This window comes from Mya arenaria, chromosome 9 (genome assembly GCF_026914265.1).
Source record: "Mya arenaria isolate MELC-2E11 chromosome 9, ASM2691426v1".
Taxonomy (NCBI): domain Eukaryota; kingdom Metazoa; phylum Mollusca; class Bivalvia; order Myida; family Myidae; genus Mya; species Mya arenaria.
In genome coordinates, this window is record NC_069130.1 from 76,210,912 (window position 1) to 76,355,090 (window position 144,179).

Sequence of the window (144,179 nt, forward strand, 5' to 3'; positions counted from 1 at the left end):
CTATCAAAACGTTTAGTATTTGTTTGGTTGAATTGTATCTAGAGCCAATGAATGAAGATTTGTTTATTTCTGAAATTTGATATGCATTAATTTTTGTAAAAGAAAATTTTTCAGAAAAAAGTATCTTGGTATTGTGATATGCCTTGGCACCTGTCAGGGCTGTGGGCATCATGCAGTCTTTTACCTAGGACAGTAACTAAATCACTTCATATTTAAATAAAACTTGGTTAAGATGTTGCCAGGGACAATATGCATGTGTACATCAAGGGGCATAACTCTGGCTTTAGTTTGTATTGAGTTATGCCTCATTTTCGAAGGAGAAAAAAACAGACGAGCGCTGGTGTTCTCTTCATGGATGGCGCTCTTGTTGCAAGATCAAGGTTCAATGTTGAAATAAGATATGCTTTGTAAGTTATTTTAACTAACAGGGGAAAGTCTGACAATCAAGTTTAGACTTTAATAGCTTTAATAGTGATTGTTGTGTAAAGTGGACTTTCAACATATTTTATCATATAAATAAAAGTATGAATTCTGCTCTTTGGAGATAAAAATCATCTACTTTCCGGCTATTGATAATTATGTACTTATTTCACATATCCGAGCATGTTACAACATATGTATCCGAGGTTCTTTTGACATGTATTTGTATCCATTTGTCTACGTTATACTGATTACTTAGTATTGATATATTCGTATTTAATACCTGTCTTGTTATGATCAGCTATATAAATATATCCATCCATCCGAAGTTTCTGTTAATTGACACTTAACTATTACAGTATTACAATCAGACCAATAAAATACTTCTGAAAACTTTACTGACTTGCTGACATTATCCTTGATGTATATGCAAACAGATATCTGTGTCACATCCTTAAAGTGCAAAGGAGTCATTTTAGTTCCACAAGATGATGCGTTGTTCGCATTACATTACAGTATTAGTCCCATGTAACACACTGGGTGATTCAGTTGTTTCAACGCAGTCGTTATCACACGCTGAAATAGCCATTGAAATTAAGGGCAGTTAGTATGACTATCTGTTTTACTTCCATATAAGAGTTACAATATGCAGAGGTGTTACTTTTTTAGAAAAGAAACAGTGAGAAAGATTTTACCAGCTAGACCTATAAACACACCGACAACATTTCTGTTCTGTAGTACCGTACGAATTCGCTGGATTGATACCCGTCGGCGTCGCTAAATTAGGCATTTTTCATGCATCAACAATGCAAAAAGTATGGTCTGATCATATATTCAATGAATAGCAACAACAACATAATAAAAGCATTTCACAACTACATTAAAACACCCTTTCCAAGTTCCATCCATTTGAAGGCAGCCAGATCCTACTCGCCGAAGACAAAAAATATTTCAAGTAGCAAAGAGCCTCAACATTACTTAACACTGGTGGATTGAATTTCGTTTATGGACCAGAACTAAGATACATGAATGGCTCTGACTAGTCCGGATGGAAGGGCGTGGTGGGGGGGGGGTTGAGTAGGGGCCGAACAAATCAATCCATGTGTTCTTCTAACGATCATATCTAGGAACAAAAATAGAAATAAAGTTTACAGTTAGGAAGATACCAAGCGGGGTATCTTTCGAAACGAACACATCAGGCGCAAAGGACTCCAAATGACATTTGGTCCGCGGAAGGGTTGGGCTCGTGTCACGCCCGGGTGATTTTTTTCAATTGTAAGCATTGAAAGACTCGATTTCCAGTGAGTTCAGGTTTTGTTTTCATGTTTTTTTCTCTAAACCTTTTTACATTTCAAATAGGTGTTAGATCTAAAACTAATATCGTTTGATAACATTTATTCACTGAGAAAGAAATTGCTAATATGATAAAACAGTAATACACATGTTATGGACACGTTTGTAAGCACACATTTAATACTAGTATTTTCTATTTCTGTACCAAATACAAATAGTCACAAATTAATAAATCACACACATTAAATTCATTTTAATCAATTAGAGTAATCATGCCATGGTGACCTGTATATTCAATATCGTGTCAGACATGTATTAATCTATATGCGCGTAGCTTCATTTGAAATACAATTAAAAAAAAATGGTATCAAATATTGCGGCCCAATTGCCGTTACTAGCTAGAATATTGGGACCGCGGCCACGGCCCATGTGGTACCAGCTCCTACGCGCCTGAACAAACTGAGAAAATCTCGAACAAACATTACATGATTTTTCGAATAAGTGTAGAGCACTCGAACAATGGATTTTTGAAAGTAAAAAATGGGTAATTTATCTGCCTATAGTCGAGGCTGATATTTCTTAGCATTAAAGGGTCTGCAACCCTGCTATTATAATGAAGAGAACTGGTTATTAATTTGCATTAATTTTAATAATCATACATAATTATATGTATGAATTTACATTACATGCACCCTGACGATGATTTACCAAGATATCGCTCCATTAAATGAAGTAACCCTTTGCCATGACAATGATATACATTGGAGGATTGTACATAGTTTCACTATACATTTATGCTTGGGTTCACCATAAGTAGGACACTGAAGTATTTTAGGCTTAAGATAATGTCAAAGATTCTAATGCTGGAATTTCTGATGTTTTGAAGCACAAAATCTATGGTTTTGGGTCACAAAGGGTAAATTTTGGTAATAAAAATAATAACTTGAAAAAAGATTTGGCATCAAACCTACCCTTTTTTAAAGATGCACTCTTATACCCATGTAAGATTTACCATAACTAATTACGATTGTTTAAAAATACCAAAAAGGATGAATAAATGTCAAAACAATGGTTCTTATGAAGGATACCGTAGTTATATTTGAAAGAAAGTTGCAGAAAACACGGTATTCCAACCTGATACGACTATTGTTAATCACAGGAAATCTTTTAGCATTCACCAATCATTTAATATTTTTGCGTTTTTAGCCATTAAATACACGATAACAATCGTGCTATCAGTAAGTTATACTTTCCATATATGTATTATTCAGTAAGTAGTTAAAGGTTTATCGCTTAAAATGTATGTTTCTTATACATGGGTTTGAGTTGATTTTGAATAAGAGTGTCACTTTAAGGCAGGTGAACGGAAACAGAGCTTGTTTGCCTACCTAAAACTTATACCTTTTAAGTTATTATTATGGTGTAAATATTTGCAATAAATACACATGTATCGACTTCGTATATAAACACAAATCAATCGCGGTACTCGATAAATATGGTATAAGCCAACCATCACAAATTTAGTGCAACGCAACCTTTTACAGTAATCAATCGGAACACCTCGGCCGTCGTTTTATGGCGGAGATGGTCAGGGTGTTCCGATTGTAAACTAGTGTAAAATGCGGCCCAAGTAAGGCCCTATGATATTTGTATACGGAAAACACGGCCCTTGCGGGGATCATGTAAAATGTTTATTATTTCTTAATTCATTGTTAAATTTCGTTCGAGCGTTCCGACCGTAAACTTATTTGGTAATAGTGTGAATAACTGTATAGGGTAAAACACCGCCCTATTGGGTGATATACGACTCTATAGATAAATTGAAAAAAAATCTTTATTCATTGAAGTTCGGCTTATGAAAAAGAAAAAAAAATGCATAAGAAATTCCCTACCAATACAGCTATCAAAGTACAGTATTAAAATGCTTTAAAATATGCAAGTTTGAAAAATGACCGTAGATTTCACAGTCTTTGGCGACAAAGTTTTTCAAATGAATATCCCATGGTCCTATTTGTTTTATCTAAATTTATTTTCGAAATTAAGAAAAAAGTTAAGGAAATATATTATTCAAAATCGTAGAATGCTGGCGAAGTCAACCATATATAAGAATATTTATAAAGTTGTCATGGATCACGGCTATATTTATGCTAGCTATTCTTATGCCTTGGCCCAAAATGATAATTTTTCTATTTGTGTGAATCAATCAATTCCTAATCACCCACTATTTAGGAATCAATTTTATGATTGCCTTTGTGTACATTCTATTTTCGGCATTAAATTTAATATCTTGTATTTCTTTCCCGCTGTGCACTTTTTTTATGATGTTGCTTATTATGATGTTAAACGTGTCGGAAAATAGCTCATTTGTTAACACACGTGTATTACAAATAAACATTTCTTGCCTTGTTCTGGTGATACAAAGGAAAGTGCCGGTGCTTTAAAGAACCAAGCGGTTGCATGCTTCGCACACGGATCTCTTGTCACGGATCACTCTGTTTCTTCAAATGTTCATATAAATTGACTGAGAAGTGCATGTCACTGCTATCTCATCTTACTAAGTTCATTAACCACAACACATGTAGTGATAGCATCATGGCAGTTCAAAGTCATAATGCAGCTAATGATTACGGGCAGAACTTGATTAAATAAAATAAACATAAGCGAAATCTAGCGAAATTCCATTGAACTGTTTGATTTACATACGTACAACGCCTTATCTGGTCAATTACCTAATTGATTTACTATGAATTATGAAAACGTGTCCGCCCAGTGTTATCTTGTATATTGACAGCATAGTCTGACCAAGCGCTTCAAAGACCACGACCCCAACCAGTGATACAGCTCTTCAACGACCAAGTCTGTCTTCACACGACCAGGCGCTGGAACGAACATGACTCAAACCCCACGAGCCTATGTTTCAACGATCATGACTCCAATCCCGCGACCTAGCGCTCCTAACAACAACGTCACTCATCACACGACCAAACGTTTCCGCGACCATGACTACATTTCCGGATCCTAGCGCTCCAACGACCACGTCTCTCATCACACGACCCGGCGTTTCAACGACCATGACTCCAATCCCGCGATCTTATGCTTTAAAGACAATGTCTCTCTTCACACGACCCAGCATTTCAACGACCATGACTCCATTCCCACGTCCTAGCGCTCCAACGACCACGTCTCTCATTACACGATCCAGTGTTTCAACGACCATGACTCCAATTTCGCAACCTAGCGCTCTAACGACCACGTCTCCCATCACACGACCCAGCGTTTCAACAACCATGACTCCATTCCAGTGTCCTAGCGCTCTAACGACCACGTCTCTCAATGCACGACCCAGCATTTCAACGACCACGTCTCTCAATGCACGACCCAGCATTTCAACGACCATAACTCCATTCCAGTGTCCTAGCGCTCCAACGACCACGTTTCTAAATGCACGACCCAGCGTTTTCAACGACCATGACTCCATTCCCGCGACCTAGCGCTCTAACGACCACGTCTCTCATCACACGACTCAGCGTTTCAACAACCATGACTCCATTCCCGCGACCTAGCGTCTCATCACACGACTCAGCGTTTCAACAACCATGACTCCATTCCCGCGACCTAGCGCTCTAACGACCACGTCTCTCAATGCACGACCCATCATTTCAACGACCATGACTCCTTTCCTTCGACCTAGCGCTCTAACGACCACGTCTATCATCACACGACTCAGCGTTTCAACAACCATGACTTCATTCCCGCGACCTAGCGCTCTAACGAAAACGTGTCTCATCAAACAACCCAGCGCTGTAACTACTCTGACTCTGACCCCGCAACCTAGCGCTCAAACGACTACGTATCTCGTCACGCGACCCAGCGCCGGAACTACCATGACTCCAAGGCTGTGTTTCAACGTCCATGACACCAACTCTGCCATCTAGCGCTCCAACGGCCACGAAACGAGTCCCATGGACCAGTGAAAAAAACACAACGGAGAAACAATGTCGACTTTGACAGAATAATGAAATCGAAATCGAAGGTCCATCTAGAATGAACATACTTGATAATGTGCATCCTGGACAGATTCTGAGATTTAGAAGTTGTTATTTGTCGTAAACAAAGAATATCGAGGGATATATGTGGATCAAGGAAGCAAACATGTAAGAATGACAGACGGAATCTGTTAAAAAACGCCATGCAGAATGTTAAACAAATGAACCAATGAGGTCGGTGTGACCCCCGTTGGGTTCTTCGTTGTCCGAGTATATTTTTTTTCTTAAATGAGGGTTTACAGTCAAATCACACAACGAACAGGTTGACGTATAACGTTTCCCGAACAACCGCTTTGTTTTTTTTCTTCAAATTTGCCTGGTAATAAATTGTCCTCATTTGGAGGTCGGAGGCAGAATGTCCTTGGTTGGAGGTGTTTCGTTCGCATTTTTTGGGTGTGTCAATGTCCCTGGTTGGCGGTGTTTTGTTAAAAAATGATTACGTATTTAAACCTCTACCCAGATAGCTTTAAGTCCGTTTAACACATTGACGTAATTATTTTTCGAAATGACACCCTGGAAAATGGTGTCCTCATTTGGATGTGAAATGTTGCGTGTCCTCAGTTGGCGGTGCTTGCAAGTATGCGTGCGCGTGCGTGTGTGCGTGCGTGCGTGCGTCCTCTTTCAGTTTGCTATAGGCACTATAAAACATTCTTTACTTTCTTTACAATGTTTTTGGTGTGTTTCAAAACATTTCATCATAAAACTTTGACAAAAACGGTGAACGAGTAATTAATCGAAGTTGTATTAATAACTCGGGCTTGAATATGCAACCCCAGACCAGTGATTGATTAGACACCTCGCTTCACAAAGCCTATTTCGCGAGGAAGGCGGTGACCTGTCCCGATTTGTTTTTGAGATGGAGCTAAAAACATGTGCGCAATACACATGCAGGCACCAGCTCGTGTGCGACACTTGTTGCCATGAGCTTCAAGGGCGATGCCATCTACAGAATAATCTTAATTCCGACGTAGGACGCCATACACTGGTAATGTCTTCACATTTGCCTCCGGGCTGTCTAGGTATAAGCAGAATGGTAAAAGTGATTTGATCATTCTCTTTGAGAGAAGATATACAGGTATTTCGCGCATGAAAATGATATTGATGCTATTAAAACATTTAGTGCCCCTTAAATTGCTGTTTTGTTTTAATTAACCTTTTTATCTCATTATGTTAATTTGCTTAGTAATATCATGATGGATTTCTTTTAGAATAATAAAAACTGCTACCACTAGAATGTATTTTATTTTATTCTTAAATACAAAAGTCTAATGACTATTAAGAGAAATACACTATTTTTTCCATTTAAATATATGTTCTATTATGGTAGCGTAGTTTCAAAGCATGAAGTATTTGCCCAGGATTTAAGCTAATGAAAGATAGTTCCATCGCTATTGGTCAAATTTATAAATGCTTTTTATAAGTTGAGCAAGCCATTTTCAAGTCAGAATCTAGAATATTAATGTACATGTAACATAACATGCAACAGTATGTATTTTCTTACTATTGTGTTTGATCACATACATAATGTAATGAACATGCTGAAGGTAGGGATCTTTGACTGATTTAATTGTAAAACGATGTTTTCTATTTAAATATAGAAAAAAATAAGTTTAATATTATGACGTTATATGTTACCTACCACAAACTAATGGTGTTAATAAATTTGCTGATTTTATATGTAATAGAACTGGTAAATGCAAAGTAAAAAACGTTTTTCTGTAACGAATATTCGGAATCGGAGAAAAGTACTCTCAGACTGCTTAAATATAATGTTTAATCTACTGTTTTACTATAATCACCTGATCTGCAATAACAAGGTTTCCACCCAATTGGGCATTTGATCATAAAAAAAAGGCATTCTTATATTTTTAAAATTCTACAATCACATTGAAAAGATCAAAGCATAATCCAAAGAAGACTACAAACTAACACTATATTTTCATTTTAATCATACAGAATGTAATATGCTAGCGCATTAGGAATGGTACTTTACGTTTCTTTTTGTATATGTAAAATAAAAAGGTAAATGTTTTGGGAATGACCAATAGTTATGTTTAAATGTTCAATATGTCGTTAATTAGTTAATTGACGGGTGTTTATCATGTTGTATATATTTGTTTTGAAAAAAATCTTAATATGCAAACTGATAGTTTTTAAACACACATTTCCTCCAAATTTGATTTGGAATATTGAATATTAAATGATAATTAAACAAACGTGGTCATACGAATATGTTACAAACAATAGTCAACAAAATAAAGTGTATGGCTCGACTTGTTCGTGATGTTTTATGTATAAGAAAATAGGAAAGTTTTAAGGTAACCAAGTCTACAACCAGTCTACACCGTCACATACTATTATGTAATTTTACAGTTACCTAGAAGTGTCAGCTTCGAATTACTTTACGCTAAAACTAAACCCGTCCCTGCATTTTTTTATGAAAAACACTTTCGTTTAGTCCTTCATGCATAAATACACCCAAAACTAGCTCAATTTGATAGTCTGTGTCCGGTTTTCCAGTTTCACTGCCTGTCACCCAAGTGCCTGTGCGTCTGTATTTTCTAAGGCGTTTTGGCCCAAAATGCCATTCTTTGAGGTTTTTCAACTGAACCTGGACTCATATGGCATTCTCGGCATCAAATGGGGCAGTTCAACACATCTTTTTACACATTTCAAGTTCTCGCAGTCAAATTTTCACCAAATTTGGACATTTTCAGTGCTCGTTAGATTGCAGACGACTCAATGTTTTTTAAAAAAATAGGCAAAAGTTGTGAAAACCAGGAAATAGCATATTTTGATCAACCGGACAAGATAAATGCATTTAATTGTGAAAATTTGCCAGAAATAGTGAAATGCAATACATTTCTTGCCAAAAATGACACTTTTTAAACAAAGCAGTTTGGTCCCTTTTAAACTAAAGTTCTTAATGTTGTAAAGATAAAAGCCCTTAGTGTTCTTGTGAATTATTAACTCAGCACTTAAGCCAACAATGATGGTCAAAAATACGATCAAGCTTAACATCAAGTTCAAAAACTTGAGAAAGCAAAATCAAACGACTCTCGAAGTTCTTGACCTATTATTAGGTGTTGCAATCGCGTCCTGTTATTTCAGTTTGCAGCTCCATTGAATGGTTGCAATTGACTCTTCTTCATCTCTCCTTCTGATGTTCTTTTTGTAAGAACATTTCTATATGTTGATACTTGTTCAAACGTCGCCCTAGAACTACACTTTGCCCCGGCAAGTCAGTCATAATAGTCTCTGTAAGAGATGAAGGAACACGTAAAAGCTGCATCGCGTCATTGGTATTACAAATTTATGTATATGTATAAACGAATAATTATGGCACACACAAGCCTAACAAACAAACACTGACCGAGAGACACACAAAAGGTTAAGACCTACCATACATTGACCGAGAGATACACAAAACGTTAAGGCCTACCATTAACTGACCTAGATACACAAAAAGTTAAGGCTCAATTAACACTGACCGAGAGTGTATACACACAAAAGGTCAAAACCTACCATACATTGACCGAGAGATATGCAAAAGGTTAAGACTAACCATACACTGACCGAGAGACACAAAAAAGTTAAGACCTACCAAACATTGACCGAGAGATACACAAAACGTTAAGCCCTTCCATACATTGACCGAGAGGTACCCAAAAGGTTAAGGCCTACCATACATTAGCCGAGGGATACACATAAGGTTGGTTAAGACCTACCATACATTGACCAAGAGATACAAAAAGGTTACGGCCTACCATACATTAGCCCAGAGATATACAAAAAGTTAAGGCCCAACAAACACTGACCGAGAGATACACAAAAGGTAAAGACCAACCATACACTGACCGAGAGATACACAAAAGGTTAGGACCTACCATTCATTGACCGAGAGATACACAAAAGGTTAAGATCCAAAAAACACTGACCGAGAGTCACCAAAGTCTCAGGCTTAGCATACACTGACCGATAGACCAAAACAAGGCCAATGCCGAGCAAACGTTGGCCGAGAGACCCACAAAAGATTTATGCCTAACAATCAGTGACCGTGAGACACACACGAGGTAAAGGCCAAACACGCACTGACCGAGAGTCACACAAAAGGTTAAGGCCTAACAGGCTCTCACCGAGAGACACAAAATAGGTTAAGGCCTAACACGCACTGACTGAGAGACACACAATAGGTTAAGGACTAATACGCACTGACCGAGAGTCACACAAAAGGTTAAGGCCTAACAGGCCCTCACCGAGAGACACACAATAGGTAAAGGCCTTACAGGCACTGACTGAGAGACACACACAAGGCTAAGGCCTAACACGCACTGACCGAGAGACACAAAATAGGTTAAGGCCTAACACGCACTGACCGAGAGACACACAAAAGGCTAAGGCCTAACACGCACTGACCTAGAGACAGACAAAAGGTTAAGGCCTACCATACATTAGCCGAGGGATACACAAAAGGTTGGTTAAGACCTACCATACATTGACCAAAAGATACACAAAAGGTTAAGGCCTACCATACATTAGCCCAGAGATATACAAAATGTTAAGGCCCAACAAACACTGACCGAGAGATACACAAAAGGTTAAGACCAACCATACACTGAACGAGAGATACACAAAAGGTTAGGACCTACCATTCATTGACCGAGAGATACACAAAAGGTTAAGATCCAAAAAACACTGACCGAGAGTCACCAAAGTCTCAGGCTTAGCACACACTGACCGATAGACCAAAACAAGGCGAATGCCGAGCAAACGTTGGCCGAGAGACCCACAACAGATAAATGCCTAACAATCAGTGACCGAGAGAAAACAAAAGCTTGAGGTTTAATATACACTGATCGAGAAACCCATGCAATGTTAAGGCTGAGCAGACACACAAGATTAAGGCCTAACAGGCACTGACCGAGAGACACACAATAGGTTAAGGCCTTACAGGCACTTACTGAGAGACACACAATCGGTTAAAGCCTAACACGCATTGACTGAGAGACACACAATAGGTTAAGGCCTAACACGCACTGACCAAGAGACACACAAGATTAAGGCCTAACAGGCACTGACCGAGAGACACACAATAGGTAAAGGCCTTACAGGCACTGACTGAGAGACACACACAAGGCTAAGGCCTAACAAGCACTGACCGAGAGACACAAAATAGGTTAAGGCCTAACACGCACTGACCGAGAGACATAAATAGGTTAAGGCCTAACACGCACTGACCTAGAGACAGACAAAAGGTTAAGGCCTACCATACATTAGCCGAGGGATACACAAAAGGTTGGTTCAGACCTACCATACATTGACCAAAAGATACACAAAAGGTTAAGGCCTACCATACATTAGCCCAGAGATATACAAAATGTTAAGGCCCAACAAACACTGACCGAGAGATATACAAAAGGTTAAGACCTACCATTCATTGACCGAGAGATACACAAAAGGTTAAGATCCAAAAAGCACTGACCGAGAGTCACCAAAGTCTCAGGCTTAGCATACACTGACCGATAGACCAAAACACGGCCAATGCCGAGCAAACGTTGGCATAGAGACCCACAGCAGATAAATGCCTAACAATCAGTGACCGAGAGACACACAAAAGCTTGAGGTTTAATATACACTGATCGAGAAACCCATGCAAGGTTAAGGCCGAGCAGACAATGGCCGACAGACCCACACAAGGTTAATGCCTAACAAACAGGGATCGATGGACACACAAAAGGTAAAGGCCTAATATACACTGACCGAGAAACTCACACAAAATCAATGCCAAGCAGACACAGCCGAGAGACCCACGAAAGGTTAAGGCCTATGAGGCACTGACCGACACACAAGGTTAAGGCATAACAGGCACTGACCGAGAGACATACAATAGGTTAAGACCTAAAACGCACTGACCGAGAGACACACAACAGATCAAGACCTAACAGGTACTGACCGCGAGACGCACAATCGTTTAAGGCCCAAAAAACACTGACCGAGAGACGCATAAAAGATTCAGGCCTAATAAACACTGACCGAGAGAAACACAATCGGTTAAGGCCTAACTAGCACAGACCGAGAGACACACAACAGGTTAAGACCTAACAGGCACTGACCGAGAGACACACACGAGGTTAAAGCCTAGCAGACACTGACCGAGAGACACACACAAGGCTAAGGCCTAACACCTACTGACCGAGAGACACACAATAGGTTAAGGCCTAACACGCACTGACCGAGAGACACACAATAGGTTAAGGCCTAACACGCACTGACTGAGAGACACAAAATAGGTTAAGGCCTAACAGGCACTGACCAAGAGACACACAATAGGTTAAGGCCTAACAGGCACTGACCGAGAGACACACAATAGTCAAGGCCTAACACGCACTGACCGAGAGACACACAATAGGTTAAGGCCTTACAGGCACTGACTGAGAGACACACAATCGGTTAAAGCCTAGCAGACACTGACTGAGAGACACACACAAGGCTAAGGTCTAACACGCACTGACCGAGAGACTCACAATAGGTTAATTCCTAACACGCACTGACCGAGAGACATAAATAGGTTAAGGCCTAACACGCACTGACCTAGAGACAGACAAAAGGTTAAGGCCTACCATACATTAGCCGAGGGATACACAAAAGGTTGGTTAAGACCTACCATACATTGACCAAAAGATACACAAAAGGTTAAGGCCTACCATACATTAGCCCAGAGATATACAAAATGTTAAGGCCCAACAAACACTGACCGAGAGATATACAAAAGGTTAAGACCTACCATTCATTGACCGAGAGATACACAAAAGGTTAAGATCCAAAAAGCACTGACCGAGAGTCCCCAAAGTCTCAGGCTTAGCATACACTGACCGATAGACCAAAACACGGCCAATGCCGAGCAAACGTTGGCATAGAGACCCACAGCAGATAAATGCCTAACAATCAGTGACCGAGAGACACACACAAGCTTGAGGTTTAATATACACTGATCGAGAAACCCATGCAAGGTTAAGGCCGAGCAGACAATGGCCGACAGACCCACACAAGGTTAATGCCTAACAAACAGGGATCGATGGACACACAAAAGGTAAAGGCCTAATATACACTGACCGAGAAACTCACACAAAATCAATGCCAAGCAGACACAGCCGAGAGACCCACGAAAGGTTAAGGCCTATGAGGCACTGACCGACACACAAGGTTAAGGCATAACAGGCACTGACCGAGAGACATACAATAGGTTAAGACCTAAAACGCACTGACCGAGAGACACACAACAGATCAAGACCTAACAGGTACTGACCGCGAGACGCACAATCGTTTAAGGCCCAAAAAACACTGACCGAGAGACGCATAAAAGATTCAGGCCTAATAAACACTGACCGAGAGAAACACAATCGGTTAAGGCCTAACTAGCACAGACCGAGAGACACACAACAGGTTAAGACCTAACAGGCACTGACCGAGAGACACACACGAGGTTAAAGCCTAGCAGACACTGACCGAGAGACACACACAAGGCTAAGGCCTAACACCTACTGACCGAGAGACACACAATAGGTTAAGGCCTAACACGCACTGACCGAGAGACACACAATGGGTTAAGGCCTAACACGCACTGACTGAGAGACACAAAATAGGTTAAGGCCTAACAGGCACTGACCAAGAGACACACAATAGGTTAAGGCCTAACAGGCACTGACCGAGAGACACACAATAGTCAAGGCCTAACACGCACTGACCGAGAGACACACAATAGGTTAAGGCTTTACAGGCACTGACTGAGAGACACACAATCGGTTAAAGCCTAGCAGACACTGACCGAGAGACACACACAAGGCTAAGGCCTAACACGCACTGACCGAGAGACTCACAATAGGTTAATTCCTAACACGCACTGACCTAGAGACAGACAAAAGGTTAAGGCATACCATACATTAGCCGAGGGATACACAAAGGGTTGGTTAAGACCTACCATACATTGACCAAGAGATACACAAAAGGTTAAGGCCTACCATACATTAGCCCAGAGATATACAAAAAGTTAAGGCCCAACAAACACTGACCGAGAGATACACAAAAGGTTAAGAACAACCATACACTGACCGAGAGATACACAAAAGGTTAGGACCTACCATTCATTGACCGAGGGATACACAAAAGGTTAAGGTCCAAAAAAAACACTGACCGAGAGTCACCAAAGTCTCAGGCTTAGCATACACTGACCGATAGACCAAAACAAGGCCAATGCCGAGCAAACGTTGGCATAGAGACCCACAGCAGATAAATGCCTAACAATCAGTGACCGAGAGACAAACAAAAGCTTGAGGTTTAATATACACTGATCGAGAAACCCATGCAATGTTAAGACTGAACAGACACACAAGATTAAGGCCTAACAGGCACTGACCGGGAGACACACAATAGGTTAAGGCCTTACAGGCACTGACTGAGAGACACACAATCGGTTAAAGCCGAGCAGACACTGACCGAGAGACACACACAAGGCTAAGGCCTAATACGCACTGACCAAGAGACACACAATAGATTAAGGCCTAACATGCACTGACCGAGAGACATACAAAAGGTTAAGGCCTAACAGGCCCTCACCGAGAGACACAAAATAGGTTAAGGCCTAACACGCACTGACTGAGAGACACACAAGATTAAGGCCTAACAGGCACTGACCGAGAGACACACAATAGGTTAAGGCCTTACAGGCACTGACTGAGAGACACACACAAGGCTAAGGCCTAACACGCACTGACCGAGAGACACAAAATAGATTAAGGCCTAACACACACTGACCGAGAGACACACAATAGGTTAAGGCCTAACACGCACTGACCTAGAGACAGACAAAAGGTTAAGGCCAACCATATATTAGCCGAGGGATACACAAAAGGGTTGGTTAAGACCTACCATACATTGACCAAAAGATACACAAAAGGTTAAGGCCTACCATACATTAGCCCAGAGATATACAAAATGTTAAGGCCCAACAAACACTGACCGAGAGATACACAAAAGGTTAAGACCAACCATACACTGACCGAGAGATACACAAAAGGTTAGGACCTACCATTCATTGACCGAGACATACACAAAAGGTTAAGATCCAAAAAACACTGACCGAGAGTCACCAAAGTCTCAGGCTTAGCATACACTGACCGATAGACCAAAACAAGGCCAATGCCGAGCAAACGATGACCGAGAGACCCACAACAGATTAATGCCTAACAATCAGTGACCGAGAGACACACAAAAGTTTGAGGTTTAATATACACTGATCGAGAAACCCATGCAAGGTTAAGGCCGAGCAGACAATGGCCGACAGACCCACACAAGGTTAATGCCTAACAAACAGGGATCGATGGAGACACAAAAGGTAAAGGCCTAATATACACTGACCGAGAAACTCACACAAAATCAATGCCAAGCAGACACAGCCGAGAGACCCACGAAAGGTTAAGGCCTATGAGGCACTGACCGACACACAAGGTTAAGGCATAACAGGCACTGACCGAGAGACATACAATAGGTTAAGACCTAACAAGCACTGACCGAGAGACACACAACAGATCAAGACCTAACAGGTACTGACCGAGAGACACACAATCGTTTAAGGCCCAAAAAACACTGACCAAGAGACGCATAAAAGATTCAGGCCTAATAAACACTGACCGAGAGAAACACAATCGGTTAAGGCCTAACTAGCACAGACCGAGAGACACACAACAGGTTAAGACCTAACAGGCACTGACCGAGAGACACACACGAGGTTAAGGCCTAACACGCACTGACCGAGAGTCACACAAAAGGTTAAGGCCTAACAGGCCCTCATCGAGAGACACAAAATACGTAGGTTAAGGCCTAACACGCACTGACTGAGAGACACCAAATAGGTTAAGGCCTAACAGGCACTGACCAAGAGACACACAAGATTAAGACCTAACACGCACTGACCGAGAGACATACAATAGGTTCAGGCCTTACAGGCACTGACCGAGAGACACACAATAGGTTAAAGCCTAGCAGACACTGACCGAGAGACACACACAAGGTTAAGGCCTAACACGAACTGACCGAGAGACACACAATAGGTTAAGGCCTAACACGCACTGACCGAGAGACACACAATAGGTTAAGGCCTAACACGCACTGACCGAGAGACACACAATAGGTTAAGGCCTAACACGCACTGACCGAGAGACACACAATAGGTTAAGGCCTAACACGCACTGACCGAGAGACACACAATAGTTAAGGCCTAACACGCACTGACCGAGAGACACACAATAGGTTAAGGCCTTACAGGCACTGGCTGAGAGACACACAATCGGTTAAAGCCTAGCAGACACTGACCGAGAGACACACACACAAGGCTAAGGCCTAACACGCACTGACCGAGAGACACACAATAGGTTAATGCCTAACACGCACTGACCTAGAGACAGACAAAAAGTAAAGGCCTACCATGCATTAGCCGAGGGATACACAAAGGGTTGGTTAAGACCTACCATACATCTACCAACAGATACACAAAAGGTTAAGGCCTACCATACATTAGGCCAAGGGATATACAAAAAGTTAATGCCCAAAAACACTGACCGAGTGATACACAAAAGGTTAAGACCAACCATACACTGATCGATAGACCAAAACAAGGCCAATGCCGAGCAAATGTTGGCCGAGAGACCCACAACAGATTAATGCATAACAATCAGTGACCGAGAGACACACAAAAGCTTGAGGTTTAATATACACTGATCGAGAAACCCATGCAAGGTTAAGGCCGAACAGACAATGACCGACAGACCCACACAATGTTAATGCCTAACAAACAGGGATCGATGGACACACAAAAGGTAAAGGCCTAATATACACTGACCGAGAAACTTACACAAAATCAATGTCAAGCAGACATAGCCGAGAGACCCACGAAAGGTTAAGGCCTATGAGGCACTGACCGACACACAAGGTTAAGGCATAACAGGCACTGACCGAGAGACATACAATAGGTTAAGACCTAACAAGCACTGACCGAGAGACACACAACAGATCAAGACCTAACAGGTACTGACCGCGAGACGCGCAATCGTTTAAGGCCCAAAAAACACTGACCGAGAGACGCATAAAAGATTCAGGCCTAATAAACACTGACCGAGAGAAACACAATCGGTTAAGGCCTAACTAACACAGACCGAGAGACACACAACAGGTTAAGACCTAACAGGCACTGACCGAGAGACACACACGAGGTTAAAGCCTAGCAGACACTGACCGAGAGACACACACAAGGCTAAGGCCTTACACGCACTGACCGAGAGACACACAATAACTTAAGGCCTAACACACACTGACCGAGAGACACACAATAGGTTAAGGCCTAACACGCACTGACCGAGAGACACACAATAGGTTAAGGCCTAACACGCACTGACCGAGAGACACACAATAGGTTAAGGCCTAACACGCACTGACCGAGAGACACACAAGATTAAGGCCTAACACGCACTGACCGAGAGACACACAATAGGTTAAGGCCTTACAGGCACTGACTGAGAGACACACAATCGGTTAAAGCCTAGCAGACACTGACCGAGAGACACACACAAGGCTACGGCCTAATACGCACTGACCAAGAGACACACAATAGATTAAGGCCTAACATGCACTGACCGAGAGACATACAATAAGTTAAGGCCTAACATTCACTGACCGAGAGACACACAATAGGTTAAGGCCTAACACGCACTGACCGAGAGACACACAAGGTTAAGGCCTAACATGCACTGACCGAGAGACATACAAAAGGTTAAGGCCTAACAGGCACTGACCGAGAGATCCACACTTGGTTAAGGCCTAACACACACTGACCGAGAGATACACACTTGGTTAAGGCCTAACACACACTGACCGAGAGACATACAAATGGTTAAGGCCTTACAGGCACTGACCGAGAGGCACACAAGGTTAAGGCCTAACAGGCACTGACCGAGAGATACACAAAAGGTTAAAGCCTAACAGGCACTGACCGAGAGACACACAAGGTTAAAGCCTAACAGGCACTGACCGAGAGACACACAAGGTTAAAGCCTAACAGGCACTGACCGAGAGACACACAAGGTTAAAGCCTAACAGGCACTGACCGAGAGTCGCACAATAGGTTAATTTAAAAAAAAAAATAATTCGTTATTTTTTACGCTGCACTAATGAAATGCACTCTTACAAAAATACATTCAATGTCAATATCTATGACAGACAGAGGAACAAGTAAATGTCTGCCTTATTTTGGTTTTATATTTAGAAAAGGGCATACAGTAAAACTGCGATCGCTCGAGGTCGCCAGGGACCGAGACAATACCTCGAAAGAACCGATGTTTCGAGCGACCCGACTTTCAATTTTCCAGTTTGATATGAAATATCTTTCAGTGTATTTTAAGTTTGAAGTCGTCAAACAGACTGTTTACTAAGACACCGATTCTTTCCTGTAAAGGACGTGAGTGGGCGTGTTGGTGTCTTGGTATAAGTAATGGGTCCTTCATTAGATTTCTCAGGTGTTTGACAATTATTTTCTTTCATTTGGGTGTGACATTTTGAAAGTAAGGAACCCGATCTAGCTATCCCCCCAGTCATGGGTCCTTCACTAGATTGCTCAGGTGTTCGACAATTTGTAAGTTCTTTCTCATTTGCCATATTGCAAAGCAAAGTGACAAGAAGGAATTCATTTCAGAGATTCCGATGTTGGATCGATATGGTAGTGTTTTAATCATATTTTTATTACTCATTTAAATTTCTCACAATTAACTTCTCGTCATTAACTTGTCATAATTATCATCTCTAATGCCCATATCAACTAATATCGGTCATGCGTTTACAGTGATAAACGGTTTTTCACACCTTATCAAATTGCCTTTTAACTGTCATTGGAATTTTTACAACTTGCGAAAATTTTAACACCTGGCAATTGTTTGTTTATTTTGGAACACGCGTTCGGGACAATGTGTGAAATTATGACCTCGAGGGAGCCATAAGGTTTTGTGCACGATTTGTGTACTTGGGACCGAGGATATTGCTCGACTGCTCGACATAATTAGGTTTAGAGGCAGCGTGGGTATATTTTATATGAAAATAGAAGGAAAAAAGTTCGGGACCAAGCTCCGACCTCGAGGGAACGCCGGTTCTCGAGCGACCGCTTGTTCGAGGGAACGCAGTTTCACTGTACATCAAAGAAACTAGAACAGCGTAGCGTCTATCTTTAAACCGCATGCATAGAAACGCAAAGACTACTGATCGATGAAAAAATGTTGTTGATATGCACTGAAATGTACTTTTCAAGTCGGTTTTCAGGTAAAGAAACAAAACAAACTCAAAAAGCATTCTTTTGAATTCGTAAACAATGAAGATAAAGGGACTGAGTTTAAAAAGGCTAACATTATTGAATCATAAAGAAGCTTTGGAGAAAGTGCATTTTTGCCCATATTATTAAATCGTAGAAAGGACACGCACATATTTCTAGAAAGTTATCTAGTTGTTATAATAGACAAACACGCGTTACTGAGAATGAATTTAACTTTGACTTACGGCGTTGTTATATTATATAACTTCAGGATAGTTCCATACGTTTATATGATCTTCTATCTTTCACTCCAATTAACCTGCCCTGATAACGTTTTTTAAAAGCTTGAAAAATACCTTGTACACATTGCTACTTTTGAAACACTTTTCTTTGTGTTTTTATCAGAATAACAACCTGTTTTGCAACATCTATAATGCTACAGTTATAAAACATTATTTTAGTGTGTTTTTTTCATAATATGGGGCTATATTTAGACTTTCGAGAACAACGGTGGCAGCCTGTATGCGTAAGATTATATATTAAATTGTCATAGTCAAATATAAACTAAATCTCGTATACACTAACATTCAGATATAAACGAAAGGTATTCGAAAAAAAATCTTAGTTTAAAAGTTTGGCTCACAATAAATGCCACACAGTCAGAGACCAGTCTTTATCGCTTGAACGGGTCGGTTTCAAGATTAAAAGTGAAGACAACGCTAGGTTGTTGACAAATGTTGAGTCGTGGGTGGGGCAAACAACCATCAGTTAGTATTGTGTTCATTTCAGGGAAGTTTGTTTTACATAGTCTAACAGTTTAAAACATATTTAATATATAATTATACATCGACTTTATGTTCGAGCAGTTGTTTTCGTATGTAATTTGCTTTTTACAAATGTTCGAACAGTCAGCTTCAAAGTTCAAGAAAACGTTTAAAGAACAGCATTACTATTTTTCTAGTAACCGGTAAGTTGTTTATTTCTAAATATATAAATATATATATATATTAAACCTTATGCAACCTTATCGAATAATTATTTGAGGCACCATTTTTTTTTACTCAAAGGTGTTTAGTTTTTATCAAAGGGTCGTAACTACAATGGATTTTAAAAGTAGTTCTTAAAGTTGATATATTCGCTCCTTAGTTTGCAGTGAAAATAACCAACTGATATGTTCACTGTTGATATTTCACTGATTAAATACATAGTTTAATGAAAAGCATAAAATAAATGTTTTCATTTGTATATTTCCAAAACATTAATGTGTTTAAACCAAACACTTACTGAAAGATATTAGTTTTGACGTGTGTTGAAATTAATTGATTTGTAAATAAAACGGTAGAAAAACTATGAAATACCACGTACCAGCATTGTTAACACAGACGGATGGTTCGCTGTGCCTTAAAGTCGTAAAAAAGACCACGAACAATCAAAGACAACTAAAAATACTTTTAATCATATCATACACATTGAATCTCTCATTTCTGTATATAAAATAATTTAACGCATTGTAAGAATAACTATTTAATTCAATCAAATTAGTTCTTGTTTGTTGCAACCATCCCCAATCGAACATGCTATCCAGCAGAGTAACAGGACTCAAGCTTAAAGTCAATCTTCCTGAAATAAAATGGAAGTGTATGTTCTAATACTTTTTACCAACAAATTAACCATATTAGTAGATCAATAAATCAATCAATACATCAATCAAAACATCAATCAATCAATTCATCAATCAATCAATACATTAATTTATCAATACATCAATCAATCAATACATCAATCAATACATCAATCAATCAATCAATCAATCAATACATCAATTAATCAATCAATACATCAATCAATCAATACATCAATCAATACATCAATCAATCAATACATCAAGCAATACATCAATCAATACATCAAGCAATACATTAATTAATACATCAATCAATCAATACATCAATCAATACATCAATCAATCAATACATCAAGCAATACATCAAGCAATACATCAATCAATCAATACATCAATCAATACATCAAGCAATCAATACATCAAGCAATACATCAATCAATTCCTCAATCAATACATCAATCAATCAATACACCAATCAATACATCAATCAATCAATACATCAAGCAATGCATCAATCAATACATCAAGCAATACATCAATCAATCAATCAATACATCAATCAATACATCAAGCAATGCATCAATCAATACATCAAGCAATCAATACATCAAGCAATACATCAAGCAATACATCAATCAATCAATACATCAAGCAATGCATCAACCAATCAATACATCAATCAATACATCAACCAATCAATACATCAATCAATACATCAATCAATCAATACATCAATCAATCAATACATCAAGCAATACATCAAGCAATACATCAATAACAACATCTCCATTCGATCTATAAATCAATCAATCAATCAAACATTCGAACATTCCATTGAAGTAAAGTGCAACGTACATCAACGTTATCAATAAATTCATCAAATATTACATCGACAACATGTTATCAGACAACTGGCCATCTTAATATCCTTGTTATAATGATATAAAAAAGAAATACTTTAAGAAATATATCTTTTATGTTAGATCAAGCAAGTACAAGTTTATAAAACTGCTAAAGTCAGAAAAAAGAAATAATGTATTTTAATTATCCATATATATATAAGAATTTTAAACATAGAGCTTCCATGACATATAGTGATTGTTTATATCAGCGTATCCTCATATTTTAGATTTTGCATATAATATTTTCACGTATGCCAGCTGTCTAACAATCAATACTGTTTTCGTTTTCTTTATAGTATGAACAATTGTAAGGAAATATGTCAAAAACATTAAGAAAATGCCACAATCATTTCAAAAGAACATAACAGAAATACGATACTACCTCTAAATATGATTTCAAAATACAAATTGGGAATCGCGCACATCGAGACAATATAAATTTCTTCTCTGTTTTTCAAGTTATCTAAACAAAATGTTCACAAGAACAAGTAGAGATAATATAGGGGGGGGGGGGGGGGGGGGGGGGTCAATACCAAGAGAGTCATATCTAGTTAGATTCTAATTGTACTATTCGCAATCGCATGATAAACAGAAATCTGAAGTTTATGTTCAAACAAACTGAAAATTAAACTGTTCGTATGTCCTGTCATTTTCGTTGTCAAGGACACGGGTAAGACGCACGTGATCAATATCGGTTTCATCGGACAACATTGTCCTCCACGTCCCTGACAAATAGTCGTTGCAATGAATGGTTCCACCGGGTATGTACAGAGTGTGCCTAACTGGGATTTTGAACCCTGTGATATGGAGCTCATCGTCAGCCGCAAATTTCCCAAGTATGAATGTCCCTGAATTTGCGACTAAGGGACAATCCAGATGTGAAAAGATATGCCTTTCTATCCCAGCGCCGCCATTTGCAGTTTTTACATACTTTTCCAGATATCCATTTTCGTATGTGAAATCCTGAATACCATGTCGATATAGCAGGGAAACCTTTTCTTGTTGCGTATCAGCGAAGCTACAGCCGTAGTACCGGAGAAGTTCGTTTGTCGCAAGATCCGTCACAATCTTCCCATCAAAATTCTTTGGAAAAATTGCTTTTCCAGACTTTCCAGGAACTGAACTAGGTACCCATTTCACTCCCTTTATAACGGTGCATTTTGGAACCAGTGGCGGGAGGTCACTAAAGCATGCAAGATCAACCAGACTGTATTCACCTGGAAGGAAATCTGCCACCATTCCATGTCCGCCCTTCATGACCACAGAGCCAGTATGTCCTGCGCGTCGAAATGTTGCAAATTTGTTCCATCTTTCCCGAATGTATGAAGCTACTTCCTTAGCTTCCGTATCGTCATAAGCTTGTTTCAGTTGATCTTTAAAAATATCGACTGTGTCATCTTCTTCTATTGTTTCTTCTATAATAGGCACCATAAGGTCAGATGCTCCATGTTGTATGACTCGCTGAAAATCCGTGAATGAAACTTCATCTGAACCTGATTTGGTTCCTTCAGAAAACACCTTCATTACTTTCGACATTCGAATAGACCTTTTTTTGTCCCATATGTATTCTGTAAATTCTCTGAAACTTAGAGTACCCGAACCATCTCTATCTGCTTCCATGAAAGCCGTTCGCATGGCGTTGACGCACTCCGCCGAGCAGGTCTCATCCATGACGTGTTTGCAAAAATATAACTGGAACTCGTCGAACGACACTGTTCCATTGTTGTCCTTGTCGACACTTCTATACACCATATTTGTTTCTTGTTTTGACATCCGTAAGCCAATATTTTGAAGAAATGCTGCAAACTCCTCTTTGTCGATCAGACCATTCCCATTTTTGTCCATCTTCATAAAAACGGCTTTAATTTTCTCTTGGTTTGCATTAATAATGTTGTCTGGCTTACGTATTTGCTTTTGGTCTGCTTCTTTTATGGTGTCAATATTTTCCCCTTTTTCTTCTGAATTTATCAATTTGGGGGGTGTAGATGGCACATTATCATCTTTTTTGATCTGGCCATTTTCATGTTTCCTGTCAAGACTTCGTCGCTCATTTAATATTCTTTGAATAGGTGTTGTTTTATCTCTGCAGCACTTGATGGATTCTTCAATGGCCGTCAGCCATGATACTTTCGCTTCATCACTACCAACAGCAATTTCCATATCAATAATAGGCTCATTTGATACGATGAATCGACCCTGCAGTTTGTGAATCAGACCATTGTAGTCCGTTAGTCCAAGTAATTTGGTGTGCTTCGTTATCAATATCTCTCCTTTTATTTGACTTGCATTCGTTGACACGTTTTCCTTTCTGTAGTGAATAATTTTATTCGGTGTAAGGATGCACCATCTGCGAGCCCAGTTGGTCCAGTTAGCTTGCATCCTGGTGCGTGTGTATACCCACTCGGACTTCAATACTCCGGTTACGATATTAGTGTACAGCGTAGCAATGCTCTGCTGCAGTCTTTCCTGGGACGTCTCATGCAGAACCGTGTATTCGATGATCTTAACAAGATCTTGAAATGTAACTCCCTTGGTTTTGAACACTTCACTGCATTTCCACATTATGCCAATGGTTGTGAACATTTTATCCATAAACCAGTTCCCCTCCCCCTGACAGATGATAGGTGGAAACGAATGTTCATCTATCAGACGGTTTGATATCATCCAAAGTTTTCGAAGTTCTTCTTTGTTAAGGGTAGTTTTGTAGTGTGGCTCGCAAAGTTCCCAACATTTTCTTTCTATTGCATCGCAAACAACATGTAGTGGATAACCCCTTTCCCTTAGATGCTTATCAATGTATCGCTTGAAAGATGTAAAATTGATAACATCAGAACTTTCAAAAACTAATTTGAATGTTCCTGCAGAATAATGAACAGATTCCAAATCTGCAAATGATAGAACTATTTCTTTGATGGCTTTCTTCGGTATGTCTCCGCTGTTACGATGAAGACCCCGCGCAAATACAGTCTGCCATACGCAAGTAAGCTGTTCCCCAGGCATGGCGATGATCCTGTTACAACAATAAAAAGCATAATGATACTGAGAAGCAATTCATAAAATTTTAACATTAAAATAAAACTTTTATGTTCAGTCCATTTAGTTACAGTCGAACCTCGTTGGGTCGAACTCCCAGGAACCGGCAAAATACTTCGAGCCTCGAAAAAATCGAGCCAAGAGGGAATGCTTAAATACAGTATAAATAAATTGGTCCTTTACAACCAGTTCGAGCCAACGATAAATTCGAGCCAAGCGAAGTCGCGCCAACGGGGTTCGACTGTATTATATTTATAACAATTACCAAACACATAAAAAGTGGTTTTGTATTCAAACGGGAAAAGACACTGGGCATAAAACATTGTTTCTAAAATAACAGCAACACCTTCGTTTAATCATATGTTAGTGTATGTGCATTAGATATGCATCATATGAAAGTGAGGTTGGGCCACAAGTTATTAACAGCATCAGACAATAGCCCTTCTCGCAAGTATTTCGATTATTACATGATTGGATGTTTACTTCACTAATTTGACACATTAATGTATGTGACTGTGATTCAGTGATGTTCTTTTCTAATTTTCAAATGAAGATGTCTTCAAAGAATTATGTTCCTGCGTTATTTTAAGACTTTGTATACTTCTTCTTACACAGTTCCTTAATCCCACTAGCAATCATATCCTAATAAACGTACCTCAACTACGAATTCCCGCGTTCAGTGCGTTATTTAAACAAACGACCTGTGGCCTCGATTCCTCCCCGGCACAGCTTTGAATCTGTAAAACAAGGCAAACAAATTATGATATTGTTGATATCAATATGATACTCTATGTTATGCGAATCCGCTTGTGATTGGTTCCCATTGCAAAAAAAACATGAATCACATATCTATCAATCATATAATTATTTACTGCGATGTTAAAGATATAATTTACCATTTACAATTAGTATTATCTAAAAATATCAAATCGGTCCTGACCAAATTGGCCTATTTCCAAATAAGCCCCAGAAAATGTTCGGCCCTTTGACGATATCTTTCGGCATTTATCTGATTCAGCAAGGTCCATCTTAATAAATTAAACTTTGGTCCTATATTTTTATGTTCATAACAACTTTGTGCAACAATAAATAATCGGTGAACCTTTTGCTTCGATCGCCCACTTTTTTATACCTAAGCAGCGTTCTTGTTGTTTTAAAGCTGCACTCTCACAGATTGAACGTATGACAACTTTTTTTTATTTTTTGTCTTAGAACGAGCCAGTTTTTGCGAAAATCCATTGAAACCAGTTAAATAAGACTGCTGATAAAAATATAGATCGCAGGTTTTTATATTTAAGTTAAAAAATGATGTTTTATACATTTTTCTTAAACCGTTAGTAACGATTTAAGCCATAAAATATTAATTTTCGAAATATGAAAATCTACGATCTGATTTTTGTCGGCAATCTTATATCATTGGTTTGCAGATATTAACGCAAACAATTGCTCTTTCCAAGACAAAAATAAATAAAAAAAAGTTGTAAAAATGGTAAATCTGTGAGAGTGCAGCTTTAAAAGTGGTTTAACTTATTCAGGTTTTTTTTATAATCCGATATAAACCGTTCACATACACAACAGTCGATAGCTTGGGTGAACCCCGAATTACCCCATCAGCGTAGATTTAAAATAACTCATCCAACCACCATATGAACAGTCATGCATATATACTGGTCATGTTTTCAATTTTAGCCATGACCGTATATATTAACCGCCTAATTGTTCGATTTGTGTTCAATAAATAATTTAACGTACGTTTGTATTTCCACATCTATAAAGTTTTTCTATGAAGTAAACTATGTGATTATATGGCATTTTTTGGACCTATCCTGATAATTACTAGTTCGTTAATAGCTGACGAATTTATGGAACTTTGCTCGGGAATATTGGCCGAAATTGAACTATTTCACACATTTATGCTTAACCAATTAGATGTAGCTTAAACATTCAATGACCCATACCGTGTTTAAAAACACCATTAGCACCCGAATTATGACACCACACAAAGTATATAATATATTATATTCTTATTAGCGTATATTTGTCCAATCTTATGAACGTATTTAAATAAAGTGGTCTTTCAATTCGCGCTATTTAAACTGCATAACAACATACGCCTAATTGTGTATCCCCGGCGCTTGAATTATTTTAACATGTCATATCAAAAAGTAGATCTGACGATACCTGATTTCGATTTCTGGTTCAAAGGCAAATACTTTTATAGATCCGTTTGCTTCTGTTCGTGTCTGTGCCAATTGTAATGCATCTGTCAATTGTAACCACGCCCCCCCCCGGTCCGGGGGTTTACTGGGGAAATGGGCTGTGTTTTCACCTTTCAGGTGGCCCCGCAGTGCCGGCCGACCCGGGGGTGAGTAGTATAGCTCCCTTTATTCTTCGAATAGTAGAGCTAAAAATGTGTAAGCTAAATTTTGCACTTACCGCGTTCGTGCACTTGACCTATTTAACGTTAATTTAACATCCTTATTAGCTACACTGTCATGTCACTATCTCTGAAAACATTTATATACATGTAGACTGTAAATGCTATGTTAAGATTGCATCCACGGCGTGAGTGGTGATCAGGTTTAGCCGATGTACTTTCATATAAGTCTCAATCTGATCTGATCACTCAATATTTCACAGTTTTACAAAGTCAAGCTGACAGGTTGAGACCAGTTAGTAATTGTCCGAAATTAACACCAATTAAATGCATTGTTACAACCAATAATACATTCCACATTATGTACGCTTCAGGAATTTGGAAACACAACATTGGTTCAATTAAGTTTCAAGTTTGAATAACACAGCTGATTCGGTAACAATGACCGGCCCAGGGCAGAAATACCAACGATATTGTCTCTGTTGCAATCCTATTGATGTTGAAGACGAATTTAACGTTGTAGATTCAAGATAAAACACATTAATAAAGTCATTTGCATAAACATATGTGTTCCTAATTACATGATGTTTTACAAAATATCCAAGTTTATTAAACATCACTCATGTCACAAATACATGACAAAGTGATCATTTTTTTAAAAATACAATGAAACAAACCGTAATGAGGCATTCGATAATTTCCAGAAAATGTGTAATCAGGGACTCTTAGAATTATAGAAAAACTATGGTGTAGATCAGCTGTGCTTGTGACCAGAACTTGCATAAAAGGGACTGTACTTCGTATGATGAAATAGTTTACAATTAATTTAATTTTAGCATTTTTTCGTAGTTTTCCATTAAAAAAGATTTTGGCGACACTGATTCGAACCCGGATTCCGACTCGATTTATTTTTTACATTTTGGTATTGTTTTTACAATTATGGTATAAAAAGTACAACATTTTATTTAATGATTATCCTGAGATTTGTTACAGAAAAAAACCTTTTTTGTGCCAATCTGGTGTACAGTCCCTTTAATTTATATGTTTATTCACGTCTCATCCATGAACATTCAGTTAAAGTCTATATCATTTACATCTACACAGCCATTCTATTTAAGAATTATAAGAGACGGATTTGCATCCACAATCATGTACCCACCGTTCACTATATGGGTTATAATTATAAATGTTTAAGTGAACTAATGATAAAATCTTCAGTCAATCTTGGTAAAGATAACCACGAAAATTTGTAAATCGAAAATCGACTACACACATGAAACTGGTACTCGTCATCTTGTCTCAGACCAGTCTCGTTCTCAATATTGTGAAATATGAATTATATCAAAAGAAATATTCATAAGTTTATTCAATGTTTAGATACGTGAAATGAATATATTTATAACTGTAAGAATTTAGACGATTTAGAAATGCATTCTAAGTGTAATGCATGTATACTGTTCTGTTGAATTATGCTATGTTCTTGTTTGTTTTGTTCTATCATTATTTTAAAATGAAATATGTAAGTGCGACGAATATCAAAAGCAACAGCCCATTTTCAACAGTTTCAGAAAAAAAGATGCATTGCAATATTTTTGAATGAAAAGTAGTGAACACATTTTGCTTCCTCTAGTGTTGTTGTTGTTGATTCAAATAAAAACAAATGTTTTTTTGTATTATTGTATTACTTATGCTTGTAATATTAGCTTTTATTTATATCAGTTCATAATGTCAAAGTGGAATTATATTAAAACTTCAGTCCGTCTTGATCGGGATTCAATATGTATTAACACGAACGTTTAGAGATCGAACACAAAACATAATTAGTAAATTAATGCAACAAAACATTCACTTCCATTGAATTGTGAATCCGAAAAAACACACACAATTTGATCCGTGTTTTCTCAATCAATTTCAAACCGTAACTGAAGTTTAGTTACATACGTATAATGTTTTGTGTCACATTTACAAATGTTTAAATACTAATTTTAGTGTGCACTAATATGTAAATTATGTCGGGAATATTTAAAACACATGCTTTTAAAATATATTTTAATTTGGCCGAAAAAATGCTGTATACTTATTACACACATATGATACGGAACAATAGCAGCCAAATCTCCCTTAGATCGGGGAAATATGAACAAAACACACTACATGTAATTATAAATTAATTATATATATTACAATATTAAAACAGTAAATAAAGGGTGGGAAGGAGGGTAACAAATTATCGCAAGAGGGCCGTAACTGATGCAAGCAAAACTTGTGGCCCAATCTCTTTTCATGCTTGATTTTATAATGTCGGTTTTAAATATTGTGTTAAAATCTGCATTGATATTCTCATTGTCAAATGTATTCTCGTGCAATAAAATATTATTGTATAAAATTAAAAATTTAAGCGAAAAATTGCAAATTGCTTATAGCTCAACGACATAGATAATATAAAAGAAGTAAATGTATTACACTCACATGAACCACTCTCCCCACATCAAGTCCACATGCCAAAATGAATGCGCCACGACTTTTGTCTTGCTAGATGGAGGAGGTATTTAAGAGTGGCTGGATTTTTCATTATGGTTAAACATTGTACGTAAGGTATTTGTATACTGTCTATCAGAGATACGGTCTTACGTCCGCAGGGTAGATACTTTGCGTAATATGTTTGAAGATGAAAAGGACAACGAGATCATGCGAAAACATTAGAGTGTATTGGCGAATCGGCAAGTTTGCCTTTGGTCATTCACGAACAAGCCCTTTATGACCATCTTCTTTATTACTAGTTATTATTATATCTATTAGTCTATAGATAGAAGAATAAATCAGACTATTTTTTACTATGTCTTTTCACACAAGTTCCAAATTCCTTAAAACTCAACTGAACATAACATCTTGTTTAAATGTGTAATAGTATATGTTGAAGGTTAAGACGTTAGTGTGAGCATACTGGTTCCGGACACTTCAGTGATGACATAGGTATGGAAGTATCTTCAAAATTGATATGAACTGATAAATTTCCAACCACATATTAGCATTGGTTTGAATACTCACTTCACTTGCAATCAATTTAAACTTAGATGAATAAATACAAGCCATAACACTTCATTTAATTAATGATATAATTTAAACAAAATACAAACTATTTCTACTGATGTACCGGCATACAACCGACTGTTTTCGATAAAAAAAATGGCCAAGAAGCTCCGAATGCATTCTCAATCTGTTCTTTTGGATTTAGATAAAACGTACCGAAATAATGTAGACTATTTACGTATAAGCATTAAAAGAAAGCAAAAAATGAGTACAAAATGTAACAACAAGATTTACATCATATATATACATGCCAACAATAGAACAACAGTGTTGACTATATACGAGTAAAAGTGCAGTACACAGTAAAACACAGTAAAACACACAATATTAAGTCGTTCCTGCGTCATGGTGCTACGGTACGTCATGATGCGTCGCATAGCGAAGAAATACATTTTACTTATGACATTGGTCGCAGGAATTTAATATGATTCTAACTAGAGTCACCATCTTAGCAGGAATTGCCAGCTGTCATAATATAGCTTAATATGTCACATATAACCACTATGTATGTCCGTAGGTTTTTTAGCTACTCCTTAAAGGAACTCGCGCATGTTTTTTTGGACTATCTGCGCATGCGCGCAGGTAGTCTTAAGACCGCAAACTCCAAAGAACTACTTCTATTCATGTCGTTTTAACCCATTTTTTGTCTCAATGCGCTCTATGTTTAACAGAATGACGTCGAAACCATAAAAATACATTGGTTGTTTTGCACTCCGAGTATGAGTTTTTGCTTGTTCGGCTATTTCCGCGCTGTAATTATGTACCCCGGCGTTTAATTTTTAGCAGAATATAATTATTTTTAGATCGCTACGTTTATCAGATTAATGTTGGTCAAAATAATGGAGGCTCTGGTAGGAAGGTAACATAATGATATTTACTCTGAGTTTAGCCCATGATGTTCCAGAAATTATTACCGACCGCAAATGTCCCATCGCCTGCATGATTTGTTATTATGACCTGACATGACTCTAAAGCACGCTTATTTGTAATGGTGCATTTTTTATTTGACTTTTATGATATAAGAAACAAAAATAATTGTCTGAGTGTCAAAATAGTTGTATCTCAGGTTTCGCGTTGCTAATGCTTCAAATACTATACATTGTAATTTACCTGCTACACAATAACGAGATACTATTCATTCTATGATTTTAGATGTTTATTTTTCTAATGAGATGTTTTCACTTTTTTTTTGCATAAAAGCTTCGTTCCGGTGTATTCTTGGCATAGTTTTAGACATTAGGTTTTCAATTTATATAAGCACACATGTCCTGATACGACAGTGAGTCATATTTGGTGAAGCAAAGTAGTTCGTATTAAACCTGTAAAACATCCATAGAGTACGAAGCATTCATAACAGCACTAGTACTATTTCTACACAGGTACTTTCATAAAACATAAATAACATTAAATTTATCAATAAACTTTAAAAAGCACAATCATATTCTCATTTATAGAACAGACAAGTTCTGATAATCTAAAAATAGTTTCAACTACATTAACTGACCGATATTCTAAACATAGTTTTTACATTCATAAACTGACCACATGTTTGTCCTCCCCGCGGGAAAACGACCATCTGATAAGCTCTGCATTTTGAATGGTATTATTGCTAAAGTTGTTCGTAAAATAAAATCATTTTCCTTAAACAATTAAAACGTGTATGTTCATAAAACTTGCCTAACGTATAATATCTAATCAAAGCACCGAAATACCTTTAGAAACGATTGAAAGGGGCATGCATTATAACTTCAAATACATGGGGATGGGGGATACGTCGACTGAAGAGATAAGCTGTGCATTTTAAAGAGAATAATTGCTGAAGTTGGTTTGAAACAAACGATTTTCCTTAAACAAAACGTGTATGCTCATAAAAGGAAATGGTATATATGATGTATTATACTTTCCTATCGTATGATATCTAATCAAAGCAACGAAAAACCTTTAGAAGCGATTAAAAGGGGCTTGCATTTTAACATGAAATACATGGGGGTGGGGGTTACGACGTTTAACAAGTAAACAAGTGACGTTTACATAATAATAATTATACAAAATGACACCAGACGCCATAAAATAGATATAGATATGTTTGTTTCCTCGCCCAATCTGGGCACAAGGTCTCTTGACCCTCGGCACAGTTTTTACTTTTATCTAAGTGCCCTTCACCCATTCCCATTGTTCAAATAAAATTTGCAAGTCTCACATATTTGCCTGCAGATCGCGCATCGCGCTTTGATTTAAATGTTTGTGTATGACGAAATAAAGTGTGGCAAATTATTGAAAGAAATAAGATACTCACGGCTGTAACCCTTCAACAAATGTTGATATTGACTTTAATATTGTTGTTAAAGTCCACTTTTTAAATAGCATTAGCAACGGTATCAAAGAGTAAAAAGTGTTTTCCTATGTACTACCAGGAAACAAAATTGGGTGCCAAAAATGAGCGAGTCCCTTTAACATATCTTTCTGTACATTCAGTCGGCTCTTTTTATCCGCCCATTCATCCATCCATAAACACCTCCATCACGAAACATACTGAATATATGCATAGATATATGAAATAATATTTACATTTGTATTAAATTTCATTATTGTTTTTATAAGTTTGGCAATTATAATTGACCCAAACAATATTGACCGTTATACAGCGGTTGATCGTCTACTAAGATGGGCCATAAAACGCGGTCACGCGTGTGACAGATAACAAAAGATTGCACAGGGCGGCTGGAGTTTCGGCTGAATGCCGATGTGCGTGCAATACTTTACCATAATTTATGAATTGTATGGCAAGCATTTTCCTTAAAACAGCATACAGAGTTAAACCATGCAGTAGTCACTGGGAATCAACAACGGAATTAATACTCTGCTGTTGCAGTAATACAATACGAGAATACAATTAGGTAATGCATATAAATAGAAAAAAATCAGCGTTGCATTGTTCTACAATATTCAGTCATGTTGGAATTGTGTCTTCCATGGCCGAGAGTTCATGCCAACCCGAGCGGGTTATAGTTTCAACTTTTGGCAGATTTTTTTCGAGTTTCCGCAGAACACCCTGCGCGAGGGTTGGGATGAACCTATTTTACATGATTATTTTGGTAGATACATTTGCTCCCACATCAGCTTAGCAAAATATAGTGAATACGTTTTTTCGCTGGAACACATTTGTGCGTAAGAAGTAGTTCCATACGGGTACCTTTTTATGTGGGCAAGATAAGGATTTCCAACATGGCCAAATATAAGGATCTACTTATCTGGGATGGGTTCCCCTGTTTTAACCAAATGATATATCCCACTATAATATCAAAATGATATATCAATCAACGATCTATTGGTAAACTGTCCACAGGTAAATCATAAAATGTCATATCAACAAATCGGTCAAGTTTTATATTTCTGATAACATCTGATGATTTTGCTGAATTTTGACAAGTAAGTTTTATTGCAGTTATTTTAATGAGATCGTAAGCTTTGTAGATTTCAAATGTTTAATTAAAAGAGCCAAATATTCGTTTATTGGCATAGTCTTATCAAGACGGAGGAAACGGCGCAGGATTAAACGCAGATGATATAGACAGAGAAGGCTTTTGCAAAGCGCAGATAACATACACAACTTGCGATGAAATTTGGATATATATCTTTGGCTGGATTTTTTTTTTATTATCGGTTCGATATTAGAAATGTTCATGCGATTGCTTTTTTCTGTTCCACTTTGACTACTTTCTTGTTTTCTTTAAATAAAATATTATTCATTCAAATCTGGTAATTAATCTAACAACATTTTTAATTGTCATATAATGTCGCGACCAATCTTGCTAAAACTCTGCATGTTATTTATATTTGATAAATTATTGCATCCGTCTAGGAACGTGTGTATGCGATATTTTGGTTTGTTTTATTGATTCTGTTGTTCATGCAAACATCTTTGTTTTTCTGTGTTTATCATTGATATTGAATTACATTTTTCATTATCTGCCTTTTGTTGACGTCACGATAACAGAGCGTTATATCATACGGAGCTCCTCGGCCATTTTTATCGAAAACAACTTCGGATGTATGCTGGTACATCAGTTGAAGTAGTTCGTAATTTTTGGAATTATATAATTAATTAGTGTTTTAGAGTTGTATTTATTGATCTAAGTTTAAATTGATTGCCAGTGAAGTGTTTAATTGCAAACATAATTAAGATGCCCAAGAGTAAAGTCATAAAGTTTAACTTCTAAATAAAATTAGTACGCGATCTACTTGCAACGGACTAAAACGTTCCACTTTTTGAGAATGTAAACCGTCCAAATACATCCGAGGTTGTTTTCGATAAATATGGCCGAGGATTTCCGAATGATCGTTATTTATGCGAGATGGTCAATTTTAAGCGCTGGAATTCGATATAAGGTACAGAAACAGATATGATGTCTTTTAAAATATATCAATTTATTAATATAGAAAACGTATCTCGTAATAATTAACCGAAATAGTCACGTTTGAAGCAAATAATCGGTTTGTCACATATATTCGCGACTTTCTTGATTGTTTAGTAATACACATTGATCAAGCCCATTCGCCAATATGTTTTCAGACCATATTTGAATGATATTATATGACATTTTACACATATTTAGATATAATATCTTTTTTTTCTTCATTTTTGTCTTCTTCTGAACGCAGTCAAACAATATGTTGCTTACCTGAAAGCCATATAACTGGCTATGGTGAAACATCTTGCAAATGACTGGTATTGGTGTGATAAGGACAAAAAGTATTGCAGCTGAATCTTTCTTGTGGAAAGAGCAATAAATAAATTTAAGAACTTTCACATCTTTGACCAAGTGAGTCCATTGTCACCTTTCGCTAGCGTCAATCAAATTAAATGGACTACAATCAGATATGGTCTGGTTGCACTCATTGAATAAACGTTATTCAAGGACCCAATTATATCTTGTCCATGCACAAAATTAAAATGTGCACACAGAAGACTTGAAATCTTATGATTTAAATCTCACATGTTATTGCGTGTCAAGTGGTAGATTCTGTATATTTTTCCAGGAATTTGCATATTGCATATATATCAAGGAACACGTTTTGTTTAATTATTTGTTTTTTTTTAATTATGTTTACATGTATATGTCTTATGCTACTGAAGTTAATGATACTAAATATGACACATTTGTTTTCTGTTTTTAGCTTCAAATAATTACAATATGTCTGTAGATTACCTTAAAGTAGCTACAGTATGTTATTTTTGTTATCAATTAATTCCACAGCATTAGCATTCCTCTATGAAGAATAAAACAAGTGCGCCATTACGTCTTGTTTAACAAGAGTAATCACAGACTACACTTCTCCCTGAATAAGATCTATATGTCTAAGTAGTCTGAAGTCGTTACGTTTTAGACTTTTTAAGTTTATGCACCGTAATGTGTTTGTACAAATTCAAGTTAAAAAATATCATAATTGAAATATTAAAGCTAAACCAAATGTTTGATACGAGCCTATGTTTTCTAACAACATGTGTACCAAGTTTTATACGGATATCTTGACCTGTGTTTGATGTGTTATGCGTTTTTCATTAACTTGATTTTCTTCAATAAGAGACAAGCTAAAAGAGGGAAATAAATCTGTTATTATTAACGCTAGAGTTACAGCCCTTTATTAGGCATACATATTATATGGAATCGGTGTACTTAGTTAAAATTTTAAAAAAATATCAGCAAAATGGCTTTATTGAAATGAAAATTAAGTTGATATTTATTAAGAACTAAAACAAAAGGTACATGAAAATAAGCTTTATTTGCACAACATGAACCAGCAAACAAATTCATTGCTATGCACAATTATAAGTGATTTACAGCTCATGTACATACATGTTATCAAAAGTTAAAAAGATAGACACTGTGATTATGAGTAAAGGGAAATTTATTCAAATAAGTACCATAAATAACATTCAGGGGAGTAGCAAGGAGGTTTTTAAAGTGTACGCAAGTACTCCCCCGGAAATTATTGTTTTCTACACTGTCTGTAGTGACTTCTCGGAGCATTCTGATCCATTTAGTATCAACCAAAATTCGTATTTAAAAATATTATAAAATTGATTGATTTAAATTGGTTTAATTGATAAAAACCGTGAATGAGGTTGATCATAAAAATGATATTGATCATCCCGACATCATCCGATAAAATTGAGGTCATGATAATCATGGTGACTGACATCTACCATGCATTAATAAGCGAACAAGCAGTAATAGGTGTGATCAACATACAGATACGGACCTAGTCCGTGATACAGCTATATACCCCAATGCTTGTGGACGCCTTTGATAAAACTTAAAATCACGAGTATGCATAGCATCATCATTCAACATGTAGGCACTACGGACTCTGAACTTACCGCAACGGATACTATAAGTATTCTTATTCATGGACACAATGAACCAGACACTCGAAATCAAGCGCTAGGTTCCTGTCTTGCAAACTTCTCCAAGTCCACTGTCAAGTTGCTTCTCTCTATCGAAGAAGGCACTACCACACTGGAGATATCTTAGTTGGAACTTCTGATATTTGAGGTAAGATACTGTACCATATATTGTGTGTTACTTGTTAATGTTATATTTTACAATCAGTATATCAATCACGTTCGAACCGATTTCTTGGGTTTTATACTGCAATGTAACTCTTTCTGAGACGCCCACTGCCAGATTACGTAGCTCTGATGGGGATGGAACCCCGTACCCATTGGAGAATTGTGGACACTATGAAAGGCGATACTTATCCCTGATAATTATTGTCAGTTATGTTAGCTTTGTTTGTGTCATGCTTGTGTCTTTCAGAGATTTTACATTTCCCACCATTAAAGAAGAAAGTCAGCTTTTGAACCATGCCATAATATTCAGTAAATGCAATTATTACATGACGGTTTGCTGACTGTTTGCTGACATCATGTATCACGTCGATTTCGGTGTGTAAATGTGTATCCGTAGAGATCCATGTGCAGTTTCCTTGGTTTTAACCAATTAACAGTTGAAGACATTGACCGACATAATACTTGAATAACTGAGTTTCAAGATTACACACAGTTATTAAGTAATTTGAGCACAAGCATGTTCTGCATGATCAAAGATTAATTCAATTATACATATGTGACGACGCCTATAGAATGGGGTACAAAGTCGGCAATTTCACTTTCGAGAAAAACTAGTCTATAGTTTTGTTTAATTATTTTACTGACTTGTATTATAATAATTATTCATGTCTTCGCTGCAATTTATAAACTAGGAGTAAAAGAAAAATTAATCGCTTCTGTGAAATTCCATCAACCGACAACGATCAAAAACTGTGTTATCACCCTTCGTTTTAACTTTTTGAATTTTTAGATAACGATTACAGAATTTTAGTTATTACCTAAAGAGACACAATCAAACCATTACGACTATTTTCAACGTAGTGAATCCGTGCAATATATTAAAGTATTTGGCGCCAAATGCCTAATTGCTTATTGTTTAACTTGTACATTAATTGATCTATTTTTGATTTACCCTTTTCTGTGTGGGTTTCCTGTGAGTCTATTGTACACACGGCAACTATCCAAGCATTATCAAGAATTATATATATGTAACGTCTGTATAAAAAGATTCAAAACAGAGCTTAAATAATTGTTTTAAATGATTACAAGTCAACTTACAAAAATCATCTTCATAGAGTTCAATTGCCAACATTACATCTGATCAGGGTAAGATGTTGTTGTTGTTGTTGTTGTTGAGTTTATATCAGGGGCTATATACACATCTTATTAGCTTTTCAGTGACTGATCCAGCTAAAACATTTTCCCACGCTTTAGTGATGTACTTTTAGCTTTGTTTGATTTAACAATGGCATTGAAGTCGCTTGACGCAGCAGTGAATTATGATCATTTTTCCGGGGTGTTCGTGAGGTAGAGACAGAAGACTACAGCCCACACCTAATCACAACAATAAACCCTACACCTGATTTAGATAAACAATTGGTTGATCCAGAACAGCGCATGCAGAACCAGATGAGGATCCTCCAGTACGACATTGATAAGAAATATTTTGCCAGTTCGCTTAAGTTAGAATCTCTGTCGTTGCCTGTTTCTTCTTCTTTTGATCAGTCTTTGCCAAATAAGTCACCATTACTAAAACTAAATGAGTTTTGTATTAATCTCGATGTTGCTGTCGACAATAGTAACATTTAAAACATTTCTGCAATTTCTACACCTGCCCTTGATTTAGAAAATCCAGTCCCAGTCTTGTAAGTCCCAGACACCAATACCGACACTTCGTTCCCTGATATTTTGGGTACTAATGTCATACGGCACTGTTAGTCGGCTGCAACCGTAGTCGCCTCCGCTTTGCCCTGGCTGATGGCCTTTGACTCACTTGTACCACACCCAGTCACAGTACGGTCAATAAATGAGCATACGTTTTAAATTGCATCGTTTGAAACTGTCATAATAAATGGTCTCCGCCACACCAATCAAAAGCTGATTAGTGAAAATATTTCTATTGACAGTTCTTTGTTTTGGTTAGGTCTCCTGTCATGAAAGTGCCACAGCATGGTGCTTATGCAAAATTCCCTATCAGGGAATATATTAGTGTTTGTAATATTTAAGCTCAATCCCTTTAATCAAACCAAAATTTGACCTTTCTTGTATTAATGAAGTAACAGTGATTGATGACCTAACATCTAGCGTCACCTCTTAACCGTCAACTACATTTACCAGTATAATGGAGACGTGAAGATTGACACAGAAAATCTCACACCTGATCAGCTTCTTCGTGTTCGACAAGTATTAGGCAATTGGCAAAATATCTTTTCTAAAGGACCCTGATAATTAGATAGGTCACTGTAATATGGTTAAGTACAAGGTTGTCCTTACTGATACCACCCTATATAAACAGCCATACCGTAAGATCCTCCAGTTATGTATGAGGAGGTCCATCAACACAAAGAATCTGCCAGTCCCGTCTCCTCCAATGTGGTCCTGGTAAGAAAGAAGGATGGTTCACATTGCTTCAAGAGTGCTTATTGCAAATAGAAAAGACGCTTACATGTTATCCAGAATCAATCAACTCAACTTTATTCAGTATATAAAGGCCTCCGGCCCAAAATACTTACTATTATATATATATATATACTGTAATCCTTTATTTCTTATCAAACTGTAACATCTCTTGGTTGACAGTGGAACGTGACAGTAAATGAATGAATTTATTGAATAACAATGGCGTTGGTGAGCGTACATCCATTTATGTATTGTCTAAGGTCAAAGTTGCATGTGCACAGGGAAGTCGAACTGGTATGGATTAAAGGAAAACAAACACAGGTTGAATGAAAAACGGGCATTTATTAAAATGCCATGAATGTTGATAAGTGACTAAGAAGGTATTTTAGAAAACTTTTTCGGAAAGAACATATCTGGGTGGACAAAACAACCATGGGGAACCGCCGCCCAGAATTTAACTAGTTCACGTCCCAGTCCCTCCATTCAGGGTCCTCTTTTCATATTTGAATACTTTAAAGAAAATAACAAAACATAAACGTGCATGTAAGAATATTGTACTTTTAGTCAAAAGCTTGACGGTCATTTGTCAGAATGATTAACCCTTGTTCAACTGAGTAACAAGTAAACTTAGCCGACAAAGAGCAACTATTTTGACTATTGACAGACAGGCCATTCTATAAGTGTGTAATACTGGAACAACTTACTATTCGCAGCTTCATTAAAACATAGAGAGCCGCTGTGTACAAATAGCACTGCAATTCAAAGCCTTTCCCGGTAAAATACATGTAAAACAGTGTCTTGTGGGTGTCGCTTTCTCTGCATTTGACCCAGCACCACGACCCCGTTCCGATAGTCGTTGAATCGTTTGCTTCCCTTCCGAGCATATTTTCAGCAAGCGCCACACTTATAATGATAGCTGGAGTTACAACGTTGTTATAACTATCAATAAAGAGTACCATTTATTCATAAACACACAACTTATGTATATGGACATACATACACAATAAGTATGAAATGATGAACAGTTGTATAAACATACGTCAGTTACTGTATATAATCATTAAAAAGATTGCACGGTATTCTAATGATAACATTTGTACCAAACATTTTTATACGATAGGTAGTAAGTACCTGGTACACCCCAGCTTATAATGTTAGCCACAGGCAAAATGAGACCACGTGGGCTATTCTGCGGACGGAGGACTGCCAAAAAGAGATGCAGAGCAATGAAGACTGTCAAGAAGAATGACACCAGATTTGAATAGGTGGTCACAACACTCTGTATTGTACAGAACAGGGTATCTTTTGGACCCGTTTTTGATTCACGGTATATGATGGAGGTCAAATACCCTGAAATGGTAAGATATTGAGGTCAAATACCCTAAAATGGTAAAATATTGAGATCAAATACCCTCAAATGGTAAAATATTGAGGTCAAATACCCTAAAATGGTAAAAATATTGAGATTGAGGTCAAAAACCATGAAATGGTAAAAAATGATAATCAAAATGTGCTTTATAAGATTTAAGCATTAAAGAACCATCAAAGTTCGTATGATTAGCAAAGTACATGTGGTTTTCGTTATTCCACGTTTTCGAAATGTCTCTGACTCGGAAATGGATTGTTTCAATTGTTATAGTCAATTTATATCGTCTGAGATATGCTTTGAACAAGAGCTTTTGTCAGCGTCAATGCTGTGCTAGATAATATTACCTATTAAAGTTCCACTCTTACAGATTTACCGTTTTCACAACTATTTTATTTTTTGTCTTAAAAAGAGCAAATATATTTCCGTTTGAAAATTAATGTTTTATGGCTTAAACAGTTTCCAACGCAAAAAAAATGGCTCGTCCAAAGACAAAAAATAAAAAAGTTGTCAAAACGTTCAATCTGTGAGAGTGCAGCTTTAAGTTAATGAATTAAGACTTTGCAGAATATAGGTCCAGGAGATGCAAAAATATAAGGAACTTAACTTACCAAGAGGAGTAAAGAGGTCTGCAACAGTCAAACACGTGACCAATTTCCTCGTGGTGTTCCGTATTTCCGGTATGAAAATGTATGTCATAAAGATCACGATAGCGCCCAAGATTGACAAGGTGCAGCTTACTGCCGATATGGCCTCCACGTTTGCTGGCGTTGTGTTGTTGGGATTGTTGCAATACATCAAGTCGATACTTGATTCAACGGTTTATTCATATGTTTGGCTTAATCAAACAAGAGTACCTGCAAAGTATGTCAGTAAACTTGTGAAATCTAACCTTGAAGACCAATTTCAGCAAATTTGTTTTGAACAATTTAATTGTTCCTCTTAGGGTAAAATGTATTCTCGGTTTAAGTCCAATATTAGATTTGAGGAGTACCTTAATATCTTACCCAAATATCTACGTTACATTCTTGCATTTCCGCACTAGCAACCACAAATTTCCTATCGAAGTCGGAAGATGGAGAAAGAATGTACCGCATGTCAATTGAGTGTACGTTTTGTAATCTACACGATATCGGTGACGAATTGCACTATTTACTAAAATGTTCATTTTTAATCCTACCAGAAAAAATACATACATTGTCGTTTTTACTCAAGACCTAATGTCTTGAATTTAAGTAAATTTTTAAATTATAAGAACCCGGAAACCTTAAGAAAAACAGCATTTTTTGTTAAAATCTTAGTTAATCAATTTAAACGAATCTAATCATGTGTTAACAGTTTTTCATTTGTTATCTCATTACTGTATCGATTATATTGTATCCTAATTCAAATAAGTGAATTTGTTTTGTTATAGAAATAATTCTATTTAAACTAACCATATTCCCCTTACTATTTAAATTTGTTTTGTATAATGATAAACTCCAAACCAGTTTTGAAGACGCCATTAACCCACCTCTTTATACCTGTGTTAACATTATATATGCATTGAGTTTTCACATGCTTTTACTTAAATGTAAACTACGATATGATGAAATAATATTGAGTTGAGTTGAATATAAAAGCATTTTACACATGTATAACATAATTTAGGCTATCTAAGTTTTGGCATACTGAGAAGACGAGTATTTAATACAACCTTTCGATGACGAAACGTCCCAAGTCACATAGAACCAATCATTACAAGCATTTTCTACATTATCAATGCAAACCATATTTTAAGTCCCCATACCTCTGTGTCATATAATATAATTGGCATATTGTTTGCATAAAATACTTTACAGTGCAAAATTGTTTTACATAGTACATAATTATAGTTCTGAAACCAACTTAAAACATGCAAAAGTACTCATTTTGCCTTAATTGACATATGTTCAGCCATTTTATACAGAGATAATGTACTTGCGAAATGAACACCAACATAATCAAAACTCGTTACATCATCAAGTTTACTATTTGCATAAGACCAGTGTTCATGTCTTGATAATTGTCCACCTTAAATACCATAACTTTCGTTTTATCTATATTAACAGCAAGCTTGCATTCATTGCAAAAGTCCTGTAGAATATTTAACTGCCTGTGTAGTTGTACAACGGTGTCAAGTACACACGCAATATCATCTGCAAACCAAATGAAAATATTTCAATTTTATCAGGAAAAAGCTGTAAACCACTTACATGGTTGCTTAATAACAAGCTATGCAGTTCATTTATCAACAGGGAAGACTTAAACTACAACCTTGACGGAATCCTAGTGGACAATCAAAATGTCTTGTGCCTTTAAGCAGGGCGTAAATGTTATTGTAAACGAAAATGTTGGGTTTTAAATTTGGCTAGGGGATTGGATTTTGCAATATGTATTCCAAATATATATTTCTAATCAATGAAAACAGTTACAACTTTTATATATCTATAGATTTCATATTTTAATTTGTGTGGCTATCAACCTATTCATTCAAAGTACGTCGACTATATCGCTACACATATAAAGATGTACACATTGTGACACATAGAAAAGTATTTGCTTCGGAAATTGATCAATGTATTCCAGAGTATCCAGTTCAGGGTGTGTTTCTCCCAATCAGTTTTTCACATCAAATATGTAGACAACACCTCCAATATCTCAGCTGTAGGTACTTGGGTTGTCAGAGTCGGTTCGTTACGCGGAGTTTTGCGCAACATGTTTTGTACCAACCTCGTATTAACAGCATGGTATAGTTGCTCGCCACTCACCCAAAAGTTTGCTGGATCGATCCCCACTACATTTATTTTCTCTTGACCTTTTAAAATGGACATAAGTACTGCTTTGACCCAGGATACTGAATCGAGCGTGATTTTATCAGCTTTCGTTAAAAATCGCGCTAAAATAAATAAGTATACAAAGGCAAAGTAATATACAGTGGCAAAATTCTTGACTTTGGTCGTCTGCTGCTTGCATTTAGTTCAGTATATGATCTACTTTATACATTTCTTTACCACAATTCACACCGTCCAGTACAGTACTTCATGGAAAAATGACAATCTTCATCTCTCATATTTTCATGACTATCATGTTAGCATCTGTATCTGAATACAATGCATAGAAATGATAGAGTATGCACATTTATTTCCCTTACTACCGTACCTGTTTCAAGTTGCTTAAGAGTGCCTATAATAATAATACAACCTTATAGTTACGGACAGAATATATGCGATTAGACAATCTTATAATCGAAAGTATTGTTCGTTCGCTTTTTCGAATCGCATTTTCTTGGTCAAAATGTGGAATATTTTGAAATAAATTGATTGCAAATATAAGATTATATGTATTTGTATATACAAGTTAAAATCTTTAATCAATTGCTGACACTTGCTAACCTTTCAGCTATTTTTTCAGATCTAACGATATTTTGGCGAACGTTTGGTGATAAGAAGACCCTTATATCCTTTCGCTATTGTTTATTGAAACGCTGTTAACGCCAAAAACGACGTTTCTCTTGGAAATGTTCGATATACAGCCTTACGTTCTTTTTTTTGAAAGGAGCGCTTTTCTTAGGGTAAGTGATAAAGGTTTAAATGTCTAATTGACAAACAGTTAACCCAGCTGGGCTTAACAAATCATAACATGTAACTTATTAATGTCACTGTTATTCAGACTAACATTGTATTTGCCGAGATCAGTCGGTTCATAAAGTCAACTATTAAACCCATTATATCCACCAAAATGGATAAAATGATGGCATTGTTGCCAATTTATTGAGACTTCGGGCTCTATCTGTCCGAATGCTTACACGTCTCAGCTTGAGCAGCCAATAAAGGCCAGATTCAGTATTCATAAAACATCTTAAAGGCCAAATTAAGGAATGTTTGGCATGACAATCCACTGCTGTGCATCTTTTGTTAATTGCACTGGTATCACAGTAAGGGCCAATTTTCTGTATATTAGTTTAGTGGCTAAGGGTCATTTAGGGTCCAATACTATATTGAAACCTAAAAATCTGCACAGCAGGATACTCAGATTGGAGATCTGATAAGAGGGATAAAGGCAAGCAGATTGAGATCAATTCACAGAGGTTGTGTACTATCACCCGATTTATTTATTTATTTATTTTTATATTTTTATTTATTTTTATTTATTTTTATTTTGTTTTGCTTTTTTATTTTATTTGTTTTTGGGGGACACTTAAAGAAGGCTTAAACTAGGCCTTCAAGTCATTTTTTATCTTAAGTCATTTTCTTAAGTTTAGTATCTAACTGATCATTTGGTATCATAATTTCAATTTATCTGAAATACCTCTATTTCAAAAACACTTTTACTTTACTTTTAATTAAAATATTAAGAAATCGTCTTAAGTTAAGGAATGACTTAAGATGCGTTATGAACACCAGCCCAGCAGTATATAATTATTATACATAACACTGCAAATCAAACGCCTTCCCAGTCAGGAACATGTGAACTACACAACAATGTCTCGTTTTCATTTTACCCGTTCCAATATTGTGTCTTTCGTTGAGGCTTCGCCCAAATATTTTCTTCGAAGAGGGCAACTTCTCTAATGATTGCTTTGATTTATCAAAAATACTCAGATATTGACCAACACACACTTAAACTAGAGATATTTGGAAAAAAGGACAAAACCTGAGAGAGAACAGGAGTGATCAGTATACCGCACGCGGCATTGGCACAAGATATTACTTGTTGAAATAGATATGAAAACATAAGTAATATCAGATTCGTGTTTCCTCAACGGAATTAATTATTAATGTCCACAAGGGCAATGCAAAGATTTGTAAAGCATTTATTAAAGTGTAGAAGTGGCTCATTTAAGAAATCTGTAACCATGAATGTATGGCGCTTGGCGTTATAAGGGTAATTCAGGGAAAATGGTATGCTCAGTACTGGTTTAGACACATGCAAGATGTATCTCTTGAGATTTTCTAGAATTTGGATTTAACTGTTAATTGAAATCACATCTATCTCATGTCATTGTTTACATTAAAACACAATTCAAGAAACCAATGGCGTTACGGAGGGGTTATGCCATAATATAGTCAATGCAATGGACATTTGCAGACTTCCTTAAAGTCGATTCAACAAATGTTTGCTAAATATTTAACCTTATTCAAAAATCATAACATTTTTCCTTTTTCAAAATTTATCTTTGTGTCATTCAAATCAACGTTTGCAATGTGGATGTTTGAGTTTGAAATATTTGTTTATGGTAAGTATGGCAACAACCCGGTCGTGGATAATATGACATTTTTTAATAACGTCATTGCTGACACGATGAAAAAAACGGACAACAAATGGTCCAATACGAAAATTTATTCAATTCTACCACATTTTATTTTTTATTTTATAATTTATACGAATGTCGTATGAAAAGGAACTTTCTTTAAGTCAGCAATCCAATATCTTTATCAATTTTATCATCGTTAGGGTATTATATTATGTATCAATTAAATCCAAGATACACAGAGTAATATAAAAATCAAAGTCACGGCATTAGAATACCGTACCGTTAAAAGAAACACTCGTATCACAAGTAAATATGAATAAATATATACTAATTATTAGTATTATATACTTAGTTCTTAGATATTTTACTATGTTTCATCCCGTTGATTTATGTATGCGTTCAAAACTGTCCTTCTGTTTATTAACAGTATCCCCGACGATCTTACTAAAAGAGCCAGTATGATTCTGACCAAACAGTGGAATACAATCACTGTTTCTATTTATGTCAACGTCGTTGTCTGTATCTTCCATAATATCCATATTATTGTTTTGCGCGTGTGAAGGCTTACATGTTATGCATTCCAGATTCTTTGCCCAAATTTCACCATCTAGTATGCAAGTATGTAAATACCTGGTACAACCCAACTTAAAATGTTGGCTATAGGAAAAATGAGACCACGTGGGCTATTTTGTGGACGGAAGACTGCCAAAAAGTTTCAGGTAACAGTATTGTTCTAGGATCGTGGACATTTGTTTTATATGATAGTAACATCTTTATTTGCAGATGGTACAACATAAGAATGCACCGTCATTGGAAAAATCTTAAGACAATTCGATATGTAACAAAGAGAAATAACCAATAAATTAAGCCAGTACATGTATACATGATATTTGCACAACAATAGCAATTCAAAGCAACTTTTGATTCATCTATTTTAAATCGGTGTTGTTCTGTGAATAGTATACCTATTGTATAAAACAGTCATACCGAAATCATTTTAACCATCAGACAAATACTCAACCAGACGAATGTATGATATGTAAATATCGTAATATACTTCATTTACATACACTTATTTGTAATAAATGTTTGTAAAATATATGTGAATTTGTATTATCGCGTTTTTATTTATATTATATTTTTCTTCACCATCCCCTACCAATGCTGCTACCGGGCGTTGCTCGATCATTGAAAGTCACAATGGCTTAAGTTTATTGTATTCATCAATTTTCCGTTTAATAAACATATCTTCATTCTTGACATTTCATATGTTTATAAATGCAAATATAGTGCTTTGTTACACATTTATTGTTGCTTAATTTTGATATGTTTGTTTCAGGTAACTATGGCAACCATCTGATCTTGGACATTATGACGATTATGATGACGTCATTGTTGGCCATGGCTGTGAAAAGATCAACCAAGCAGGTCATGCACCGCTAGCTTTTGGAAATAGTGCAACACTGAAATCGTGGAGGAATTGCGATTGAAGATGGTATATTTTCTATGATTTATTTATATTATCATATGTTTTGTTTCATGTCGTATGACGAGGAAAATCCTCTGACAGACAGCAATAAAAAATGTAATCACTAATCTCATTGTTTCAACTATCATTATGTAATTTCACTATAATTTATCTTCATAACAATTAACAAAGCATGTGCCCAGAGATAATTGTTCAACGCCGGGTTCCGGGAGTCAAAAAGGCACAATAATAATAATAATAATAATAATAATAATAATAATAATAATAATAATAATAATAATAATAACTTTATTTAAAGAAGGTAACACATTAAGACATAGGCATCATATTATAAACAAACATAACACACGACTTATTTACAATGTGGCCTTCTGAAAGAACATACACACGCACACACACATAAATGCTTAGAATGAAAACACAAGCATAAATTTATGTTATTTCAAAAGGGTACGTATTAAAATGTTATACGAAAACATAAAGAAACATGAATATAATACATTAATTATAACATCAATGCCGAACAATACATCAATTTGTACCTAAAGGGTAACAAATCGTATCATTAAAATTTATTAACTGAGTAAGTAGGACAGTCACACATGTATTTAACACCTTACTCGAGATATTTATAATGTAAAAACAATAGTCATGGAATTATGCGTACAATTCTTACAACGGTTTTTGCAATTGATTATGTAAAAAGAACTTCTTGCAGCAGGCTTTAAAAGACTTTTCCGTGTTCGATTTACGTATTCGTTTTGGTAAAGAGTTCCAAACTGTCCCGCTGCAGCATGCAAACGAGTGTTTCTTGTATTGAGTTTTATGTCGAATGTGGGCAATGTCTTGTCGCGTAGAAGATCGTAATCAATATCTTGTATTGTTTGATAACTTTATAATGTCTCTTATATAACTCGGTGTAAGATTGTTAATAGATTTATATACCATAACAGCCGTTAGATATTTGCAACGGTATTCAAATTGAAGCCATTCTAATTGTTTAAATAATTCATGCGATGGCGTTCTAATAGGCTTAAAGAGAATAATTTTAGCAGCTAATAATAAAAGTAATCTTGATTGAACTAACACTAAAATTTTCACGACATTGGAATTCCGTATTGTTTAAATAAGAATTGCCAGTGAATGCACACATCCAAATTCATGTGCCCCCCTAGTATTGTCATTTGACTACGTTTCATCGCGTTGATGTATATAAGCGTTCATAAGTTTCATTATGTTGATTAGCACTGTCATGGAGAAGCTCGCTACAAGAGCCATATCTCCGTCTTCCATTATCCTCTTTTGATTTATGACCAAACAGAGGACTAAAATCAACGTTGCCAATAGAGGCAACACCCGACGTAAAGTCATTTTCTGTATCTTCTACAGTATCCATATAGTTGGTTTGAGTATTTGAGGTCCTACATAAAATATATCCCATAATTTTTGCCCGCACATCACCGTCTAGTAAGCAAAACAGTATGCAATTGCAAAAGGCTTGGCTTGGATCCCCAATGGCCTGAAAGTATGTTAATACCTTATCAACTCTTTCCATTTCTTCATTCACATCACTGGCACTCTTGGGGATTGCTCGTAGAAAGAATCGGATCGTACCCCAAATACGTATCATGAGAAGGACCAGCCACACATAAACGAAATTCTGGTCATCGTCCCGTAAATCTGGCCGGATAGCATGAAGGCTTTTGTGTCTGTGTACGAGATGCTGAAATGATACAGCAGTTTTCAAAATAGTTGTGCTTGACTTGTTGATTGTAAAATGCAAAGAGGCAATACTAGCACACACCCCTCCCCATTATCACCCACCTCACAATAAAAAAAATCAGGAATTACATATACGCACAGCCAGGTTGTTTTTATATGTTCTTATCAAACTTGATTAACAGTGGAACGTGACAATAAATGAATGAATTCATTGAATAACAATGGCGTTGGTGAGGGAACATCCATTTATGTATTGTCCAAGGTCAAAGTTGCATGAGCACATGGAAGTCGAAATGATATGGATTGAAGGAAAACGAACACCGGTTGAATGAAAAACGGGCGTTTGTTAAAATGCCATGAATGTTGATAAGTAACTAAGAAGGTATTTTAGAAAACTTTTTCGGAAAAGAACATATCTGCGTGGACAAAACCACCATGGGGAGCCGCCGCCCAGAATTTAACTATTTCACGTCCCAGTCCCTCCATTCAGGGTCCTCATTTCATATTTAAATACTTTAAGGAAAATAACAAAGCATAAACGTACATGTAAGAATATTGTTGTTTTAGTCAAAGGCTTGTCGGTCATTTGTCAGAATGATTAACCCTTGTTCAACTGAGTAACAAGTAAACTTACCCGACAAAGAGCAACTATTTTGACTATTGACAGACAGGCCATTCTATAAGTGTGTAATACTGGAACAACTTACTATTCGCAGCTTCATTAAAACATAGAGAGCCGCTGTGTACAAATAGCACTGCAATTCAAAGCCTTTCCCGGTAAAATACATGTAAAACAGTGTCTTGTGGGTGTCGCTTTCTTTGCATTTGACCCAGCACCACGACCCCGTTCCGATAGTCGTTGAATCGTGTGCTTCCCTTCCGAGCATATTTTCAGCCAGCGCCACACTTATAATGATAGCTGGAGTTACAACGTTTTTATAACTATCAATAAAGAGTACCATTTATTCATAAACACACAACTTACGTATATGGACATTCATACACAATAAGTATGAAATGATGAACAGTTGTATAAACATACACCCGTTACTGTATATATCATTAAAAAGATTGCACGATATTTTAATGATAACACTCGTACCAAACATTTTTATACGATACGTAGTAAGTACCTGGTACACCCCAACTTATAATGTTAGCCACAGGCAAAATGAGACCACGTGGGCTATTCTGCGGACGGAGGACTGCCAAAAAGAGATGCAGAGCAATGAAGACTGTCAAGAAGAATGACACCAGACTTGAGTATGTGGTCACAACACTCTGTATTGTACAGAACAGGATATCATTTGGACCCGTTTTTGATTCATGGTATATGATGGAGGTCAAATAACCTGAAATGGTAAAATATTGAGGTCAAATACCCTAAAATGGTAAAATATTGAGGTCAAATACCCAGAAATGGTAAAATATTGAGGTCAAATACCCTAAAAAGATAAAATATTGAGATCAGATACCCTGAAATGGTAAAATATTTAGGTCAAATACACGAAAATGGCAAAATATTGAGGTCAAATACCCTGAAATGGTTTAATATTGAGGTCAAATACCATATAATGGTAAAATATTGATGTTAAATACCCTGAACAGGTAAAATATTGAGATCAAATACCCTGAAATGGTAAAAATATTGAGATTGAGGTCAAATACCCTGAAATGATAAAAAATGATAATCAAAATGTGCTTTATAAGATTTAAGCACTAAAGAACCATCAAAGTTCGCATGATTAGCAAGGTACCTGTGGTTTTCTTTATTCCACGTTTTCGAACTGTCTCTGACTCGGAAATGGATTGTCAAAATCCATTTATATTGTCTGAGATATGCTTTGAACAAGAGCTTTTGTCAGCGTCAATGCTGTGCTAGATAATATTAACTATTAAAGCTCCACTCTCACAGATTTACCGTTTTTACAACTTTTTTATTTTTTGTCCCAGAAAAAGAGCAAATATGTTTCCGTTCGAAAATTAATGTTTTATGGCTTAAACAGGTACCAACGCAAAAATTGGCTCGTCCAAAGACAAAAAAATAAAAAAAGTAGTCAAAACGTTCAATCTGTGAGAGTGCAGCTTTAAGTTAATGAATTAAGACTTTGCAGAATATAGGTCCAGGAGTTGCAAAAGTGTATAGAACTTAACTTACCAAGAGGAGTAAAGAGGTCTGCAACAGTCAAACACGTGACCAATTTCCTCGTGGTGTTCCGTATTTCCGGTATGAATATGTATGTCATAAAGATCACGATAGCGCCCAAGATTGACAAGGTGCAGCTTACTGCCGATATGGCCTCCACGTTTGCTGGCGTTGTGTTGTTGGGATTGTTGCAATACATCACGCCTTTTATCTTTGTTTTATAGAGTATATAAAACTTGTATATCATACCATTTGTTAAGTTCGTATTAACGTTCGGTTTCTATCAACAATGTTCCGAGAAGTTTGTCGACCAAAACGTCAACAGTTCTTGTTTTAACCCATTAATTAATCCATCACAGGAAGCAAGCACACTTTCGGGCGAAACGTCGCCTAAAAATAAATTTAATAAACATGTTCGAAATAACAACAATTCCTTCAAACCCACACTTCCTCATTTCAATATAATCATGCAACTTTTTGATAGTCGTTGTATCAGTTTTGCGCAATCTTGTTATTGTTTTTGTTTGATTAAACACAATGGTTGGCGTTGCGGTATACAGTGACTTGCATTTAAATCTATGTGTGTATAATATCAGCAAGGAAAGTAAACATTGCAGTCTGGACATGCTGTTATCAACTGAATGTTTTACTGAAATCGTTTTCCCATTTTGATAAAACAATTCAATCTGAAAAGGTACTAGACACTAGATGGTCCCAAATTATTAAATACAGTATTTCCTTAAATCAAGCTAAGAATTGTCAATACCAGCTTGTATGAGACCGATGATACATCACTTTACATGAAAAAGAATATTTTGTCGCTGTCTCAGCTAAAGCTTACATAATGCACAGCAATAATAGCATTGCACACTTATTTCCCTTACAACCGTCCCCGTTATAAGTTGCTTAAAGATGCACCCTTACTCCCAAATAAGATTTACATCAATTAATAGTATTGTTTTATTATTCCAAAAAGGATTAATAAATGTCAAAAATAATGGTTCTTATGAAGGATATCGAGTTTAATTTGAAAGAAATGAGCATAAAACACAGTATTTCTACTTTATGAGACTATAGTGGACTACCGTAAATCTTTTAACATTCACCAATCATTTAATATTTTTGCGCTTTCTGCTTTTAAATTCACGGTTATAAACTCTAAATCAGTAGTTAATATTTTCCATAAATGCATTATTCAGTAAGTAGTTTAAGGTTGATCAGTCAAAATCTATGTTTGTTATACATGTGCATGTATTGATTTTGGTACACAAGTACATATGCGATATGCGATATTGGAAATGTTCGATCTTAAGCCTTACGATCTGTTTTGAAAGGGGCGCTGTTCTTTGGGTAAGTGATAAACTTTTAGATGGCAGATTGACAAACAATTAACTTAGCTTGGCTGAACAAATCATAACATGAACAAACTAAGTTATGTCACTATTATGCAGACTAACAGTGTATTTGGTGATATAAGTCGGTTCATAGAGTCAATTATTAAATCCATCAAAGGAATAAAATGATGGCATTGCCGCCAATTTACTGAGACTACGGGTTCTATCCGTCGGAATGCTTACAAATCTAAGTTTGAACACCCAATAAAGACCACGGCCAGTATTCATAAAACATCTTAAGTCATTTCTAATCTTAAGTCCTTTTCCTAAGTTAAGTATCTTACTGATCATTTGATATCATAATTTAAAATTATCTGAAATACCTTTATTTCAAAAACACTTTATACTTTACTGTTAATTTGACTTTATAAATATTAAGAAATCGACTTAAGTTACGGAATGACTTAAGATGCGTTATGGATACCAGCCCAGCAGTCTATAAATATATATAATTATTATACATAGCATTGCAAATCCAACGCCGTCCCAGTCAGGAACATAATATATATAATTATAATACATATCATTGCAAATCCAAGCCTTCCCAGTCAGGAACATAATATATATAATTATTATACATATCATTGCAAATCCAAGCCTTCCCAGTTAGGAACAAGTGAACTACACAACAATGTCTCGTTTACATTTTACCCGTTTCAATATTGTGTCTTTCGTTGAGGCTTCGCCCAAATATTTTCTTTGAAGAGGGCAACTTCCATAATGATTGCTTTGATTTATCAAAAATACTTACAAATTGACCAACACTCACTTAAACGAGATATATTCGAAAAAAGACAGCTCTGGAGGGAGAACATGAGTGATCAGTATTCCGCACGCGGCATTGGCACAATATATTACTTGTTGAAGTAGATATGAAAACATAAGTAATTATAGATTCGTGGTTCCTCAACGGAATTATTTATTTAGTATCTCCACAAGGGCAATGCAAAGATTTGCTAAAGTTTAGAAGTAGCTCATTTAAGAAACCTGTAACCATGAATGTAATGCGCTCGGCGTTATAAGGGTAGTGCTGGGAAAATGGTATGCTCAGTACTGGTTTCAACCCATGCAAGTGGTATCTCTTGAGATCTTCTAGAATTTATATTTGACTGTTAATTGAAGTCACATCTATCTCATGTCATTTTTGATATTAAAACACAATTCAAGAAGTGATGGCGTTACGGAGGGGTCTTGCCATATTGCAATGAGCATTTAGGAGCCTCCATTTACTCGATACAAAAATGGTTTACTAAACACTTAACCTTATTCAAAATACATAACATTTCACTTTTATAAGAATTTGTGTTTGTGTCATTCGTGAAAAAGAAATTCCTTTTGAGTCAGCAATGCAATATCTTTACCAATGTTCTCATCGTTAAGGAATTATATAATGTATCAAGTCCAATAGACACAGAGTAATGGAATAGTGATTGAACAAAAAAACTTAAATCAAAGTCACGGCATTCGAATACCGCACCGTTAAAAGAAGCACTCGGATCACAAGTGAATATGTATGCAGATATGCTATTCTTAAGTATAAGTTTTTTGATGTGTTACTACGATTCACCCCGTGGTTTTATGCATGCGTTCAAAACGGCCCTTATGTTGATTAGTAGTTTCCTCGACGAGCTCACTACAAGAGCCATATCTCCGTCTTCCAAAATAATTCTGACCAAACAGTGGAATACAATCACTGTCTCTATTTATGTCAACGTCGTTGTCTGTATCTTCAATATCAACCATATTATTGTTATGCGCATGTGATGGCCTACATACCCCAGATGTACCCCAAATGTACCCCAGAATCTTTTTCCAAATTTCACCATCTAGTATGCAAAACAGTATGCAGTTACAGAAAGCTTGGCTGGGGTCCCCAATGGCCTGGAAGTATATTAAAACTCTATCAACCCCTTCAATTACATCACTGGTTTTATCGGGGATTACTCGTAGATAGAATCTGATCGTGCCCCAAATACGAATCATCAGAAAGACCAGCCAAACATATACAAAATTCTTGTCATCGTCCCGTAGATCTGACTGAATATCATGAAGTCTTCTATTTCTATATACGAGATACTGAAATGAAACAATTTTTAGGTGTTTGATATACATGTAGTTTCACGCATTACTTTAACAAACAAAAATCAGAAGTTTTAAAAATATGCACAGCCTTGATCCTATTGAAGGAACTATTTCGAGTGTCAAAATTTGATTGAACTTATTAAATTGTTTCATTTTCTTTTGAGTTTGTTTGCTTTCAAATACAAAAGTGAAGTGAACCACGATGTATTAATAATCGAACATCATGTATTTTTATCAAGTGAATTAATGCATGCCATAGTAAAAGGTGTTTGGAACATAAATATCAGAAAATGCAATGCTTACTTTACTAGCTTAAATAGGTCTACCTACCATTCGCAGTTTCATTAAAACATATAGAGCGGCTGTGATCACGTAACACAGTATTTCAAAGCCTTTCCCGGTAAGATACATGTAAAACAGTGTCTTTTGGGGGTTGCTTTCTTTACATTTGACCCAGCACCATGATCCCGTTCCGACAGTCGGTGAATCGTTTACTTCCCTTCCGAGCATATTTTCCATCAGAGCCACACAGATAATAATACCTGATATCATAATTGAAAAAAGGAAATAAATATGTATTCATATCGACTTTTGAAACACGAAAAACTTCATATAGACACAATAAAATGAAAACATATAAATGTATATACAGACTAACAGCTAGATAAATAGCTACTCCCCCAAGATTTTTTTAAGCAAATGTGCACTTTGGGCTTATTTTATTCAACAAGCTTAACATTTCCTGGTAATAGGATCAGTAAAGCGCACTTTTTTCGTTCTTTTACATATTTCTGTTATTTTCCCATAGTAAAAAGTTTAGATTTTTTTTAAAAAAAAACATTTTTTTTAAAGATACTAGTAAAATATTTTTTTATGTTATTCTTTAAAGCTATTATATTTAAAATGTATTGAGAATTGGAACCTGTAGTTTTCATTGACCATAACTTGTAAGTACCTGGTACACCCCAACTGATAATGTTGGCTATAGGCAAAATGAGACGACGTGGGCTATTCTGTGGGCGGAAGACTGCCAACAGGAGATGAAAAGCAATTGAGATTGTCAAGAAGAAGGACACCAGACTTGAGTATGTCGTCACAGCACTTTGTGTTTTACAGAACAAGGTCGTATTCGTATATTCGCTAACATTATCTGATTCATTGTAGATGAAAGATGCCATGTAACCTGAAATATTAAGGGATAGGAATAATAAAATGAGAGAAAGTAAGTGTATAGAAATTTAACAATATAAGGCGTAACACAAATGATTTGTTTGTTTCCCGAACATTTTTCTGCCCGATCGGGCAAGTTTTGTCCCCCTATCCTTCGGGCTCATATTTTCCCAGTTACTTCCTTGGTAAAGCCGTGTCTACATTCTAATTTACAGATTTATAAAAGACTATAGTTCTCGTAAATGCCGGCCAAATGAAGCCGGATTTATAGTGTGGCATTGATGCGCGAGAATGGCGGCAGGTTTTTAAATGTAGCTCCGAAAAATAACAACAAAGCTTTGGATTTTAGTAGATTAGTGTTATAATTGAAAGGATTTTATGATCGACAAACAGTGTAAGATATATAGAATTAAAAATGTTGTGTTTTTCTGTTGATAAATGTGGATTACTAGCTTTATAAAGCAGTTTTGAGCCAACAGGATTATAACAGCACCCCAAAGCGTCAGAGCATGAACCAGGCGGGGGGCATCTCTGACCCTAGCAGGGTCCCAAACAAGTGGGCAATATCAGCAAATGGCTGGTTATACCCTGACAGAAATAGTTCCTGGAATTCCTGGGACATTGTCGTATTGGGATGTAAATAACATGGGTTCACCTGTTGGCTAAAATCTGGACCAGCTAAGTTTGGACTTTGTTTTTTACATAAGTATTTATATTACAAAGGCTTGACCAGAGGGACAATAAACTGCGACAACTAGATCTCATCCAGCAGTCCGTTAATACAAAAATAAGCCAATTATCACAAATAGATCTAAATGGATAAATTCGAAAAGCGGAACACTGAGCTGGAACGCAGCAGAACATTTGATTCAGGAAATATGGACGAAATATATATATATATATATATATATATATATATATATATATATATATATATATATATATATATATATATATATATATATATATATATATATATATATATAAATAGAATAGAATTTGCGTAAATATTTTAAACTATTTGTAATACGTGATGATATTGACTGTTGTATATGGATTAAGTTCGATTAAACGTTATTTAATTTGGATGATGACTGGAATATCGAAGTTTCGAATATACCCCCGGAAAACTCCCCTATCAATGCATTGTATAATATTGATGTATTTGTATTATAACCTCTCCGATATTATTTCCGTGTTCGACAATGACCTTGAACACAATTTGCATGAAAAACATGTAAAGCACTATAATAGCTATTCAGATTTTTTTTAATATCTCAGTAGGCTTAAGACAAAAGGAGATACTTTCCGCGATTATACTTTAATTATTTATAGAATACTTAGAATTGTATTTACAAAATATAAACGATTGCAGTTTAGCTTTACGTTATATTTGTTTGATGCTATTGTTACATGCCAATGTTATGGTTGTTATTGGTGAAACCCCAGAAGACTTACTAATGATGTTAGAACGTTTATATAATTATTGTAACACCTGAGAGTTAGATAGTTATTTTGCTTAAGCAAAAAATGTTGTTTTTGTTTTTTCGAAAAATAGGTGGCACAAGACGTAATGAAAAGTGGGTATATGCAAACGAAGATGTTGACATTGTAAATGATTTAAACTCTCTAGGAGTATTTTTATTTTATATTGGTATTTTAGCTTTAATACCCAAACAGTACACACCTTTTGTCAAATCTAAAAAAGTATGAATGTAATCATAGGGTAGCTTTGCAATAATTTGATGTCTTTGTTTCATCCAATTTTACATACGGTAGTGAAATTTGGGGTTTTACGAAGTCTACTCAGCTAGAGAAGATACATTTAAAATTTTGCAAAGCTTTACTAGATGTTAAACAATCGTCTTTAAATGTTGCTGGATACGGTGAATTTATTTGATATAAATAGATATGTACGAATTTAAATACAGGTCCAAACTTAAGAAAAGTGATAATATTATTATCAAATTTGTCATAGAAGACGTTAGGTTAGATTATGATAACAATCCAAATCATTGGTTCAATAAGGTTAAGAACCTTCTCATCCGATATTGCTTTTATTTGTGGTGTAATGATACACAGCTCGAAAAACACCAGTTTAATCGAGATATTGAGGGTTATGATTGTATGGTCACAAATCCAGAAATACACGTAAAGGACGTGCGAGTGGTGGAGTGACAAATATTATAAAAAGAACAAAAATATCGATTGAAGGACTGAAACAAAGTGGTATTATTTCGTTTAAAATAAGTAAAACTTTGCTTGAAATAGAAAAAAAGACGTTTAAATTCGTGCTGTATATATTCCATCCACAAACACTTATATTATTAACCAAAATGATTCACTAATTCGATTTGTTAGAAACTAGTATAGAATAAGTTCAAAACATAGGTATATTCCTATTAACAGGAGACATGAATAGTAGACCATCGACCTGAAAATAATTTATTGCATTTGATAGATACTTAGATGCTGATAATGATACTATCTTGGATACAACAGGAATCCAAATAACGAAGTGATAAATACATAATTATGGATGATTATGGCAAAAAGTAATAGCATTATATAAGTAAACAAACTCATTGATAGGCAACGGTTGCCTTGACAACGACGCAAACGTTGGCAATTACACTTTCAATGATCTAAACGGATCAAGAAATGTAGATTATTTGTTGCTAAACAAGAACGATCTTGAGTTTGTACATGACTTCGAAATTTTATGTTCAAATGAGTTTTCAGATCACTGTACAATCATTCACGTAGAAAAGAAGCATAAATTCAAACGAAAATATGAATGATGATTCCGTATCAGAATCAAACATTAAATACGATGTTAATCAAACAGAACATTTTAAAAACAAAATTACGCCAAAAATCAATACAAATTTACAACTTCATAATATCGTGTGCGTCTAAATCATTTGGTATATTAAGAACACCAATAAGTAAAGAAAGTAGAAAAAGAGCCAGAAATCCATGGTTTACTGAGGAATGCTACAATGCAAGGAAAGAATATAATACCCATATAAATAAATATATATACTTTATGCTGTGAACGTTGGGGTGCTCCAGTCCTGATAACATCGAGAGGCTACATAAAAAGTTTTTGAAGCAGAAATTGGGTGTTAAAATGACCACTTGTAATAATGCTTTGAATGAAGAAAGTGGCAGGTTGCCTTTGATATTTAGCAGAAAAAATATGCAAGATTTGATATTGGTTTAAGCTCTTAAATTGATGTGATAATAATTGTATTTTGTATACTATATATGTTAAAATATTACAAAAAATGTGATAATGCTCTAAGAGATAAAGACTTGAAGACATTTTAATCACCCAGTGGATTGTATTAGATAATTTTAAACACAGGCAAGCTATCTCGAAAATAAGGTTATCCTAACATAACTTAAACATTTAGAAAGGTAGATATTCAGATGTAGTGAGGCAAGATAAAAAATGTTGCATTTCAAATGCGGTAGAGGATGAATATCATTTTATGATTGTATGTAATGTATAAAGTGGCCTAACAAGAGAATATATCCCTTCTTATTATATAAATAAGCCTAGCATGTTCAAATTTATTCAGCTTCTAAACACCAATTGCATAAACTAGCACTGTATATTATTAAAGCCTAAAAACAAAGAAACAATATTATCAATATTGCACAGTATAAAAAATATTGTAATAAAGTGCCTTCTCTATTGTAGTTTGTGACATGTTACGCTAATTAGTGGTATAAATTGTGATTGAGTTCAATTTCATTTTTTGTGTATTTATGAATAACCGATTTATGTATATGAACGATAAGCTGTATATGATTAAATCAAAATAGAATTTTTAGACTATGTTTTTATATTCACCCACCACCCACAACGACATTTCTGGAAGGTTGGGGTAGTGAAATCGGATAAGCTGGGGAAGGGGGGGGGGTGCCAATGTCACTTTAAAACTTTTCACTTTATTCACACCAATATCAAAATTGCTGTTAAAAGCTGATTATTAGTAAATTGTTTTAGTACATTGTTACCTCATTTGCATATGAAATATCCCAATTTACTAAATATATTGATGTATATTTTTATCGTAAATCGTCTAAAGATTTTCTGTTCCGTTCGGAGCTGACAGAAAAACACTAGCAATACAATAATACATCAAAACGAAAGAGGTTTCAAAATAAGGGTACGGGTATTGCAAAAGTAAGTATATTATACATACCAAGAGAAGTAACGAGGTCTGCAACAGTCAACCATATGATCAATTTCCTTGTTGTGTTTCTTATTTCCGGTATTAAAATGTATGTTATAAAAATCACAATAGCGCCGAAGACTGACAATGTGCAGCTTATTGCAGAAATGACCTCAACACCTGGTGGCGTGGCGTTTTGGGGAGTGTTGCAATACATCACTTTTATCTATTTATGTTTTATATAACATGTTATTTTTTATTTAAAATAAGTTAAAAAAACAACAGATAGTTCCTTTGCAGCAAATGTTCAGAATTAGTTAAGCATATATAAGTCAATATCAACTTCTAAAACCTGTATTTGTCAATCAATGATAGCAAGCACGCATAGCTTTCTATCGAAAAACGGAAAACCGTTTCAAACCTCATAAGTAACAGAAGATTTCCCTTTTTAAATAACATTTACAATATGTCCAAAATAACAAGACTTGAAACTTCCTTATTTCACTAAGTTAATCATTGGTCATTTTTATGCTATCTAAGTTTTTATCTAATTATGTCGTTGGATAAAATAAGCAATTACATTATACGATAATCAAGATATCAACCGTAGTTGACCTGTGCATTATAACTGCATTATAAACTAATATTCATTGTACATGTGATATCAATGCGGAAGAACAAATAATGTAACCGTTTGTTTTTACACTGTGCCGTTTGTTGTACACTATGTCGTTTGTTGTACAGTGAGCCGTTTTTTTCACTGTGCCGTTTGTTTAACACTGAGCCGTTTGTTGTACACGGTGCCGTTTGTTTTTTTCACTGTGCCGGTTGTTTTACACTGTGCCGTGTTTTACACCGTGCCGTTTGTTGTAAACCGAGCAGTTTGTTGTACATTGTGGCGTTTGATGCATACTGTGCCTGTTGCTATACATTGCGCCAGCCAGTAGTTTTTTTTAAAGTTTTGTTGAAATTTAATCAGTTAATGTACTAAAATGAACACAAAGCAAATGGCTCATTCGAACCGGAATTAGCATAAAATTAATTAATTTTCAATTGTGAAACTAACGCTTTTATCGGCAAAGTGTATGTTGTATTTTTTATCATATATGAAAATAAATTAATATTTTCAATGTCTGAACCTATGTAACGAACGAGTCCACTTAAGTAAAAATATTTTCATACGTATTTAATAATTTATATTACCCTTTTATATAATCTTATTGTGAAACTTGACCAAAGAGTGAACTCTATTTAAAACTTTACACGGATGTACACTCCTTGTACGGTTTGGATTGTTGCAATGGATGCTTATGTGATTTGTTTAATAATCCTTAGACTATAACTCTAACCAATTATGCCTGTATATTTTAGAAGTGCATCTTTTAAAAGGGTGGCATACTTTGTTATCAACATTCGCAATGAGTATACGTACCCGTAAATGTACAACGTACAATCCGTAGTCACAATGAAGAAGAGAAACGTTATATTGTATCCCCCCCCCCCTCAGAACACCCCTCCCCTCAACCACTCTGTAAATCTGGAAAGCATCGGCAATTGACCGACGTATTCCAGAGTATCCAGTAAATGATGCATTACTCCTAATTAGTGGTTCACTTTCCTGAGTGTCTCTATGATTATTGACGTTATCTATGTGGACAACACCACTTATATCTCTGCTGTTAATACTTTGATTGTTGAAGGTCCGATCGGTAGATGTCGTTTTACACCTCATGCGTTGAATCAACCTTGTTCTTACCACATTGTCCAAAAGGCAGAATGAAATACAGTTGCAAAATGCTTGACTTGAATAGCCAACTGCTTGTATCAATATCAATATACTGTCCACTTTATCCATTTCCCCACTAACGTTCCCACTGTCCGGTACTTCACGGATGAAAAATCTAATTGTACACCAAACGCGAGTGGCCAAAAGAACAAGCCAAACATACAGGAAATTCTGGTCGTCTTTTCTCAAATCTTCATGAATATCATGCTATCAACTTCTATGCCTGAATACATTGCGCTGCAATGATAACATATGCACACTGATTTACATCCCTCTAGTTCTGCAATTCTGGTCTTCGAATCAATTATACACATGTATACTTATTAGAATGGCAATCAAGTTACCAAACTTGCCTGAATTATTTTTATAAATCAGTTAGGTACCAATCTAAGTAATGACACTATCATTCAGGATTTATTTTCAGAATAATACGGTTTGTAAAGACGGGGAGAGATATCCAACAAATGATTAAAATAATAGCATTGCCGTCAATGAACTGCGACTACGGGTTCAATCTGTCCGAATGCTTTATACTATACAAGTTTTAACACCAATAAGGACCAGCAGTATAAGTGTAACATTGTAACTCCCACTCCTTCCCAGTCAGGAGCAAGTAGATCAACGTGTTTTGGTGGATAATAATGATAATAATAATCAAACACAACATATACAATGTTCAAAAATATAAAAAACAAAAATAAATCGCATTTAAACAAACATTTCCATAGTTAGTCTTGTAAAAAAGGGATCTTTTAAAATCATTTTGGGTGGCAGACCGCAATGAGTAGTTTGTGTTATTTGTAAATGAAATTACTTCACTTAAGTATTCAGGCATGAGACTATGCAAAAACTTATAGATAATTAGTCCAACATAAGATTTATATCTATTGTCAAACGATAACCAGCTTATTTCCTTGAACAATGGACTAGATGACGTTTTAACAGGTTTTCGTAAAATTATTTTTGAAGCTTTTTTCTGAATAATAGATATTTTACATACGTGTGATTGTATACATCTGCTCCATATAGAACAACAATAGTCCATTATGGATAGCATATGCGCATTGTAAAAAGTTTTTTGAATGTCATAGCTCAAGAAGTAATTAATTCGTTTTAGAAGTGCTATTTTAGAATTCAGTTCCTACAAGCATTCAAAACTTGTTCTTTTTAATTCAATTGGTTATCAATAATAACTCCTAGAACCGTATGGCTTGTAGCTTGTTTTATAGTCGTATTATATAATAGCAATGTCAAGGAGATGGGTTTTGATATGTAACCTTTGTTAATCAACATGTTATTGTTAAAGCACCAAGAAGCTACTGAATCCAAATCATTTTGCAATGTTTTTTTAATATCTGTCACTCTATAACCGCAAAGTGAAATCATCCACGAGGAGGTCAATACAGTAAATATTAAGTGAAAGGTATATATCATTGATGTAAATCAAAAAGAGAAGATTCAGGTTTATATTTTATCTAGCACAAAAAAACCGTTCCAATCGTGTGTCTTTCTTCGAGGTTTCGCCCAATCATGTTCTCGAATAGGACAACCGCTATAAGGATTGCTATTGATTTGATTAGCAAAATATTGACCAACATTCACCTCGACTGACATCCAGTTTGGTAACAGTTGACATATTCTGAAGGGGTAAATACGAGCGGTAAAAGCATGTGGAAAATAACTTGCAGATCTACCTGGTATGGTCCAACTGATCAGGTTTGCTGCGAAAAGGAATAACATTCCGGACCCGACAAATATTGCTACCCTGTAGAAATGTTTTTATATATACTGTATATTCGCAAAGTAAACATTCCAGAAATGTATATTCATATATATATATATATATATATATATATATATATCATTAATTACGCTACAGTGGTGTCATTGCTTAATACAAATTGTATACACATTTCAATATTAATCCGCCAATTTTAACAAGTAAAAAATAAATATAAATAAACAAATACAAGAATATTTATAATACTACAGACCTTCTGTTTCATCGAGATGGATCCAGACTCAAGCAATACGCTGCCTTTTCTGTCGGCAACCTTGGATTTTAGCATTTGGAACGAATAGCTTTTGGATTAGACGACAGTCGTGCCTCTTTCCAAAGAGCAATGGAAAAAAGCCCTAGACGATCTTCTCCTTCGCAAATGCCTTGTCTTTTTATCAAACCCTTGTTTTTGATGAGGTTATTTTCCGGTTGGAGAACGTATTTCAACCACGTCCACTAACAGATGATCATGGGGTTTTGATTAAGAGACTAGCTTTGATGGCCTAGGGGAAAACTTAGCGTGTTCCTCTGTCCTTGCATTTGAAATTTTACCAAACCCTTTAGATTCCATACTAATGCAAGTTGTTATGGCATAGGGCGCCGTTCCGTTGCAGGAGCAGGATGATGGAACTGAGAGAGTTATTGCTTTCGCCAGCCGAGGGCTCCGCCTAAGTGAGCGAACTACACAGCCAATAAGTTGGAACTCCTTGTGCTTAAATGGGCAGTAACCGGTAAGTTCCACGACTTCCTATACGGTAATAAATTCACCGTCACATTGGAAATAAGCAAGCTGAACGAGGACTGTGATGGCTTGAATCGCCAGTCTGTATGTCTGTATGTTTTACTTGAAATTGGAGCAGTCCAAGGGTGGGAATGAGGACGTCTTTGTTACTGACCATTTTAAACGGTACGTCAAGGCTATCTCCTGCAGAATCCAGATGGCAGCACGTACAGGTCGAGCTCTTTATTAGGACTTTATAGTCCATTACTCCTTTCAAGAGCAGTGCCACTCAAACCAAGGGCGCAACTTCTAGAGCCGCGTCATCTCTGTATACTCTGGAACTCTGTAAGCTTACCAATGTGCAAAAGACCAAGACTTACCCCTTTCATGCTATGGGAAACCCTTCTGCTGGGAGGTTTAACCGCACATTCCGTCGAATATAAGGTACCACGGCTGAAGCCCAACTGATGTGCGCATATTCCTTCTCTTTTCCAGGCTTTAACTGCAACGAAGAGTAGTTCAACACGGTTTAGCCCACATTTCCTGATGTTCAGGTGGCACCCACGGCTCTATGTTGACGAATACATGGGCACTGCACCGATGAATGGAAATGGTGCAAACCATACATTTGTGTCATAGGTGCAGAAACGGGGTATCTGGAGAAGCAGCAAAAAAGGGGGCAGGTTAAAACAAAGCTCAGTGTGACCAAAACGTCAGAGAAACACCATTGCAGAAGGCGATATTGTTCTTTTAAGCTTGCAAGGCCGACAGAAACCGGCTGACAAGTTGGAAAAAGACTCGTATGTAGTTCTGAATATTTCATGTGAATGTCAGCCTTTGTACAAAGTGCAACTTGATTATCGCAAGGGACCAATACGCATTTTACACCGAAATCTCCTGCTGCCAAAAGATACTGACGCTGGTACTCAAATATTCCAAACCTGCACGAAGGATCAGGACGCGGTCAGTACCTGTTCAGATCTCCGAGTCCGAGTATGATGGACATACAAGCTCCTCTGATTCATCCTCGTCTGGAATATATATTAGTCCACAGAGGAGGCCAATAAACCACAGACAAAATCCTAATCCACCAATTGCACGAACTCAACTACATATATGAGGGGATTTTTTCGGAAACAAATTATATTGAGCAAACTTTTACTAAGTCCAGTGTTCATGTCAGAAAAATACCAATGCTCAGTTTCTTCTTATGATTTCATTACAGATTGTGTAGCACACATAGTATGAAAACAAAATATGATGTAACTGACATTGATGTATACTATATTGAATGTAATAAAAATGTGAATATATATTTATATATGTTTTATCAATTGTTTAACTTATAATTATGCGACTACTGTGGTATAGTATTAAATCCAGTTAACTTAAACTAATAAATGAAATTAAATTGAATAAATTCAAAATACGATTATTAACAATGTAATACATAACTGGCGCTTCTATTCAATTTCTATTCGACATTGTCGGAAACGAAGCGGAATCTGTTTTATTATGTATGTTCTCATGAAAATGAGTCATTTAGAGTGTAGTCAAGGAAGCAGCATTCCTGATGAACTTGTGGCCAACACTGATGACATTTTGTACAGGATTTGTGTTAAGTGGATGACCTTTACTTTAGAAACCATCAGCCTGACCATCTGAGTTTTGATAGCGAAGATGGTGAATTAATTTACACTTATTGTTATTTTACTAAGTTTTGAATTTATTTTGCGTATAATAAGCATAGGAACAAAAATGCCTAAATACCTAAAAAAAAAACAAAACCTGTATTGTTACTGTTACTATATCTGAGTATTTTTATGATTTAAGAGGTGTGTTTGCACTGATCTTCTCTAGACCATAACAACGAAAATTTTAATTATACTGACTCTTATTTTCAAAGATTATATCTGTAACTGCCTATACCTAAATTTTTGCTTAAACCAATATAAAAATATAATTTTGGCACCTAAATACCCATTATTACAGGCGTCGTCGTATATATGTACAAGGATAATACAATATGAGAGGAGAAAAATATAATATTATCACTGTTAACAATCAGTATTTTAAACATTAAATTGTATTAGATATTGTTTTATATTAACATTGAGGACGGACAAACAAACGTTACGTAAAATATTTATATTCTTGTGGCGTTCTCGTCGGAAGTTTTCTTAAATATGAAATATGAAATAAGAATCCGCCAGGCGATTCCATAGGCGAAAACGCTAAATATCCTCAACATTTCCGCTCTAATTGTTGTGATCGTTCAGTTGATTATTATTTCGTAGCTGTGTGCGGAACTATCAGTGGTTTTCTTTTTCTGTGTGGATTTAAGGTAGCACACCCTTAATGAAAACCTCCACTTGAAACTCTTCAATTTTAATGCTTTAGCCTATGTTGTTAAGCACAGGACAATAAATGTTTTGAGGGTTTCAAGAAAGTGGTTCAAATCCAGCCGGAAGCACATATATTTTTTTTATTTTCTTTTCCTTACCTAACATTTTTACAGAAGTTAATATTGTATTTTCATTAAAAATTAATCATACGTTTTTATTAAATTTTATAACTTGCAGGCACGGCTGAAATAGGTGGTTGGGAATTACAAAATTTATTTTGGTTTAATGAGACGGTAAAACATTTTGATTTTTTGGCATTATGTTCCCAAAAGATTGAAGATAATTATTAATAAAGAACAGGTCATGAGTATTTCTAGAACTTGTTGAATTTGCTTTTAAACGTCGATGTGCAAATTTTACGCGGTCAAAATAGTATGTTAAAATTGAAATACCATATGGCTATTTCATTACAGTATGATTATACTTGTTGGTGATGTGATCAATGATGTATTATTTCTGAAAGCAAAGATATTTCTTGTTACTCTGATACCAAATTATTACCAAAATGTTGAAAAATAAATGAAATAAAGGATTTTTTTGTCTCTCGGGAGATGTCGTTTTAATCGACAATTCTGAAATGGAGGCAGAGTAATTTAAATCTAAATAAAATTGATCAATGGTCTGAAATGGTGCCCATTAGGGGTGTGCTACCTTAAATACATAGTTTTGCAATATAAAGTAATCATATTGAAGCCTTGAATGCCTTTCAATCCGTTATTATAATACATGTGCACACGCATGTATGTACGTATGCACGCACGCACACACATACACACGCACACGCAAACAAACACGCATTATTTGGACAATATACTGCAATATATTTCTGTGATTCTTTCGTAGTTCTTAAAAATTACTATTGTTCTTCAATAAACCTGTCATAGGTGCACTCTTAATAATTAGAAAATTCTCTCTGCGAGTCGTTATGTAGGAACAATTATTAACATGCAACATACTATTGCTAACTTTTGTATTTTACATCAATTATATTTGTATTTCAGGTAATAAGTCATGTCGGAGCCATTCCTCATCAAACACCGGTCAAGCGGGAAGTTTTTTCATCCATATGGCGGAAATAGCAACCCTGACGATGGAACGGCTGTCGTTCTCCACAGTAGCATACACGAACGCATGCACTGGCGCTTCTGTAAAGTGACCAACAAATGGGGCTACATCGAGCACGTCGCCAGTGGAAAGTGTATCCATCCGCGAAGTGGCCATAAAACGCTCGAGAACGAAACTGGTCTGGTTATCCACAGCGACCGCCACAGTGGCGCACTCTTTGCTCTCGATGGCAAGAACGATCACATTATTCACAAGGCGGGCATGTTGGTAAACATAGCACTGTCGCGGAATCGTCTACATAACCACTTGTTGTTTACAGTAGTCAGTTTCTTTGTTGATTGATTTAAAGGTAAATGGACACACGAGGATCATGATCGCTCATCCGAGTAGCCTGTCATATTGGCTAGACGAGAACTATGTGCAAAATTTGATATAGGAAACTTCAAAACCTTTGCAAACATTCTGACCATGTTTCATAAGAATCCAAGGAAAATGCAATTATTAAAGCCTCTATTTTGTAAACAGGTTGTTTTTTCCTTAAGATATGACCTGTATTTTTCTACGTTCCAGATATGCACATCCACAAGGTGGAAGTCATGACCCAGGTGATAACAACACGGTCGTGCTCCACTCTAGCATACACGATCGCATGCGCTTCCAGTTTGTGTCGCCATACAACCCAAGTAAACAAGTCTGTGTGGACACGGAATGCAAATGCCATTGCCATGATTAGTCACTGAATCACGTGACTTCAACTACACTCAACGAGTCCGTGATGCTTATAAACATTTTAACATTTATGTATAGCTATGTATTCTCGCCTTGATTCTTTAATCATACGCCTTTATAAGCAAACAAATTGAAACAACAGTAATATCAATGAAATTCTCTTTAAAAGATAACGTATATATATATATATTAGTAGTGACTTAATTGGCACACAGATTCTGTTAATTTTAGTTTATCATTTTATTTTTTATTTCCAAATCAATTCCTTATGATTATTCTACAGAAGCAGGGAGCCTGTGTTTTTCTTTCTTTATAATTTTTGGTGGGTTTTCTTTATCTGAGTGTATTTTGGATGTGGCTTCAACTTTTGTGTATACAATTAATGAAACATGTGCAAATCATATTAACGTCTATATTCAATAAGGGCTGATTCATCTCTATTATCAAACAGATTAGTTTTACATTAAGGATAGACCTTCTTCAGCACATAGTGAAACCTGGTTTTCAGAAATAAGAAACATTTGTTATGCATAAAGGATAGACCTTCTTCTGCACATAGTGAAACCTGGTTTTCAGAAATAAGAAACATTTGTTATGCATAAAGGATAGACCTTCTTCAGCACATAGTGAAACCTGGTTATCAGAAATAAGAAACATTTGTTATGCATAAAGGATAGACCTTCTGTGTTATATAGAACAATGCTTTCATAAAGCTTTCATGAAAATTAATCGTATGAACTAGGTATTGTTGCTTTTGTGTGTGTGTGTATGTGAATAAATGCCTTAAAATTTTGCTATTAACATCACAAAGCTAAAATGAGTTCGAGTTTTTATTTCGTTGCGACGGAGATAAAAAGAAATCAATGCAAAAAATCATATCCATATACAGAAATAAACATATACAAACTTCAACCAAATTATGACAATCAGTTAAAACATGCATGAAATATACATGTATATGTAGTAAAATAGATTAACAAAATGGTCTTTGAACATCATATATTCATGAACACACCGCCTTAATACCCGCACAGTTACAACTTCGAATGGGAGAATATCAATCATGGTAACATTAAACACCAATCTGAATACTATACTTATCCAATTAAATGTGCAAGTTCATCAAAACAAATTGCAGTCTTTGAATAAAGAGTCAAGGTAAGCATTGTTCTCGACTCAGAATCAGAAAAAAAGACTTAGAAAAAAACCCTGGTGCGTCTATTAGGGCATGCACGTTAAATAGGACATTTACAGTAATAAAAACTAGAAATGTGTCCATAGGACACGGATGCCCCCACTTCGATTTTTTGTCACAGAAAATAAGCCATAATGATTATTCAGGATAATCTCAAGTCTTTTTTTGCAAATAAAGGGCCGTAACTCCTAAATGACAAAAGCGATTTCCATGGCTATCGAACTTGATCAAGATATTATGGTCACAATCATGTATGTAAAGTTTGGTGAGGATTGGACACATACTTTTCAAGAATTAGATTGGAAACATATATTTTTGAAGTATTTTTGGCAAAAAAGGGCCGTAACTCCTAAATGACTAAAGCGATTTCCATGACTATCGAACTTGATCAAGATATTATGGTCACAAACATGTGTTTAAAGTTTGGTGAGGATTGGACAAACAGTTTTCAAGAATTAGATCGGAAACAATCTTCGGGACGTACGTACGTACGTACAGACAGGCAGACAGACAGACAGACGTACGTACGGACAAGGGCAACCCTATATGCCGCCACTTTGTGGGGGCATAAAAAGGAAAATGGAATAATGCACACCCATAAATCCCATAAATCGTATAAAGTGTTGTCTTTTATATTAAACAATGGCGTGGAACATCAATTATCCAGCATATGCTATGTATTTAAACACCAGATATTCAATTCAAATTCTTAAACAAATAGTTACATTAAGTAAAAATGTGCTTTAATGTAATACTAAATTAAAGTATAATACATAAATAAATATTTATATATGTGTGTATATATATATCCTGAGTTCGCGAGTTATTGATGCAATAATAGCCATATAAGTTTATCTATGCAATAAGTATAGATTATTGTTCATTTAAAGGCCTATATGAAAATTAATGTATAATTGATTTGTTGCAGTTTATGGAACACAGATGAATTCATTAGATCCCCAGCTAAGTATTGGACCTAATTATTTTACCAACAGAAACCTTTTTTTTAGAACTAAGATGTACATATCAATGTATTATGCATATTAATATTATCAGATAGTGTTATAAAGCTACAGATCATTTAAAAAATATCTAACTAATTAAACATACTCACTAACATATTAAAGGTTCAAACATCCATAAAATTAATTTGGAAAGCAAAAAAGTGCTTATCACAATGATTAAACTTAATCAAAAATTGAATAAGAGCTCAATAACCATTTTTTAAATAATATGACGGACAATGCGCAATTTTGCTGAAAAGCAAATTTAAAAGCTCTTTGGTGCTTGTTTATGATAGTTAGTCAAATAGCTCTTTTTTAACAAATTAAATAAAAAAACACGAAATCTGTGATCAAGTCCCTGTAATGTTTTAACTTGAATCACCCTCGAATATATGAAATTTGGATTCCTCGTGACCCAATTTTATTTTGATATCATTTGATTTGTGCAGAAAAATAGCAAAGCTTTTACTGAAACAAGTTATGGCACAGTTTTTTTTGGCATCCATAAATTGCAAATAGGTCAATTTATGACCCATTTCAGTTAAAAGTAAAAGCAAAAATACAAGCTGTAATAACTGAATGTATACTGCACGTTTGGTAATGTACATATTAGTAATCAGTTAAAAGATAACAAAATCTTATTGGGTGACCAGGCATCAAAACTTGACATTTGAGTTAATGGAGCTACCATAGAGGTACATGTAGCTTATATGTGCGTCTGGGCTGATATTCATAAAACATCTTAAGTCATTTCCTAGCTTAAGTCTCATTGGTCATTTGTTAGAATGATTTAATAATGTCAAAAATAATTTATGTCATAATACTCTATAAAACAAAATTCATTTTTAGTGATATTTTTTGTGATATTTTTTTATATTTCCCTATGAAAAGTTAAGAAAATCAGCTGAAGTTAGAGAATGACTTAAGATGACTTAAGATGTTTTAAGAAGACCGGCCCAATTCCTTAAATATTTTATTACTAGGCTTGTCCGTAATAATGTGAACATATTGCACATGGCAAGATTGACACAATTCTGATAATCATGATTCAAATATCAACAAATTAAACACTTTATCAATAAGACTTGTATGATAAAAACAGCCAGTAAATAAAAGTACATATCATGTGGTCAAAACATCACATGTGAACGGAAATGAATGCATGTTTTAGACATAATTCAGCTGAACAACATAAATTTGAACTAATTTCTTTCTTTTTTTTAACCTGTGCAAATGTGACAAAATTATAAATGCAAGAAGACTGGATAGAAATTCTGTGTACGTACACACACCTTTATAAAAATCTATCCGCTATAACAAGCACCAAGTGGCAGAAAAATGTTACTTTGTTTTGTCTTCAGTTATGGTAACTAACTAGTCCCTTAATGGGCCTTTGTGTTTGTAGAGTAGGACACAGATACGTGGTACCTTGATTCGACTAAGTATAGTTTCATTTTGTACTGTTTAGTATTCATTTCAAAACGCATCTGGTAACAGTGTAATGAAACAAAAAAAAATCTAATAAAAAAAATCTAAAAACCTTTTCAAAATCACCTTTAAAAACAAGTACAATGAATCACCATCATTCTGATATGGCATGTCGAGTCTGTTGGTTTCAAATTTTAATTTGGAGGAAAAAATTACTTCATTTCAATAACATTAAGTACAAATTTGAAACTATAATCAGTAAAAGGTTCAGGTATTAATAATTGTACCGTGTCCTTTTATAATTTATTGGTACGGATATAGTACCACATGGTTTTGTCGGTATCAGTATATGACCCTTGGTGTACACATAGGGTGACATACTGTTGGTGTCAGTATATGACCCTTGGTGTACACATAGGGTGACATACTGTTGGTGTCGGTATATGACCCTTGGTGTACACATAGGGTGACATACTGTTGGTGTCGGTATATGACCCTTGGTGTACACATAGGGTGACATACTGTTGGTGTCAGTATATGACCCTTGGTGTACACATAGGGTGACATACTGTTGGTGTCAGTATATGACCCTTGGTGTACACATAGGGTGACATACTGTTGGTGTCAGTATATGACCCTTGGTGTACACATAGGGTGACATACTGTTGGTGTCAGTATATGACCATTGGTGTACACATAGGGTGACATACTGTTGGTGTCAGTATATGACCCTTGGTGTACACATAGGGTGACATACTGTTGGTGTCAGTATATGACCCTTGGTGTACACATAGGGTGACATACTGTTGGTGTCAGTATATGACCCTTGGTGTACACATAGGGTGACATACTGTTGGTGTCAGTATATGACCCTTCGTGTACACATAGGGTGACATACTGTTGGTGTCAGTATATGACCCTTCGTGTACACATAGGGTGACATACTGTTGGTGTCAGTATATGACCCTTTGTGTACACATAGGGTGACATACTGTTGGTGTCAGTATATGACCCTTCGTGTACACATAGGGTGACATACTGTTGGTGTCAGTATATGACCCTTCGTGTACACATAGGGTGACATACTGTTGGTGTCAGTATATGACCCTTCGTGTACACATAGGGTGACATACTGTTGGTGTCAGTATATGACCCTTCGTGTACACATAGGGTGACATACTGTTGGTATCAGTATATGACCCTTCGTGTACACATAGGGTGACATACTGTTGGTGTCAGTATATGACCCTTCGTGTACACATAGGGTGACATACTGTTGGTGTCAGTATATGACCCTTCGTGTACACATAGGGTGACATACTGTTGGTATCAGTATATGACCCTTCGTGTACACATAGGGTGACATACTGTTGGTATCAGTATATGACCCTTCGTGTACACATAGGGTGACATACTGTTGGTATCAGTATATGACCCTTCGTGTACACATAGGGTGACATACTGTTGGTATCAGTATATGGCCCTTTGTGTACACATAGGGTGACATACCTAATCTTTATACAGTCATCCTACTACTGATTTTGTAATATTGATCATTTTCGGGAATTAATGATAAGACATAAGTAATAGAGTCCTATGTCCGGCTGACAATCATCTGAAATATCCATCAACATTATGTTAACATATCAAGTAAAACCAAGTGTACAAACACCAAGGAAAAGGTACAAAAAGTATTGGCCTAGAACACATTGTGAGCAAGAACAACGTAATAAAGCCTAAAATATCAGTCCTTCAAAATGGGATAGCACTAAGCAGCATAACATTCTAAAAATCTCGAGAAAGAAAGCAGCATTAGATGTACTGTAGAATTGGTTGAATTATTCCATGATTTAAATATTGACCTCTGTTTTTTCTCAAATCAATGATTTTGTAAATTTTGTAAAAGCTAGCGAAATAAAAAGCTAAAAAGCTTTCAAATTTTGCAAAAAAAAAAGGTTATTGTGTTTTTGTTTTTTTTAATTTGGTATAACAGTACACTTTTACAGCACTGAATAAACAGATGTGATAGCATTACTAATTGACTACAGAATTTACAGCTTTGCACACAGATATACATTATTTAGGATACACTATTTCAAAGCATATATGCTAGACAAGATAAGTTGAAATACATGTAAACTTATATTATAAGCTCCACTTATTGAATGCATCTATATCATGAAAATGTACATAATAATTTATGTTTTTTCTTGCAATAATATCATATCACATAATTTATCACATACAAACAATTTACAATAAAATATTTAAATGTCTCTTTTATCTCCCTAAATTAAGGCATACTAACAGTATACTAATATCACATCAATATATGCAAGCCATTGAAAACTACAGATTCTTTATTCCTATTACCGATACCACAAAAACATTAACAAAACCCCTCCGAGAGGGGAACAAAGCTGACCAATTACACATTACCCATAATCAATCATTCTAAAATATTTACTGATCAGTTTAAGACATCTATATCACAAAATAACTTTTCCAAAATAGTCACAAATTGTAACATAATTCTAATATTTATAATTCTGAGACAATTAAACAATACAAAATTAGCATGTATTTATACATGTATTTCACTAACGGTAATAACAAAATGTTGAAATATTGCAAAAAATGACTGTTATCAACAGACCCCTCTGGCGCATAAAACACATGAAACTTTTGTTAAATACAGTTTTCCTCTGTTCAAAGCTAGGACATGAAATATTCAAACTCTGTTTTCAAATCAGCTCTCAGTAATTAACAAATACCTTAAACTTAGTACTTATTGGAATGTTTCATAACTCTTTTCATTATTATCAACTTTCAATATAATCAACATTATGAAATGCCTTTCAATGAGCTTTCTACTAAATCAGCATTATCAACTTTCAATATAATCAACATTATGAAATGCCTTTCAATGAGCTTTCTACTAAATCAGCATTATCAACTTTCAATTAATCAACATTATGAAATGCCATTCAATGAGCTTTCTACTAAATCAGCATTATCAACTTTCAATTAATCAACATTATGAAATGCCATTCAATGAGCTTTCTACTAAATCAACATTACCAACTTTCAATTAATCAACATTATGAAATGCCTTTCAATGAGCTTTCTACTAAATCAGCATTATCAACTTTCAATTAATCAACATTATGAAATGCCTTTCAATGAGCTTTCTACTAAATCAACATTATCAACTTTCAACTAATCAACATTATGAAATGCCATTCAATGAGATTTCAAAATAATAGTAATCAACATTAGTAAGAAATGCCTTCAGTAAGTTTTCAATATAAATCAACATTATGAAATGCCTTTCAATGCGTTTTTAATATTATCAACATTATGAAATGCCTCTCAATGATTTTCAATATAATCAACATTATTAAATGCTTCTCAATAAGTTTTTAATATAATCAACATCGTAAAATGCCTTTCAATGTGTTTTGAATAATATCAAAATTCCAATGTGTTTCCACCAATGTTAACAATACCAAATACCTATTTTTACATATTATACATCAGTATCACTCTCAGGTTGATATTTCAATTTTCCATCATTATTAAATCTATTAACAAGTGTATAACCATCCGGCTCTTTCGGATACATGACTTCCAAGTGTTGGGGATCGTCCAAAATGTCATCCTCTGAATCATATTGATTTACTTCAGTTGTTTCCAAGGTGGAATGCGAATGTTTCTTCTTCCTCTCGGCCTCTGCATCAATATGTCCTTGTATTGCGTGTCTCAGCTGAAAACAAACAATGTCATAAAGTATAATCATGTTTGGAAAATAAATACTTATGGTTTTGCTTATACCATAATAATAATCAGCCAGACTCCAACAACACCAGAGGTAATGATCTCCACTGTGTTCTTTGAGAAAAACACAGGCAAGCTATAAATGTGTTAATAGTTTTACAATCTGACAATAGTGTGATTGCTCACCTCTTTCAGGGCTACCACCCCCACTAATCTCCCTGTGTTTGTGACATAGGCGTGGTTCAATCCTAGCAGAGAAAACAGCGAGTGCACCTGTAATGAGTGATGAATAAATGACGGATTAGAATAGTACAGGAATTTTCCAATAAGGCATCACAATTCTAATTTTACATACCGGTACATGCCTGAATTAAATAATGGTCATTCATCTCAATAACATTATTTCACAGTAAAACTACTGTTCTTGGAAAAAATTAATTTATCAACATTGAAACTGTTTATATGGAGAATCAAACAGCTCTAAGCTACTGCTGCTACAAGTGATGATCTTGGAGTCAGAACGGGGTCTATCTGACATTCCCTCACTCTATAACCCTGACCTTGGATAATGATAAAGATGTTATATATCCTATGTAGTGAGGTCATCTCCATCAGCTCTAAGGCAGCCAACCTAGCTGCCATCCCTCCTCGCCACCAGCTGGAAGAGGTCAGGGTCTATCTGACAACACTCCCACTATATAACCTTTGGTAAAAATGAGGTAGGCATCACGAACCTTATGTAGGGAAGTCCTCTCCACCAGCTGGAAGGGGGGTGGGGCCTATCTGCCATTCCTCTTACTCTATAACTGTTGATAATTATAAAGATGTCACATACCTTAGGAAGAAAGGACCTCTCCAGCATCTGGAAGGGTGCAGGGTCTATCTGCCATCCCTCCCATTCTATAACCCTTGATGATAATAAAGGTGTCACATACCTTATGTAGTGAGGACCTCTCCACCAGCTGGAAGGGGGCAGGGCCTATCTGCCATCCGTCCTACTGCTATAACCTTTGATAATGATCAAGGTGTCAGATACCTCATGCAGTGAGGTCCACCAGCTGGAACAGGGCGGGGTCTCTCTGATTTCCCTCCCAACCTATAACCTTTGATAATGATCAAGGAGTCACATACCTCATGCAGTGAGGTCCACCAGCTGGAAGGGGGCGGGGCCTATCTGCCATCCCTCCCTCTTGTTAACCTTTGATAATAATTAAGATGTCCCAAACCTTATGCAGTGAGGTCCTCCATCTGGAAGGGGCGGAGTCTATCTCCCATCACTCCCTCTCTATAACCTTTGATAATGATTAAGGAGTCACATACCTTATGCAGTAAGGTCCTCTCCACAACCTGGAAGGGCGCGGGGCCTATCTGCCACCCCTCCCATTCTATAACCCTTGATGATAATAAAGGTGTTATATACCTAATATTGTGTGGACCTCACCACCAGCTGGAATGGGGCGGGGCCTATCTGACATCCCTTCCATTCTATAACCCTTGATGATAATAAAGGTGTTATATACTAAATATCGTGTGGACCTCTCCATCAGCTGGAATGGGGGTGGGTCTATCTGATATCCATCCTACTCTATAACCTTTGATAATGATTCAGGTGCCACATACCTTATGTAGGGAAGACCTCTCTACCAGCTGGAAGGGGGCGGGGCCTATCTGACAACACCGCCACTCTATAACCTTTGATAATGATTAGTGTCACATACCTTATGCAGTGAGGTCCTCTCCACCAGCTGGAAGGGGGCAGGGTCTATCTGACATCCCTCCCACTCTACTGTCTTGGAGAGCTGGTCCTGTTCCCACTCCTCTTGCTGGAAACATTGTAACATTAATTATTAATCACAATATAAGAATAAATTTTTATATCTAGTCTGTGATGTAGAAGCCCTGTTAAGGCCAGAAAGAGGCAACAAGGGCTTGGGCCCCTAGTCTAAATTATCAATATGAGGCATTCAAAAGGGATATCACATTATTCTGGTATAATACATAAAAAAATTATGGTTGGTGTGATACAATCTCAAGAAACACTAATATTTACTTCTGAAAAAGGCAACAAAAAATGTCATTATTTTGTCTTAGTTTACATTGATAGGAATCCGTAATTTGAATAGAAAAAAAGTAATTGAAGGCCAAAATATATGAGAAAATATGGATGTATTCATTGAAACTCCAAGCTTGTAGTACATGAAGCAATTTGATTCACATTCAACACAGTGGTTTTTTAAACTATATTTTTCTTTGTCAACAGTTAGAAGGACTATTATTTCATTGGGTGAAAAACAACTCTCACCCTGTGTATATATATAAAATAATAAGTATGACTTATAATATATGGGGTGGGCTGGATTTTATGCACAACATAATACAGTAAAACTGCGATCGCTCGAGGTCGCCTTGGACCGAGCCAAAACCTCGAGGGAACCAATGTTTCGAACGACCCGATTTTCAATTTTCCAGTTTGATATGAAATATCTTTCAGTGTATTTTAAGTTTGAAGTCGTCAAACAGACTGTTTACTTAGACTGATTATGTGTTGCGTTGTGGAAATCGCTAATATGTTCAAGGGTTGACGTAAACTAAATGTAAAACGCAAAAGAAAAAACAATAAATGAATAAATAGAAATGTTTATTTTAACAAAAAGCACATTTTCGTAACAAGCAACATTTGAATGACAGTACATATTGTGGTATTAGTCAGATTCAAGTTTTGCAAAATCAAGGATTGTTGATTGGCGCATCTTGTCGGTTTCGCGAAACTGTTCAATCGTAATGTGACGTGACAGCGTACAGAGCATTTGAAAATCCCGGTCAGCATCGGCAGTGAATACAAAGAACCTTCTGACCACATCTGAAGCGTTAACCTCTCATAATTATCTTCTCAAATGCCCATACCAACTAATATCGGTCATGCGTTAACAGTGAAAAACGGTTTTTCACACCTTATCAAATTGCCTTTCAACTGACATTGCAATTTTTACAACTTGCGAAAAAATTTACACCTAGTAATTGTTTGTTTATTTTGGAACACGCGTTCGGGAAAAAGTGTGAAATTATGTCCTCGAGGGAGCCATAAGGTTTTGTGCACGAATTGTGTACTTGGGACCGAGGATATTGCTCGACTGCTCGACATAATTAGGTTTCGATGCAGCGTGGGTATATTTTATATGAAAATAGAAGGAAAAAAGTTCGGGACCAAGCTCCGACCTCGAGGAAACGCCGGTTCTCGAACGACCGCTTGTTTGAGGGAACGCAGTTTCACTGTACCATAAACACAATAATGAGACAAGAAAATGCCAACTTGATCTCTGTTGTTTTTTTCTCAGTCAATCTGATTCGTTCAACTTTACAGAGACAATATGATTTCAGAATAAATAGTCAAATTTTCTTGGGATCTTGAATTCATGGATAAGCCAACCTACAAAATTCACGAAAACAAGAGATGTCAAACATTATGCCCCCCTAAGCCCCATGTTGTCAGGATTATATGCACAATTGAATGAAATATGCATGGACCGAAATGACAGCTGATTTGTCACTGACATTGAATACAGTTGAGGCAGTTTTAAGATTGTGACCATTCAAAGTGTGAGGAAAGAGTGTGTTATGACCATGACCTTTGACCTCAAAATCCATAGGAGTCATCAGCTGGTCACCAAAAACCTAAATGTCAAGTTTGAGGGCCATGGGACTGTGACCTTGACCTTTGACCCGATGACTCCTAAAATCATGGGGTCATCTACTGTTCGGCCCAACTTCCATGTCAAGTTTGATGATCATATCGGGTAGGTTCAGGCATTGTCGAGATATCACTGGGAGAAGATTTGTTAACATATGCATTTAAGGTTACTGTGACCTTGACCTTTGGCCCGATGACCCCTAAAGTCAATAGGGGTCAACTTTTGGTCAGGCCCAACCTTCATGTCAAGTTTGATGACCATAGGTCCAGGAATTGTTGAGTTTGCTTTCAAGGTTACTGTGATTTTGCTATTTGAGCCCTAAAATCAATAGCGGTCATCTACTGGTCAGGCCCAACCTCAAAGTCAAGTTTGAGGGCCATGGGTGCAGGCATTGTCTAGTTATCACTCAGAGAACCTTTGACTATTCAAGGTCACTGTGACCTTGACCTTTGGCCCGATGACCCCCAAGAACAATAGGGGTCATCTATTGCTCAGGCAGACTTCCATATCAAGTTTGATGACCATAGGTCTAAGCATTGTTGAGTTATCACGGGGCCAAACTTTAAAATTATTTTACCATTAAAGGTCACTGTGACCTTGACCTTTGACCTGATGAGCCCTTTAATCAATAGGTGTCATCTACTGGTCAGACCCAACCTTCATGTCAAGTTTGTTGACCATACGTCCACGAATTGTTGAGTTATCACTCGGACAAGCTTTGGTCTACTGACGGACCGACCGACTGACCAACCTACCGACTGACATGTGCAAAGCAATATACCCCTCTTCTTAAAGGGGGGCATAATAATTAATGTCCCACAAATATTTATGATTTCACAGTATTCATATTCTCACTAGTAACATAGAAAGAAAGTTCAATGTGAAATTTTGATTTTTTTTAAAATAAATATACCGTAGCGAAGGTAAAAGTTTCTGCACAATATCACCAATGAAGCTGCCACAGCCGCAAATGACAACAAGGTTATATTTCAACCTGTACTCGACAGCTTATCTTTGAAAACCAGACAAGCTTAAAACTACTTTTCCTTGAACACTATATAATGGGATACTGTAGAATAGTACAATAGCAACAATTCATGAGATACTTGAATCATAAGGAAGGCCTGTATTTAAGGTAATACATACAAAGGCAACATGCAAATTGAAAGCTTGGTGCATTTTCATTTAACAGTGTAAGACCAGCCACTATAATTAATCTACAATTTTAATGGAAAAAAATTCACTTGCTCTAATTTACAAAAACAATTTACAAATGTATTACAAGGAAACAACAGCAAATTATAGTTTTGAAATTCTGGACTTGTCGAAAATAAAACCTCGCCAGATTTGAAATAATTGTAGTTCTTTAAGGCAACACACAGAGATGTGGTCTTATACCATTAAAATAACTATTCTATTATGTTTACAGTTTGTGCAGACTTAAGTGTTTGGGAATAGCCATTTTGATATTCGCCAAAACTTATATATACCCATATTTTTAAATACCATTACGTATTCATACACCACAAACTTACTTCTTTGGGACTTCGTTTCATTTCCTTATGGATGATAATGACATAAATAGAAGAAATAAAAATCATACACAAGGTTAGTTTATACTAATTTCTCTAGCTTGATTGTGGAAACAACTATATCTAATAAAAGCTATTAAAGCCGATCTCTCATGGATTGTCAATTTTTACACCTTTCAAAAAAGTGGCTCAAAATTGGCTAATATTGGCAACAATGCCTTCACATCAGTCATATTATATTATTAGCAAAAAACAGATCTCAGTCATTTGTTAAACTGCTGAAAATTCCATTTTTCTTAAAATGCTAGTAACACTTTTAGCCATGAAATATAAATACGATGAACAGTGATCTGATCTTTGTCAGCACAGTCTTTTATCACTAGTTTCCAGCCATAAATGCAAAAATTGGCTCATTCAAAGACAAAACTTTAAAAAGTTGTTAAAATGATCAATCTGTGAGAGAGCAGCTTTAAGAATTATGCCCGAGTTTATTTCCGGGTTGAATAGGTTCCATGATCATAATTAAGGCAGCATTAAGAGGCGCTGATAAGTAGCCCTGATTTGTAGATCAATTTGTTTAAAGGTCAATGGCAATAAGCTGTGTCCATTGTTTAATAAAAAACGATATCATTGTAAATCAGCTGCTATATAGGGCCTGACATATCTGTATCAGTGATGGGTGGTACTGAGCTAATACATGAGAATATTCTCATTCCTTGTTAAAACAGGGGTATTTTACTTTTACTTTAAGCAGGCAATAAAATAAGTGCCTATCTTGCCCTCTTTAGGGAGAGGCGGACACCTTTTCTACTAGATCATCTCATCATTACCAAACATCATCTCATCATTATCAAACATCATCTCATCATTATCAAACATCATCTCATCATTATCAAACATCATCTCATCATTATCAAAGTGTCAGATGGTAAGTGAAGTTAAAAAAGCTTATTTTTTATGCATATCGTATTGTGTGCAAAAAATGATTTAATGCAGTAACAATAACTTTAAATAAAACAAATTATATAGTGCATCATGGTATGAGGCTTTGAAATAAACCTAAGCGAAAAATATTCATTCTTGCTTTGCTAAGAAATTGTGCGCAATAAAAGCCAATAAATATAAAAAAGGTGTCTTATAAAATGGAGGGTCAATGGTGTAACTGGAGAAAAAACAATGTAAGAATTTTAGCTCCGTTAGGAAGACAGCTGAAAATAATGTTAATATGAATCACTCTTAAGTCTGTGTCTTGGTTAGAAACCAGTTCTGGCATGCCTTTTGAGAGGCTACGAGAAAATGTAACTGGTCAGGAGCAGTGTTTACGGGGGGCTTTGCAAAACCTATGCTTTTACAAAAGCTGTGTTATACACTTCATGAAAACTGTGCCTTTTGTGGCCAATACCGATATGCTTTTAGCTATTTGTTTATCTTAGCTGTTAGCTTAGCCCTAGCAAAGCTTTTTGGCATCTTTGTCGTGAGACCACTTTTACCGTGGTCAGGATCAAACCTCACAACCTCTTGCATGAAGAGTGGACACCTATACCACTACACAACTCTCTCCCTGGTCAGGATCAACCCAACAACCTCTTGGATGTGGAGATACCTATATCACTTGACCCCTCTTTTCTGTATATTGATTCCAAAATGTTGCTATGCAACATAAGAAGGGCTGGATACGTAAACATTTGTCACTGGATACTGAGAAGGGGTTTGATAAGATGTTTAAATGCCAAATAAGGGTTTCATAAAATAAATGAGAAAACTCATAAGGAACCTTTAAAGAGTTAAAAATACCTTATTCGCTGGCAAATTTTTCACTTTCACTGGCTCTGGTGGCTAAAATAAATACAATACACAATAACAACATCAAGCTAGAAATTATCAAGGCAGAAATCAGTTCACAATATGTGCAACCTAAAACTTATTGTCAATAGAAACAGGCAAAGCATTTTTCAGCAAAAAGTAAAATTCAATACAATTACATAACATTAAAACAGTTCTCTGTATGAAATGGAAATTAACAAAAACTCTCAAGGCTGGTAAAAACTCTAAAGCTTTCAAGACTAGTAGCTGTCTAAAGTTTCAAACAAATTGACAAAATGCACATGCAGTTATCTAAACCCCAGAACAATGACTGATGTGAAAAGAGTTAAACCTCATTTACATGCAACAATATGATTGCCCAAAGTGTATCTTTAAATAGTGCATAGTGAAAATTGAAAAACATTTTTAGAATAACTGGAGCTAAAATGACATTAGAATAAACTTGGTATTTATGCTCATGTCTCCTCTGCTAGACGGATTCTAATTTTATCATCTCCGCCAATTGGATTGCCAGAAAGATTCAGATTCAATCATTTAGAAAGCTAGTTTCAGCTAGTTCCATTTAGACTTTAATTGCTTTTGTTTGGTGGTTTATTTAAAAGTTAATACATGTAAACTGGCAACTAAAGATACTTTTCCTGCTCAGTATTAATATATTTATTATTTATTTTTAGTTTCTCTAAACAATAACGTCAGTGATGGACTGTGCCTGGCCTGCTGACTCAATGGCTTAGAAGACCAAATATAAACAATATCTATTACTTAATTATGTTGACTTATTATTTTAAATTTATACACATTGAAACAACAATTGACATATACATGCTATCTTAAAAAAATGCTTTATATACTTACCAACTTTACTTTCTTTAAAAAGCTGTTTTTCTGAAAAGATAAGCGGCGTAAATGAAAATGAAGTCAGCCATAGTGCATGGTACATTCTCACAGTTGTTACTGAATATATCATAATATCCACTATTGTACCTTATACTGGACAAAATGAAACTAAAACTTGTTTTCTTCCATTATATGTTTTTGCTATTTCCTTCATTACAAAAATAAAGTTAATTTTTTGACTTATTTCATTCAACATATATATCAAACATTGGAACATTGTATGGCATACTTGAATATACAAGATATACTGAAATAGATTTAAAAGAAAGCAGAGCTTATCATGTTTCTCTGTGGATAGTTTTACTTACACTGATAAGCAGCAGAATGCACATTTTAGAATATTATATCCATGAGTAAGTATTCAATATGTTAGCAATATCTTATAATGCCACAACGGGAAAAGAGTGCGTCCGTCACCACCAAACAGATTGTAGCCTCAAAGATTGAGGTGACACACTGCTGGAATCTGCCAGTACATTGGATTTGCTAGATATCAGCCTCACTCTCACAACATTTCATGTTTCAGATCTATCATGAGCAGTCCCCAATCACAGATGAAACACAGGTGGGTTTATAGGGGCGCATATATGGGGAAGGGGGAGGGCGCATTTAAAGTTGCACCTCGCCCCCTCTTACCCAAATCCTTGAGCCACCACTGTGAAGTATCAATTTCTTCCTTTGCAAACCGATGTCAGGCATATAGTGTATATATATATATATATATATATATATATATGTTTATAAAACAGTCATTATATAAAAACAATTATTTTTCACATCAGTGACTTAAACTGTCACATATCGCTCCAGTGGTGTTTTACAAGCTATCGCCAACTTAAAAGTTTTTCAATTAATCAAAGTGCTCACATTTATAACAAAAGGTATGTCTTCGACAATACTGTCTGCGTGGTGACTTGACAACTTTCGGAAGTGTTGATTGATTCCAACTGAAAAAAGAGAGAGAACCCAGCTACAAACATCCAATCTATTTTATGAAACACTACAAATGAAACTAGAAATGTCGTTTTTAAAACAACATCCCACCTCTTCAGATGAAGCATAGATTTGTAAAACATTCAAGCCAGATAACAATGGTGACAACTTTTAAGGGGCACAACGTAGGTTTACAATATAAAGACACAAACATGTTTTTTATCTTTTATTTCAATGCATTATTATGTTCAACTCATTTTACTTGAACCATCAAACAATAAAAACAGTCTTCGTTGTAACTGGGTTGCCCGAAGCCCGGGACAAGTAAATACTGTTTCGGACAAGTGAAAATTCCCAGGTGGTTGCCCGAATGGGCAAGTGCATTTTTCCAAAATTTAAATCCTTCAGTTTTCATAATTTCTTCAGCAACAATTCATCAATCATGAATGAACGTTCTAAATATTGGCTTTCATATATTTACGCACGAATTGGTGCATTCCACGTGTTGAGCATTTGTAGTATTCAATTAATAAGCGTCTGCCCGACACTTGGACACTTATTATTTATATACTTCTCTTGTTTGTGTTTTGGTTTTGATTACAAAATGATGAGTTTAAAGTATTTTGATGACTAAGAGCCGACTAAAGACCTTGTTTTCAATTTGCTGTTATCCTTTAGGGAATAAATGAACACTACAATTTGGTTTTTGTTGTATTTTTTAAAATTATTTTGGGCAAGTAAAACTGATTTTGGGCAAGTGGTTTTCTTCAATTACTTGCCCGAAAGGACAAGTGCTGAAATGTTTTAAGGCAAAGACTGTAAAAGCATATGATTTGTGAAAAGTGTGAATCTATTAGTGATATTTTGGTATGTTTTTTGCTGAAGAATATTTGGCCATGTAGCTATTAATTGAAAACCACATTTAAGAAGGCTAATACTTTAAAAAAAATAATAGCCTTACCCACCAAATCAGACAGACTACCAGGTAGAAGCTTTGGGCAGTGGTCTAGTGTGATTTGAAGGACTGTGTCTATTGGAGCTGATGTTTTTCAGACTGGAATTTATATTGCTAGCTTTGACCATTTAAACTTACCCTCCAGATCAGACAGACTGGAAGCCTTGGGCAGTGGCTTAGCATGCTCTATAGGACTGTGTCCATTGGAGGTCTTGTTTTTCAATATTGACCGCAGTGGCGGATTCCAGGTGTGATATTGTCGTCTTTCCAGTTCCTGCTCAGAGAGTTCTTCTATGGAGCTTTGACTCGACTGACAGAGAGGTAATTATATTAGTTATATTCATTATTTATCATCATAACAAACACTAGGTTGGAATTAATAAAGCATCTTATGTCATTTCCGAACTTATGCCACTTTCCAAATTTTAGAAACACATCGATCGAATCAAATCAAATCAAAATCTAATCATATGATATACAAGCTGAATTTTTCTCATATACATTATTTTCATTGACCTTATTGAATAAACTAACTTTAATGTCAAAAAACACTTATTCATTTCTTTTCATCTGACTTTGACATTGAGAAATTAACTTAAGTTAAGAAATGACTGAACACGTTTAACGAAAATCAAAATAAGCATAACTGAAGTGGAATGAGTTTTTTCCATGTACTTCCCTACTGAACAGTAAAATAGAAATAACAAAACATAATAACAAAAAATAAACTCATAATTTTTTAAACATGAACCTATTAATTTTGATGGATAATGGTAACTATTTGTGACTAAAACTATTTCTACATGGATAAGTTGATAAGTTTCATAGTTGAGGGTCATAGTTGATAAACTGAAGTTGAGAGTTCATAATTGCTTACCGGTAACTTAAGTTGGGAGTTCATAGTCGATTAACTTAAGTTGAGAGTTCATAGTCGATTAACTTAAATTGAGAGTTCATAATTGCTTAACTTAAGTTGGGAGTTCATAGTCGATTAACTTAAGTTGGGAGTTCATAGTCGATTAACTTAAGTTGGGAGTTCATAGTTGATTAACTTAAATTGAGAGTTCATAATTGCTTAACTTAAGTTGGGAGTTCATAGTCGATTAACTTAAGTTGGGAGTTCATAGTCGATTAACTTAAGTTGAGAGTTCATAGTTGATTAACTTCGGTTAAGAGTTCATAGTCGATTAATCTAAGTTGAGAGTTCATAGTCAATTAGCTTAAGGTGAGAGTTCATAGTTGATTAACTTAAGATGAGAGTTCATAGTTGATTAACTTAAGTTGAGAGTTCATAGTTGATTAACTTAAGTTGAGAGTTCATAGTTGATTAACTTCGGTTAAGAGTTCATAGTTGATTAACCTAAGTTGAGAGTTCATAGTTGATTAACTTATGCAGAGAGTTCATAGTTGATTAACCTAAGTTGAGAGTTCATAGTTGATTAACTTAAGATGAGAGTTCATAGTTGATTAACTTATGCAGAGAGTTCATAGTTGATTAACTTTAGTTGAGAGTTCATAGTTGATTAACTTAGGGAAGAAGAATCAGTTTACTACGGGAAACAGTGTATTCTGTGAAGCTAGTATTAAATACAAGAAATCTCAAATGACAATGTGATACCAAAAAACAACAAAGACAAACTGTGCAATTGATACAACATAGTCACATTTCAGCACAAACATCAAAATAACGCTGCACTTCCAATGCAATACCAAGAATCCTTTGTGCATGTGTGCAACAAAATGTCACTTTAATTTCTTAAAAGTTTATTCAAAAAGACGTAATACTTCTAAAGTCAGTCAGTGTTCAAGCTGAATGGAATGAACGGCAGGATTCACATTTTAAGAAAGCCTCTTAAAGAAACAACTACAAATTTCCATTTATTCATTAATTGATTTTTACTAAGCAAGTTATCTAGGAGCCAAAACATGTATGCACAGTCTTGCTAGTACAGAGGCATTCGCACTGCATTAAGCACTGAACACTAATACTATATACTTTTGGTCCTCCAAACAATTAAGTGGACGGTGTGCTGTGAGACCTGCCTGCCAATTTAATTGTTCAGAAGACCAAAAATAAACACTGACTTTTACTTAAAATATTTTGATTTCACCCTTAAATATACGCACAACAACAAAACCAGTTTTTGAATACATGTATATAAAGGATCACTTCAATGATTTAGATAAACAAATTAGTGGAAGTCAACATTGCCATTCTATATTAAACACATCATATTCTTTATAGAATACACTTTCAGCACTATTTTTTTGGCTCTTTTTAAAGATCTACAACTAGATATCATGAAAGAGTCAAATCTACGATGTGCGTTAGAGACAGGGGTGCTGTTCACTGATGTCTCACTACGGGTTTAGAGGTATGGAATTTAACTGGAGAGAAGTAGTCCAATACAGAATAAAAAAATAGGTCAAAGATCAAGTCACTTTTCTTCTTTAAAATGGGCAAGCTAATACCACATGAACAAGAAAATAATTATTCTCCTCAAAACAAAGGCAATTCACGATCAAGAAAATGTTCAACAAATTAATCAACGATCAAAACATTTCAATCCCTTACTGAACCAAATCCAAATAACGATGCCCAGCTCTTAAAAAGCTCTTTGAAGCTCCCCTGTTTGTAGAAAAGAAAACATTATTGGTTTGTAACCAAAATGGAACTTATCTCAAATTTAAGATGAGGTTATTTAAATATTTTCCTTTCATATGTGTTTGTCTTGACTGTGTATTTTTGGCAACATCAAAGTTAATAAGGGGCCATAACTCCATAAAAAATAGAGGTATGTAACCAAAGTTGATCTTTAACTGTATTTTATGATGATAAAAAAAGTGTTCCAAAATATATTTAAATCCATTTACCCTTTCATAATTAATCAACTGGACAAAACTGAACAACCAATATATTGACAAGCTCAATCCTATATATCCCTACTCCCGACCCCCATCCCCCCTCTCCCCAAAAATGAGAAGAAAAAAACACACTTTCATATTTGGAGTATAGTGACATCAGTTTTGTTTCCTTGCATAACTTTTGAACTCTTAACATATACCGGTACTAAGCATAATCTACCATTCCCTAGCTCTGATTCTGCTTATCTCAAATCAAAAGAAAATTGTTGCATTGAACTGAGGCGTTAGACTGTGGCTTAAACTGTGGCGTTAGACTGGCACCTTATTTGTAATAGCCGACAGCCACTCTTAGGTTTACATTGTTTAAAACAACTAAAGCACACATGGATAAAGGAGAAAATATAGGTTTTCACAAAAAGGAGCAGATTTTGTTTCACAAATTTGGAAGAATAATAGGTTTGTTCACAAAAAGCAGCAATAATAGTTTTTCACAGAAAATAAGCAATATTATAGTGTGTTGTTTTTTTCACAAAAAGTAGCAATATAACAGTATTTTTTTTCACAAAAGAAGCAATAATAGTATTTTTTTCACAAAAGCTGCTACTGAAGTTTTTTTGTACAAAAAGGGGGCATATTAAAAAAGTTCACAAAAAGGACAAATAATTTTTTTTCAAGAAGATGGAATGATAGGTTTTTACAAAAAGAAGGAAAAAGCAGGAAGGTAGGAAATGTAGGAGCGCTGGGAAGCCTGTGTTACTGCCTGTCATTCATTGCATTGTGTCACAGTTCATACAGAAAATATACCTATGCTATTAAATACCTCATAATCCTCTGTAGCAAAATGGACAACCTAGTAACAAATGATATTATGAAGATTTTCCCTCAATACAGGAGCCTTTAAATTCACATTCAAAACTGTTCAACTTATTCCCTTACTAAAATTTTTTATCATAAGCATGTGAACTATTAGCATGCCTGTTTTATACCATTTTTGATATTTAAAATAATGTAAAAAAAACACACTTATTGTGATGTCTGCATATATATGGAAATCTTTATGAAAACCTTTATATGAAAATACTTTTTTATCTTCTGCCTTTCTCAACCATAAAACAGATTACACAATACTTTACAAAACAGTAATTAAGAAAATAAATGCTTACAGATCTGGACATTTTGAACTTGGGAGTTTTTATAGCAGGTGGCTGTGCCCCATTTGCCTGTCTGTTTGTCTCATCCACCTTCGTCACCATGAACCGGGGCTTTGTATTCCCAGTAGGGGTCGGAGGTATTATTTCTACCCTGAAACAAATAATAGTGTAGAATATCTTATAGAAAAATGACTTCAAGATTACCTACCAGGCCAACATCATCTCAAAAGAGGTACTTTAAGAAAACAGTTGAAATAAGAGGGTGTAGAGTTGCTTAACATTATTTTAATGCTGGAAACTGTCAACAACTTACAAGTACTTAATACCTTCAGCTTTATGATCTAAGCTTTGGGAAGCTTAGTCTTGCAAACATAACATCTAGCCTTTAAACTCCCAGTGAGCTCACTTAGTTTTCACAGACGGAGAGTATCCCTACATGGCAAGATTTCAAGCTGTATAATGATTGTCGTCTTGTTGCAATGCGTGTGTTCCCTTCTTGGTGCTTGTTTGTGTTTTTAAATGAAATTTTAATTAAATATTAGGCTACTGTGCCTGTCCTGTAGTTTCCATAGTCTTAGTGACAACAGCTAAATGATCAAGTGCCCTTTTGCATTTAATAAAGTTTAATACGGTGGACTGAAGCTTACTGTCAATTTCATTGTTCACCTTATTGGCTGTGTTGGTGCTTTACCTGAAAAATAGTGCCTTGCCTTGCAACACCAGTAGTCATTTTAACCTAAAACCTGCTTCTTTGTTACCTATATTCTAGTGTACTCAAACATAAAATCCACTGACCTGTAGCCTACAATCTGTGGTCATATGTAGCATACAATCTAATGCACTGTAATCTACAATCTAGTGCAATGTAACCCATAATCTACTGCACTATAACCCACAATTTGTTGTATTGTAATCTACTATCTTGAGGACTTAACTTTCAGTCTAACAGAGCAGTGTAGCGTACCTGGGTGGTGGAGTTGGAGGTCTACTTGACCCAGGTGTAGAGACAACAGAATGTAAGCCTTCATCTTCGTTTTCCGACATAAACACCTTCTGTTCCTGACTAAGGTGCACCCAGAGTATCCGCTCCAACTCAAAACGCTTTACTGAGCCAAGCAGGATCATAGAGTCTGTAATAATTAGGGAACAGAAACTAAGATGATTTTAAAGGAACACTTTAAATGCACATAGTAATGTAGGAGATTTACCTGCATGTTTAAAAACTCGTAAAATGCTTTTGTTCATGCTTTGGTTCGAGTTCAATTCTTGCTTCACACTATTCCTATACTTGAGCCCTTTCCCAGCAACTTAACTTAATCAAACATAACATACCATGTGTGTCAACAAGTGGATATGTCCTATAGGGCGTTGCCTCCAGCATGTCTTTAAGTTCCTTGAATGTGGACACAAATGAGACAAACTTGACATCCTTCACCATAATGTCCTCAACATACACGCTCCATGACCTGCAGGACACAGGAATAATAAAACAACAATTGCAGACCTCAGAATTTTGTCTCATTACCTTAGTTTATATTAATTTATTTCGTGAGATGGTGATGAAAAATGATGGCTTATAGTGTCACGATTGAGTTTGTTTCCTGGGTTTAAACTAGAACTGAGAGGTCATGAGAAAGTTCCCTTGGTTTTGAAAGAACACACATTCTTTTGGGCGAGGGAAGACACCTAAATCATTAGTACACTTTGACCTGCTTATTAACGAAAGCCTTGAGAAACGATTGACCAGTCGCCAATTATCAATCATATTATAATTGTGTTAGCAAATAATATAACATGGTTTTACATATAAACAGACAAACAGCTTTCATTTACTTGATTGCCCTTGAAAAATCATTAAATGATACTAAACCAGTTGGTGTTCGTGTCAACCTTGCAAAAGACTTTAAGAAGTTGTCCACATATAACCAGTTGGCTAATTGGCAAATTTTAAAAATATAGTTGGATAATAGTGATAATTTATTTATTTATCCATCATTTATTGGATAAATATTGACCAATCAATAAACGCTTTGGCTTAATTCAACCAAACCAAAAGTTTAACCAGTTTTAAACAAATGACTGCATGTTAAATACTTTGCTTTGTGCAAGCTAAGCAATGCATATGACAACCTGTGGACATCTTAGCTGAGTTATATACAATTGGTTGCAATTATCAGCAAGATTTATGATCAGTGAGTTGTCCCAGACAAGATCTCAATAAAGACTACAAGTGTGAATTACCTTTCAGGAAAGATCATAATAAAGGTATATAGAAGCCAGAGGTTATTTCAAACATAAATTATCTTACTTATTTTACAACACTGGTGCACATTACATATATCATTACCATTGGCTTGGTATTACACTACAATGTTGTCTTATGCTGTCATTAAATTAGAGGACTTACAGAAAACCCAGTAGTCTGTCTTGTTGACTTTCAGCCATACACACATGCGCATAGGCCAGAAAATTGAGCTTATGTGAGAAAGGAATGCACTACCCGATGCTACGATCGGACATTACTTTACATCGTTATGAAAATATTTACATTCACTTTCACTTTTCTATAGAGAAAATCAGATGTTCACATTGCATGGTGTAAATTCATTTGTACACTCTGATTGGATAATCTCAACCCAGTGGAAGACAAAGTTTCAAATTTCAGCTGTTAATTTTTTTTTAAATGTTAACAGTAATAAATCTTAATATGAGGAACGATTCTCTTTTATTTTTAGCTGTCATACAGTATGAACACTCAGGCAAAACCTTGCAAAACAGGTGGTTTACTTACTGTGAGGAGACAATGTTAGGTAGATATGGAAGTCGCTTTAATCGAATGATGCTGTCATAAAACGAGGGCTGGAATAAATTCGCCACACCATTCGCAAACAACACAGCTATCTGGAATGGAAAAACTTGGTATGTCATTATCCATGGGTCAATGCCAAAATCCTTAAAACATATACAGAAATGGTTCCTTGTTGCATTGTAACAATGCAAAAAAAGTTTTAGTCATGAGCTAGCACATCTCTATTTTTCACTATAGCTAGTTGAAATGGCTAGCCTGATTACATAATTAGGTAAAACTTTATTACAAGAAATTCATACCACAGCTGGTAGCACATGAGAAATTTGGCCGGTGAGCTCAAACACAATCACAGCAGTTGATATGGTCCTTGTAACACTACCAGACAATGAGGCAGCCCCTGTAAGAATAGTAGGGATTGGTTTTAATACAACATTGAAACAAACAGAAAGAGAGATCTGGCTTGTGAGTTAAAGAAAGTTCAATGGTTTTTAAATGTATAACAGTACTGATCTTAAAACTGTATATCTGAAAGTTACTAAAAAAGCTCTAAAAATATGCTGCTTATACAGGAGTACAACATAGATAATAAACCCCAACTTTACCTTAACATAGGATAAAGTATGGCCTACCTTTTAAAACATAACCCCTATCCATGCACAATAAATGTAACAAACTTCTAAAGGTAAAATTTTGTGTACTTACCTACTGTAGTGAAACTTCCAAGCATTATTTTGTGCAGCTACCTACTGTTGCATAATCCACATGCACTGTTTTGTGGACCTACTTACAACAGCATAATATAGTGGAACCCCAAGGACAGCATAATATAGTGTAACCCCAAGGACAGCATAATATAGTGTAACCCCAAGGACAGCATAATCCCTGGCACTAGCCTAACCCCTAGCACTATTTTGTGAACTCAAGCGTAACCTCAAGGTATTATTATGTTTACCTGCCAACAATAGCTTTACTCCTGGGAACTATTTTATGTACCTACCTATTAAAGCGTAACCCCTCGATATTATTTGGTGTATATTCCTACTAAAGTATACCTTCAAGGCACTATTTTAAATACCTGCATACTATAATGTAACCCAAATGATTTTTTTGTGTACCTACCTACTACAGCATAACCCCCAGGCACTATTTTGTGTACTATGTCTCCAGACTGCAACCCGTTTGGAAACCAGGCTGCCATACTTTCACCAATAAGTCGACCAAATGCTGCACCTGGAAACACAAGATTATTGTTGAACAAATTATTGTCCCTGAATGGATGGTTATTTCAACCATTTTGGTAAAATACCACTGCCATCGCAGTGAGACTTTTATATCAATTTCATTATTTATGCCAAAACTTATAAATACAATTGTTTTCTAAAACTGCCAGTTAAAAACTGATGTGGTTTTTTTTTCATTTTTAGGCCTAGGGAACCCTTTTTTTCCATAAAAAGAAAAAAAAGGGTTGCCCCTGTACTTTTCCCTTGGGCTCTTACCAAAAAATCAAAATTCATAAACAATTGTGATATATTGTACAATGTTAATTGACTAAATTTAATTTGCAATTTAAACTTTTATTAACAGCACAAATAAAACAAAATTTAACAGCAGAAGGGAACAACATTTAGGCATTTAAATGTAGCCCAGGACCAGCATACATAGACTAGTTTGAAATTAAATTATGCATAACTTCTTTATATCTTCCAATAAAGATAAAGTGAGATTTGTTTTTGAGTCCGTGAAATAGAAACTCTACAAAATACCAGTAAACTGTAAGATTTTGACAAACTATTAAACTCTATTTTAGAAATTGTTTAAAAGTGTAATCCACAAATATTTATGATTAAGCAAACAAATTTAATTACTGGTAATGAATAATCTAATTTCTATTTCACAAGATCTTTGGGCCTTTTTCATTTTATTTTTTTTAAGCTTTAAAAAATCAAGTCATTTTTCAATCATAAGAAACCTTACGAAATTAAAAGAGTTACATAGCATGGTAGACAATCCCGTATCATGAAGTTCATTGTACAGTCAAGGTTCTGTTTTTTTTCAACAGCGCTGACTACATCATCAAAGTTATATGGCTATACCTCAACTTGTTACCTTTGAAAATGAGACAAGGTTAGAGTATATATACCTATGGTGAAAACGGGAACAAACACCCCGGCAGGGATCGGCAGTGTGTTACAGATGGCTGCCATCCAGAACTGTAACAAAACAAGATGAATTCAAAACCAAATATATCAGTTCAATCCTAATTAAACACTTACATAAATTATAAAGAAAACAATTTCCACACAAATATATTCGATGATATTGATATTCAATGAGCAGTCAAAAAACCCACATTTTTAATACTCTGACAAAAAACTGTCTTATATTAGCTTAGAGCATTCCAAAGCAAAATACAATTACTGGTACTTATACTATTTAAACTATTCTCCATTGACTTTTTCTTCATCTTTATAGTGCAGTAATACATGGGAGTCCACAATAACTTGTGGCAGCCTAATCAATGAGCATACAACAAACTACATGTATTGCAAGGTAAAGAATTTCAATTGAATACTATTTCAGCATTACAAATACATTGTTTTGCTTGAAAAAAACATATAAACTATGTTTGAACTGATGAAAACAGTTATTACTTTGGGTATACATGTTCATACTTCATAGAAATATTGAAAAATCTATCTTACGATATGATCGTTGCAAAGATGGCCCTTTACTGATTCAAACATTAAATATTTACCAGGTATAGAACCAAATATGAAACTTCTCAAAAGCACAAAATATATTTCAGAAACTTTAATTTCTAAATGTTTCGGCATTACACCTTCATCACTAGATAGTGTAGTAGGAAGTGACATTTTCCTATATAGGACCTACATTCATGATAATAAAGAGCACTAAAGTGACGTATATGTTCGTCTGGGGGGGATTCCAGTGTCTTAGAATCTCCTCGTCATCTAGATCATCCGCCTGACCCGCCGTCCACGTAATGTTGCTGAACAATTCATCCACTGCCCTTCTGTGAGTCAGCTGGAAATTGGACAAATATATTAATTTGACATATATTTTTAAATCATATGTGTGGTGCATAGAAATTACATGTAACAACAGGTATTTACTGCTTAACGGCTTTTATTTAGAATGTTTCAATATGATCACTTACATGCTACTAACAAAGACATAAAAGAGGCATAATATAGGTTTCTCTTGATAAACGTACAAAAGAAATGAATTAATTTTAATGCATTAATTTATGTTAAACTTGTTTGACTTTAATGATCATAACAAAAAAACATATGATATGTTTACAGATAATAAAAATAAGCCATATTTTTGTTTTGTCTTAAAATGGGGAGTTTGTTGCCACATACGGTAGCTATTTTTGAAAAACCCATTTATAAATTTTAAGGCTAATGTTTTTTTATCTGTACACAACTGATTAAATCCTATGTTTTTGTTTTGTTTTGATCATAAAAGGCAAATGAGTAACACATTATGATGCATTACAATTAATATGTTTCTTTTGTGCCCATTAAACTAGGCATGCCATGCTTGTATGTCAACTTAAAGACCACTGTCCACAAAATCAACTTTCTAAATTTGTCAATAAAAATCATTCCTTGTAGTAAACAAGGGTACATGATTATATTAATGATGTCAGCAGGCCGGCTAAAACATCACAAGCTCATCACAAGAGGGTTGTTACTATATATAGGAACAGAGGTTGTTACAACAGTCTTGCACTAAGCTTTCGATATGGTGTCATTATTTAACCAACATTGTTTTGATTTGATTTAGTCTAGTCAATCCAAGCATTGTTTAGAACCTAGAAATCCCAAAAGATCCCCTTATGTTTATTAAAGAATGTATGCTTGTATCGGTGTATTCATATGAAGCTTTAGCATAAAACCTCCACGATTATGTCAACACAGAACACTTACTTGTCCACAGAAGAACTGCCCCAGACCGGGTGGGAATGTCACCGATGAGATCAATAACGCTATTAGACCCGGGTAGAGAAACCGACTGAAAAATAACATGATGCATAGTTATAATTACTTTTTGTAAGACTTGCATAATAATGAACCATTTAAGTTTAATTTCTGCATCACATGCTGTGTTTAGAACTTTTCTGATCCTGTATCATGCAAAAGCCTATTGTCAAGCACTAAACTACTTAAAAGGAATTCAAGTGAGTTGACATTATATTAATATGGTTCAATTTTTACAAACAGAACCATCCTTACTTTTTCTGTAGGAAGGCTGACATCTTTTTATGTTTTCTGGTGAAGAGAATGATTCTGCGATGACACAAGATGAACAACGCGCCCAGTAGACCACAAGCCACCCTGAAAAACAGGAGCATGAATATAGATAGCACTGCAGTCTGCTTATTCAAGCGATGCTTATATATAAGGCAATGATAACATGGCTGTCAGCATGGTTCTCTCTCTCCGTCTAGCAAAAAAATGCTGAAGCCTTAAGCCATAGAGGGTGAATTTTTGCATTGATTTCCTTTGAATTCTTTGTATGGGAATCTTTAAAATGTCATGTTTTGCTCCATTTCAATTTTAATTATAAAATCCCTGCTAATATTATTAACATTCAAAACAAATTAAACTTTTGATGAATTGAGGTTAATCTTCAAATGCGATATAACTCTTTATTAACATGACTGATTCTGTAGATGAGTTTTGTACAAACTACAAACAAAAAGAGGGGGTACTGGTTATTATTGGCACAAGACTACTTTCTTTTCAAAAAACAAAACAAACAAAAGCATACAATCATCACATTAAGCCACAAAGCTTCAATTTATTATGTAATTACATCTAAAAGCTTCAAGTCTTTTCTTTACCACAAATTGTACTGAAAAATGAAATTCCAACTTCTCCAAATTTCTGAAAAACAATTCACATGTTAACTTTTTTTAAATTACCCCTTTTCATAATTATATTTAAACAATAAAGAGATCAACAACCATCTCAAAAACAAGGCTCTTAATCTATCAAACAACCATGAATATTTACAATGAGAGGCTTTTCTTAATGCATAACTAATTCATAGTCATGCATTTGATACAAAGCTGAAATCGTAATATGACTCACTTCAATAACTACCTACTTTGTTCGGCAAAATATATATATATAATAATATATTGAATCCAAGTCCCAGTACATTTGTCTGTCTGGTTCCATGAGCCTAACATGATATGTGTTCTATTGATAATCTGCCTATAGCAATTGATTTAGTGTATCGGGGTTTGCGAGTTACTAGAAAATCTCTCAGTTGGTTTAACAGTAATGAGTATTTATATCGGGGTGGTTTCATGTCATGGTAATTGATATCATTCTGCAAATAAACAAAATGCTGACAAAAATGTACTCAGCTTTTAAGTTCATGTCCCTGTCTACAGGATCACTCGGTAAATTCTGATTTAATCATTGAGAAAGCTTAGAAAAAAGTGAAAACCGAAGTTTGGTTTAGTCATTTATATCATTAATGACTTCATAAAACCATGGTGGTCAATTTTAAATAGGTTTTATTAACTAGATTATTTCTTAGTGTTTGGCTCCAATGTCTCTATATTAGACAGTGCCAGTGTGGCTAGTATAGAGACATTGGTGCCAAACACTAAGAAAGTTACTATTCATGATTGCTTTACTGAACACATAAATATGCGCCCAGCTTCTGCCAATTAATGGTTAAGTAGAACAAAACAAACAATTATTATAACTTAAAGCTACTCACCCAATGAAGGAGAAAGCTAGTAGCTCCACCGGGTCAAATGGAAAGTCTGTTTTTAGATTGGTCTTAAACAGGGCTGTTAATGTTTCTGAAAAATATTAACAATCAAGAATGTAGAATCCTTATTGATAGTTAAAATGTTAACATTGATCAAAAGATAGCTGAAGGCTTAAAGAAGCAATATCAGTGTGTGTATACCACTTGATAAATTATGTCATATATGCTAAATCAGAAGGCAACATTTTGCTTAAAATGAAGACTTAAATTAAAGATAACTCTTCTTTTACAACACCATTTCAAATGAAACAAAGGGCAGTCTATGAAGCTTAAAGAACCCCGCCTTCGATTTATTACTGGCTTTTGATAAGGTGATAAGTTTCATCAAACACTTCAACAAACCATTTTCCAAAATGTTGTTTTGACAGTGCTCCGTCAGACGGCTATATTGTGAAATTGTTTATCGAAGTGTTTTAGAAACCAAACTCTTAATCAAGCTCTGGTAAAAGACCGAAGGTGGGGCCCCGTTAGCGGCGTAGACTGCGCTATGTTTCATTTAAAGTGGTGAAAAAATAAGAAAGTTATCTTTGTTTAAAGTCTTCATTTGAAGCAAAATATTGCCTTCCGATGTAGCATTTATGATGCAATTTATCATATGGTATACACACCCTGAATATTGCGCTTTAAGAATTTATTTAGTTCTATAAAATGTGTACAAAATATGTAAAGCCAACTCAAACTTCAAAATGAAATCTGCCTTGACTCAAGCAATTACCATAATCTGTCATTTTAACAATATAAGGCAAAGTTATAAATTTCAAAATCAGCTAGAAATCGGACAAGTGGTCAAGGAGGGGGCTCTAAGTCCCTTTGTTGGTCGCGGGCCACAGTTTACGAGAGCAGTTGAACAAATAAGTATAATTTTACCTTCATATTTAAACCAGAATGCCAGCAATCTGAACACAACAGCTCCACAAACCGCTCCAAAAAAACCTCGCCAGTAATTGCGCACAGCAAAATATGTCGCCGTTACCTCTATGCTAAACAAGACACCTGAAATTACATTTTTGAACAATCATCTTGAATCATCCTTATAAATTGCAGAATTAATGTGATCTCATTAATTTTGTTTTGGCATAATTTGTGTAGAATTCTTATTTGGAAGAGTTTTAAGACTGTTAAGGAAATTATCATTGTGATTATCATGATAAACTTAACTAGTTTTAATTTTGTGAAATAAATTTTGAGCAAGTATTTTGGCTCAAAGATATAAGGGACTTAAGCTTGTTAAGCTTTAACTTTGGTAAGAAATTGGACCCTGCTTTTCAGGATTCATCTATGGGAATAACTCAACAATAATCTAAGCAATAACTACATGTCTTGATAAACAAAATCATTTAATGCCCCTTCTCTCTGGTAACATTTGTAAGATTTATGGGAATATCTTGGACATATTTAAGTTTAGGCCAAAGGTGTATTTGTTCGACTCTGCGGACATAACCAACACTTATCGAAAAAACATAAACAGACGAGCAATTTTATAGTACTGTTAAATATAGACAATCTTAAATGTCTGAATCTGAACATGTGCATTAAGACATACATTTTATCAACCAATCAGCAACAAACTGTGACTATTCATAAAAGCATAAAATAGTACTCAGAGCAAACACCAACACTCCTTTGGTTTTGTCTGTCCAAAACAGGCATAACTAAACAACTAGTAAAGTCAGGCCTTGCTAAAAATAAGTTTATTATCTCTCGCAAATTGGTGTCTGAAATTTCAATTAAATATCTTGAACATGTTGTAGTTAAGGGCAACGTTATAGGCACTGCACACTGATGAGGACAATGATACCAAGGCTTTGACAATCCATCGGCTTTCATCTTCTTCTATAAAACAAACAAGATCATCAACGACATCTTACCACCAATAGGTGCAGCAAAAGTTCCAGCTACCCCTACAGCACATGCCGCAGCCAGCATCTCTGAACGACGAGATTCATTCTGAAAAAACATTTGGCCTGAATTTAAAATAATGTCAGCAACCAATCAATAATTATTTTGGTTAACCCCGATAATACCAAAACAAAATATAGTCCACTTTTATACCAATGACTGCAGTAGTCCAGAAATCCGAGGTGACTAAAACTTGACTGCTTTAATTTGTGGGTTTTGTGGCATCTTTATTTCAAACAGGGAGAATATCAAATCTGTGAAAATACTGATTTTTATGTAGGAATATTTCACAAATTTATCCACAAAATATTAATCCTTTCAAATTCTCATTAGGAAAACTTTTAATCATAACTGTTGTAGTCTGAATGACTGCTAAGTTAAATAGCGCAGCCTAGCTGCAGAATAAATTGTTAAGTCAAGCTAAACTAAATAATTACTTCATTAGTATTTGGAGTAAATGACCCTAAATTAGCCAACATAGGCACATTCACTAACCACTGAATAACTCACTAAATAAATCAGTTAATTACAACACAGAAATTTGGCAGTTGTTTTCATCAGAAGCATACTAAATGATCAAAAAATCAGAATCTATCTGACAGTTCCATTGTAAGAAACATGGGAATAAACACTAAATTGATAACAATATTTTGAAGGCTGGAATGGTCAAGTAAGGTTTTATTACCGTTTGTGAAATGGTTTATTACAACATTATTAATCACACTTGATGGCACGATGTTAAAGGAGAGTGTGGTCTAATGTTCGTTTGGGGAAATAACCAGAGTTACTAAGAGGAAATAGTACAACAATAGCTGTTGTTAGACTAAAACAATTATCTTAACCACAGCTCATGATTTTATGTTTTGTTTTGTTCATTAAATTTTTAAATAATTACAATTTTATTTACATCTGACTGGCATTATTAACAATGCAGTATTGTTTAGTGTATCATACATCATATAAAGATTCAATATTTTACCTTAGCTCATGGAACCAGCTGTTATTTAAAAAAAAGGAAAAAAAATATTTCAGGGATTAGCATTACTGGTATTAATCACAATCACCATAGGTATCGCAATATATCACAAAATTGAATTTTCATCAGTGTATTACAGTATGTATCAACATCTCGATATGCCTTGCAATATATCCTGATGATTGAATTGTCTACCATGTATCATGAAAGGTATTGCAATATACCTTTATTTGAATTTTTTATCAGTGTTTCACGGTTTTGTGGAGATCCGGTTTAGTGAGTTTCCATTGTACTTATTTCAGAATATCATGATATTTAATTTTTCATGAGGGTATCTCAATACATACCACAATATCACGATATTTGAATTTCTAAAAAGTGAGTCATGATATGAATATAATTAAATATCTCTGTTAAAAATAAAAAATACATCATGCATTGCATTTAATGCAGTCAAATTATTGCATTCAATGCAGTTTTAATGTTTATTTTATCATTATTTGACTTTATGTTTAAATAACCCCTCATAAGTACATATGGGAAATGTATAATTATATTGTCCTTGCTGGCATTGCATCCTTGTTATGATGCAGGTTTGTTTACTATAATGCTGATATGGCAACAATGATTAATGACGAGTCATACTGTAAATATTTGCTGTAAAAAATATTGATGATTAATTTTTCCTAATGTCAATGAATTCAAAAACAAGCTGGAATTGTTAAAATACAAAAGAAAACAAGCAAAACAATTGTCATATAACACTAAAGAAAATATCAATAAAATTGCCCTTACAAATCGATACATTCTGTTATGCAATACAAAATACATTGGTTTATAACTTTAAGTATTGAACATCCCTAGAGTTTATGTTTGATACATATAATTATTCAAATTTGCAGTATTTGTTGTTTAAAACATATTGGATGTAATGCAAGGACTTTAATGGTTACAAGACGTGCATACGAGTAATTTAATTAAGTCTTCATTGACACTATAGCAAGATTTATGTATGTGTTTCATGATGAAAGAAAATTATCCAATAAAGGGAACTCTCATATCATAGTGGATCAGATATTGCAAATTTCTATTACTTTGTAATGGTGTCGTAATGCTTGAATCAATTGTGTATTGTAATAGGAACATTGAAAGGAGAAGTATTGTGTTAATTAAAGATTTATCACCTTAGCTAGTGTGTTCATGCTGTATTCGTTCATTCAGCATGAACGCAAACAAAAATGTGATCAATCCTTGTATTCACAATTTAAATACCAGTAAGCACCAGTAGATTTTTCTGCAGCTTTGTATTTTTTTGTATTTTTTGTTACCGAAAGGTCATCAACATCATTTGTTTATATATGTTTGGTTAAATTACGTCCTTGAAAAGTTCAATCAGAGGGCACTTTTGAAATCAACAGTGATGTCATAAACCCTTGTGTCCTATACAATAAGAAAGTCGACTTTTCTCTGTACAAAAGCCTTGTGTTCATTCATATAGTTATTTGAAAAAGTCCATGAAAATGCTTCAATTTGCCGAAAAAAGGTTAAAATGCTATTCAATGTTTAATTATTGCATGAATATACAGTTTGCAGTTGCTGCTTTTTATTTTTTGAAAAGATAAATAAAATCATTCAATTCAAGAATTCTATAAAAGTTTGTCGCCACTATGAAATCGTTTCGAGTCCCTTTACTTGAGAAAACCTTCACGTTTATTAACCACATCGACAGATCTACTTCTCGATGCATGCATATTGATATGGTCATTAATTTAACACAAACAATGATATCCGTCTTTGGTACAATTTAAATTACAAGGATTCTTTTGTTCAAATTACCATGAAATAAAGATAATTTAAACTTACCAAACCTGTAATCTATACATACACTGAATAGTTTGATGTTTGTGATAAAAATGCTTTGATTTTTTGTTTTACTCTGAAATGATAGATGAACATTTTCTTTATAACCATAATGAAACAAATTTAAAGTCATAATAAAAAAACTGCTTACCTCATACACAGCTTTAAAAGATGTAAGTTTTCCCAATATAGTAGCCACGATACTCGCAATATGTACGAAAGGACCCTGAAAATCAAAAATCAAATCAAACATATTTTTCTGAAATTCCCAGGAGTCCATATGCCAAGGGCTTTACATTGTTATTTTCACTTTTTTCCTAAATTTAATGGAAGCCTCATGCTAGAGGTATTACATATTTTTTTATATTTTTCTAATATTCTCGTGTTAAGGAGGAAGCTAGGACGTTGTTTTTTTTTCGTATCATATTAAGCAAATTTTAAACACCATTTGCATCATGTTTAGCATGTAATTTCGATCACTTTTGAAAGCGTGTTTGTACATCCATATTGTTTACCTACATGATGAGCCTGCATGCCTTTTATATTACCAAGTGTAACTACCACTTTTTTGGGTAGAACAGTCAATAAAGTAAAAGTTTCTGATATAAATATGGGTCAAAACAAGGAGCCGTGGACATACAAGCTTATGATATTGCTTGGCAAATTTTCTTCATAAATCAAGGGACATTATGCAACAAATATTTCATCCAGAGTTACAAAGGGTATGGTACTCACTATACATGTCAATAATAATCACTGTTAATCTACATAAAATATAACCCACCTCTTTCCCAAATGGTAGGGTACTACCAAGGGAGGAACACAGGCCCACAACTTTGGACACTAGGGTACGAAATGTGAGAAACTCCTTCAATACCACCCCCCGCAGGATTGTCTTCATCTCCGGGATACCTGAGCCTGTAATGATATGTAAAACATAAGGGTTAAGCTAGAGGGAGCCTCGGCCTTAACAGTCTCACATTTACCCAATTATAAGCTGAGAGGGTTTTTTCTTTATATAATATACTCATAGAACAATGTGTGTTTTCAACCCTTCATTAGACACCAAATATAGGCCCTTATTTCCAAAGCTGTTATTTTTCCTTATTTTGAGTAGAGTCCTTTCCCCAGAATAGCTGGAAAAAACATGAGATCCTATTTTGATAAAATTCCTCCTGAGTTTTTGAAAAACCTCTTCCTAATGACATAGGAGACCCTTGACACAAAATATATAGTTTCTATAAAATAAATGTTCATGTTCATAAAGTGCATTGAGGTGACAGAATTATATAAAACATGGCATGGTAAAGGCCAAATACTGTTTTCATTTTTCAGAATAGCATAAATAAATTTTTCGGCAGTGATAAATGTATAACCCACTTATTTGTTTGAGCATGCTGTAACTTTTCAAATGTGGGCCAACCCTAGATAAGGCTATCAATTAATCAAACAAGGGCACTGTCAGAAGATGTCAATGCTTATTTGTTTTCTTCAATCCATGGGCATAACACGGCAAAGTACAACATAATTGCCTTGCTACACATAAATGGTGTGTGTTGTTACACATAGATGGTGTGTGATGCTACACATAAATGGTGTGTGATGCTACACATAAATGGTGTGTGTTGCTACAAATAAATGGTGCGTACTGCTACACATAAATGGTGTGTGTTGTGACACATAAATGGTGTGTGTTGTGACACATAAATGGTGTGTGTTGCAACACATAAATGGTGTGCGTTACTACATATAAATGGTGCGTGCTGCTACACATAAATGGTGTGTGTTGTGACACATAAATGGTGTTCCCTTACTACACATAAATGGTGTGTGTTGTGACACATAAATGGTGTGTGTTGCGAGACATAAATGGTGCATGCTGCTACACATAAATGGTGTGTGTTGCTACACATAAATGGTGCATGCTGCTACACATAAATGGTGTGTGTTGCTAAACATAAATGGTGCATGCTGCTACACATAAATGGTGTGTTGCTACACATAAATGGTGTGTGTTGCTACACATAAATGGTGTATGTTGCTACACATAAATGGTGTGCCGAATGCTACACATAAATGGTGTGCCTTATGCTATGCATAAATAATGAGCCTTGCTACATACTAGAGATGGCAACGAGTAGTAAAATTGGTACTCGAGTACTCGGACAATATTTTGATCGAGTACTCGGGTACTCGATTACTCGGAAAAATTGAATTCGTATTTGGGAAAGACAAGATTGTGTACATGTATCGTTCATGGCGTAAATTGTGCGTTGGTCGTATTATTGGTCATTTTCATCTTTAAATCAGACTTTCCTTATGTACTTAATTAAAGGAAAACAAATGTTGTTTCATGCTTTTAATTTTGTCCCTTTCATTCACTTTAATGATTTTATATATAAGTATGCATTGCAAATTAGCTACAATATAGCTGGAAAGTTAAACCCGGCCGCGGATTTTATTCGAGCGTCTAGATAATCGAGATTTATAATGAACATCAGAATTACAATGAAAAAACATTAATAGCATAATGAACAAAATACTTCATACTGTATTATTGTTGTTTACCTCATTAATATTCATAATTCTTGATTTAAGATATCAACCAATCAATTGTGATAATCATTACAAAAAAAATTAAAATACGCCCATTAAGAAATCAATGCTCGTAATGGTCGCTACTGGTTCGCTCGTTAGCATCCATTGTTTGCTGAAAGGTCTCGAATTGGTAAACAATTAAAATTTTTAGGTGAAATTTCCGCTATCAAAACTTTTCTAATTGACATCAAAGTTCTGCTATCAAAACTTCTCTAATTGACATCTCATTTGTGGACAATTTGCAACTCTCAACTAATTTATTAGGGTCAATTGTGTACACAGCGGGGATTAGAGGGACCGTAAATTGTCCTCTTAGCAACTAACCAGATTTGTCACTTTGTCTGTAAATAGTGTATTTGGTGATTTTTATAGATTTTTTATTTTTTTTCCGAGTACTCGAGTAGTGATTTGGTACTCGAGAACTCGGACGATGGATCGAGTACTCGAGTACCCAGGTACTCGTTGCCATCCCTACTACATACCAATGATGGGTTACTTTTATTTATAATATGTGTACGGAGTTACATATGAAGAAAGATTTTAGGTTACAGCCAAGTTACATTTCATGAGCAGCCCCCAAATCTGCAGACACCATGGCTAGCACAAACCCTAAAAGTATGTCTTACAAAAACAGTTAAGTTAGAGAAAGTAAAAAAACAACAAAAAAACTATTCCTTGAAGTCCTTTACCAGATGTGTCAAACCAGTACATCAATGTATGTCAGTGCATGCTTTATGTATACAAAACATAAATGACATTAAATCACTTTATGTGTACAGGCATATTAATTGCAGTAAACTTTTTTCATTTATTGTGACTTGTGAATATAAACTGAAATATTACAAAACTGACATAGTTATGATATTTTTGCTGATCTGATTGCTCTAATAACTACATAGAAACAAATATTTTTCGTTGTTTCAATTATGAATTACATGTATTACAACTTTATTCATTAAACAAACCGACTAAAGGAAAAGTTCACTTTAATGCATATATTTTCCATTAGTCATTCAAACTAGATCACGTCTCATAAGTTGTGCAATGTTGTAACATTTAAATGAGCAATGAAAAATAACGCCCTAGCTAAGGGCAAGGTTTAACAAGTACTTAAAGATTTTTATGTCCATTGTATACATACTAAGGCTGTTTCGATTATTTGAAAATACAAGGGAAAAGATACAGAATTATTATAAATGACTGAGTCCTAAGTTCTGGTAAAGTCATCCATCACAGGAAATATCCCAGTCTATTTCTTACTTACATATTGGAAATAATAAACACATATAATTAAAACTGAAAGCTTTAAAGAATTTGTGACAAAAAAATCGACCAAGCCCCAATGTGTGGAAAAATCCTGAAGCATATCATGCTTAAATGTCTAATTTCATTTTGCCACATTAATAAGTACTTTAAATTTATTTTTAAAGTTGAATTTTTATTTATCTTGATTAACTTTTTAACTGTTTACAACTCCAAACTCTTTAAAATGAGAATATCACACAGTTTATACAAAACAAAAATAGAGAGATTAGCTTGAACGTGTTAAAAGGTTTTAAAAAAAAATGGGGCCAGAAAAAAATAACTCATCAATTCTACAACAGGAATGTTTCTGGAAACCTAAAAAAGATAGATAAATGAATAACCCTAGTGCGTATAAGATATGTTTCCTAATTAAGATTGTCATTTATTGTTTTATATCAACCTTCATTTATTCAACAGCATCTAATTCATTAACATATTTTGTGCGTGTAAACATTATCATTTCCTGCAGACATTTACTGGGGTAAATTGATTTAAACCTTGTCAGTCTATCATTTCAACCAAATAGTAACATTGCATTTAATTTCAAATTGATCTAACAACAATGAATGTTTTGAGAATTGATATTTATTCTTAGCAGTTCATAACTTTTTTCTGACCCATATAACAGTGGTCGAAATTAACACAAGCCTGCAAGCCTGGTAAAAAGTCTTCAGGGCTTGCTCAAATTCTAAATTTTATATTGCAGGGCTTGTTAAAAAAAATATGCCAAGCAACAGTATAAGAATTTGGGGATGTTCATCCAAAAGTCTAATTTCAATGACTGATATAAAGCCTTTTTATAACATGCTTTTTTTTATAAAAATATAAACAACCTAAATGTCTAATGTTCCTCAATATTTTATTACATACTAAAATAAAGAGTAAATCATATCAAGATGCAAAAAAACAAGAACCAAAATGCAAGACAAGATGTCCTTATCTATAACTGGTTTACTTCTTATTGAAATGATGAAAATAAAAGAAGGTGCCTACTGGCAGAAGTCTGCGGCACAAGCATGAAAATATTCTAACAAACCAAGAAATAACAGCAAAACACGGGCCCCTCCCCCGAAATTACATTAAATAAAGAAGAAAACCAAAATCACAGATCTTTAAAGGAATTTGTGAGTTGTAAGTTGTAACATTAACACTTAGGACATTTACATGTATTTGCTGCATCCTTCCATTCACTGATTTTATTTCATTTTTTGAGGCCCTTTTAGTTGCTGTTGTGGTGGTGCTTTGAGAGTTTGTATTAAAGGTCTGCCCATGCCAATTTGCTGAGAAATGGGGCTGACCCACTGCATTCCGCTTCCAGTGTCAAAGACTAAAAAGGAAACATCGACCCTCAACAGATAAGGTGTAGAGCAGGAGAGAATAATTTAAGGCCGAAATAGTGGTTGTGTAATAATGACAAATGGCATTTCATCTATTACATAAACAAGAAAAGGAAAGAAACATGCACAGGGCCAGCCCCAGTGAAGTGTAGCCCCCCCCCCCACCACCCAGGCTCTGTACATGTCACCTTAGTGTAGGTTGCACAATAGAACAAACTATCTGATATCATAAAGGAAGGCTCTTAAAGTTGACCTGCCTGTTAGTTGTTTTATTCAAATTTCTTACACAATGTAAATTACCAATAACTTTTCAGGGGATGAACTAAAACATTTCTGATTAACACATTATGCCCAATAAATATTGTATCATTCAAGAAATTACAGTTTTCATTTGAAAACATTATCATAATTATTGTTTGATGGGTGAATCCTGTGGCAAATGTGATGAGTAGGACAGAGCATAGATAAATCAGTATAATCCAACCTATTGCCTGTGGAAACATGAGATGAGTAAGTCCAACTGCAAACGTGATGAGCATGAGAGAATATAAATAAATCAGTATAATCTAACCTATTGCCTATGAAGACATGAGATGAGTGAATTCCACGGCAAACGTGATGAGCAGGACAGAGCATAAATAAATCAGTTTAATCTAACCTATTGCCTATGAAGACATGAGATGAGTGAATCCCACGGCAAACGTGATGAGCAGGACAGAACATAAATAAATCAGTATAATCTAACCTATTGCCTGTGGAGACATGAGATGGGTGAATCCCACGGCAAACGTGATGAGCAGGACAGAATATAAATAAATCAGTATAATCTAACCTATTGCCTGTGGAGACATGAGATGGGTGAATCCCACGGCAAACGTGATAAGCAGTATGGAGTAGAGAACCCAGCTGAGGTATTGGAGTGATATGGAGAAAGACAGCTCCTGATATAGCCAGATCTTTGCTGAAAACAAAATATAACAATAACAGATAGTGAAGATTATTTTTTTGTCAAATTGTGCACTTTATAATAATGTCCAATATATGAAACTGTATGATCTTAATGACTTTCATGCATCATCAAAAACAATCTTTCATGAAAAAGACCTTAGTTAAAGACTTACGGGGTCAGTTTCATCAATTATCCAGAGAGCGATACCTAGACAATAGTGTTACACTGTTGAAAATCTCCACTAGGGATTCCAGATAAAATATTCTCAAGGATTGTGCATTTATTAGGAACAATATAAGGTATTTTTCTTGTCATGCCTGCAACAAACTTGTTTATAAAATTGTATATACTTTCAAATTTGTTTATAAAATTGTATATACCTTCCTGCATCTTCTCTATGACATAATCCATGGTGAAACTCAGGAGAGCCATAATAATTCCCAGTAGCGCCAGGAAGATCCAGTCTTCTCCGACTTTCTTCACCACCCAATGCCAGCTCCGGACAACAGCAACTAGAGAAGTCAACAAACATTTACCATACAAGTGAAAAATATCAATAGTACCGGTATAGATCGAAAATCTGTCTAAATTCATAATTCACCAATGAAAAAATTGTCAAGCCATTTCAAACAAAATTTGACTGTATTGAAAAATAAGAAGTTCATTACTATGTCTAAACTTAAGTGATATAAAGTAATTCCAACGACATTTCAATGTTGATAATTGCTTACATTGAATGGACAAGAAAGCAAATTTCTACTCAGATTTTCTGTTAACAGTGATTTTATTTGGAATTATTTTCATCCCCTGTGCCTTACAAATTGGGAAAAAAGTCGACCATGGGAAAATACAAAATCAGGCAAAAAAATCATATATAATGACAATTATACATGTTTTCACTGTTTATGCACGCATTATGCTGTGAAAGAGCTAGTATAAAATAATAAGTACTGGTATTATCAAGCTTTTGCTTATTTTTCATAAAATTCATTGCTTTTTTATTAATTAATCTGCATTTACCAAATCAAAAAAAAAATCTATATTTTTGGAAAAATTGACATTTTTTCACAAGGGAAACAGCCTTTAGAAGGCAGTAGATTGCACCAAACAGAATCACTGGTTATTAGGAAATAAATGTTCAATGATAAGCTATATGCACTATAACTTGTACTTTCTGACATGTAAGTGAGTGCCAAGGGAAATATAAAAACATTGGCAGAGGATTGCCTTTCCTTATTCCAATTATTATCTCATCAGATTTCCTAAAGTTATCCGCTTGTTCCTTAATAGTTAATTGTTATTAAGATTTACTTACTCCAGCATTCTAATATTCTGTATCTTGGTTTGGGTTCACTATTTCCAAAGTCAGCCTTGTTATGCTTTTTTATTCGTTTAGCTTGGAATCGGGCAAAACTTCCCAAGTCTTTTCTGTACTGGCCGTATATCTGAATATTACAAAGATTTTTTTAGAAGACAAAGATTTAAAAAATAAAAAGGAATTAGGACCATCTTAACTTCCTAATAAATGTTTTCCAGAAAGAAAATCTGAAACTATTCAAGAAAATAATCATATTTAACCATAAATATATATATATTAATTATACTTAACCCCACACCCTGGGGCAGGAAAAATTTGTCAAAATCCCTAGGGTTAGCGGTGGATCAGACCAGGTCTTTTTCCCACAGGTCCTTATTAAAGAATATGGGTCAAAAAGTCCCACTTTCAGAAAGGCCTGGTACCAGAAAGCCTGAGATTTAAGGCCTGGGTACCTGAAACACTGAAAGGCCCAAGTCTTAGACTTATGTTGTTTCCATTAACATAAAGAAGCAGACCATTGGTGATGTTTTTTTTCAACATTAATGTTTTTAGTAATCATAATAATTAATTCAGAAATAAGCATTCATTTCTGCATCTTTTTTGGATACAGCATCACTTTAACACCTTTTTTTATTTAACTGTACATCAATGTACATGTATTTCATTTTAATGGTATAACTCAAAATCAACAGAATTATAAGTATATCAGAAAGATGTAACATATAAATAATATTGTTTTTGAGTTTATCATGGTCTGCCCGTGCCTATTGGTTCTATTTTGGCTTGACCCTGCTGCGACGCCATCACAACTTAATTTGTATTTAAATGCCATAGGTGACATAAGATCTGGGTGTGATACCCTACCTCTTTGTCAAGAGACTTTGTGGTTCTTTAACGTGCTGGGTGTATAGCACCGATACAACTTTCCTGGGTTTAACCACATCAGTACTGAGTACTACATTTCCCTGTTATACCCTTTAAATGCCAAGCGCTGTGCAAGGGAGCTACTGGTACAATATTTTTATGTCTTAAGGTTTGACGCTGCAGGTGGTTTGAACCCTGACCATCCGCACCCAAAGTAAACGCTCAAACACTGAGCTATAGGTCGTCCGAGATCACTAGCTGTCAAAAGTCTTATATAATCCAGCCACTCAACAATGCGGGACAGGGCATTGATCGGTTCATATAAATGTTGGTATATTTAATTATTGAAATAACATTGATAATATCAGTATTCATAAGAATTAAAAAGGAAGTAATTCCTACCCCACCCACAACAATAATACGAAAATAAATATAATGGATGTGAATTATGTATAAATTAAGCCATTTCGTGTAGAAATAAATACGCAGTAATATAAATGAATAGCTAAACTTCTTAAATAGGAAAGAAAATTGTGAAAAATTGTACACAAATATAAAAATAATACACACCAATGTCTGCTCATATCCAAACTTTTGTTTGTCGGCCATGACGGATACTTTTCTGTTACCGACGTTCTCATTGGTTGAACTGGGTTCACTCGAAGGAATCTAAAGGTGAAAGAAATATTACAGAAAAGAAATAAACTTATGTAGACATGACGGTGTTTCACATATGCAAGTGTAAATAATTGTTTAATTGATTTTTTGTTTTCAAAACTTAACTGTTTAAGTCATCATTCAACAGTGTTTAACATCGGTTAATAGTTTTACAGTGGCCCTTGGCAAATACTTAAATATTGTAGACCCTTTAATTAATTATTCCCAGGTGTACGCAAACCAAACTAGAAAACAGATTCGAAAATTATTATTTTCCGTTTATACCCAGAACGGTAGCAAATAGGTGGAGCGTTTAAATCGTGTCATACGTAGCGTGTGGATAAAGTTTGGTGTGTAAACCTTATTGACCTAAAACTCGGCCGATGCCCATTTGACAAGCGCTAAGATAAGATTGTTAGTCATTTTATTTTTTGACAGCATAGCGCACAGACAGAATGTAACCCTGGTTAGAGCTACCTGTTTCTTTAACGTGCAACAGTGTATAGCACTATCACACGGGACACCCATTTAAGATCCCTCCCGGAAGACAGCGATTAGTGTTATTTTTATAGTGCGGCTGGGAATCGAGCCTACGACACAAGGACCCAAAAATATCGAAGAACAAGTAGAACAGATCTTTGCGGACAGTGTAATGAACTATACATATACAGCAGTCGGAAAATAACTCATTAAGTTAATGTTGTTGTTGTTTTATTATCAAATACCAGACTTAAATAAAGATTCAAGTATCTTGTATCATGTAACTTGTGCTGAATTGTAATGCTGATAACTAGCACCATACACTGATCCACCGGTCAATGCACTGATGTCACATCGAGTTCGTTGTTTAACCTTAAATTTAAGCGATTTCTTATCGCATATCATTCATCAATCTGAAGCCTAATTATTAAATATAAGAATCTATATATTAAACACGTATCACTTACTAGATCGAAATACAATTGAGCGAAAAATATAAATTTCCTGAGCTTATTGAATGAATGATAACAGAGGAATTACCAGTTGACCTTGGTTCATGAACATGTGATAAACGACGAAGCCCTTTGGCTGCATTATGGTTTGGAAAACTTGCCATATCCCCGTGCAGTGTTAAACTCAAACGGAAGAATTTACCCTCAGAAGCTAAGGTATTGAGCGGAAGAGCCGTAAAACTGGCTTAGGCTTAGGGTGAATGAGATATAAAATAATAATATAAAACCATTGATATATTCATATATGTATATGCACTCTCGCATTTATAAATTATTGCCAAGCCATGTGTTTATTTTATTGAAATAACGATGAACTGTATATGTTCAAGTTATCAGTAAATGTTCTGTTCTGTTCTATAATACGTACAAACGAGACGAGTCCGTCTCGGTTAATAAGAGGCTGACCAGGCTCTGAACGCGTGCCATGAACAAAACCAAAGCGATTTGGGATACCATGCGTGTTTCGGTAGTTTCAATCCCGTTTTGACAAAGTGTGCAATTGATTTTACGACAATGCCTGTTTAAAAAAATGATTCCAATAAAAAAAAAAATCACAATAACTTGAACCTCGTTCGGCAGTCTTCCGGCAGTATTTACATCCAACACGATCCCGTTTTTCTTCATTTTTCTTGTCATATCCAACGCAACGATATATCGCAGAACAAAGTAAACTAATATATATTACTCCATGTGAACTGCACAATTATATATATAACAGGGTATATTTCAGTCACTTCACCGACACACTCTGGTTTCCATAAAACTTTAATGCCTATTATGACGGTTGAAGAGAAACTCATAGACCATGCAAACTATAGTCATCTTCTAGTGTGCTCTTCTAAACATTCCTGTTGCAGCGATTTATAGGCATCGGCTTTATTGTCTCATTGTTCTCTGTTCTACTGTATTTTTATATAGCTTATTTTTTTATAGATTATACAACCACCCATTCAGGTGTATAATATATAATGTGCTACCTAATGAATAAATAAATGTATTTTCACTACGGAAGCAACATAGAAACGTTTTAATTGAATACGGAAATGTAACACGATTTCCCAATAGCTGGAAGGTTTATGTATGTATGCGTCATTTATATATAGTGCATTAATTAAGGTGCAAACCACCTGGGACCAATAATAATCTAATAATCTATAATGCCTTTTGTTGTCTATTATTGTGTTTGGCCTTTTTAAAGCAAAACTTATACAGAGCTTAATCAACAAGTGTCAACCCTAATAATATCAATTAGCCGTTATAAACAACAAAACACAACCAAAATAATAATACATTGGAACTCTGCTGTGACACAAGGGCAATAAACAGTACATGTTTACCTGAAGATTAACATACCGGACATTCCAATGCCATTAATGCATAAATTAAATACAATAGACCCTTCATAATACAGTGATATCTTCCAATGGTAATTAAGTAAGTGTTTTCTTCGCACAATCATACCCGTGGATTAAGCTAAATAAACATCATTTTAAAAAGAAGACTATACGGCATTTTCGAATGATTACTATGATTACATGTTATCAACTCTTCTGAAAGAAATACAGCAGATAAGTATGTGTAAACCTAACAAACAAACATGTATGTATAAAAATACAAATACGTGATATTTATTTACATTAACAACTTTTGATCAGAGAACAAGGTATAATCCGAATCCCCAACTATACCAACTGGTTGGTAGTCGGATATTTGCGAATAACCAACTGGTTGGTATTTGGATATTTGCGGATAACCAACGGGTTGGTAGTTGGATATATGCGAATATCCAACGGGTTGGTAGTTGGATATTTGCGAATAAACAACTGGTTGGTAGTTGGATATTTGTGAATAACCAACTGGAAATGTTCGAATTGTCAACTGGCGAATGTACAAAAATACTCAAATAAAACAGTGTGTATGACAAAGACACATCGGGGTACATGTTTAAAAAAACGTGTGACGTGTGATTTATTTACGCGTGTACCTTTCAACCATAAAACAAGACAATGATTGAATCCCCAACTACCGACTGGTTGGTAATTGAATATTGGAATCCCCAACTACAAATTAAACTTCCAAGTCCCGCCTTTTTTTCTTCCGTGTTGAAATTATATGATTAAAGTGTTTATGACTTGATACGTTTAGTAGTTGGGCGCGTAGTGTGTGCAACCCCTTTTACCTGGGCGCGTCTTTAGAGCTTATGACTCAGACTGTAAAAGCCGTATTATCATTTCATTGTAAAATTGCTTTTACAATAGCAATGATTCTAAACATGCCTGTATCTGTTAAAAATAAACTGCTTTACAATCAGATGCACATCCTTTGTCAACAGTAGTTATATAAAAGCCGTTTGAATCATTATGAAATCATTCTTCTAAGCCTAGCTGTGTCTCAAACTCAGATTCGAGACGTTACTGATACGGTCCAGGTATCCGCTAGAGATACATGTGTATAAAATACACGCGTATAGTGCTTTTGCTGGCATGTGATTGTCTCGTTTGTCAAAAGAAATGCTGTATAGATCAGGCGCGTAGCTGCCTATACGCGAGTTTGCGGCTGAATCCACATGATTGTGACAAAATCAGCCAAAGTTGCAGTATGCGTACTTGACTACATGATCCTAAAACTGTCCATTTTCCAATACTAAATACAGCACATCAGAACTCCCAGATTGCACTATGGTTTTCAAACTATTCCGAGGAGGCATGCCCCGGACCCCCTAGCACAATTATGAACCCACATGAAAAGAGGGCTAGCTACGCCCCTGCATGTGTATAGAACACACGCGTATAGTGCTTTTTGCTGGCATGTGATTGTCTCGTTTGTCAAAAGAAATGCTGTATAGATCATAGGGCGCGTAGCTGCCTATACGCGAGTTTGCGGCTGAATCCACATGATTGTGACAAAAATCAGCCAAAGTTGCAGTATGCGTACTTGATTACATGATCCTAAAACTGTCCATTATCCAATACTAAATAAAGCACATCAGAACGCCCAGATTGCACTATGGTTTTCAAACTATTCCGAGGAGGCATGCCCCGGACCCCACTAGCACAATTATGAATCCACATGAATATAGGGCTAGCTACGCCCCTGCATGTGTATAAAATACACGTGTATAGTGCATTTTGCTGCCATGTGATTGTCTCGTTTGTCAAAAAATGCTGTATAGATCATAGGGCGCGTAGCTGCCTATACGCGAGTGTGAGGCTGAATCCACATGATTGTGACAAAAATCAGACAAAGTTGCAGTATGCTTACTTGACTACATGATCCTTTAACTGTCCATTTTCCAATACTACATTAAGCACATCAGAACGCCCAGATTGCACCATGGGTTTCTAACTTTTCCGAGGGGGCATGCCCCCGGACCCCCTAGCACAATTATGAACCCACATGAAAAGAGGGCTAGCTACGCCCCTGTATGTGTATAAAATACACGCGTATAGTGCTTTTTGCTGCCATTTCATTATCTCGTTTGTCAAAAACAAATCTGTATAGATACGTTACTTTCGATGTCAGTGACGTCATCTGTGAAACAAAAGAGCAAGACGAAAATGGACAGACATCACTGACTGTTGTTACACATCTAGAGATTTATAATGTAAATGGTAAAACATACCTGCTGAAACTAGATTTCCTTCTTCCGGTAACGAAACGCTTGGTATAATGAGAACGTCAAGTAACTAGACCATAAAAGTCATATATAATTATTTCATCTTATTACGCATCATAAGGTTTTGAGTGAAACTGCTTAATGCACACTGGGAATGTAGCCGTCGAAATCATAGTTAACTTATGCATGTTGACTTTCTAAACCAATCCTATTTTAAGCAATGTTTTTTTTGTAGTTGTGAGTAGGAGGACAAAGAAGACCACTCATTGCATCTTGTTTCACATGGTTGAAGGAAATATCGTACAATGATGATGTTATAATCGAATCCAGGCGCGTAGCTAGTGCCAATTTGGGACAACGCAGTTTAATGACGGACAACATAATTAAAAAACCCTTCAACTCCTACCCCCTTCGTTTTTTTTTTCAAATTCGGAGTTTTGGTATTTCAAACACCTCGACCTGTCAAAATTTCAATACTCAACTGCGTATTTGCGTAGAGTCAGCTACCCGCCTGGATTCAGACGATAATTATTATTTAATTTTACTACGTGAGGTGTGGTTAAAAGTAATTTGTGTGTATGCACTTAGATAAGTGGTTTAATGCGACGAATGCCGGGTTACTCATTCATACTATTTACCCTTTAACAAGCTCAATTAGTGTTTGATATTATATTTTGTTTATTGGCCCGGCCTCGACTCACCTGATTAAAATCAATAACGGATGACTGTTGATTTATTCTATCCGATGGGATGGTAGTATTTTTTTTCAAATCTGTCGTACAGTTATTTTGTTAAATCAGCAGTCAGTCGTTATTAGTTTGAATAAGAACTAGTATTCAATATTGGTCTTAATTGGATCTATGAACGATGTAGCTAATCGGATAACTTTTTATTAATAATTTAACAAAAAATGGAGTGAATGAATTCAATGATGTATGAAAATAAGAATAACTTAAGTTGAATATTGAATACCAGGTGTTTATCGGTAGATTTAAATACACGCTGGACAAGCAGACAAAATATAATCTCGACCACTAAGCTGGTAAATGGGGTTTTGGTATACATTTGCCAAGATAAATGGTCCCATTGAAATATTTATTTTGGTGAATACGTACTTTTCAATTTGCTTGATGAAGTAAACAGCATAATTCTGTTATATACCGTTTATTTGCCAAAGCAATATTAATACATATCTTGAAACATAGTGGACCCGAAAATACTTTTATCAAAGAAGAGTATAGTTTAAATATAGATTGTAAAAAATAACAATTACGGAGGTGGACACATTGAAAGCTCAAGTCAAAAATGTTATATGAGAACTTGACAATATTGCTTTCAGGTTATTGTTAATGTCCGTCTTGGACCTCAATATACTATCGCGTGTTGACGTTTAGCCAATAACCAGTCAATTATGTGTAAATTACTATAAATCTGTCAACAGCGGTTACTTCAGCCTCACGACCGTGTCACCGCCAACTATAATTAGGTTTTGATGGATACTGATCAAAAGGAAGGTGAAATACCATTATACCACTCATGAAACTTAACTATGTTACAACGTTTGTGAAACAAGTTATAACCGTGAACATAATATTAATCACTCTTGTTGACAGGATGTTGCGCGATAGAGTGATCTTGTGGTGTGGGGGAACCCGGAGTACCCGGAGGAAACCCGCTAACTTGTCCGGCTTGGTGACCACACACCAAACTCACATGCGCCCAGACCGGGTATCGAGCCCGGATCGCCTAGGTGAGAAGCGACTGCGCGTACCACTGAACTTTGTTCAAGTTAACAACGCGATAAACGACATCGTTGTTAACTTTTAAACGTGATTTTTTGATAATGTGCTTACATAATAAAACAGCTGAAACAGTATTCGCATTAGAGCAGATCAAAGATTACCCATTAAACTTCCAGCTTAGAAACGTTTTAAAAGTAACAACGAAGATGTTACCAGCGTTGTTAACTTTAAAGTTCTGAAAAATCGGATAGGAACGTTTTGTTTACTGGCTATGTTTAAATCAACTCATCTACCTTATTGAAAGATACCAAAACAAACGAATGGCGATTATAAAAAAATACTTTCAATGTATACAGTCGCTTCTCACCAAGGCGACCCGGGCTCGATTCCCGGCCTGGACGCATGTGGCCAGCCTGTTCGACAAACTGTAATTCTGGATTAATCCTCGTACGTTTTCAAAGTGTGTGTGTGCAAATAGTTGTTATTGAACGAGTGTATGCATGCGAAATAAAGATTGATAATGTGGCCTCAATTACATATGATTTAAATTACGAACTACCTAACCAAATAAACAATGTCCTAATTAGACTATTAATGCGCATTCATTTTATTCATGTGCTACGACATGGCCTAGCTGGTGTATCATAACACTGCACCGTACTTTGCACTGAACGAAGACGATGAAACAAGAACATGTGTATGTATATACACATCTTTCGGAAAAGGTCTCCAAACATTTGATGATTTTGTGATTTTATCCAGTTTATTCTGCAATGCACGTTTTAATTTAAAGCTGCACTCGCACAGATTGAACGTTTTGACAACATTTATGTATTTTTTTTTATCTTGGAACGAGCCAATTTATGCGAAAATGCATCAAAACCAGTCATATAAGACTGCTGACAAAAATTAGATCTCAGATTTTTATATATAAGTTCAAAACTTGGTGTTTTATGCATTTTTCTTAAACCGTTAGTAACGCGTTTAGCCATAAAACATTGATTTTCGAACGGAAATATAAAAACCTGCGATCTGATCTTTTGCCAGCAGTCTTTTATCACTGGTTGCAGATATTTACGGAAAATTGCTCATTCCAAGACAAAAAAAGCTGTCACAGTATGTGACGAATGCCCCCGAATGTGACATTGACCTACGAACAAGGTCAGTACATGAAAAGATGATCTTGCCTTTACGTGTCAATACATATGGCAAGTTATTTTAAATTGCCTCTGAACATAAAAAAATACCACCCATACTTGACAACCTACACTGTTATGTCCTTATATTCAGAATTCCCTTGTGAATAAACACTTAGTGTATCTTTCACCTTAGAGGTAGGGACACGGGTCTTGCACGCGACACGTCGTCTTGGTATGTGGAACACATGTGGCAAGTTATTTTAAAATCTGTCCATACAAGAGAAAGTTACAGCCCGGGCACGACAACCTATACTCTATGTCCTTATATGCAGCACTTCATTGTGAATAAACACTAAGTGTGACCTTGACCTTTGAGGTAGGGACACGGGTTTTGCACGCGACACGTTATCTTGGTATGTGGAACACATTTGGCAAGTTATTTTAAAATCTGTCCATACAAGGGAAAGTTACAGCCCGGACACGACAACCTATACTCTCTATCCTTATATGCAGCACATCATTGTGAATAAACACCAAGTGTGACCTTGACCTTTGAGGTAGGGACACGGGTCTTGCACGCGACACATCGTCTTGGTATGTGGTACACATGTGGCAAGTTATTCTAAAATCTGTCCATACAAGAGAAAGTTACAGCCCGGACACGACAACCTATACTCTATGTCCTTATATGCAGCACTCCATTGTGAATAAACACTAAGTGTGACCTTGACCTTTGAGGTAGGGACACGAGTCTTGCACGCCACACGTCGTCTTGGTATGTGAAACACATGTGGCAAGTTATTTAAAATCTGTCTATACAAGGGAAAGTTACAGAGCCGGACGGACGGACGGACGGTGCGATTTTAATATGCCCACCTTCGGGGGCATAAAAATAAAAAAGGTTGTAAAAACGGTAAATCTGTGAGAGTGCAGCTTTAAACAGAATGGTAACGTCACTAAACATGTGCCAGTTTTCAGAATAAGCGTCTGTAAATTGCTCTTAATTCTTTTGATCATACGGAAACATTATTTGTGACCAGCTCAGATGCCTTATTTTACTAGTTAATTGACTTGTAACAGATATAATTATATTGATTCGCGACAAAAAGAAAATTCATCGTGCGACTGATGTGCACAACTCGATGGCGGGCACTCATTGGACCCATAACAGTTTTCAACGCATAACATAATAATTGCAGGCCATGCACACGTCGAATTCACGATTGGCATGCATTCATAAAACATTAACTTCACATGTCAGGAAGTATTTTCTTTTTATCAATCTCTAATGTCATTCAAACTCTTTATATATATATTTTAACAACGTGTGTTTTTGCATGCATGTGCATATAACGCAACGAAATGCGACGTTTCGGTTGCTGCTCAGTTTAAAGATGCACTCTTACTCCCAGATAAGATTTACCACAATGAAATATATATTGTTTTAATGTTCAAAAACTTTACCAATCATTTAATATTTCTGCGCTATAATATTTTCCATAAATTCATTATTTAGTAAGTAGTTAAAGGTTTATTCGTCAAAATTGATGTTTGTTATACATGTGTATGTACTGATTTTGAAAAAGAGTGTTACTTTAAAATTGCCGTACTCGTAGTTTTCAGATCTTGCGTTGTGCAGTTTTTGTTCTAAAAATGTAATTCAACGACAAATAGCTCATTTTCCTATTGTTCACTGGTACAATCCTGGTGAGATATGTTACAAATGTCTTTTATTCTGTATGAATGTAATGCCGTAAAATGATACCAGTTTTAAATGGGGTGTTCTAAGATCGGCAGCCAATTGTACAAAACTGGTTAACCTTAAGGTTTGGTCAGTTAGCCAACCTGTGTTTGTATGTATGTAAGCTTACTTATACTCACACTCGGGCTTTGCCCATTTGACGAGTGCTCCGATAAGATTGTAAGTCATTTTAGTTTTTTAGAGCACAGTGCACATACAGAATGTAACCCTGGTTAGAGCTACCCTGGTTCTTTAAGGCTCACCAGTGTATAGCACTTTCACACGGGGGACCCCCATCTTATGTCCCTCCTGGAAGATGATTAGTAATTTAGTGTAGCGGCGGGGAATCGAACCTGCGACCCCTGTGTTGACAGTCAAGTGTGTTACCACTAGACCACGGATACGCTAAACTGTAAACTTATTGGTTAATATTTATCCAAAAATTGCTATTGAGTATTAACCAATCAAGATCATTTAAATATGCCATCTAGCCTAAAGATAACCTGTGTACAACTTACCAAAGCTGCAGGATGATGGATCGCAGAAAATTGGTCAAATCGTTGGTTTGGTCAAAAATAGCCAGAACGTTTATTGATTGGTCAATATATTTACCCAATAAATACCAATAACCAATCAGATAATTTACACGTGCAAACTAGCCTAAAGATAACCTGTTGACAACTTATTAGGGGTTTATATTGGTTGATGATCTGTTTAATAAATACCATTTGTACAACAGAACAAAATGTTTCTAAGGTCATTGAGTCCTAATGCTGTGCTTTTTTCTATGCTATAGGTTTCGTATATTAACGTTGTACATATATGAGTACCAACCTCTTTCGATGTCATGATTATTCCAATTTAATTTCCAATCCAATCCACACTAATTCTTCTGACCGAAATATGTATCTCAGTCGACTTCACACACAATTATACAAGTTTCCCTATTCAAGGACAAAAATAACGCGCATTAAGATATGTTTTACTGCTGGGTTTGACATGAAATACCATGAAATTTGTCGACAGGACAAAATTAACATCATGTCAGATGGTTGGTGGAAAGAGGTTGCTTCACTCTACGCGTAATTCATTTATTACGGTGGGAGATATCTATGTCATGTATAAGAATTAAACATTGTATGCATAACAGATATAGCTTCCAGCAACACAAGAAAAGGTAACACGTATGAGTCTTTTGGCTGCTAGCTGGTTTAAATCTGCAATATATTTCAATTCAAGTCAATGTATATGTATATTTTTTTTACATTAGGCTATGGGCCATATTCTTAAATCATCTTTTATAATTAATAATATTAACATAGTTTATACGTCTTAATCTTTGACCCCGATTTTGTTAAATACCCCCTACTTTTCATCGAATTTATTCATACGCAATTATGTTTTGACCATTTTCTTCTTATTTTAATAGTTTCGGTGATAGATCATCGATACATTCCTTAAAAATCAACTATGAGAAAAAAAATCATGTAAGTTGATTTTTTTTCACTAAGGTGCTTTTATGGATATAGCCCTGTTATGGTGTGTTTTGAAACTCTTGCTGCGGGATGTACATCTCAATAAGCTGCTTCAGTGAAGATGCCCTGTACTTTAGCAACGACTCTGGAAGGGAATACTGGATATGCAGGGATCTTGGACCGAAACATGAAACGGCCCCTTTTGCTCCTCGTCGGAGCACAGAAGCCGTGCAAGGGCCTCTTCTCCTTACTTCGGCCTATATCGCAATCAAAACAACTCGGCCATTTCCGGTAGTTTCCAGATAGTCAATTATGTTTGATGATGGCCGAGGTGTTCCGATTGCCTATATCGGTGTACTAATAAGGTCTTATTAGTATCACAAATTATAAATGCTTGGGTTTGCTAGTTCCTTTTATGCCCATACAAATTCCCCAAATGTGTATGAAACATTACAGCAATGAATACACGCCAAGTTGGAACGTTAAACATAATCAAAATTCTAATTTACAATTGTACATTTCGCTTAACACGAGCGTACGAGCGGAAAGCAACAAATCAGTTAAATTTGTTTTTATTTTTGTTCAAGCAATATTTGTTTAAAATTGAGTCTCATATTTTAAACCGAAGAATGCAGCCATTCGGTTAGTTTCGGTTTCCCATAATCCTTTGCGAGCGCATGACTTCCGGTAAATGTCTACCCTAGATATCGATAATGTATGTGTGTGATGTTGACCAGTGAAAAGGAGAGCATAAGTGGCAAAATAGATTGATAGGTGAGTAAAACATGTTAGGAACATCAGTTTGTATATTTTTCTATAAATTTCAACCGTGTTTTGTAAATGTCAATGAAGTTTTCGACGTTTATACCCAACTTCAGTACACATTTAAGTGGGTGGGGTAAAATAACAAATATAATGGTAAATACTTTCATAGCGGTTCTTAAAGGTTCAAATACATATTGATTGTTATGCATAAAATTGTGGTTTGTTGGGTTTGTTATTAAATTAAATGAATAATATTTTGCAATTAGTGTGAAATTGAAGATATGCAGGTTTAAAGCAGTCAAGTAAATGAAGCTTAAAGCATAATGTGATTATGAAGGGCATTTAAATGTTGCCTGCTGTGCTGATATAAACAATAAACAGGTCTTAGAATAACAGCTGATAAATAATGTACTAGTAAATTGTAACTATTTAAATATCTGAATGATTTTAAAGCTGCACTCTCACAGATTAAACATTTTGACAACTGTTTTATTTTTTGTCTTCGAACGAGCCATTTATGCAAACGTGCAATAAAACCAGTGATATAAGGCTGCTGACAAAAAAGATCGGATCACAGATGTTCATATTTAAGTAAAAAAAATTATTTAAAAACATTTCTCTTTAAGCTGCACTCTCACAGAAATACCATTTTTACAACTTTTTTTTTATTTTTGTATTGGAAATAGCATGACAACAAATAAAAAAAGTTGTCAAAATGGTAAATCTGCGAGAGTGCAGATTTAACAGCCTCTTTAGAGTCTTTTATATCTTATTTTTCTGGTTCACTTGGATGATGATATAACTATTTTATTTAATTTCAGAGATGTTCATTGTGGATGTTTGAGTCTGCCAAGTTGATGCTGAACAGGAGTAGGCAGTTAATACCATTGATCTGATAGCAGCTATATCAGTGGTTTTACAAGATATTTTTGTGCAAAACACAAGAGACTGAATTCGGTTCAAGAGCGGAGATAAAATAAATGAAGTGTGTCAATATGAATGAAAACTTTCCTTGACTGCAAGGACTAAAGAAAAAGATAACAGCCGAACAAGCTAGAGATTTTTCAAAAAGAAGCAAGATGGGGGTTTTTAACCCTTGGCAAATGAACCTTTAAAGGGATTATTTCATACCAAGGACAATTTTTACTGTTATTTAATTATATAATGGTATTATTAAATTGTAAAAAATGCTGTTGTTATCAATATGATTGTCTATGTTCTTTTTATTTCAATGACTGTTTAACTCCCATGGTAAATATTAAAGACATAAAATCGAGTTAACGTTTGTGGGCAATAACTAGCCAACCGGTTCACTTAGTTTGTAGGAGTGCTGTGCTAGTATACCGGCAGCCCTTGGTTCGAGCTTTTTCCTATCATGTTACTTTAGTATTGTTATAGTCAATAAGCCTAGGTGTCGTTAGCGTACTGTAGGCCGAATATTTTCTTGGCCCAAATTCAAACAGCCTTGAGATTTAAATTAAACTTGGTACACGTGCAAATTTCCGTAAACAATATGCTCATGTCCAGCAAGATTCTACATAATATTTAAAGACTTGAATGATTAAATACATCTGCTGCTGCTGTATTAAAATTTTCATAACTAAGATTGTTCATCATTGTAAATACAGTGCTCAAGTTTAAAGCTGCATTCTCACAGACTGACTGTTTTGACAAAAAAAATGTCTGAAAACCATATGACCTGTGATATTAGATTGCTGATAGAAAATCAGGGAACATTTTTACATATCTTGACCGTTTTGACTGTAAAGTCTGTAAACCAGTGATGTAAGATAGCTGATAAATCAGTTAATCTGTGAGATTGCAGTTTTAAAGGTGCAGGTCCCTTAAGGTCAGTTGGTAGGAGATCTCATCAAATTCAACGAAGAATCATACATTCAATAATGCAATTCAACTTATTCATTTTCATTAGAATCCGCATATAATGAACACCATGAGCTCTGTTTGTTTTTTGGTTTTTTTGTTGTTGTTGTTGTTTTTTTTTTGGGGGGGGGGGGAGGATTATGACAAATTTATTATTTCTGTAGAAAATGTCTGATACTTTCATACAAATTATAGCAAAACAAAAACAAATGGTTGTATAGAATTAAAATATTAATATTTATTTAATTATCTATATAATAAAACATTATAATGCACATTGTAAAACGTAAATGTTAAACGTAAATAAAGTACAAGGACATAAAAATATTTAATTATATATATATTTATATGATTATTAAATAATAATATCTCTTATGATAATAATAATAATAATAAACATAAAAAAGGTGTTGAATACTTAGCACATAACATATTATATATGTATGAATATCAATAATAACAGTCAAAAAACAGTTCAACCAACAAAAGAGATCCAACAAGTACTAGCATCCAACAAGTACTAGCAATGGGAATCCAACCAATATGACCTGACAACCTACAATAGCGGTTCAATCATCACTTCGTTGCAGTCAATTCAGGCTCAACTAGATATTCATCCATTAAATGCAGTCCAACCAACACTTGTGGTCAAACCAACACTTCTTGTCCATCCATTGAAAGTTGTTCAACCAAAACTTGTAAATCAACTGATTATAGCTGTCTGATAAACAATAGCTGTCTATCCAACAGTGATTCAAACAACACTAGTTGTCATCACACATTCTGTCAAACAAGCAGTCCAACCAACGATGATGGTCCAACCAACACTTCCGGTCCAACCATTTATAATTGTTCAGCCAACACGTATGGTTCATCCAATATAGCGATCCAGTAAGCAACAGATGTCCAACCAACAATAGTGTTTCAACAGGCACTAGCTGTCCATCACGTTGCTACCAATCTAGCAGCCCAACCAATTGTAGTGATGTTCTTCATTAAAAGTAATGATCTCAGAAGATATCATCAGCACATTTGAATCATATCTGTAAAGAAAGGAATGAAACATAAAAAGTATATTTTTTTATAAAAAAGGTAAGTTACTCACAGACTTATTTATGGATGGGTTTTAAGACAATCTGGACCCCGATTTAATTCCAGTCCTGGGTGTATGCGACTAGCCCGGTGGCCATCATAATATTTAAACATAACTAACTAGTTATAAATCATTCAGAAGACTACACAGGTGACAGGATAACTTTTATATAAATATTCAATTTCATTTACGTACATTCACAACTCGACATATACGAAATCTGCTCTGCAAATTTACTCCACCCACTTAATAAATCTAGAGTGTGATCGGGTACAATGGGTTAAATCTTTGATATCTTCTACAAATATGAACTGTTTATATACATTTTATTCTCACCATATCGAAAGGCGGTACTTTGATTGGATTAACTGCATCTCTGCTGTTGTATTTCTTCAAATTTGCTAGCGTCTTCCTTATTTACATTTTACCGGAAGTCATGCGCGCGCAAGGGATTATGGGAAACCGTAAAGTCGCGAATGCAAATATGGGGAGAAGAAAGAAAGGTGGGGCAGTCTCGGTTAAAGGAGGTCGGCAAGCCACTATGGTTCATCATGATGGTATCGTTGCAACAAGTCTTCCGCAAGGGTGACTCAGAACCTTATTAAAGTCTTCGGCACAAGACATCCCAGTGAACTGATCCATATTCTTCTAGCGGGAACAGATATTTCGACCCCGGACCCCGTTTTAAATTTGGTATTGAGCCTTATGCCCATATCCCTGGTAAAGATAAACACCATTGAAACTGTTTTCTTAAGTGAGATATGGTTAGTATGGACGTTGCTGCTGCTGTTTATCATGATGGTGATGATGGGGCGAATAAAAAAGGTCCGGATTCGTATATGGGTCTTGTTGGACACCTACCGACTCGTACAGTACTGTTAAGACCAAACTTTACACTCTTGTTCACTAGGAGTGCACTAGTAGTGAACAATTTGTGCACTAAGGATAAACTAATGTAGTCTATAGTTTATTAGATAAGCCAGTATAGATTGTCCTGGTCAACTCAGATTGGCCTTACTATATTGATTTAATTTAACTGATAAGATCATTTCCTCTAGCAGATTAACTTGTGATAAAACATTTTAGTATACTGCATTTATTGATGACTTTATGATTATCATCATTTAATGGGCCAGTAACTAAAGACAAGGGGTTTCTACCCAGCATTTACTGGTCATATTTGTCAACTTTTTAATTCTAATGTAGGTGAAATAAGAATAAAACATTTCTTAAATAAATCCAATAAATATTCTTTGTAAGCCAATATTTGAAAATGGGGTGTTATCAATATAATTGTGCTACTATTGTAACATCCAAACATTTGTTTTGGTAATTTAGACATTTAATTAAAGTCAATTAGTAATTACAAAATAATAATTCTGAATCCTAAGTATATAAGTGAACAGCACTATTATATATTCAAACAGTGAATGCAAAACCAATGTTTATGATAAAAAGGTAATTGTAATTTAAAAGTAGAAAAAAATGCATGCAGTGTTGAAAAAAAAAAATACCTTGCCTTAATTAGATTTAAAAATAGAAGCTCAGGCTATTTCTTCAGAAACAGATTTTTCATATATGCATTACATTATAACTTCATCAAAAAGTTTATAAATACTAATCTAGATGATATTGCAATTGTCTGTAACTTTCCTGTATAGATGTAACGTAACTATATTCACGATTAATTTCATTACTTTTCATAAATAAACATCTTAACATCCTAGTTTGAGCATTTGATACTGAATGTATCTATTTATCTTTATCTATAAAAAGAGCACTAACGGGAATTATCCTACCAAATGGCCCACTAACCAGGCATTAAATTTGAATTTTTAGAAAATGATAAAATGCTTATTCATACTTTTGTAATGAGATTACCCATTGTAACAATGTTAGCCCCAATAGGTCGAGGCAATAAACAATACACAGGAAGTATCAGGGACCCTGCTGTGATAACTTAAAAATGACAAAAAAGGGAATTATCCTATGCATCCAACCATTAACCAGGCATTACAATGAATATGAGTTCTATTAAACTTACTATTTGATGTTAAAATACATGATATGCTGATGGTTAAAATTAAATATCTCTACTCTTAACAATTTGATTAACAAATGATGAAAAGTGTCCTAAACTAATAGGGTTTTTTTAAATTTATAATGCAATTGCAAAATATAATTAATAAATATGAACTATTTTCCATCTTTTATAAAAAAATATTTGTTAACATCTCTTCTCTAAAACCAAATTTGTAAGAAAATATTGAGTTGCCTAGTTTTAAGAAGACTGTCATGTTAATTCTCTGCTGTGTATCCCTTGTTTATTGCACTAGTGTCATTGCAGGGGCCAATTTCCTGTGTATTTGTTTATTGGCTTGGGGCCATTTGGAGGTGACACCATTTAGAGTAGAAAATAGCATTGTCCTATTAATACACAACCAATTCTTGCATAAACAATATGTGCATAGCCAATGTATTAATTTGACTGATGAGAAGTAAATAATAAACAAATAAAGTAGCATTACATTTATGTTGTAGGATATAAATCATATAAATGAGATATTATTAATAATATCTAACATTACTCTTATTCTTACTCTAAAGCATTGTTATAATGCTTTTAATATGATTTAAAAAGTTATCAAAATGAAACGGTAAGTCAAACACTGACAGATCTGAGATTTAAAAGACAGCAGGAGGCAATAAAGATAAAGATCAATACACAGAATTGTGTACTATGGGGGTGGGGGTGCTTAAAGAAGGCTTAGTGTAGCCTTTAATGGATAGTATTTCATTTGATAATGAAGCAGCAGAACCAATTATACAAAACTTCTAAAATATATGTTTATCTATTATGTGTTTCAAATGAAATGCAATCAATAAATCTGGGTACAATTTAGAAAATGTAATAATAATATATGTTGTACTTATGTGATAATGATTGCTGTTAGGCTGTCACCTTAAATCACAATACATTTGTTAAACAAAAATAAACATAAAATTATAAGTTTTAAAATAGATGGAAGAAAATCTTGTTTTATATAACCTTTGAATGAATCAACAAGGGCACAACAATTCCACAGTTTGAGCTTGGAACAATAAGGTATGAACCTTGATGATTATCTTGTTATTGTTAAAATAAAGGCTTATGAATTCATTTCATCATTATGTTCAATAAGTGTTTGAAGATAAAACCCTTTAACCCAGAACCAAAGTTATATCATTATACCTATCAATTAATATCAAAATAATGCAATGCATATTAATAAAGAAAAACAAACATTTAAATATCTTTGTTTGACAATTTCTTTTTTACAAAACATCAGTTTTTTAAATTTAATAAATCTATATCATTTACATGAAAGATCCAAATGGATTATAAGTATTCCCTATAAATTAATTAACATTAAAACATCTGTTTAAACTACACCCATCATTCTAAGTTTCACTGTAAAGATAGCCTTTATTATAGACTGAATAAACCTTATCTGGTCAGCCCCTTGTCTGCATTTAGTCTGTCCCTAGTCTTCCCCTTGTCTTACCCTAGTGCACTACGAAGTGCACTGATGGTGAACTGATAGTGAACAAGAAGTTCACTAACTGTCAAGTTTGGTCTTAACAGTACTGTACGTGATGATGACGAACGGTTAATTCGCTAATTTAAAATTCAGTACAAGGCGAGTAAACAAAAATGGCTGACACTAGTTTGAAGAGGATTAAAAGTTTCAAGTGAAACCAAGTCTTTCAAACAAGATAAATATTTTAATTTTAAAATTAAGTAATGTTAAGATTGTGAAATCGTCATTAGTGCATATTTTTAACAACTCTGTCATGGTTTAAAACTTCAAGCGAAATACACGTGCATTTGCGTAGAAAACAGGAATAAAATGGGGAAGAGGGTCCAGACTTGTAAAATTCATTGTAAGTTGAAAAATATTTGATATTGCAAATCCTTCAGAGGACAACTGTAGAGCCCCCCCCCCCCAAAAAAATCTACTTAGTTTACTTTTTATTTCAATGTAAGGAAAATGCGCTCTCAACGCACCATTGGACAAACTATGTTTTTATACCTTAGATCCTCATGTGAAGGAACAAAATAAGGGTCGCTCCGCTTACAAATATATTGACAGGTTTTGATCCCGCTGGTATATATATAGTTTCAGCCTCAATTCTAAAGCTGCACTCTCACTGTGTTATACCGTTTTTACAACTTTTTTTATTTTTTGTCTTGGAAAGAGCAAAATTTTGCTTAAATATCTGCAAACCAATGATTTAAGATTGCTGACAAAAGATCAGATAGCAGATATTCATATTTCCGTTTGAAAATTAATGTTTAATGGCTTAAACTGTTACTAACAGTTTAAATTTTTTCATAAAACACCAATTTTTGAACTTGAATATAAATATCTGTGATCTAATGTTTTGCCAGCAGTCTTATATAACTGGTTTCCATGCATTTTTCGCAAAAACTGGCTGGTTCCAAGACAAAAAATAAAGAAGTTGTCAAAACGTTCAATCTCACTGAGAGTGCAGCTTTAAATTGTCCTAGATTCCTGTCCTTTCTCCCTTTCTCCTTGACTTGTCACTGACTACTGACAGCCCCCCCCCCATCACACACACACACACACACCTAGTATTTTGGTGTTTTCGAAGGGTATTTTAACCTGATGGGAAAGTTATATCACTTAACAACAAAAATTATTGAATGTATAATATGAACAATCGTTTGTTTACAAAGTGAAAAAAGAACAACGTGTGACTTGTAGTTTTTTTCTATGCAGACTCCGAACAAGTGTGCGTTTATGTAAGTGTAATTAAGATACAAACTGTAAGACATGTTAATATTTGTACAACGTATAGAATATTAGAATAGTATACAAGTGTATATGGTAGGTAATTTTGCGTAACATTTAATACGGGAGACGTTTTTATTTGGTAAACAAATTGCATTTTGTTATGAATATTAACTAATGATTCAGCAAAATTAAATTACACATTGGACACCCTGAATATAACAGAAAAAGTAATACGCCTAATAACGCACCCTTTCGGACCAGCAGTTGTTAAAATTTTCTTGCCCCCTTGTCAAATTTTAACATTTTCACTAAAAAAGTGCACACTTTTTAGGAAATAATTAAAGTAAAAATCCACACTTATTAGGCAAAAGTCTATAGTAAGGAGGAAAAACAGGGTCGGTCAGTTGAGTGGAAACAAACAAATATTTTTTTATGTCAGTTTTTTTTTAAAGATGCACTCTTACGACCCAAATAAAATTTACCACAATTAATAGTATTGTTTAAATATTCCAAAAAGGATGAATACATGTCGAAAACAATGGTTCTTATGAAGGATACCAAGTTAAATTGAAAGAAATGAGCATAAAACACGGTATAAACTATTTCTACCTTATTGAGACTATAGTAGAACACAGTAAATCTTTTAGCATTCACCAATCATTTAATACTTGTGTGATTTCTGCTATTAATTACATGGTTACAATCTTGTTAATATCAGTAAATTAATATTTTCCATAAATGGATTATTTAGTAAGTAGTTAAAGGTTTATCAGTCAAAATTTCTGTTTGTTATACATGTGTATATGTATTGATTTTGAATAATAGTGTCACTTTAACTTCAGCTTTTATACTGTTTCTTAATATGATAAAAGGTTTGCAAATACAATTAGTTATTCTCTGCATTTAAATAATTTAGTGGTACATTATCAAATAGATGCAAAATTGCATCGTCATATAAAAAATCTGGCTTTAATACGGAATTTATTTCCACATTGGCATATTGTTAGTTTGTCTTTTTTTTTGGGGGGGGGGCGTCTTGTTAGTTTGTCTCCTTTTTTTTAAAAAGAGGTTGTGGTTGTGATAGCTTTTGTGTGGCGGGCATTTATTTTGCTGTGCAAAAACTTTTATCTTTGGCCATAAGTCAAAAACCGTTCAAGTTATTCAACTGAAACTTGGAACCCTTGCCGCCACCGACAATACACGCATGTACAGTAAGTTATGCCCTGTGTTTGAGTGAAATCAACGGGCATTTATTTGACATTCATTTCACGGCACACTTACAACACGTTCACTCTTGACAGCTTTTTCAAACTCAGGTTGGAAAATGAGCAAAAATGAGCTACACAAATTTCTAATTAGGCATCAGGCATATATTTATTAGCCCCTACAGCGCCAAATGGTTTAACGGAAATAACTTTTGTTTCCAGCTTTCTAGAAGTACTGGTAGAACTGTCCAACCATTGGCACACAGTCTTGGCATGAACTTGTCAACTGGTAAGCATGATTCAGCTAACACAACAGGTAAGCATGATTCACCTAACACACTGGTAAGCATGATTTACCTAATTTAACTGGTAAGCATGATTTACCTAATTTAACTGGTAAGCATGATTTACCTAACTCAACTGGTAAGCATATTCCCCTTACACAACTGGTAAACATGATTCACCTTACACAACAGTACTGCTTAACATGATTCACCTAACACAACTGGTAAGCATGATTTATCTAACTCAACTGGTAAACATATTCCCCTTACATAACTGGTAAACATGATTCACCTTACACAACTGGTTAGAATGATTTACCTAACACAACTGGTAAACATGATTCACCTTACACAACTGGTAAAGCATGATTAACCTAATTTAACTGGTAAGCATGATTTACCTAACTCAACTGGTAAGCATATTCCCCTTACACAACTGGCAAACATGATTCACCTTACACAACAGTACTGCTTAACATGATTCACCTAACACAACTGGTAAGCATGATTTACCTAACTCAACTGGTAAACATATTCCCCTTACATAACTGGCAAACATGATTCACCTTACACAACAGTACTGCTTAACATGATTCACCTAACACAACTGGTAAGCATGATTTATCTAACTCAACTGGTAAACATATTCCCCTTACATAACTGGTAAACATGATTCACCTTACACAACTGGTAAGCATGATTAACCTTACACAACTGGTAAGCATGGTTCACTTAAAGCAACTGGTAAGCATGATTTACCTTACACAACTGGTAAGCATGATTCACCTTACACAACTGGTAAAGCATGATTAACCTTACACAACTGGTAAGCATGGTTCACTTAAAGCAACTGGTAAGCATGATTTACCTTACACAACTGGTAAGCATGAATTACCTTACACAACTGGTAAGCATGATTCACCTGAAGGCAACTGGTAAGCATGATTTACCGAAGGCAACTGGTAAGCATAATATACCTAACACAACTTGTAAGCATGATTCACCGAAGGCAACTCGTAAGCATAATTTACCGAAGGCAACTGGTAAGCATGATTCACCTAACACAACTGGTAAGCATGATTCACCTAACACAACTGGTAAGCATGATTCACCTAACACAACTGGTAAGCATGAATTACCTTATTCAACTGGTAAGCATGATTCACTGAAGGCAACTGGTAAGCATGATTAACCAAAGGCAACTGGTAAGCATGATTTACCGAAGGCAACTGGTAAGCATGATTTACCAAATGCAACTGGTAAGCATGACTTACCGAAGGCGACTGGTAAGCATGAATTACCTAACACAACTGGTAAGCATGATTTACCTTACACAACTTGTAAGCATGATTCACTGAAGGCAACTGGTAATTAAGCATGATTTACCGAAGGCAACTGGTAAGCATGATTTACCGTAAGCATGACTTACCGAAGGCGACTGGTAAGCATGAAGGTCAGAGAACAGAAAGCAGATCAGTCATGAATCACAGAACACCTCTGCCAACTAAAGCATGAACTTGTTAATCAATGAGTGTACAAAGCATCAAAGGTAAAGTCTGTAAACTAATTTGCACTAAAATAAATTATGGAAAGTTTTCAAATCAAAGTACATTACCAATTAAGCAATTCTTTTATAACAGATATAACTTCAACCGAGTAGTCATATTCAGGATTATGGTTTAAAGAACAACAACACTATTATCCTTAAAAGATGCACAAGAAAAATAAGGAACAGCAATTTGCATCAAGAAGCAGTATCAATACTGATTAAATTGCACAAAGAACAACCAATTAAGGAAATGTTTTTTTCTTCAGCCTTCCAGGAAGACTCATAGAATCAACCTTAACATGCTCTGCATGGTCAACTGAAATAATGAACATGATCTGATGAAAAGGAACCATCAACATGATCTGCACGGTCGAAAGAAATGATGAATGTGATCTGATCAAAAAGAATCGTCAACATGATGTGGTCAACATGAATCCGGAACACGACCTTGATAACATGAACCTACCAGTTAGCTGGGAAAAGAATTAGTAAGTAAATAGTCATACTTAACCGGGTGAATTTTGTAGTAAAATTGTTTTACAACAATGAAATGAGATAGAATAGTCAAATCAAAGAAATGGAATACTTCAGACAACTTGTAACCTATAAGTACAACATTATAGCCAATAAGTATGGCTTAGGTTAAGTTAAAGATGAATCGTGGTTTTTTCATCAGAAATATTTCAATTATCGCGTAATATTTGAGTTAAGTCTAAAGTTTCAATGTGATGAAAATATCACTTTTGTTTATTAATTTTTAAAAGAATAAATAAAGATTTCCAACAATGATACATTTGTAAATTACTTAAGTCTCATAAGGCAAAACTAGTGTTTCAATCAAATATCTTATGTTGTAAACCTTATGTATCTTCGGTCGGTAAAGTGAAATGCAAAATCTTTGCGATAAATGTCCTTAGGATATTTTTTATTGAAATGCACTTAACACCAAGGAAGTTGCTACTTGTGTAACTTGAAATTTACAATCATAAGTCTTATGATCTTGATTGAAATGCGGCTTATGGCCTGTATAAAAAATTAAAATCAAAACATAATTAATTGCAACATTTTCACAATTACTTTCTCGGTGTGTCTCTGACTTTTACTTAGTATTATACACAACAAATAAACCAAGCATCAAGCAAAGACAAGTAACACACCTGAGGTTTAATATTCAGTGTCCAAAGCATTTAGTCTTATTGCCACTGATCCCTTGAATTTAAAGAGGTAAATTATAAATGCATAAACAGTATTACAAACCCTGCAATACTATATTCATTGCATTCCTTTTTACTTGATCAAATATGTTTTCCTGGTCTTTCACAGTAAGACACATAATTAATTATATGCATCTGATGCCTTTGAACAGCAATAAATTCTGTAAATATAACCACAGACACCCTATGTCTGCCAGCAACATTTTTTTCTTTCTTTAGATTTAACCACAGACATCTTATGTCTGCCAACAACAATTTACTCAGTCTTTCCAGATAGAATCACATACATCATATATCTGCCAACAACAATTTACTCTGTCTTTCTTGGTTTAACCACAGACACCCTAAGTCTGCCAACAACAATTTACTTTGTCTTTCCTGGTTTAACCACAGACACCCTAAATTTACGATGTCTTTCCTGGTTAATCACAGACACCCTAAGTCTGCCAACAACAATTTACTATGTATTTCTTGGTATAATCACAGAGACCCTGTGTCTGCCAACAACAATTTACTCTGTCTTTCTTGGTTTAATCACAGACATCCTGTGTCTGCCAACAACAATTTACTACATGTATATGTCTTTCTTGGTTTAATCACAGATACCCTAAGTCTGCCAACAACAATTTACTCTTGTCTTTCTTGGTTTAATCACAGACACCCCGTGTCTGCCAACAACAATTTACTCTGTCTTTCCTGGTTTAATCACAGACATCCTAAGTCTGCCAACAACAATTTACTATGTATTTCTTGGTTTAACCACAGACACCATAAGTCTGCCAACAACAATTTACTCGTGTCTTTCTTGGTTTAACCACAGACACCATAAGTCCGCCAACAACAATTTACTATGTCTTTCTTGGTTTAATCACAGACACCCTTAATTTACTATGTCTTTCTTGGTTTAATCACAGACATCCTAAGTCTGCCAACAACAATTTACTCTTTCTTTCCTGGTTTAATCACAGACATCCTAAATCTGCCAACAACAATCTACTATGTCTTTCTTGGTTTAAACCACAGACACCCTAAATTTTCTCTGAATTTCTTGGTTAAACCAAAGGCACCCTAAATCTGCCAACAACAATTTACTCTGTCTTTCCTGGTTTAAACACAGACACCCTATGTCTGCTTCCTTCAAACAACAGTACACTGTTTTTTTCTGGACAGACATGCTGACACCCTGTGCTGCAAACAACAATTCACTCCATCATTTTATCATTTTAGATACAAAGTTACTACAGATTCACTTATATTGTTTCATGTTTAACCAGACACCTGATACTCTCAAGTATAAATGAACTCTGTCTATACAGATATAGCCACAGACAACAGATGTCTTTCACAATCCACTTGCCCGGTCTTTCTAGATATAACAATGGGCATACTTTGCCAACAACAAATAACTAAGTCCCTACCACATTAATAAAGTCTGTGCTTTCAGATAAATCATTAATTCCCCTTTAATGTATTTGGTACTAGGTGTACAACAATTACAATTGAAACTGACAGGGACAAACCCAGTAGAGAAATATTTAACAAGAACCAAAGCTATACGGTAGGTTATTTTGAGTTTATTTTGAGTTTTGAAGGGGTTGCTTTTATTAACTCTATCAACATGGTGTATTCAAAGGACAATAGATATGTATTTGAAAAGGAATTTGTATGAAATAGTAAATGTTTGAATCATATGAGGTATGAAATTTATTTTCTTACTGTTCTGTTTTGATAGTTTACAAAAACATGCTTTATTGTATCTCTGTTCTTTATGACATAACAAGTGATGTCCTTTTATATGACTCCTTGTTCTAAAATAAATGCTGTTTTTCTTGTTTTACGTTTAAGAAAAAGACCTACAAGTAGTCAAGGATTTTATTCAAGGAAGGACCTTCACTTATATAATAGTAACCAACTGCATTCAAGAAAGGATTGAAGGGCCAAGTTTATCTAAGAAAAGACCTGTAGGCTAAATACAAGAAAGGCCCTACAAATTGTCAAGAATATGATTCAAGAAAGGACCTACAAATTGTCAAGAATATGATTCAAGAAAGGACCTACAATAGTCTCATACTTCATATAAGAAAGAATCAGCAAGTCATCAAATCTTTTAAGAAAGGACCTACAAGTAGTCACAAACATCATTCAAGTTGTCACTTGCTTTATTCAAGACAGGACCTACACAAAGTTGCAAGCTATAGTCAGGTGGTGAAAATCTTGGCAATTATAGAAGGGCAAATGAATCAAATGGCATATGTTTTCTTCCAAGTTACCACATTATTTTACCATTCCAATGCCATGGTTATTCTTTGGTGGCATTACCTAAAATAACAGTTACTTGTACTAGAGCCATTTAAAAATACCTAGACAATTTGTCTGAAAAATAATTTTTTTCAAGTTTCATATATTTTATCGATATTTGTTAAAAACTGACATATTAAATCAGTGTCTTTGTAATTTTTAAATGGTTTTAGTTTATGAATGTATTTCTGTGACATAAGGTGATGTTATGATTTTTTCTCTTAATGTTATAATTGTTTTATTTACTTAGTCTGTGATTTTGACAATAGGACAGCCATTATATTTGTAATAATATTGACTTTTAGTATTTTTGGCATTAGAAATTAATTGGCTCTTTCTGTTGGTACCCGATACCGATAGCTTTGATGTATGTATAAGGTGAAGGACTTTCAACTTTTTTTTTGGGGGGGGATCTTTTGCTGCCAGACCTGATATATGTTTAAAGTGATTGTTGAACCATTATTTTGTTACAAAGTTTGTTTTTGTCTTTTAGTCTTTTTTGATGTTAGATTTTGTTTATTTATGAAGTTGTATTAAACAATTATGCTTTACCTAACTTTGTAGTTTGCTTTTTTTTTGCTTTACTTTGTAATTTGCTTTTTTTGCTGCCATCCATTATCCATGTTTTAAGCAACATTGAACTATTTTGTTGTCACCTTAATTTGTAACTGGTGTGCTTTGCTGCGTGCTATGCTAAATGTTTCAAGAGGTTTTTAAACCTTTATTTAGTTATATCAATGTCTTTTTGATGGTAGCTATGGTTAATTTATTAAGTTGCATTGAACAGTTTAGGTTTACCTTCATTCGTGTGTGGCCTCATCCTGCTGAGAGCCTTGATCTATGTATTAAGTGACTTTGAACTATTTTGTTATTGCATTGATCTGACTTTGGCTTATTTTGCTTGCAGCCTTGATCTATGGATTGAGTGAATTTGTTTTATTGATCTTAGTTTGTTTTTAAGGAATAGCTACTTTTCTTTGTTGCTATGGATGTATTAAACAACTTTGAACAGGTATGAGGCTTGTCATGTCAGCCATGATCAATGTATTAAGTGACTTTGAATCATTTTGTTTGTTTGCTTTTTGTTTGGAGATTTTGGTTGTTTTTGCTGGAAGCCCTGATTTATGTTTTTAGTGCTTTTGTACTATGCAAATATATTTTATTATTTATAGTTTTGGTTTTAGCTCTTCTATAAACTAAGTAACTTTGAACTTTATTGTTGGAACCTGAATTTGTTACCTTTGAATTTTACTCTTGGATTTCTTGTTGGCAGTCATGGTCTATGTATTATGTGACCTTTAACCATTTAGTTATTACCTTAGTATCGCCATGATCTATACATGTATAAAATGGTTTTAGACCATTTTGTTGTTACCTTAGTAAGTGTTTGGTTCTGTTTTCTGGCAGCCATGATCTATGTTTAAAGTGTTTTTGATGATATGTTGTGACCTTGGTTTGTTTTTATTCTGATTTGGACAGCCATGATCTATGTATTGAATGTTTTTTAGACCATTTTGCTGTTACCTTACTTTATGTTTTCTAGCAGCCATTTTCTGTGTATTAAGTGGTTTTAGACCATTTTGTTATTACCTTATTTTGTTTTTGGTAGTTGTTTTTGGTTGTCATGATCAATGTATTAAGTGAATGCTAGACCTTTGTGTTGTTACCTTAGTTATTTTGGTTCTGTTCTCTGGCAGCTGTGATACCATTTTGTTTTTACCTTAGTTTTTTTTAAGTCATGATCGATGTATTAAGTGATAACAAGCCCAATCTGGTGTTACCTTGGTTTGTTTTTGGTTCTGTTTTCTGGAAGCCATGATGGATGTATTAAGTGTTTTTTAAACCTTAGTTTTTTTGTTGTGTTTTTGGCAGCTATGATCTGTGTATTAAGTGATTGCTAGACCTTTGTGTTGTTACCAAGTTTGGTTTTGGTACTGTTTTCTGGCAGCTATGATCTATGTATTAAGTGGTTGATAGACCATTTGTTGTTACCTTAGTTTGTGTTTGGTTCTGTTTTTGGCAGACATGATCTATGTATTAAGTGATTGCTAGACTATTGTGTTGTTACCTAGTTTGTTTTTTATTCTGTTTTCTGGCAGCTATGATCTATGTATTAAGTGATTACTAGAACATTTTGTTGTTACCTAGTTTGTTTTTGATTCTGTTTTCTGGCAGCCATGATCTATGTGTTAAGTGATTACTAGAACATTTTGTTGTTACCTAGTTTGTTTTTGATTCTGTTTTCTGGCAGCCATGATCTATGTGTTAAGTGATTACTAAACCATTGTGTTGTTACCTAGTTTGTTTTTGATTCTGTTTTCTGGCAGCCATGATCTATGTATTAAGTGATTGCTAGACCATTGTGTTGTTACCTAGTTTGTTTTTGATTCTGTTTTCTGGTAGCTATGATCTATGTATTAAGTGATTGCTAGACCATTGTGTTGTTACCTAGTTTGTTTTTGATTCTGTTTTCTGGCAGCTATGATCTATGTATTAAGTGATTGCTAGACATTTGTGTTGTTACCTAGTTTGTGTTTGGTTCTGTTTTCTAGTAGCCATGATCTATGTATTAAGTGATTGCTAGACCATTGTGTTGTTACCTAGTTTGTTTTTGATTCTGTTTTCTGGCAGCTATGATCTATGTATTAAGTGATTGCTAGACCATTGTGTTGTTACCTAGTTTGTTTTTGATTCTGTTTTCTGGCAGCTATGATCTATGTATTAAGTGATTGCTAGACCATTGTGTTCTTACCTAGTTTGTTTTTGATTCTGTTTTCTGGCAGCCATGATCTATGTATTAAGTGATTGCTAGACCATTGTGTTCTTACCTAGTTTGTTTTTGATTCTGTTTTCTGGCAGCTATGATCTATGTATTAAGTGATTGCTAGACATTTGTGTTGTTACCTAGTTTGTTTTTGGTACTGTTTTCTGGCAGCTATGATCTATGTATTAAGTGATTGCTAGACATTTGTGTTGTTACCTAGTTTGTTTTTGGTACTGTTTTCTGGCAGCTATGATCTATGTATTAAGTGATTGCTAGACATTTGTGTTGTTACCTAGTTTGTTTTTGGTACTGTTTTCTGGTAATTATGATCTATGTATTAAGTGATTGCTAGACATTTGTGTTGTTACTTAGTATGGTTTTGGTACTGTTTTCTGGTAGCTATGATCTATGTATTAAGTGATTGCTAGACATTTGTGTTGTTACTTAGTATGGTTTTGGTACTGTTTTCTGGCAGCTATGATCTATGTATTAAGTGATTGCTAGACCATTGTGTTGTTACCTAGTTTGTTTTTGATTCTGTTTTCTGGCAGCCATGATCAATGTATTAAGTGATTGCTAGACATTTGTGTTGTTACCTAGTTTGTTTTTGGTTCTGTTTTCTGGCAGCCATGATCTATGTATTAAGTGATTGCTAGACATTTGTGTTGTTACTTAGTATGGTTTTGGTACTGTTTTCTGGCAGCCATGATCTATGTATTAAGTGATTGCTAGACATTTGTGTTGTTACTTAGTATGGTTTTGGTACTGTTTTCTGGTAGCTATGATCTATGTATTAAGTGATTGCTAGACATTTGTGTTGTTACTTAGTATGGTTTTGGTACTGTTTTCTGGCAGCTATGATCTATGTATTAAGTGATTGCTAGACATTTGTGTTGTTACTTAGTATGGTTTTGGTACTGTTTTCTGGCAGCTATGATCTATGTATTAAGTGATTGCTAGACATTTGTGTTGTTACTTAGTATGGTTTTGGTACTGTTTTCTGGTAGCTATGATCTATGTATTAAGTGATTGCTAGACCTTTGTGTTGTTACTTAGTATGGTTTTGGTACTGTTTTCTGGTAATTATGATCTATGTATTAAGTGATTGCTAGACATTTGTGTTGTTTCTTAGTATGGTTTTGGTACTGTTTTCTGGTAGCTATGATCTATGTATTAAGTGATTGCTAGACATTTGTGTTGTTACTTAGTATGGTTTTGGTACTGTTTTCTGGCAGCCATGATCAATGTATTAAGTGATTGCTAGACATTTGTGTTGTTACTTAGTATGGTTTTGGTACTGTTTTTTGGTAGCCATGATCTATGTATTAAGTGATTGCTAGACATTTGTGTTGTTACTTAGTATGGTTTTGGTACTGTTTTCTGGTAGCTATGATCTATGTATTAAGTGATTGCTAGACATTTGTGTTGTTACCTAGTTTGTTTTTGGTTCTGTTTTCTGGCAGCCATGATCAATGTATTACGTGATTGCTAGACATTTGTGTTGTTACTTAGTTTGTTTTTGGTTCTGTTTTCTGGCAGCCATGATCAATGTATTAAGTGATTGCTAGACATTTGTGTTGTTACTTAGTATGGTTTTGGTACTGTTTTCTGGCAGCTATGATCTATGTATTAAGTGATTGCTAGACATTTGTGTTGTTACTTAGTATGGTTTTGGTACTGTTTTTTGGTAGCCATGATCAATGTATTAAGTGATTGCTAGACATTTGTGTTGTTACTTAGTATGGTTTTGGTACTGTTTTTTGGTAGCCATGATCTATGTATTAAGTGATTGCTAGACATTTGTGTTGTTACTTAGTATGGTTTTGGTACTGTTTTTTGGTAGCCATGATATATGCATTAAGTTGTTGATAGACCATTTGTGTTGTTACCTAGTATGGTTTTGATTCTGGCAGCCATGATCTATGTGTTAAGTGATTGATAGACCATTGTGTTGTTACCTTAGTTTGTGTTTGGTTCTGTTTCTGGTAGCTATGATCTATGTATTAAGTGATTGCTAGACATTTTGTTGTTGGCTTAGTTTGTGTTGTTTTTTTCTTCCTTTTAGTCATGATCGATATAATAATAGATTGTTAGATCATTTTTATTTATATCATAAGTTTTTGTTTTTGGATATATTTCTTTGCTGCCATAATCCATGTATTAAGAGATCATTAGACCATTTTTGTTAATACCTAAGTTCGTTTTTGGTTCTTTTTACTTGCAGCTATGATCTATGTATAAGGTGATTGCTAGACAATTTTGTTGGTACCTGCGTTTGTTTTGGTTCTGTTTTCTAGCAGCCATTTTCTGTGTATCAAGAGATTTTTAGACCCTTTTGTTGCTACTTAAGTTTGTTCTGGTTTTGTTTCTGGCAGCCATGATCTATGTATTAAGTGGTTTAAGACCATTTTGTTGCTACCTTTGTTTGTTTTTTGGTAACCATGATCTATATATTGAGTTGTTTTATACCACTTTACTGTTATCATATCTTGAATATTTAGTGGATTTCAGACCATTTTTGTTGTTATCTTGTTTGGTTTTTTTATTTTGTTTTCTGGCAGCCATGATCTGTGTTTTAAGTTACCTTAGGTTGTGTCTGGTTCTGTTTCTGGCAGTCATGATCTATGTATAAAGAGATGAATAGATCATTTTTGTTGTAACCTTAGTTTGTTTTTGGTTCTATTTCCTGACAGCCATAATGTATGTCTTAAAAGATCATTAGATCATTTTTGTTGTTACTTTTTTCAGTTTTTTGGTGTGTTTTTTTTATTGCAGCCATTATCTATGTTTTATGTGATTTTAGACCATTAAGCTGTTACAATTGTTTTTGGATCTTCTTTCTGGCATCCATGATCTATGTACTCAGTGATTTTTAGACCATTTTGTTGTTACCTTAGTTTGTTTTTGGCTCTGTTTTCTGGCAACCATGATGTATGTAATGTGATTGCTAGGCCATTTTGTTGTAACCTTTGTTTGTTTTTGATTCTGTTTCTGGCAGCCATGATCTATGTACTAAGAGATTGTTTGATCAATTTTGTTGTAACCTTAGTTTGTGTTTGGATCTATTTCCTGGCAGCAATAATCTATGTATTAAGCCATTGTTAGACGATTGTTGTTCTTTTTACTGGCAGTCATAATCCATGTATAAGAAATTTTAGACCATTAATTTGTAAACTTTGTTTTTGATTTTTTTTCTAGCAGCCATGATCCATATATGAAGTGATTGCTAGACCTTTTTGTTGTTACCTAGTTTGTTTTGGTCTGTTTTTCTGGCATCATGATCTTTGATTGGGACCTTAGTTTATTTCTGGTTCAAATTTCTGGCAGCCATGCTTTATGTATCAATTGATAGCTAGACCTTATTGTTGTTTAAAATACCTGAGTTCGTTTTTGTTTAATTTTCTAGCAGCCATGATATATGTATGAAGTGTTTGCTAGACATTTTTTGTTTCCTTAGTTCTGTTTCTGGCAGCCATTATTTTGTATTTGGAGATTGATTGTTGGATCATTCTTGTTGTAA

General features: G+C 35.0%; 3 protein-coding genes and 1 long non-coding RNA gene across 9 annotated transcripts; 2 read left to right on the forward strand and 2 right to left on the reverse strand.

Annotated features, from left to right (window-relative positions):
- The first annotated feature begins 36,557 nt into the window (after positions 1-36,557).
- On the forward strand, positions 36,558-69,256 carry LOC128246584 (galactose-binding lectin-like). Its single transcript, XM_052964846.1, has 3 exons — positions 36,558-36,687; positions 67,668-67,994; positions 68,302-69,256. The coding sequence occupies exons 2-3, from the start codon at positions 67,678-67,680 to the stop codon at positions 68,462-68,464; spliced, it is 480 nt and encodes a 159-aa protein (XP_052820806.1). The 5' UTR covers positions 36,558-36,687; positions 67,668-67,677; the 3' UTR covers positions 68,465-69,256.
- Positions 47,354-60,392, reverse strand: LOC128246398 (uncharacterized). Its single transcript, XM_052964583.1, has 9 exons — positions 60,005-60,392; positions 55,573-55,800; positions 54,948-55,159; positions 54,103-54,611; positions 53,600-53,627; positions 51,154-51,421; positions 50,129-50,347; positions 49,703-49,914; positions 47,354-48,996 (listed from the first exon to the last, which is right to left on the reverse strand). The coding sequence occupies exons 1-9, from the start codon at positions 60,189-60,191 to the stop codon at positions 48,469-48,471; spliced, it is 2,391 nt and encodes a 796-aa protein (XP_052820543.1). The 5' UTR covers positions 60,192-60,392; the 3' UTR covers positions 47,354-48,468.
- A 21-nt stretch (positions 69,257-69,277) lies between the features above and the next one.
- Positions 69,278-116,895, reverse strand: LOC128246585 (chloride channel protein 2-like). 6 transcript variants are annotated; one of them, XM_052964851.1, is made up of 29 exons: positions 116,717-116,895; positions 112,016-112,114; positions 110,579-110,708; positions 109,644-109,775; positions 109,147-109,275; positions 103,859-103,992; positions 103,226-103,300; positions 100,208-100,286; positions 99,207-99,332; positions 98,286-98,370; positions 96,782-96,883; positions 96,476-96,560; positions 95,412-95,564; positions 94,660-94,729; positions 93,639-93,749; positions 92,819-92,916; positions 92,502-92,611; positions 91,043-91,176; positions 90,675-90,840; positions 89,723-89,861; positions 89,380-89,409; positions 85,833-86,004; positions 84,674-84,753; positions 83,765-83,794; positions 82,880-82,921; positions 81,089-81,112; positions 77,583-77,687; positions 76,051-76,137; positions 69,278-75,853 (listed from the first exon to the last, which is right to left on the reverse strand). In XM_052964851.1, the coding sequence occupies exons 2-29, from the start codon at positions 112,052-112,054 to the stop codon at positions 75,617-75,619; spliced, it is 2,904 nt and encodes a 967-aa protein (XP_052820811.1). In that variant the 5' UTR covers positions 112,055-112,114; positions 116,717-116,895; the 3' UTR covers positions 69,278-75,616. The 6 variants fall into 6 exon arrangements, with proteins under 6 accessions (XP_052820811.1, XP_052820807.1, XP_052820809.1 ...); XM_052964847.1 differs by lacking the exon at positions 116,717-116,895 and adding an exon at positions 113,662-114,127; XM_052964849.1 differs by lacking the exons at positions 89,380-89,409; positions 116,717-116,895 and adding an exon at positions 113,662-114,127.
- Positions 116,896-123,488: 6,593 nt separating this feature from the next.
- LOC128203601 (uncharacterized) lies at positions 123,489-124,763 on the forward strand. Its single transcript, XR_008255985.1, has 2 exons — positions 123,489-123,581; positions 124,394-124,763. It is a non-coding gene; the product is annotated as an uncharacterized LOC128203601 (long non-coding RNA).
- The last annotated feature ends 19,416 nt before the right edge of the window (positions 124,764-144,179 follow it).

What these genes read in the sequence shown, in the direction of transcription:
- LOC128246398 (XM_052964583.1), bottom strand. Translation starts at nt 60,191, where the DNA reads ATGTATTGCAACACTCCCCAAAACGCCACGCCACCAGGTGTTGAGGTC. An exon ending in AAGAGATACCACTTGCATGG is followed by an intron (nt 51,422 to 53,599) that starts GTTGAAACCAGT and finishes CATTGTTGATAG; the next exon opens with AAACCGAACGTTAATACGAA. An exon ending in TATAAGTTGGGGTGTACCAG is followed by an intron (nt 49,915 to 50,128) that starts GTACTTACTACG and finishes TTGTAACTCCAG; the next exon opens with CTATCATTATAAGTGTGGCG.
- LOC128246584 (XM_052964846.1), top strand. Translation starts at nt 67,678, where the DNA reads ATGTCGGAGCCATTCCTCATCAAACACCGGTCAAGCGGGAAGTTTTTT. An exon ending in ATTATTCACAAGGCGGGCAT is followed by an intron (nt 67,995 to 68,301) that starts GTTGGTAAACAT and finishes TCTACGTTCCAG; the next exon opens with ATATGCACATCCACAAGGTG.
- LOC128246585 (XM_052964847.1), bottom strand. Translation starts at nt 113,730, where the DNA reads ATGACAAGAAAAATGAAGAAAAACGGGATCGTGTTGGATGTAAATACT. An exon ending in CATGTCTCCACAGGCAATAG is followed by an intron (nt 103,993 to 109,146) that starts GTTAGATTATAC and finishes ATATCATTACAG; the next exon opens with GCTCAGGTATCCCGGAGATG. An exon ending in CTCATGTGCTACCAGCTGTG is followed by an intron (nt 92,612 to 92,818) that starts GTATGAATTTCT and finishes TTTCCATTCCAG; the next exon opens with ATAGCTGTGTTGTTTGCGAA.